Source organism: Mytilus galloprovincialis, chromosome 10, assembly GCF_965363235.1.
Source record: "Mytilus galloprovincialis chromosome 10, xbMytGall1.hap1.1, whole genome shotgun sequence".
Classification (NCBI taxonomy): domain Eukaryota; kingdom Metazoa; phylum Mollusca; class Bivalvia; order Mytilida; family Mytilidae; genus Mytilus; species Mytilus galloprovincialis.
Genome location: NC_134847.1, coordinates 70,681,735 through 70,803,426, shown reverse-complemented (window position 1 = coordinate 70,803,426; position 121,692 = coordinate 70,681,735). Strand labels below are relative to the sequence as shown.

The following is a 121,692-nucleotide window of genomic DNA, read 5'->3' as shown; positions in this document are numbered from 1 at the left end:
TATATGTATAAATTATGTTCTGAGGAAAAAATATTTAATAGTCATGCTATTTCAAAAGCGGTTGTTAGCAACGTCTACATCATACGGTTACTATGATTTGTCAGGAATAAAATAAGCCGAAACCGTTATTTATCTTTATTTCAGTTTTCAGTGAGTGGTCTTAAGAAACATATGTTCTTTGTACAAGCGCTAGTACCGTGATAAATGTTTTCATAATGTGACAATAATTTTGGATAATATAGCATTTGTCAACTTTTTAACTGTTTTGAACAGTTGTTCTTTGAAAGTCTGAATCCATTGCTTTCCTTTAGAAATAGATTACTATCGTAGGAAAGAGCTTGGTGCGAGTATATATTTAAGTTTTACTAAACCGCAAAATACTTAACAACAATCTATCTATGTGTATAAAAAAGGACGTCGATTTTACTGATTGTTCTTCATCCTTTGTATGAAACAAGATAACACTTTTTGGTAGAGGACGTTAATGAAAGTAAAAGTTATATATAATAACTGCTACGGTTAATCACAAATATGTGTTTCTCTATCTTTCAGATCAAGACTGGTAAAGATTTGAAACTGGAAAAAGATAGGCTTCTTCTGTTAAACATATATCTTGGATTAGGCTTTTTGATTGGGGTCTACGCACAGGGGTATATTATCATCCGTGATAGCAAGCAATGTTCTATTTGTCGGCGTCACCTATGTCAGTCATGCTGCATAGCATGTGGTGTATTAACATTTTTATTGCTCTTGGCCAAAGACTTCAATTCCCTTGCACTATATGCTTGGGGATTTGGAATATTTTGTGGCGGATACTTTTATACATTAAAGATGTACGCGTATGAACTTGTGAAATATAAACTCATGGAGAGAGCATGGGGATTTATTTGTGCTGCTCATTTCATTCCTGTTCTTATTGGATCCCCAATCTCATGTAAGTATTGTTAACGCTACATCACATTTCATAGTCAACTGGACACATTTCAGGCTTTTACGAAACATATTGATGTTGAACCGATTTTCATAAAAAAAAATCTCCAACTTACATCACTTTTTTCCTTCCATATAAGTAAAACACAAAAACAAACAAGGCCTACCCCTAATAACCTCTTCTCTTCAAAGGGGTAAGATTTTGCGTAGGATGTCTTACGTATTGGAAAACATTGTCTTTAGTTGTATTACATGAACCAGAAATAAAAGCGAGACAACTTCAAAATTTTATTAATAGAACAGTAATAAGTGAAAATAAATAGCGCATTTTTTCTTGTTGTTGGCAATCGAATAAAAGCACCATCCACTTGTCTCTGTGTGTATTAATCTGTCTAAATTAAGATACTGAGTACACGTCCATAAGATAGCAACCCAACAGCAAGCATGAACATATCTTGTACACATGACAACCTCTAAATCGTTCATTAAAACAGTTTGAAATATACAACTATTATCTACAACATGATGAGATTTCGTGCTTTGGGGAAAAATCATAATCATATGTCGGTATTAAACTAGTTTATAAGTCATTAGTTAAATCATTAGTTAAGTCATTAGATACAAGTGCTAAGTAGATAAATTGTAGTAGTGTTTGATTATAGTAAAGCACATGTTTCTACACTGGTTCTCGTCAAAATTACTAATTGTTCTGCATTAGTACATCACATAGTCTAAATTAGTCTTTAACATAAAAACGGACAGCTTTAAAAGTCTTGTGCATGCATGTTCTCAGTTACTATCTCCCATATTAAAATCACATCATCCAGGTTTTCCTCCCCTAGCTATCCAAAACCAAAGATGGTAATCAAATAAATGCAATTAATTGTTCCTTTATGACAGTCTTGTAAATAAACTCAATATTGAATAAACAATACTACATATGTTCAGTGTTTGGTTCCAGTTGGCTGTCATTATTCAACACAGTTTAATACATTGGAAAAAACAGAGAAACACTTTTGTCCCGAAAACACTGTCAAACATCCAAACATACTATCCACACTAATCTGTGTCCACACTTGTACCTATATCAACATAAATTTACAAACAGTATCACTTATTATAATAGTATATCGGTATTACTTATAATACTAGTAGTATCTAGTCCTATTATAATCGTTGATTGCATGAGTGTTGGTTTTTCAACGCCCAGTGACTGTAATAATCGTGTGTGTACATTTTTTTTTATTACAGTATACCTCAACCAGGTACACGGCGAGCTTCACAATTTACAGGCAGGGTATATTTTTGCGGGATCGGCGATGGTTCTGGGAGGACTGTTGTTCTTTTTTATGCCACCATTAGAAAAACACAAATCTAACCAGGAAGTGATTCAGATCTCTAAACAGTTGTGCAGTAAAAATACAGCGGAAGCTACCGCTCTCCTTGACCTTGACCTTTCCGATGCTATGGTTACAAAACCGGTAAATAACGTTCAGTTTATTGTATCACCATCACGACTTAAACACAAAGGAAAAGATGGCGGAAAGATTCAAATGCAGTGTTTTATACACCATAGAGAGCGTGAGAAACCTAAACAGATTATTCTTTCAAAAATTACAGAAGAAAAAGAAGGATTAAGACTAGATTTCAACGAAGTTTCACAAGTATCGCTCATTTCTAAAAACAATGATAGCACGTTGCCAACCAGACTAATCAAACCTGAAAAGGAACATTCTGTAAGTTGCGGACATGCGACCGATTGTCCGTCAGACAGTACAAATTCTCATCATACCGGGAAATTTAGCTCAGATGGTTGTTCCTCGAAATCTTTTGAAGGTCGAAAGTTTAAAAAGAGCACAGATAATGTCAAGGTTGAATTATTTGACCCGCCAAGTCAGGAGAAGGAATCAACAGCAACCATCTCCTATGACAGTGACTTGTATATAAATCTTTGTGAGGCACAAGTGTAAAATGCGTCGTTGTCTTTTATTTTTCGTCCAATTAAATCGCTCAATTTGGAAACAAATAAAAAGGAAAAAGGAATAGTACAATATAATTGAATACCTTCTACAATTGTATTTAATTGTGTTGAAGTACTGTTGGTTAAGACATTCCACTATACCAATTTATCTGCAAATGTCAAATACGAGTTACACATAAAAAAAATGTATTGCAGATGATATATAATAGGTATGGAGATCCCACAGAGGAAATTCAGACGATTAGATTATAAGTAATTGAATTCGGTCTACAATGCAGACTTTATGAATGGACTTGGAAAGGTATTACATTGTCTGCGCATTCTAAACGGCAAATAGTGAAATACCGTAAGCTGAATGTAAAAAATACACAATGAAATGTCATGTTTGCTCTGTCTTCTAATATGAAGATTTTTTTTATGAAATTATTGTATTAATAACTCAAGAATGTTTAGGTCATTTATTGAAAATGTAAAGGACAATTGTGACTTATTTCATGTGATTTGGAAGTATTTTTCTCCGTTTTTATCAGTAACCAGACGTGCTAAAACAGTATAAATATACTCTTAGCTTATTGATGGTACTTTAAACATGAATACACACGATGAAGAAACAATTCATTCAAATGTTTAATCATTTAATGTATAAACACGTCTTTTACACTTGAAAGTTCAAATATTCTTGTTATATTTTAAAGGGGCATTAGCTATGAGATTTATATATATATATATTCCAATCATTAATTAAAATGAAATAGTAAAATGTTAATCCCTTCCAGAAGCGAGTTTGGTTCAATTTTGCCGAAATAGGCTAAGAAACATCACTCATCTGATGAATTATTCACTTGCAAGTGAAAAATTCTACCTGATTAAACTGTATTTATGTGACCTTCATTTTAACCCCTTAGCTAGAGATTGGTAAGGCGAGAACTAGTCGTGTTTGTTTTATTAAAAGGAAAAGAATGTCAACACTAAAAGTGAAACAAGGGTTAACCATTTGATTGACTGATTCGATCTAGAATAAAACCTTGTTCTTTAAGGTACAAACGATGATCAATATAGATTTTAAACCTATAATTATGATATCAAACAGACAAAGTAAAATCGAGTTCGCTATCTGTTTATATCTAGATTTGTGTTTATATCGGATTATATGACCGTTGCCAGTCTTCGGAGGTCATCCAGATGGTTAATTGGATGGCGTCTAGATTGAAATACACACGAAATTTCTGATACAAGTGATCAAGCCCATGCATCGTAAATTGTTTATATTATACTTTTTATAATTTGGCTATATTGTTAATATGTTATAAAATATCCAATATGAGAATTTGAGGCAAATCGGTGGTCATGAATTTAAAGCTAATGTTCCTTTAAAATGACAAATCTATCCCAAATTTGATATTATAAACCAGAAAGAACAGATTCGATTAAATGTATCTTGAAACAAATCAGTACTAAACACATGACATTTTTCATATTGACAACCATAGTCCAAACATTAATTCTTCCGCTAAAATTTATTTTTTATACTTTTTCGATTTCTTGAGAGCCTCGTGTTTTTCATTTATTTATTGTTCTAAAGATTTTAGTATTTTGGGATTCAGCAACTTTAAGAAATAATAGAAAGAAATAAATATCGTTTCTGTAACACCTGTAGTTTCCGTGAGGAGAAACTTTGGACAGATCACACATAACAACATGTCACCACTTTTAGTCACGTATTTGTTTTTTTTTATTGTGTAAGTGAAAAAAGGTGGTTTTGTTGACGTCAATCTTGCCAACCATTACTTCAGAAGCGGATCAATTTATTTTTAACAGTATTGGATTAATTATGTTTTGAAACATGTATTATTTATAACGCTGAGTGAAGTGATTCTTGACGAATTCAGAATTGCGAATAAATTATTGGTGTTTTGCTATGAAAATGAACCAGTCATTAGTGGTTACGTCAATTGTTTAAAATATACCTTACTTCATTGTTGCTGTTATTTTAAACTGCATATACAAATGCATCGTTGTGTGTCATTGGGCTTTACAAGTTTGCTTGCTTCACGGTATACAAGCATACATCAGAAGTTTCTGAACTGTACGACAGCTAATGACTGGTTGAATGAAAATGTTATTTTATTCTATTTTAGTTTCTAAGATTACAATTTTAACAATGATCATGACGGTATGTGTCATTCCATTGTGTTTTATTACCATGAATATTACAAAAGAAAAAGAGTTTATTCGGTTATGTTTTTAAATTATCAGAATAATTTGTTATTGCGTTCGTGATTGAAATTGATGTATAACAATTGTGTTTCTTTTATCTTATTATTTTGTATTGTGCTCTTGATTTGTTAAATTAATTCAATGTTTATTCTCAAACCTAACCGTTTTAGACTGTCATTAAAAGACACACTACGGGTTTTGGTCAGTCAATCGTTGCCGGTACATTTTAGGAACTTCTTTATTTGTATTGTTGCCATTCTGTCTTTGTGTATACTGTAATTATAACATATGTAAATATTCAGTTCCGTTGCATATTGTACGAAGTTGTCTTTACACATTTAGTGTTACTTTGTCTAAATTGTTATTGTTATTGTTAAAATGGAATACGCTAAGGTAATGGTAACAAGGTTGTCTCAGGATTACCTCCCCTTGAAATTCCATTGGCTTTGTGATATTTATTGTGATTATGTAAAACAAAAATTGACCAAAGAGGATATATTTGTATTGCTGAATAAGGCTTACGGATAACTAAAAATCAATTTCTCAGATTGTTTTTGTGTTAAATCAGAAATATTAATTGGGTCAGACTTAATCAAACATTATTATTGTTATACTGTTAAGTGTTTAATGAAACTTGTTAATGTTGTGAATTACTAAGTTTTTGGCAAAATTTTTTGGGTGAAAAAACTGTAAGACTATATAAGATCACACAGCTCTGTGGTTTTGATGAAAATGTACTTTAAACCATACGAAAGAATGATACATGTTTAGTGATACAATCCAGCTCTGTGATAGCGTTAAATAACGGGTCTAGACAGAATGTTATCTTATACTTTGTTTGCGTCGGCATCGTTTTATTGTTTGTCATTCAATGTTTTGAGAAATATGTGCCAAGGTAGATGACGGGTCCTTAATACGGGCAAGACGATGTCAGGTAGATGACGGGTATACTCAAAGGGGACAAGACGCGGTCAGGGTAGAAGACGGGTCCTACATACGGACGAGACGTTATCAGGGTAGATGATGGGTCCTTAATACTGACAAGGCGTGGTCAGGGTAGAAGACGGGTCCTACATACTGACAAGACGTGGTCATAGTAGAAGACGGGTCCTACATACTGACAAGACATGGTCATGGTAGAAGACGGGTCCTACATACTGAGAAGACGTGGTCAGGGTAGAAGACGGGTCCTACATACTGACAAGACGTGGTCAGGGTAGAAGACGGGTCCTACATACTGAGAAGACGTGGTCAGGGTAGAAGACGGGTCCTACATACTGACAAGACGTGGTCAGGGTAGAAGACGCCGGGTCCTACATACTGACAAGACGTGGTCAGGGTAGAAGACGGGTCCTACATACTGACAAGACGTGGTCAAGGTAGAAGACGCCGGGTCATACATACTGACAAGACGTGGTCAGGGTAGATGATGGGTCCTTAATACGAGGAAGACGTTTTCAGGGTAGAAAACGGGTATGCGATGGTAAATTTTTCAGTGTTTATGTCGGTTTTAAATGGTGTGTAGATGTTTGTTAAAAGATGTTTACAGATTGTTTGGGCTTGGACAATAAAAGTATTTATAGACTAACATATTCATACTAGCAAAATGCTGTCAGGGAAGGAGACGAACATTGAACTGTGAATTGGTCAGGGCTTTTGACTGTTTATAAAGTGTGTGTATAAATTTTTAGTGAATTGTTTTTAGTTGAAGGCAGGGAAAATAAAGTCATATGATAAAGTGTATGTCAATGATTGTGAATGCATTATGTAAGAGTGTTTGAATCATTCTCTGCCGTCAGGTCTACTTACGGGTATTGAACGTCTGGTCAATATTGCTACTTGATAGTATGTATTATATATTATAAGTGCAAAACGTGTGGAAATTCACGACAGGGATATAAGGTACCATGAAGAAAGGAAAAAAAGAAACAATATCATTAAAGGCAGGGGCGGAACCAGCCATTTTAAAAAGGGGGGGTTCCTAACCCAGGACAAAAGGGGGGGGGTTCCAACTACATGTCCCCATTCAAATGCATTGATCGTCCAAAAAAAAGGGGGGGTTCCAACCCGCGGAACACCCCCCCCCCCCTGGATCCGCGCCTGTTAAAGGGATTCTAAACTGGCTTAATATTTTTTTAGAGAAAAGCTAGGTTTTCACATAGGAATTATAACTGTCAAGATTTGGTATGTAGTGCAGAGATGAGGTCGAAAGTATTGTGTGTTATCGACAATGCATGTCTTGTCAATGAAAACGGTCAGTGCTAGTGAGATTAGATATGATTGATAATGAATAGTAATTTACATTTGTAAACATGTACTTGCGAGCATTCCAACTTGACAAGTTTTAATTGCTATTCTAGCAATAGTATGGAAAATGTGTGTCGAGAAAGGACAGAGTTAGAAGATTATGGCAGTATATTTACTGTGATAGTCAATGTAATTTTGTGGTTAATCATCTCGATAACCAAGGAGATATCTCTTTAAAAGTCATATGTGAACTGCACGCGAGTATTGAAATGTGAGCTTGAGTGTTCTATTGCCTGCTTTTTTCGATTGATTTCGCTTTGATTAAGTAAATATTCGTATGAACCTACTTTTTTTAAAACTATTGACTTCCTGAATAGATAAATGATAAAAAAAAAACACATTATACATTGTATGTTTTCTTTCAAAGAAATAAGTGAATTATTAAGAATGTCAGCTACCTGTAACAATGACAAATTAGGTTTTGAATAATCATGTGTTTTTTACTTACTTATCCCTATGTATCGACTTTAAATAATCATCGAAAGTGATCAATACATAATCAGTTGACCGATATTGTGATATTTTTTATCATTTAAAGCACTATAAATATTCTATATATATACATATATATGCTTGTGATAACAATGTTATTTTTTGACGATTTGAATCACGTGATATCAGTATGTGATTACATTGTATTTGAATCACGTGATATCAGTATGTGATGACACTTTATTTGAATCACGTGATATCAATATGTGATGACACTGTATTTGAATCACGTGATCTCAGTATGTGATTACACTGTGCTGCTGGCGATGTGATAAAGCTTCATGTTGTGATAATAATATTTAAACAAAAAAAGATATAATTTTAAAGTTCAGGGTATATACAGTTAGCATAATTATTTTTTTCTGTACTGCAAGTACAAACTTAGCCAGATCATTTTAACATTTATATTCCTATATTCTTTGTGTGCTTCGTTGTGATGTATAGACAAAGTAACACTTATTGTATTGCAAACTGTTTGTATTGTCAGTTCATTTATATTACTGTAAACAGTTGGATATTTTATACCTTTTGATATACCATTCAATATCAAATATTTAATAAAGACATTCGGAGAAGCGACACAAATTATAAATAAGCAACATTGTATACTCAAATTAAGATTGTGACTATTATTTCATTTGAAGCGGATGGTGAAACATTTTTCAAATTGAGTTATCTCCCGTTTATAAGAAAACGCTCAACCAAGAAGATAAATGCATTATGATTATAAATAATTTAGGACAGCGAGTATTTAAAATCGTCAGATCATCGACAGCAATAATAAAAAATATTACAATAATGTGCAGGCATATTTTTACAATTTAGATATTAATAAAATTCATGGTTTAAGCATAACTGAATGAAGGCTCCTAAATTTTAGTTTTACAAGGTTGTTACAGAAACGGAAACGCTTCCGCGTTAAATACAAAATGTGTTTATCGATCAACGCTTTTACATACCAATAAGAATTTAAAAATAAACCATCCAATTTCGAATTTCATATCAAATAAAATTCAGAATGAAAGCTGTCTTATGTTAAATCCCAACTGTTTACAGCTTGTTAATGGGCAAAACTTTTTAATGCGATGTTGAACTATGTTTATTAATATGTTAAAAAATGTTTAAAATAAAATTTGTACAGTTATGTGGGTTAGCTTTATTTGATATTGAGTAAATGAACAGGTGCTTTTCATTTCGGCACAATGCAGTCATTGACAATTACCAACTCTATAAATACATAGTGTCTTCATGATGTATCTATGAAACACGTCATATAGACGAAGCACATTATAAGAGAACAATAACGGGATGTATAAGTATAAAGCCACGTAATAGTGTATGTAAAAAAAAAACGACAAAAAGGCATATAGATAAAGCACATTAGCTAAAATGAAAGACCAGAATACCAAAGTTATCATAGAACAATAACGGGATGTATAAGTAGAGAGCCACGGCATATGTATCAAAGAAATCGACAAAAAGGCATAGTATATACAAATAGACATGGAGTCTAGGCCCAAACCGAACAGCAAGCTATAAAGGGCCCCCAAAATTACTAGTGTAAAACCATTCAAACAGGAAAACCAACAGTCTAATCTGTATAAAAAAACGAGAAACGAGACAGCTATGAACCACATAAACAAACGACAACCACTGAACATCAGATTCCTCACATAGGAGAGGTGCAAACAATTGCAGCGGGATTACACGTTTTAATGGTACCAAACCGTCTCCTTTTCTGAAACAGTAGTATAACATCACAACATAGAAAGCCACACTATAAAATATCAATTGGAATGACTTAACTCAATAAAAACACATTAGTAAAATGAAAGACGAGAATACAAAAATTATCATAGAACAATAACACTATGACGAGATGTATAAGTACAGAGTCACGTCAAATGAATATCACCAAATAACAGACTAAACAGTAAGAGAATATTCATAAAGACAAATAAAAGATCAGTATAACACGTTAAGATGACAAACAACATCAGTACCCCGGGAGAATCTAAACTTTAAGACCATCGTGTATTATTTGTGAAGTTGATACGGAATATACATCAACAAGGTCTTGGTACGTTCCAATGAACCTTTTTAGAAAAAAGGACGAGACGTTTTTTGACATACCACTAGTTCATCAACTTTCTGCTCAAGACACTGATGACGTTTTACAAAGTCGGAGTAGGATCTTCAAGCTCTCGAATACCGAATAAGTTAGAAAATGTATATCCCATATGCAGGTGAAAGTGGTAAATTGCTACTAAAGTGGGGGAAATTGATAATTACAAAATTAAAATCGTCCTGTTTGTCATAGATTCTGGTACTGAGATGACTTTGTATGTCAAAAATGATCACGCTTGAATATCCTAATGAATGTATTTAGTTTAGTGGATTTAATTCCAACGGTCACAATCAATGGATACTTATCATGCATCTCTGCAAATGTTGTTTTCTTCATAAAATTATAAAAAGCAGTGTACACGAATTATCTTCTTTAAGATAAAAAAAATGTCCTTTGTCTCGGTTGTTCCTTCCATGGAAGTATTATATTGACAATATAATACTTCCATGTTCCTTCCAACAAATATCTGATCGAATGTTCTATAGTATGCCAAGTTATTTGAAGTTAGGGGTAATCATTTAGAGATAAGAAGAACTATTGCAAATGCTTGATTGTTTGCTTTTTTGAGTTGTTGGACACAATGAAACTATAACTACTGACAAAATCAGCGACTTCCTTTTCGTATTGTTGACTTCTCATCTTGAACAGTTGCATATACTATGATTAAACATATTTTATTCATGTATATCAGTTATTACCATAACAATCTATCAAAGCATTTCGTCTTTATAAGACTCTTTAGCGGCGCTCGAATCAAAACAGTGGAAAAGCATATCAAATACGAAGATGGAGAGAATAAAAATCTAAAATTCAGAAACGTTGTACCAAATGCGAATAATGAAATCTACGCCTGGGAGTAGCAAAAATCTTTGTGTTTGGAAAAATTAAGTATATTAAAAATAGTTTATTTACAGAAAATAATCTATTAAATTCAAGGATATTTCATTGTAACCCAAAAGTGTTAAATCTTGGGCTGGTAAAGTAACAAAATCCGGATGAAAATAAATAATGATGAATATAATGGATGAAAACTGAATGGCCTATTGAATGCGCAATGTAGGTTACATTTTGTATTGTTGCATGTCACATGATTGAAGATAGCCTTCAAATCACAAGCGTAAGGTGAGTGTCTGATGTAAACTAATCTCATTGACACTCTTGAACTTTTTTTTACCAGTGAAATAAGTAATGAATACCGATTCAACATTTTTCATATCTGTGGGAAAATATAATAAGGCAATTCGGTATATTTTCATAGACCAGCAGGTAACATTAGTTGACCATGATCTCCCACCTATTTGCTCAATATCACATTTCCTCATATGAAACAATTTTAAAATGATATAGTACAAAGCTACGTTTTTCGTGAATTAGATAAGTTAATTTTTAAAGGCGTGCTATTTATATAAGATACCCGGTATCTTAAGCTGGGGTAAAAAATTCACAATTTTTACTGCCGTCTTTGACAGGACCATTCCCGATTAAAATTTGTCAGAAGTATGTTAAGATTCCATGAATTGTGGCTGGAAGTTGCTTAACTAAATTGAAATTTGTAAAAACATTCATCGAATCACGACAAACATATATTGTTCAGGAAGCGTCCAAATTCAGCCGTTACCAACCGAATTTGTTCCGATTCTACCGTTCTTTCCTCGATTCTAATCCAGTGTTTCCTTTGCATTGTACAAAACGACCGAATCTGTCCCGACTGAGATCAGACAGTGAACCGATGCTGACGGAAGATATCAGTTGGAAAACTGTCACCCTATTCGGGATGATAAGGTGCTGTCGGAAGGCAATCTTTTAACAGTCTGCTGTACCGCATCGCTCACGGTTTTGTATGGGCTCAGTCGTAAATTGTGTTCTGTTATTGTCGCCGGTGTTATATAGCCATTCTTCCCCCATGCCAGTTTTTCCCCGGGGGAAAAACTGGCACGAGCCAATCTTTCCGCCGGGGAAATTTTGGATCATTGCCATTCTTCCCCCGCGGAAATTTGGCAATACGTATACATATAGTCACTTTCCCCCATGCCAATCTTTCCCCCATAGTAAAGATTTCACTATATTTATACAAGTCTGAAAATTAAACTCAACAGAGTTTGTATTATATTTTTACGCTGACAAATATTGTTTGTCAATTGACATTAACACAAGTCTGTCTATACATGTTCATCATTCTGTCTATGTGTCAACTAGTTTGCTTTTATTTCCACCAGTCTTTTATAATAGTCTGTCTACATTCTCAACAGTCTGGATATGTTTCCACAAGACGGTCCACTAGTCCGTCTACATTTTCATCGGTATGTCTATGTGTCCACCAGTCTGTATGCATTTTCAATAGTCTTCATATTCACCAGTCCGTCTTTGTGACTACTATTCTGTTTACATGTCCACTAGTCTGTCTCCGTGTTCAATAGTCTATCTACATGTTTACCAGTCAGTTTACGTATCCATTAATCTGCCTACTATACCAGTCTGTGTATGTGACCACCAGTCGGTCTATACATGTCTACCAGTCGTTCTATATGTCTACCATATTATACTGTGTCAATGTGTCCATCGTCTGTCTACATGTTCATTCGTCCGTCTGTAAATTCATTTTGTTGTGTTATTTTGTCTAATATTCCAAATCTTCATTAAGCTGACATTTACATGCATTCTTTTGACCTGAAAACTTACTATAGTTGTATACTCCTTACTAATACCCTTATGTTTTGAATTGCCAAAAGTTTTCGTTTGGATTTATCATAAGCCAAGAAACATTTCTAATATGTATTGCCACAACAAGTTACTTTACAGGTTTAGTTTTTCTGACAACAGGCTAGTATGACAAGTAAAGCTTAAAAATAAGATAGTATACACCTATTGACTGGGTGTGAGGGTAATAGCAAGTTTGTTGTCCATGAGATACCAACTATTGCTCGAGGCAAAGCCGAGAGCAATAGCTGGTATGCGAAGGGACAACAAACTTGCTATTACCCGCACAACCAGTCATTAGGTGTTTTATTATACTGAACAACACAGTCATTAATTGTTTTTATATACCAAATTAACTAATTTTCTAAAAGTGTACATATATCATCTGAAAGAAAAGAAAAAAAAATGTCACATAACTTGACATGCACAAGATGAACTTTACGTTTATTTTTTTTTATAGTTCTTCTTGTATTTGTAAATATTTCCTTAATTGCAATCAAGACTAGAAATACTTGTGTTAAATTTTCCGTGCATATGATAAATTTAAGCTAAAGTACACCAAACGCAAATTCACTTTCAGAATACGACGACCGAACCCATATTATGAATAAGGTACTATATTTTAGATCTTTGCACACGAAGATTTTCTCTCTTTTATATTTGCTTCTTGTAAGTGAAATCACAATCGACACAAACAGATTATACCGTTTACAGTATTAGAGTTTGACGTTGCCAAGGAAAATAGTCAATGACATCATTATTGTCCAATCAAAAATAAGCATGAAAAAGTACGGGAAATATGATTATGAATCTATTAACCGGGGTAATAGTCTTTGAAACTATTGACTGGCAAATAGTCTGTGGAATGAAAAAACACAACTTTTTCATTACTTTTTATATAGAAAAAAACATACTGAGGTATAATCTTATCTATCTCGGGTTGAAAAACCATACTCAATATACATGGTTTCGCAGTTTATGTCTGTCTCTGCTATTATGCCCCACCTACGATAGTAGAGGGGCATTATGTTTTCTGGTCTGTGCGTCCGTTCCGTCCGTCCGTTCATCGTACCGTACTCTTAAAGGTGCTAAGTGATTATTGTGCACCATACCAACATTTTTAGTGAAGCCAATTGCAACTGATATTTAACATTTTTTCTTATGGTGTACTGTCCAAGGCTGGATTATTGGGGGAGAGGGGGGGGGTGTGAATGTTTAAAGCCGCCACCTTCTTTATGTGCCATTCCGAAGCCAGGAGCATGTTGTTGATTAATATTAGTTAATTATTAATTTAATACCAAACAGACAACAATAAAATATAAACATGTATATATTACACATGTATATTTTAATACAATGAAGGTTTCGTACCTCTAAAATAATTTAAAAAAAAGGTTGCTATAATTTTCCTTTTAGATAAAAAAAAAATTGGAACTGACGTCGGCGACGTTATAATTCAAGGGGGAAACATTAGCTTCTCGTGCTATTAAGGGGAAAATTGGCTTGATCCTGGTTTCCCACCTATAACACTGAGAGGGAAAAGTTGGATCATGCCAATTTTTCCGGGGGAAATAATTGAATCGATTTAGTTTCCCCCCGGAAAAATTGGCATGGGGGAAGAATGGCTATAGGACACCGGGACTCTGAAGTGGGAATCATTGCACAATTTCGTATTAATAACGGGACAATTCCGGAACGTTTTAGGCAAAGACTTTTTGGTATTTTTTGGACTTGCTTTTGTTTTTAATAGTTAATATTTAATACATGTATTGACAAAGATATTTCTAGCAGCATACTCATAAAGAATTGAAAACTCATATAGTAGCAAACTATGCTAGCTGCAATGATACTGAAAGCAAACCAGTGACGAGGAAGCGTCAGCAAAGGTATTACTAATATTAAATCATAAATGACACGCATGGTGTTGCTACCATCATGCCATTTATTGTATTGTGTTTATAATTGTTTACATTCATAAATTTCAAGATTCAAGATTGAAAACGTGCTGTGTTGATTTACCACGGATTTAGCGTTTTATTCGGTTTACAATAGACGATGCGTGATGTTCTTGATCATAAATATTCATAAATAAACAACCATGCGTACACGGTATTTTTCGGTTATTTTTATTGGCCAAGATTTTTAAGTGTCAAAATAAAGAGATTATTGTTCATCCAACTACGAGTATTTTTATAAATATATACCTACACTATTTTTTCATATAGTGAAATAGCATCATTTTGTCTAACTATTCAAACTGAGTTCCTTTTAGAATTCCAGGTAAGTTTTGACTTTTTAGCATCATGTTTTAATTACTTTCTTCCTGAGATATAAAAATAATAGTTTTGGTATGATTGTCAATGGGACAACCCTACCAGAGACCAAACGACATTTGCAGTTAACTGGTGGCACAATTCATTTCAATTCTTTAAGTATGGCTATAAAAGGAGTTAATAAAGGGAAAAGTATGCCAAGAAGAATCTGATTCGAAAATATTTATTGATTAGTTGATTGTTTATTGGGCAACACGTGCTTTTAAGACCTTTTACATGGATGTGTACGTTAATTTTCATTTATCATTTTGTAAATATATTTTGGGAACACGAAAAAATGCATCAAATTCAGCAGTAAGAAAAGAATTAAATCGCTATCCATTATAATTAAAAATAAAGGTAAAGTTTACGATATTTAACAAGACTTTTAAAAAATTGTATAAATCCCTTATTGTATGAGGCTTTCACTTTATCAAAGAATCTAGACTTAGCAGGATGTTGTACAAGGTTTACGTATGTAAAAAAACATTGCAAAGGGGCAAATGTAGATTTTAAGCATATTGAGGAGTGTAAGAATCTAAACCAAATAAAACACTTAAAACTGAATTAAAAGTTTAAAAACTCCTTAATCACTATGAAAAATTATATAAACATAAATTTGAGAAAACAGTATACTCTCTATTATATAAAACATTAAAACAAAGTAATACATTAGAAACATATCTGAATTCTAATATATTTGAAAATAGAAGTAATATCACTAAATTAAGATTAAGTGATCACAATTTAGTAATAGAAAAAGGGAGACACAAAAATAAATCCCTAGGGAAAACCGGTTGTGTCAGTCCTGCAATACAATTGAGGATGAAAAACATGTTCTTTTGTATTGCAGGAAAAACGGTTCCATTAGATCAGTTTTTATTGAAAATTAACAAAGAAAAAAAGTATCTAAAAAAATTAACAGCCTCAATGAAAATGAAAAAATGATAAATATGCTTTGCCCATCAACACAAAATCAGGTATAAAGCATAGGTTCCTTTATAAAAAAAAAAAGGGCACACTACGTTTGCGCGCATTTAGGGATTAAAATATTTTACGTTTGCGCGCAGCTTTTGATTACATTTGCGCGCATTCATTTTACAGGTAATCTCAGGTAAAAATATAAATAAAAATTATATTAAAGTATAAATGACGGATATGTCAATTATTAATTTTGAAAATAGTTTGTTAATTAAAATTATATATTGTTCATATTGAATTCTAAAATCAAGTATAAAATTATTCCGTTATAGCTTAAGGTAGCACAATACAAAGATTTTATAACTCCAACTCCCAAGTTTTAAAATGCTGTAACTTTCTTAATAATGCTTGAAAATTTATAAAAGTGGTAGTTATGAATAGCTAACAGATTACTCTTTCAAATAAATGCAATGTTAGTATGATGCAACAATTATGTAACCAACTATAATGTTAACTGTGTCTAAAACATTTTTCCTCAAATTTCCACTTTCAATTGAAATTAGCTTCCTCAAAGGTATTCCTAGAGGATTGATTTTATTATATGTTGTTCCTATGGCCATTATCTACAAAAGAGTGTCTCAGATTTCAGATAGAATGTATAGAACAAATTTTACACCTAATTAAACATTATCTTTTTTTATGTGGTTAGGATGGTCACACTAATTAGAGATTTATGAGAGAATGGAATCCCATAGGGACAATTTGAGACACCCTTTTGAAGCCCATGATGTGTTGATTTAGATTTCGTTAAAATTTTCTGTATAGTTATTATATAAAGAGATGAAAGAGCTAATTCATTCAAGTGAACTGACCTAGATTTTGCCATTAATTACATAATAATTGATTACAAAATGATTGCATAATAAAAATAGTGCATTCATTTAAAAGTTTAATCTTTAAATTTATCTATCTAAATATACCTCTTTTATTATTTTGTATGCATTCATAAGAAAGTTACAGCATTTTAAAGGTTAGCGATTGGAAGTAAAAAAATCTTTGTATTGTGCTACCTTAAGGTCAAGTTACAATAAATGGGCTTTGTCACACATTTTCTTAAAATTTTGCATACACCTTTGAATTGTTGAATTGTATCTGAAAATCGAAAAAAAATTGCGGCTTCATCTCTTTTTCCCCCTGCCTTATGAGAAGTTTACTAACGGAAGGGGTACATGTAAATAATTGAACAAATTATTAAATAAATAAGTATTATTACCTGTATTTTACCTGAGTTTACCTGAGTTTAAAATGCGCGCAAATGTAATCAAAAGCTGCGCGCAAACGTAATGATAATTGCGTGCAAATGTAATGGTAATGCGCGCAAACGTAATGCACCGATAAAAAAAAAGTCATTGGCACTAAGGATAGGGGACTCATAATTGAATTTTGAACTATTTTTATTAGTTTGTTTAATAAGATTATATATGCTTTTTTCTAGTCATTAGGTTAATGTTGTTTTTGTCACAAATCGTATAAGTTGGTTTATATGGCTATACAAGTTTGATTTGATTTGTTAATAAAGTCATTAGAGAGAGAGGCGCAAAGGGAAGCTGTCCCTATCCCAGCCAAATGGACGCTCATCTTTGGCAAGGGTGTTGCTGTCGGATGGCTATATATTCGATTCCTCACTGAAAATAAAACCTTTGGTTTCTTCGAGTTTGAGAGCTTTTTCGTGTATATCGTATTGATCAGTGGTTTGATTTAAGTCATGTTGCTCGATTATTGGTTTTCGATGTAGTTTTTATGGGATAACTATGACTGCGTGCATGCACAAAGATGACGGCAACTGTAAAATGCGCTATTAAAAAATAGTTTTATACAAATGTGTTTAAAATGTCTTTTAATAAAAAAATATGAAAGTATGAAACGAACATAGAGAAAACGGCAAAAACAAATTCCTGTATTTTCATATTATATAATTTTTCGGATTGGGACTATGACGTCATACGAAATTCACCGCAAAGTTTAAAAAACGGCCATTGTGGATGAGTTTGGACTGTAGTTCGTTATATGTAAGAAATGTCATTTGGAAGGATAAATATTCGAAAATGTAAGAATGTGTATAATTGCTATTTATTTTTTCATTTAAAATAACCTGATGTTACAAATCTGCTCAAGAAGAGGTTTGAAAAATCTGCATAATCTGCATGATTCGATAGTCCGGGCTGAACCGACATGAATTTTTTAATGTCCAACTATTATGATACAATTTAAAGAAATGACATTTTGACAACGCTATTTTCTGAATAAGGTCCACGACATAGTCCATTAGTATTTCCATTACACTGCTCTTAGCATATATTTATTTATATTACCTGAATGTGCATTTGCTGCACTGTGTTATTAAATAAAATATGTTGAAATTTTATGTTTAATAATGAATAAGTGAGAAATGTCTGGTTGCATGCAGTATGAATGATTTTAAAGACTAATTTGAATCGTGAATGACTGCATGTATTTCTCATTTTAGAAAACAATATGTTAACTTATTAACGTAAAAAATGTGAAAGTCAGTCCACTGAGTTAATGTCATTGTTATGTTAACACCTGCATAGAATTATTGTACATTATAAATCTGTTTCGACATATGTTATCTACAAATATGTACATGCATGTAACTGTTTTCTAATTTGACAATATGTTAATGGTGTTATACATTTAACAGAAAAGTCAAGTTTCATAGTGATCACCTTGTTGACGGAGATTTACCTTGTATTCTATGATAAAAGGTATGATTTTGTTTTCAAACTCTAAAAATAAAAAAAGCAGAAAGAACACTAAGTGATTTTTAAAGGGACATTTTTTATTTTTTTTATTTTATTGTAGAGGAAATATGAAAGGTTTTGCTAAACACATAAAACGGAGGATTGTTTTGGCATCCCTTCGCTTAAAGGTACTTTCTACCAGAGATGACTTTCTTCATCATGTTTTCTATACGCCCGTTTATAAATACGTCCGTCCGTCGTCCACATGTCGGAAAATGACTCAGAAACGCTTTCACCAATTTGCATGAAACTTTGGTGAAGCGTTGATAGTTCTTATATGATTTGCAATAGATTCCTGAAATAGAAGTTTAATCCTATAATATCTATAAACGTGAGCTCCCTTTCGATTTTCATTAATTCTAGATTTTACGTTTTTAAGTTATAGGGTTTTATTCGTTAAAATTTTTTTCCCTCATTTTCGGTCAATAACGCCAAAATGCTTTCACCAAATCTCCGAGTTGTTTGGTTTTATACTTTCAATAAGGTGGATTTCCCAATTTTCAAATAATAACTCAAAAAAGGCTTTTCAGAAAACTTTTGTGATTTTTTTATATCTATTGACGTACGCTCCATTTCGAGTTCTATAAATTCAAGAATTTATGTTTCCGAGTTATTAAAATTACTTCATTAAAAGGGTGGATTTTTCAGTTTTTAGACAATAACTCAAAAGTGCTTTGAGAATTTTCATGAACTTTGGTGACCGGTTTAAATCTATCAGAATAACCTCCCATTAGTTTTTTTCTCATACATTTCTGAAATGACATTGAGGAGTTGTGAAACGTAATTCTTTGAAAAAGCGACGGGTGTATCATGGACTAATGGCGCAGCTATTTATTCTTTTTAAAAAATCGACATAATTACAAGATAAATAATGTTCATAGTTATTAGTTTATCTAAAAAAAAATAGTTCTACTTCAAATTTCCAAACTGACCACAATTCACTGATACGTTTGGTATCATTGCTATTATGAATTCATTTAATTTAAAATTTAAAACCAATCCAACTAGAAAGCAGCCTACCAAAATTAATTTGTAAAAATGTTGACTTGTTGCAACGTTCAATTTCATCTCTATATCAGGGCCGTAACTACATTGAGGCAAATGCCTCATGTTTTAAATAAAAAAAAAAAAAACAAACAAACAAACAAACTAAAACAAAAGATTGTCTTCATATGATTGTTTTTATATCAAATTGTTTTCACTGAAAGTGTCTTGCAAGAAGCAAGTTCTCTTCACTCTCTGATGTCGCCCCTGCATATTTTTCGTAATCCATGTTTCTATTTTACTTTTGGTTTTCAGAGTTGATAGTCTATTGTTTGTACTTCTGTGTCCCGGGTTTGTCTTTTGTTCATTTATTGTCCTATTTAATGACTAGTCTGCGTGTTGATTTTCATTTGTAAACGTGTCACACTGTGTAATGTTGCATGTCCACCGATGTCCAGGCATTATACGAGAAAATATTTTAAGAATATACGATGCTACTGGACTCAGACAAAAAGTGGTCGTTTCTGCATGGAGAATTGAACTTGATATCAAAGAATACGAAACTGCCTTTCTTGTATAGAAAACCATACCCAATTTTTTAGTATGGATTGCAAAAAAAGGTATTTTCCATAGGTGAGATATGCACAGAAGTGATAGATGTGTATTATAAATATATAGAAAATTGAATATCTTAATCAACAAAAAAATAACTGTATCATATACCCAAGCGCCTGTGGATAAAACTAGATAGCTGACATGGTTTAAATTAAAGTAAGAGCACCAATTTCCCGGTATCAAATCATTTGTTGAAAAAAAAACATTAATGTATTGCCATATGACCTTTTACATTCAAGGGTTAAATTTGCATTAAGTCGTGTTCAGACCCTTTAACAGAAAATAAAGGAATATGAAGTACACGTGCACGGAAGCTAATCGCACACAATGTCAATGTATAGAACAAAAATACAAATGATCAATGGTCAAAGTTTTTATTCCTGTTCTTCATCTTGATAGTTGCTGGAGAGTCTTCAATAATGAAAGAATCATAAAGACCGTAAAACAAGGTCAATATGGTCCCTAGGTGTCGACTTGAGCAGTACTAGTATTTAACGTATATTACTGCACTAATTACTGTCACTATATTTAAATCTAGTCATAAAAAATCTCAAGTCAGCACAATACAAGACAAGAACAGACAGACAGATCCGGTATTAATGATTATGAGAATTACGATTTTTGCTTTATCCTCCATATCGGTCTTTTAATGTTTTGAATTTCCCTAAAACTTTAAAGTCTTAAATAACAATGAATCTATGTTTTTGCTTTGAGACCAGAATATTGTCGAAAAAATAGCTAAAAATGATTTGCGTTTATATGTAAGAAAGGGTACGGGAAACGCTCAGAATGCACGATTTTGCGTTATTTTTCTCAGAGCTTCTGGGGGCCTTCAGCAGCCCAAGACCCCTCGCCAAAATTGTTTCGCCATGCTACGCTCGGCGAATGTATTTTGCCTCAGTATTAAAAGGGGCCAGTTACGGCCCTGTATATACAACATGCAACCCCCCCCCCCCCCAATGGTCAGTAAGTTTTATTCTTTACCTTTAGTGCTAGACGACAAAATTAAAGGAATTCATTTATTAACAGCTTCTAGTATTAACAGAATCGCAACATTTATATATGCAGGTTTCACATGATTAGTTTGTGCCAACATGAATGCGTGGCCTACACGGGTATACATATAAAAGAACCAAACAGTGGTAAGTGTAAAAAAACATTGCAGTTGTATACCAAACAACCGTCATTTGGAAACGTACAAAGACTCATTTGTTTACTTCAGTTTTTGCATTTATATAAGTTTGTTCCCTCAGTCAGTATGCATTCGGTATGGTCAAGGATTTCATTACGTCGGGGTACCAGTCTAGCATGTATACTGTTCCAAATGACCACAAAAAGGGAGGCATAAAATGTAATAAATCACCGGGCTGGATGTTTAGTTTTTATATCTGTTGACTTCGATATAATGTCATAAAGTTGAAATTTTTGTACGGAAAACGATAAGCTAACACAAACAAAAGAACTATTTTTCCACAGCCAGTACGAATAGAAAACAGTTTATTTATCAAATGCCGCCAAATTGTTTTTCAACGAAAGACGCACAGCGTTACATTGGCGGGTTTATGTTTGTGATGCATTGATGCTTTTAGAAGGTAACAATGACAGACGATTCTTAGGGTTTCTGCTTGCAATCTGGCAAATGAAGATTCGACTTGACCAAATCATCTAGAGTATCTTTTCTGTATGGTGAAGTAAAAAGTGTTTTTGACATTTGCTATGTAAGTTGCGTTAAAATTTCAAAGCAGAGGATTACTGATTAAGAATATAGAAACTTCAATATGAGTAAATTTGGTAAGTGTACAGACTTATATAATAGGCTACATCAGAGCCATATGATACAATTATAGACAATGTATTATATGTATCTGGCTACATTAAGTACGTTGCAATATTTGTCATAAATATTTTATTGTTTAGTGTGTGAAACCATGCATAACTGAGGACAGGGAAAAGGATAAAAAGGCAAATGTGAAGTAGACATGGAGACGGATAGAAGTAAAAGAACCGTAGACTTTCTCTCTAATCAGATACTACTTACTGTTAATTGAAACATTTCAAATAATATTTGAAAACCAAGAAAATATTTGACTTTCGTTTCCAAATTATAATTTGGTTAACACATTGACCATGTTAACACTACGTTAAAATATAAAGTCTTTGAAAAGTACGACCTGCTTGTTTTAATTTAATGACACATTATAGTATTTGGCGATCTGAAACTGATTTTAAGACTGGCATTGTAATGATGCCAGATTATCACATAGATATTTTTAAGTTATATATTTTTATATAATATTTATCCCATTTTATTTCATCTGATAAGCGTCAGGTACGTTAAAGTATAGATAAATAGATAAGTATAAAGCTGTCAAAAAGTCAGGAACAAGTTTATTCTTGTTTGATAATCATATTTAAAACACATATATCTAAGGAATTAAAATTTAAAACAAATAATGAAACTTAACCAACATGCGCAGTGGTAGAATCAAGAATATGTATAGCACTAAACAAATCCTTGGTTTCTAGAATGCACTAACAGTAAAAATTAAAAAAAAATATGTATGATTTGATGGAAGAGTTAAGAAAGTTTTGTGAGTATTACAGTTCTAAAGATTTAAAGTATTTTCTTTATTTTTTGTTTCTTTCGAAGATCAACAGGTACCAACATTTACAAATTTTAAATTAAATACACTCCAACTACGTTAAAGTACTTAAAAGTAGTCGAAGTTAAATCATCATCTTTACACGAAGCTTTATATTTCCAGTATAACAGAAAGATCACTGATGGCGCACGTATTCGACAAATTTATCTCGCAACCAGAATCGGAACCTGTGTTTTACAAACGTACACTGCCAGATTCATGCGTTTCATTTTCATCGAGAGAGGGAAAAACAATTTTTGAGGAAGCATTGTTATCTGGTCATATGGAATGTTATTTCAAACTAGCCTCACAGTTCCGTACCCAAGACGAGCCGGCTTTTTGTGGACTCAGTACACTAGTTATGGTGTTAAACGCTCTTGAAATAGACCCGGGAAAAGTATGGAAACGACCATGGCGCTGGTATCATGAAAGCATGTTGAATTGTTGTGTTCCCATTGCTGTTATGGAAAAAGAGGGTATTACTATGGACCAATTTATATCAATGGCTGAAAACAATTGCCTTGAAACAAGTTTGACATATGTGGATGAAACTGCTTCTCTAAAAGCTTTCCGAGCGGTTATTCACAACTATACAAAACAAGATGAATCTGTGATCACATTGTCGTATTCCCGGAGTGTGCTTTCTCAGACAGGAGATGGCCATTTTTCTCCAGTCGGTGGTTATCATCCAAGTCGAGATCTTGTTCTAATATTGGATACAGCTAGATTTAAATACCCGCCGTATTGGGTTCCTGTCTCTTTACTCTTTGAAGCTATGCAGGCCAAAGACAATTCAACAGGTAAATATCATAAATTTTATTTTTATGAAAAGAAATCGGGTGTGATATGTAAATGATGGTTATTACAAAACTGACGTGACATGGCGTAAACTTGGAATTAAATTAGCCAGTAAGACCTTTTATACAAAGCAATTCATTTTTTCTAAAATTAAAGCTCAATATCTGTGAGGATCTTTAAAAATGTTTTCCGTATTTAACTTTAAGGTGGTACCAAACAACTTGACTAAAATTAATTTGACTCGTTTAATTTTCATAAAACTTTGTCAGAATATTTACTTTGACACTTTGACAAAAAAATCGAAAAACTTGAACCAAGCACTTTCTCGGAAATTTTTTATTGGACATATAGCAAGTTAACAAACACTTATTTTGATAATTGAAAGGCTTACTATTTCCTTAACAATACAACGTGAGTAAAACAGTGTTACCTCCCTGTAGTGTTATGTACCAACTTAAACGTTTCTTCCAACAATATCTAGTATCCTTTTCGCAAAACCAAATCTCGCCAATTCTTATATAAGATCTTATTTTTTTATTTAACAACAATGACTCTCAACAAATTTAAGGACCGACAGTTACTGAGCTTAAAAGATGATATTTGTAATTTTTTTCAACCGCACATGCTCTTTATGAATTGTGTCTGCTTCTTATGTGTGTTGCATTTGTATACATAATTTAATTAAATTGTATATAGTATACATTATTTGGAAATACTTTGGGCAACCCTCTTCAAAATTTTGACAATGCCGAACAAATAATCTCCAATGGTCTATCGGATAATATTTCGGTGTGTTTTTCAATAGTATCGCGGCTCTAATACTGTTGATTGGTCTTCTGCGGATATGATAGAAAAACACTTATAAATAAACAGTCATGTTCAGCTCATAAGTATGAATGCTAACAGTACAGTACCTTATTTCTCAACTAACCATTGTGTAACAATAGTCCTGTTTATTCCATATTTTATTATATTTAAGGTAATATGATTTTAAGCACTGATATATGTAAAAAAACATACATACAGTCATATCAGGCGGAAACCAAGTCGAAATAGAACAAAAGAATCGAAACTATTTGTTAGAGAAGGCGATAAATGCTTACTGTAATGTTTACTATAGTAAAAAATATTTTAAAAGTTAATAGAAACAAATAAAACGACAATTTTCTTCTCAATTACGGAGTGTTTTATTTTAAAAACACCATTTGCATAAGTTTTCAATCTATCTATTACATAGTTATGCAGAACTATTAGATATCAAGTCGACGACATGGGTATCTATCAAGTAGGATGTAGAAAATAAAAAAAATACCACGGACGGAGAACATATCAATCTATTAGTTCAGTAATTTTCTTGTCTGCCCTTCCATTATGTGACTCAAGAAAAAATTCCAAAAAATGGGTAACAATTGTATCGAAGAGAGAAAATCGAGTGCACCTTTCAAAGTTATGTTGGGGCGTGTTTGAGGTGTATATTTTTTCTTTAAAACGTACAAAGCAAGAGTATTTGATATATCATCTCGCTTCAGATTCTATCATTTTTATATATCAAAGCTGCAGGTTGACTTTATAACATAAAACAAAAATACAGAACGAAAAGATGAAATATATGGGTCAAGTGAAATACCTATCTAATTAATCACAAAAACAGAGTAGGTGTGTTCGAATAGCTTTTTTTTTTTTTTTTTTGCTTAAAGTACTCGACGACAGTCTTTTAAGTTGAATGATGAAAATGCATATCTTCGAAAAAATATATTTTTTGTGTGTGATAACTAGGGTTTATAATCTTCAACCACTGAAAATTTTAGTCTGCCCTTTCACGAAATAGTTAGTTAGATTTTTAGATTAAGAATTTTGGAAAATTCCACCTGGCAACCGATCGGACAATAGTTTTAAGTTGAATCAATGCAGACAAGATCATTAACCGATGCTCATTAGCTAGTAGATACATTTGTCTTTTAAAATACAACTGACATATAAGGATCGTAATGGTGCTATGTGGATAAATTTATCGGTTTTTAAGAGCAAAATTGGTCCGTCATCCAAACAATGGCTTCCATTTCTACGATTGTGAAATTGAACTGGCGTAATGGGGAGATAATTTGACGAAGTAAAATCCTGACTGATATGTAATTTGATCAATTGCGAAAATTCATTTCGTATTCAAGTAGTTAAGTTTAAACATATTTTATTGTCTAAACATATGATTGGATATACAAGGTATACCAACTTAAAATTATCCTCTCCAAATAAGTACAATATACAAAATTTCGAGATGACAGCAATTATATAATTCAATACATCTAATGAACAAGAATGTGTCTACATTACACGAATGCCCCACTCGCACTATCATTTTTTATGTTCAGTGGACCGTGAAATTGGGGTAAAAATCTAATTTGGCATTTAGATTTAGAAAGATCATACCATAGAGAACATGTGTAATAAGTTTCAAGTTGATTGGACTTTAACTTCATCAAAAACTACCTTGACCAAGAAAAAATTTCAACCAAAAACTTTAACCTGAAACTTGCACTATTATTTTCCATGTTCAGTGGACTGTTAAATTGGGGTCAACAATCTAATTTGGCATTAAAAAAAAAAAGAAAGAGCATATCATGGGGAACATGTGTATTAAGTTGGAAGTTGATTGGACTTACACTTCATCAAAAACTACCTTGACCAAAAACTTTAACATGAAATGGGACGGACCGACGAACGTACAGACGAAGGAACAGACGCACAGTCCAGAAAACATAATGCCCCGCTACTATCGTAGGTCGGGCATAACAATATATTAAATAAAGATATTATGTTTATTATATATAAACAGTAACAGTAAGATACGAGTACACTATAATTAAGATACACCAATTGTAATCAAAGAATCTTTTTATATGGCTTATATAACTATGTATATTTCTGAAAAAGGGTTTTGTTTTGTTAAACAATATGTTCTATGGAAAAAGCAACTAAGTGTTGTATGTTTTCAAAGAGCTGATTTCTAAAATTTATGTAGAGTGGACATTACTAATGTAACAAATTGTCCACACATTCAAAAAACTTGTAACCTATATTCAGTTGGTCGTTTTTTCCTTAGGTTCTGTTCATCTGTCTGTCCGTTAAGTTTTTCGCGTTTCTTTTCTTAACACCTCAATATAGTGATTAGAAAGATGGTACACAGCTATGTCAGATGCAAAAAGTAAAAGAAAATTCCGGAAATTTATAATAAAAATAAAAAAAAAAAGGGATTTGTCAATTATTTGGAAAACCGCAAAATGGTTAAAATTGTGAGATCTATATAATGTTTGTGTACCCTAGAACTGTCTCTTTTATGAGTTTTTGATCTTAGTTGACAAATTTTACAAAACAAAAATATATATTGTTGTCGTTTTTTGAAAATTATAATAGACAGAAAAAGACATAACAGATGCAAGATTTTTTTTATCAGTTGTTATTGGCTTTGAACTAGCTGTCAGTAACTGCGAGTACTCTCAGATCTGTACTGAGTGTCTTTTAGTTGTTTGGATGTACAAGTACCTCGCCACGTCCATTTGAATTTTAAGTATTTGATAGATTTAATTATCTGATGAGTTGAGCCTTTTTCAACTGATTTTTATAGTTCGTTCTTATGTTGTACTGTTACACCACTGTTCCAGGTTAGAGGAGGGCTGGGATTCCACTAATATGTTTAACACCGCCACATTCTGTATGTAAGTGCCTGTCCCAAGTCAGGAGCCTGTAATTCAGAGGTTGTCGTTTAATTATTTATGTGTTACATATTTGTATTTTGTTCATTTTTTTGTACATAAATAAGGCCGTTAGTTTTGTCGTTTGAATTGTTTTACATTTACATTTCGGGACCTTTTACGACTGATTATGCGGTATGGGCTTTGCTCATTGTTAAGGCCGTACGGTGACTTATAGTTGTTAATTTCTTTGTCATTTGGTCTCTTGTGGAGAGTTGTCTCATTGGCAATCATACCATATCTTCTCATTTTTTTTATATATTAAAAGCATACATGGTCAGCAAGACAAGTAGATATAAGAAGATGTGATATGAGTGCCAATGAGACAACTCTACATCCAAGTAACAATTTGGAAAAATAAACCAATATAGGTCAAAGTACGGTCTTCAACACGGAGCCTTGGTTCACACCGAACAGCAAGCTATAAAAAGCATTAGAAATGACTAGTGTAAAACCATTCAACGGGAAAACCAACGGTCTACTCTATATAAAAAAACAAGAAACACTTATAAACCACATAAAAAAAAACGAAAACTACTAATCATCAGATTTCTGTCTTGGGACAGGTGCAAACAAATGCAGCGGGTTTAAACAGTTACTTTTAAATAGTACCGTGTTCACACGATTTAAGCGATATGTAGGTTTCATCGTTTGTCATTGTCCAGGTTATCAACATAGATTAATACACTTATATCCCTCTTTTTGTCGCTAATTTTTTATGATTATATAATTCATGACCCACTATATACGGTAACTGGATGTCTGTCAAAATATGACGTCATTCAATGTATGACGTCACGTAATAGTTAAGTCACATTGATGACTTATTTACGCAAACGTCATATATGTCACTATAGCAACAACCTCATTTGAGTTCACACGTGAGGTAGTTAATCCGGGTTCGCCCTACGTTAGGTAGCAATAAACAGTTAGGAAAAAATATCATAATTTGCTCTCATAAATTTTACCATCCCCTTTTCAGTACTTTCTTGCAATATAAAGCTTACTATTTGTGTCATATATGTGCATATGTATGTAATCAGAATCTTCCATAGATTTTATATCCAGTATATAAAACGGTAAAATATAGTTTCTTTTGGGTGAATTCATGGCAACAATCTGCATTTATTTGCTATCAGATATTGCAAAAAGGGGGGAAAAGATGTCACATATTTCCCCAAAATTTGGCTAAAGGTAGAATTGCAATCGCTTGAAGTAATACCTTTTCTGAAGCTGTTTACATATATCTTTCAGTTAATCCAATTAAAATCATATGTCTTTCGTTTTTTTGTAAAATTGCGACAAAAAAAAGTGTTTGTAAACATTACATTAATTTCTGGACCGATGGCTGGTCTAGCTATTACAATACGGAGAGTCAAACAGAAAACAGCCGATAAAACATGTAAAAAAATAATCTTGATGATCTTATAAACCATCTTTGAAGGCTAAATTAGTACTCAGCTATCTAAAAATGAATTTTATTACACAATAACTTTCATATTTGAAAAATCCACACTACCTTAATTTAACCCGTTTTAAAAAGGCATAGTGTGAACGAGGTATAGGTACCGTCCTTCAACCTTACATGAAACAATAGTGTAACATCACAACATAGAAAAACACACTATAAAATATCAATTGGAATGGCTCAAATCAATCAAATTTGATCTATGATACAATGTGAATAAATAAGTCATACAATTGAGAATGGAAACGGGGAATGTGTCAAAGAGACAATAACCCGACCATACAACATTAGTATACCGTTGTGAGATGTTAAACCAAAAAAAACCACAACAATAACCTTGAAAAAAAGCAGCCATATACAATACTATACACAGGTAAATGAATGTAATTTTGGGGTAAGGTTTACAGTTTAAACGGAGAATGGAAATATCTTTTAATTTTGTTATTCATAGTACGCAGAAGTGAAAAATTATAGTAATATCAAACACTTATCAAAGCTGATATATAGCCGAGATATAACTCTGAATAAGTAAACATTAAATAACAAAAAAAGCATTACAAATAGTATCAACAGGTCAAATTAACATGAAATTACGATTTGAGAGTACTCGCAGCTAGTTAAAAGTCATTAATAATGAATAATAAAAAATCATGCATCAGAGACTAAAATCAACTAGAACACATCCCAGTGGGACTTTAATAGTATTTTAAGGGCATACGATACAGTTTTGATCCCGTATTTACATTTTGGTAAAAATTTCCATATAGACTATTTTTTACCTGATTAAATCAAATATGTAATAAAAAATATACCTTCATGTGCTACTTTTTGACTAAAATGAGGTCAAAATTTTGTATATTTCCTCAAAATTCGGATTTGTGGCCGTATTTTCCATTTCGAAAGAAAGACATAACTTTTTGTTTTAAAAGATAAACACAAATTGTTTTTTGTTAAATAATTTGTAATTTCTGTATATTATAAGTATCCTAAACATTTATACATTTTTTATTCAGAAATAACTCATATTTATCAAATGTTCATGAATGTAGAAAAAAAACATCATTTTTTGCTGTATATTTATCAAATTTAAAAAAAATGCACTATTTACGTTTTCATAAAAATTGGCACATATAATCTTCTCGCGTAATCAAACCAAATAGCATTTTAAAAAAGAGGAGTTCATGAACTCGTGTTCAAGTTAAATAAGTTTGAATGATAAAAATCAGTCGAACACTGAATATTTTCCTGATAAGTCATAGTTTGACGTCACGAAAATAATAACTTACGTTAGCAACGTCATTACCTCCCCTGTAACTGTATCGTATGCCCTTAACGTCATGAACAGTCGAAGAAGATATGATTTGTACAATGCCAAAAATAAATGTATCGACAGGCAGTCGTATAGTTAGGAGTTAACTTCTTTATGGAAAATAATATACGTGGATACAAGTCTCTATACATCCCGCTTAGAAGGAATACAAATTTATTTATGTTTCGATTTGCTGATGACGAAATCGATATTTGTGCCAATGTAAAACTACATTTAAAGATCTAATAACAACGCGGGTGAAGGTTCGATCACATAATGATTTCTGCGCTTTTAATACAATATTGCCGAAAAGTTAAGGCTGTAAAATACCGTTTTAAATAAGTTTTCTAAAGGTACAGCCAAATTTACTTATCAAAGATTTGTGTCTATGAAAGAGCTTAGTTGTTCTCCTCTTATATTTAATGCGTTTCCCTCGGTTTTAGTTTGTTACCCCGATTTTGTTTTTTGTCCATGGATTTATGAGTTTTGAACAGCGGTATACTACTGTTGCCTTTATTTAGTAAACGTTTTAAGTAATTTATGGTAACGAAATCCCTGACTTAATAATTTACCAGTGATGCATTGATAATGTTCGTTAAAATCTATGACATCACTACACACACGGGCATAACGAACGAGTAGGGATATGTAAACACCGTATAATGGAGCCAAAGGAACATTGCCGTCTAAAAATGGAAAATTAACAATAGGGAATGGAAAATTGATATACAAGTGCCATGATATTACCTAAATAATTAAAAAAAACAAAAAAAAAAACAAATAACAATTGCATTGACAAGCATTTATAGCTATAAACAAAGCAACTTATCATTATAACTTCTTTTAGGAAAACAATCCCGTGTATACAATTTGTCATTGTTTGTAATTTACAGAAGTCAACACTTCGGTGTTGACATGAATATCAATAATGTGGTCATTTTTATAAATTTCCTGTTTACAAAACCTTGAATTTTTCGAAAAACTAAGGATTTTCTTATCCCAGGCATAGATTACCTTAGCCGTATTTGGCACAACTTTTTGGAATTTGGATCCTCAATGCTCTTCAATTTTGTCCTTGCTTGGCTTTATAAATATTTTAATATGAGCGTCACTGATGAGTCCTAAATGTAGACGAAACGCGCGTCTGACATACTAAATTATAATCCTGGTACCTTTGATAACTATTTACACCACTGGGTCGATGCCACTGCTGGTGGACATTTCGTCCCCTAGGGTATCACCAGCCCAGTAGTAGTTACAAAATTTGGCACAACTTTTTGGATCCTCAATGCTCTTCAACTTTGAACTTGTTTGGCTTTATAAATATTTTAATATGAGCGTCACTGATGAGTCTTATGTAGATGAAACGCGCGTCTGGCGTACTAAATTATAATCCTGGTACCTTTGATAACTATTAGAAAAATATATCCCACCAATTTGATTTTTTACAAAGTCACTATACTAATTCAAACACTTCTCGATACGGCGACGTTACCAACCGTGAACAGGCATCGTTATTTATTAAAAAAAAAAAAAAAAAAAAAACTAACGCATTTTCTTATTATAAAATCACTGATATGATAATTTACTTATAAGAACGTTCATTAGAAAGGATCTAAACATGTGTTTTGTAGGTTGACATGTTTATAATATAACTTTAATATTGGGCGATAAAAGGCCTTATAGATAAGAAAACTACAATAACACTTTTATATTTTCAGGGAAACCAAGAGGATATGTCATACTGACTAAACAGTCAAATCGCTGAACACCATTTCGATATTCTACTTTAACGAATCTCTGATTGACTTGGGACTTAGCATTCTTAAGTAAAATCCTGTGATGAAATGCAGGGAATATTTGATAAGGTTTTTAACACGTGGAAAGCTCAACTACTAGTATGCACCTTGAGATATATAGTTGACTGGGTAAATGATACAATGGTGAAGTCTGTGGTTATATGAGAAACTACAGACAAAGTGAAACAAATCCAGAGTTTAATTATTGAAAATAAAGTGGATGAAGGAAAATATTATGCTTGTTTAATATTGTAATAAATCTGTATGAGACAAGCAAGTACTAAACACTTATGGAAAATTCTGTTTTAATAAGTCGTACATTTACCTGGGGATCGATCCGCCATATTGAATGTCTGACACCAACTTATTCTACTTAGCACAACTAGACCTTTACGGGGCTTTTGTCATCATATTGGTCAATAATTAATGTAGCTCGGTCATATGAGATGAGATGAGATGAACATTTTTCGATATTTGTATGATTGGGTTAGTTAATCTTTTTATTACATTGACAATAGACTTTTAAATGAACATAAAGAGTAGAAAATGTAAGGAATAAATGCAACAGTAGTATACCGCTGTTCAAAAGTCATAATTCGATTGAGAGAAAACAAATTCGGGTTACAAACTTTAACCGAGGGAGACACATCAACCATAAGAGGAAAACGAACAGCAGAAACACTGATGTGCAACAAAAAACAACCGACAATGCAACATTCAAAGAAACAAACTATTAGATAACAACTGCCTTATTCCGGACTTGGTACATGACATTTTAAAAAACCTGGTGTTTTGGCTAACAAAACCTCGCGCTTTATAGTAACGTTAAATATACCCCTAAAATGACAGCATTACATGAAAATAATACAGAACAAATAAATGCAACACGCAGGACAGAGAAATACATATATAAATAATATAATTAGTTATCAAAGGTACCAGGATTATAATTTAGTACGCCAGACGCGCGTTTCGTCTACATAAGACTCACCAGTGACGCTCATATCAAAATATTTATAAAGCAAAACTAGTACAAAGTTGAAGAGCATTGAGGATCTAAAAGTATATTTCAATATGTTAACCACAGAATAACAAAGAATGGCTAAAACAATTTAGGACAGTACACAAAAACAGTATAATAGAATTACGACCTGTGCGTCGCACGGATGCATCAACGCCACAGAAAGTGACGTCACAGGTAAATTTCAAAAAAAATATACAAATCGAGATTATGTTTGTTATTAATTTAATTGATGTACTTTGTAACAAGAACAATGCTATTAATATATAATTGTGTTAGGAATTGCGTAATTAATTGTAGTATCTAACTATGTTGGTAATTTTTCTAAATTAAACTGTAAAACAAATTAATCCTGTACTGGAATTAGATCTTTTTCAGCGCATTTTGATGCACCGTGATCGACAATGTCATGACAATAGCAATATTGACTGTCATATTTCAACAATTTGTTCTAGAAAAAATGATTCATAGAAACCGCGCATAGCTTAAATTGTCAGCACGTTTTAGGCCAAATTCTTAGCGTATCGACCAACTTTGAAGCCAATTATCTTAAAATCAAGGATGTGACATATGAGTTTCTAAACGAGTATAGATTCGGTATGCAAACCAGGATTAGTTTTTTGTTTTTCTCCGTATATAAGAATATAGCCATCCTTTGGAATATCTAAAACGATCAGCCGAAAAACAGGCATTTTCCCTATATATCTATGTAAATTTGTCGTCGAAATGGTCGTTTTCCTATGTTAATTACAAGAAAATAAAGATGTTGAACCCCATTTGTTAAAACATATTCCGATGTAATTCGATTCAAAGTACATGTATGCCAAAAAGTTTGGAAATCGGGAGATATGCCATTCGGTTTTGTGTTACATTAAAACCATAAGCACAGTAAAAGAAAGAAAAACCATCTTTTAGCAGCTACCATGTAGCATAGTCAGTTGTTTTACAAGATCTCAAAATAACTCCAAATGAGACATTATATTATTAGAAACATCAATTTAAGGTATCATGGATATGTTTTTAAAGATTGTTTTTTTTTTTATTGAAAGCATTTATGTATAGACATTAATGATAAACGACAAAAATAATAAACAAGCAGTATAAATAAATCAAATGATAGAAATTTTTAATTGTCTCCCTATAAAAGTTATTGACCTTAACTTTTGAATTTCGGGATAAGATTGCTACTATAGTCAATCTGATGGCCTGAATTTACCATTGACTAATCTCCAAGACAAACGAAAATTGCCTGCACGTGCTTTACATTAAGGAATCATTTAGAATTTCTTTAGATTGTTTTGTTTTAAATGATCACTCAAGATTTTTCTCAAAATCATTCGCCAAATCCTCATGTTTTGATATTTACAATACTGGACAAAAGCAATTACTAGTAATAAATTTATGTTTAGCATGTATGTATGAACGAAGAGCCACCTGTTATTCGGGCAATTCCTCGGTAGCTTCAATTTTACATGACGTCAAGGAAAGGCAAAATATAAAAAGAGATATTCAAATTCATAAGTCGAAAATAAACTGACAATATCATTAAAAAAATCCCAAAACACAATCAAAAGAACAAAAAACAGAATCCAAACCCAAACATAGAAAACTTTTAAAGACCTTGCAAATATAATCCACCAAAATCCGCAGATGATAACATGTGCTTGGGAGGGGTAAACTTGCTTTATGTATGGTACTCTTTGTGTTGCGCATGGTAGTACAAAACTAATAAGTTTGGTAGGTCATGTTCGAGGAAAAGAGGACAAGATTATTATGGTAAACCGGCTAGTGTTTGTGTCTCTAAAATTTTCGAAGGAATCATGACAACTTCACCACATGGTCAATGGGGGAAGATGCGTTCAACGTTGTGACAAAACTTTGAAATATTTAGTAAGATGACGTCATTTGTATAGCGGACGTGTCATAAAATGCTAATACTAGCTTCATTTTGGTTCTTTCTAAAAGCTCTTGTAATAATTCAACTTGAAAACTCCGTACTTAGACTGCAACAGTAGCTCGGATTTCGTTGAGTTATATTGTTGAAATGCGAAAGTTGTTCCGAAAATAAATTATTTTCATTAAAAAAGCCTTGAAGCGTTGTTGTTTCTATCAGGTTATCCTTATGAAACCTTCACACAGGGAAATAAAGATAGCAACCATGCAAAATATCATATCTTTGTTGAAATTAAAAGAAACATCGACGAATGACTTGATCTTGGTTCCCCAATCCGATTTGGTTGATTTGCAATTCAAAATATTATTTCTGTGTTGTTTTGTTTATAAAAAAAGTGGAATTTATGCTACTTTCTTTTCAACATGACTGTAAAATTGTAATTAACAACCCATGGGACCAAATAGATTCTTCCCTATTACTTACATATAACTTTATACTTGTTGCTACAAGTCTATCAAATGTCTTCAATTTTCATTTAATTCAACATATTAAGATACATAAACAATCATCAAATGCATTTATCATATCAGATGAGCTACCTTTGAGTGGACTTGTCAATTTTGATAGTCTTAAAACTTTTGTAATCTTAGAATATGATTTGAATTCTTACATCTAAGTTAATAACCGTACCAGTTGGGCTTAGATCAAGGGACCCCAAACATAGTTAGCTACCACCGTACCAGCTGATCTTAAAGAGTACTCAAATAGAGCAGCCATTGATGGGCTGTTGTTAATCTATTAATTATGCGAAAGCACCACTACAAATTCAAACATCAAGAGTTAGAGCCGTGGGAAAATGATTAAAGAGAGTATCCAGAGCAAAATTAAAAAAAAATAAATGCAATTGTCCGTATTTATCTAATCATTAGACTAATATAAAAGATACAGCCTACAATTAAAAATTTTGAGACACATAACTTTATCATAACGTCATGAAAATTTAGAAAATCTTACCCGATTTGGAACTAATGCTTCTGTTCGTCATGATCAAAAGACAGTATCCAGAGCAAAGTATGAAAAAACAAATATATGAATGTTCAATTTAACAGTTTTTGACTGAGAAATGTTATTATTTTTCGTTTGCTATTAACATTTAGAAAAGATAATGTTTAAGTTTTCCAGACATCAATTGCCAGGATTAACTTTGTCAAACTTCAATGAAGAAGAATTGCTTCAGAGAAATAAGGTCGTCTGTTTTATTTTTCTAAATTTTTACACTGACAACAGCCAATGACGGAATAAAAAACAAATAATCAAGGATGCAGGTGTTTATTTGGGTATAAAAGAAAATATATAACAAATCTATCGAACTCCAAGGCAAACTCAAACAGGGTAAGTCTATAAAAACGGACAAAATCAAACGCTATCAATCAACGGCAAAAGTGAAAAAACAACGGTCAGACGTGTTATCATGTTTTAAAAACCAATTTAAGACGAGGACTGGTGACAGTTGAGCTCATAACCAAAACAAAAATTACTATGCAATAAAAAAACAGATAAAGATTATACCGTCTACAACATTTACAATGATAACGGTTTTTATCGTACTCATGACAATGATACATTTTTAACACCTGTTAAAGATATACAATAATCTACGGAATTACTTTATGTTGAGACATGTGTACATACTTGAATTGACATCATAACTTTATATTAACCATACTGCTGATGTACATATGCATTGTGGCCTCTCAAATGTATTGGTCAAAGTGGTGAGTTAATATTAACTTATCTTATTTGGCGTTGGTAACGTATTTAATCACAATACCATGTTTGTTCATGTAGATACACGTTTTTCTTTTTGTTGCATGTTTAGACTTATAACCGAGTTTGTACTTACATGAACAACATGACGGGTGCCACATGTGGAGCAGGATCTGACAATCCTTTCGGAGCGTTTGATATTATCCGTAGTTTTTGGTGGTGTTTGTGTTGCGCAATGATTAGTTTTTTTTAAAGAGGGACGAAAGCTACCAGAGGGTCAATCAAAGTTGTGTTTTGCGTAATGTTGTCTGTCTGAAATTGTCAGTTGGCTCCTTATACACGTTGCTTCTGTTAATTATGAAAATATTAGAACTGCATTTACCACTTAGTATTTTTTATCGTGTGTTGTGTACTGTTGTTTGTCTGTTTGTCTTTTTTGTCATTCCACTGTCAGTTTATTTTCGACTTTTAGGGTAATCAGGGTTTGTAATTAATTAGGTGCTAAAAAAAGTAAAATTACAAAAGTACTAAACTCCGAGGTAAATTCAAAACAGAAAGTTCCTAATCAAATGAAAAAGTCAAAAGCTTAAACATATCAAACGAATGGACAACAACTGTCATATTCACAACTTGGTACGGTAGAAAAAGGTGGATCAAACCTGGTTTTATAGTTAATCTAACCTCTCACTTGTATGACAGTCGCATAAAATTCCATTATATTGACAACGATGTGTGAACAAAACAATCATACATTATAAGTAAAAATGTCAAAAATTTGTGTAGAGCAGTCAATATTGTGTTATTAATTCAATCAATGTAAAAACAAACAAATATGTATACAAACAAACATTCACCATAGCGCAATAACACGATGGCCGGATGTATTAAGATATTGTTTGATTCAAGGCATTTCGTCGCATGAATCAAATATTACCAATCAATGTTAATAATCTGATTTTAGCACATCTATTTACACATTATTTAGTCATGATATGTATAATGGAAAATAAAAGCTATGTGGTATATATCTATAATGTTCGTTTCTGAAATAGTGTATTCCGTCAAGTAACTGGTATCGCGATAGAGATTAAATTACATATTTTTATACCAATATGATTTTCACTAGTACATTACAAAAGTTCCAACACATGATTGACAATTCATATCACCTAAATCAATATAGTGAAATGTGCATCCCAAGCGTGCTACTCTTATTCATACTTGTTCTTTTATTCATATGAGGATGGCTTCATACAAGGGTTCATAAGAAAAAAAACAAGCATTCATTACACTTTGGTTAATCTCTAGACAAACTTTTCAAAGAGATGACTCTTCGTTTTCGTAGCTTTTTACAGCTTGAGATCTATGTCTAAATCAAGGAGTTTAATCCATTAAGAATAAACTCATAATAGATACCAGGATTGAAATTTTGTATTTGCGCCAGAAGTGCGTTTCGTCTACAAAAGTCTCAGTAGTGATGCTTGAATAAAAAAGGCAAAATAAAGTACGAAGTTGAAGAGCATAGAACACAGGAGTGCTGGTGATACTCTCGGAGAATAAAAACTCAACCAGCAGTGGGATCGACCCAGTGGTTGAGGCGACTCATGGTAAAAAATTCAAAACTCGCCGGCAACAAGAACTCATTTTTTCCACACAACTTGATATAAAATGTTGTCAATGCATTTCTGATCAAGACTTATGTTCTATCACAACATTCAGACGTGCATTTCGCCACAGAAGGCTTAACAGAGTCTAAAGTATGAATCATAACACATCAAACAGATTTGTTGTAAAGACGTCGTAGTCATCCTGCGAAAAGCATAACCTTGAGTGCATTAACAAAATTTTAGTACATAATATCGATAGGATGTATGAGTATGATTGCGTGTTTTGTCTCGGCGTTGTCAGTTTGTCGTTGACGCTTGTTTAGTTTATACTTCATTTTTGGTATCTCATGCAACTCTTTTTGAAATGTATAAAGTGTAGATATTTTTTTCTGTTCTGTTGTGGTTAAACTTTGTCTTTTATTTCCAAGGGTGGAAGTCAGCGAACTGTTTTGGGCCTACATTAATATTCTATATTTCCTGTCAGCTCATCTGACCTGAACCTGAATGAGTGACCCGATATCCTTCGTCTGTTGTGCGTCTTCCGTAAACCTTACAAAAAAATCAGCTCGCCTGAAATTACTAAGACAATTAGTACTGAAAGTAAGATTGTTCTCACATTATCCTTTTAGAAAATTGTTTCAGGAACACCCGACGGTCGACCAACATAGCCGCCATGTATAGAATTAGAACATGGGTAAAATACAAAGTACTTGTATAATATCTTGAACACCATTAAAGGAAAAGCAAATTATACGTGGCAAAAATGGGCTGAATCTGAAGAAAAATTGTCAGACGACTCCTTATGGACGTTGTTGACCATGTTGATCTTAATTGTCGATACTAACTCTTCTTTTGCATTTTTGGCTATTATCTTGAAAATTCTAATTGATAGAAATTAACTTTAATTGTAAAAATCATCAACCGAAATATGTATACAAGATCTATATCGACGAAACTGTTAACCGACTCCTTTTAGGAATTAGTATCACTTAGTTTTACTCATGTTTTTATTTTAGATTTCTAATGATAAATATTATCGAAGAGGAGGGAAAAAAAACAATAAACAGTGAAAATGTTCAGCAATATAATTATTACAAATCATTTGAATCTTTGTGAAGTTATAAGTTATTAGAATTGGTGTAGTGTTTTGTGAACTTCAGTTTGTCTGGTGGTCGTTTTCGTTTTTAGCAATTCAACCGTGACTGATATCGATTACGTGACGTTATACAGATAAGGGGTTTGATAAATAGAGAATAATACATGGCAAAATCCGTATCATATGCCGTATCATCCCGAGATACCAATATCAGCCAGAGGGCCTTTAGGCACGTGATACGTATTTTGCCATGTTTTATACGCTTTATCATATATTTCAACAGGAGAGTATATATGGACTGCTTTCTGATCCCTAGCTCCTGGGTTACCTTCAGTTCTACTTTTTTTTTTGTTTAAAAAGCTTTTAAAGAACTCCCCAACTTTGAATTACTCATCCGAAGCGCCTGTGTAACCTTACAATTTGTGTGCTGTTGTTTTAAGGAAATTTTGTTTTTTGTATTTTGTTTTTGTGTGTTTTAATATTTATATATGGTATTTCATTGAGTTATTTTTTTTATAGCTGCATGATTACGTTTGTCAGAAATATGAAAAATCGACGTTTGTGACGTCACATGCCATACAATGACGTCATTCAATTAATTGCGTCACGCCCAAATGACCGTTCATTTTGGACATATTTTGGGGGAAAATGTTTCTTAAGAAGATTACATACATTAAAACTGACTAAGTAAAAAAAAAAGAAAAAGTAGAGGTGTGATAAAGGGTGCGATAAAGGGTAGGGTGTGATAAAGGGTGCGCATAAAAAATGCGCGATATGGATTAAACAGCAGGCTATTTATTAAATATTCAAAACTACTGTATTTGTAAGAGATAAATTTGTCCTGGTAAAATATGTCTGGGCGGACACATATATATATATTAAACTAGTAGAAAAAGTCCATGGTTAAAAAATTTACTAGTATTTTTTGTCCGATGTTAGTAATTTATGTCCCCAGACTAATTTTCCTAGGAGTTCTAGTCCATGTCATTAATATTCCTAGGTAAAAACGTCCATGTCCTCTTTATAGGAAAAATATTAATGAATCAAATCATTTAAGTTTAAACAATGGAAACTTATAAGAGTTGTTTATTTATATTTTTAATAAAATGTATGTCCCCAGACTAATTTTCCTAGGGAATCATGTCCATGTCATTAATATCCCTAGGTAAAATCTTCCATGCCCTTTATTTTGTAATGTAAATAAAAATGTTTTATTTTTATATTGTTATATAGAGTTGTGTATTAATTCTTTTAATAAAGTTAATGTTCCCAGACTAATTTTCCTAGGAAATTTTGTCCATGTCATTAATATTCCTAGGTAAAATCGTCCATGTCCTGTATTTTAAAAGGAACGTTTTAATGAAACAAATTATTTACATGGAAATGCAATTTTGATGTCTTAATATATTGTTCGGATCAAGAGCTCGGGCATTAAAAATTTAATGACATGAATGTCCCCGGACTAATTTTCCTAGGAAATCATGTCCATGTCAATAATATTGCTACTGCCTAGGTAAAATGTCAGACCTTTTTTTCAAAAGATTAATAAAAATTTCATGTTTCAATATTCAGTTTTACAGTTGTTTATGAATATGTCCCCAGACTTATTTTCTTAGGAAATCGTGTCCATGTCAATAACATTCCTAGGTAAAATTGTCCATGCCCTTTATTTTAAAATATCAATATAAATGTTATGTTTCAATATTCAGTTATAGAGGTGTGTATTATATTTTAATAAAATATGTCCCCAGACTTATTTTCCTAGGACATCGTGTCCATGTCATTAACATTCCTAGGTTACAAAGTCACTTTTCTTTATTTTAAATGGGAAAAAATAATGAAACTTTCAAATCTTAACTAAAAATATGATTCTGTTTTAATTTTCAATAATTGTTAAAAATAATAAAAAAAATACTAGTATAACGTATTAGGACAATTTTTCCTAGGAAAATATGTGCCAGACATATTTTACTACCTATTGACTTATTTTCCTAGGAAAAATTGTCCTGGGACTTACATTCCTTGTAAAATAATGATCATGGACTTGATTTCCTAAGGAAAAAAGTCTGGCGGACAGATTTTACTAACGGACCAAATTTACTGTTACATATTTTAACTTTGTATTTATTTGGCTTTTTAACTATTTTGATCTGAGCGTCACTGATGAGTCTTATGTAGACGAAACGCGCGTCTGGCGTATAAAATTATAATCCTGGTACTTTTGATAACTATTTACACCACTGGGTCGATGCCACTGCTGGTGGACGTTTCGTCCCCGAGGGTATCACCAGCCCAGTAGTCAGCACTTCGGTGTTGACATGAATATCAATTATATGGTCATTTTTATAAATTTTCTGTTTACAAAACTGAATTTTTCGAAAAACTAAGGATTTTCTTACCCCAGGAGTAGATTACCTTAGCCGTATTTGGCACAACTTTTTGGAATTTTGGATACTCAATGCTCTTCAACTTTGTATTTATTTGGCTTTTTAACTATTTTGATCTGAGCGTCACTGATGAGTCTTATGTAGACGAAACGCGCGTCTGGCGTATAAAATTATAATCCTGGTACTTTTGATAACTATTTACACCACTGGGTCGATGCCACTGCTGGTGGACGTTTCGTCCCCGAGGGTATCACCAGCCCAGTAGTCAGCACTTCGGTGTTGACATGAATATCAATTATATGGTCATTTTTATAAATTTTCTGTTTACAAAACTGAATTTTTCGAAAAACTAAGGATTTTCTTACCCCAGGAGTAGATTACCTTAGCCGTATTTGGCACAACTTTTTGGAATTTTGGATACTCAATGCTCTTCAACTTTGTATTTATTTGGCTTTTTAACTATTTTGATCTGAGCGTCACTGATGAGTCTTATGTAGACGAAACGCGCGTCTGGCGTATAAAATTATAATCCTGGTACTTTTGATAACTATTTACACCACTGGGTCGATGCCACTGCTGGTGGACGTTTCGTCCCCGAGGGTATCACCAGCCCAGTAGTCAGCACTTCGGTGTTGACATGAATATCAATTATATGGTCATTTTTATAAATTTTCTGTTTACAAAACTGAATTTTTCGAAAAACTAAGGATTTTCTTACCCCAGGAGTAGATTACCTTAGCCGTATTTGGCACAACTTTTTGGAATTTTGGATACTCAATGCTCTTCAACTTTGTATTTATTTGGCTTTTTAACTATTTTGATCTGAGCGTCACTGATGAGTCTTATGTAGACGAAACGCGCGTCTGGCGTATAAAATTATAATCCTGGTACTTTTGATAACTATTTACACCACTGGGTCGATGCCACTGCTGGTGGACGTTTCGTCCCCGAGGGTATCACCAGCCCAGTAGTCAGCACTTCGGTGTTGACATGAATATCAATTATATGGTCATTTTTATAAATTTTCTGTTTACAAAACTGAATTTTTCGAAAAACTAAGGATTTTCTTACCCCAGGAGTAGATTACCTTAGCCGTATTTGGCACAACTTTTTGGAATTTTGGATACTCAATGCTCTTCAACTTTGTATTTATTTGGCTTTTTAACTATTTTGATCTGAGCGTCACTGATGAGTCTTATGTAGACGAAACGCGCGTCTGGCGTATAAAATTATAATCCTGGTACTTTTGATAACTATTTACACCACTGGGTCGATGCCACTGCTGGTGGACGTTTCGTCCCCGAGGGTATCACCAGCCCAGTAGTCAGCACTTCGGTGTTGACATGAATATCAATTATATGGTCATTTTTATAAATTTTCTGTTTACAAAACTGAATTTTTCGAAAAACTAAGGATTTTCTTACCCCAGGAGTAGATTACCTTAGCCGTATTTGGCACAACTTTTTGGAATTTTGGATACTCAATGCTCTTCAACTTTGTATTTATTTGGCTTTTTAACTATTTTGATCTGAGCTTCACTGATGAGTCTTATGTAGACGAAACGCGCGTCTGGCGTATAAAATTATAATCCTGGTACTTTTGATAACTATTTACACCACTGGGTCGATGCCACTGCTGGTGGACGTTTCGTCCCCGAGGGTATCACCAGCCCAGTAGTCAGCACTTCGGTGTTGACATGAATATCAATTATATGGTCATTTTTATAAATTTTCTGTTTACAAAACTGAATTTTTCGAAAAACTAAGGATTTTCTTACCCCAGGAGTAGATTACCTTAGCCGTATTTGGCACAACTTTTTGGAATTTTGGATACTCAATGCTCTTCAACTTTGTATTTATTTGGCTTTTTAACTATTTTGATCTGAGCGTCACTGATGAGTCTTATGTAGACGAAACGCGCGTCTGGCGTATAAAATTATAATCCTGGTACTTTTGATAACTATTTACACCACTGGGTCGATGCCACTGCTGGTGGACGTTTCGTCCCCGAGGGTATCACCAGCCCAGTAGTCAGCACTTCGGTGTTGACATGAATATCAATTATATGGTCATTTTTATAAATTTTCTGTTTACAAAACTGAATTTTTCGAAAAACTAAGGATTTTCTTACCCCAGGAGTAGATTACCTTAGCCGTATTTGGCACAACTTTTTGGAATTTTGGATACTCAATGCTCTTCAACTTTGTATTTATTTGGCTTTTTAACTATTTTGATCTGAGCGTCACTGATGAGTCTTATGTAGACGAAACGCGCGTCTGGCGTATAAAATTATAATCCTGGTACTTTTGATAACTATTTACACCACTGGGTCGATGCCACTGCTGGTGGACGTTTCGTCCCCGAGGGTATCACCAGCCCAGTAGTCAGCACTTCGGTGTTGACATGAATATCAATTATATGGTCATTTTTATAAATTTTCTGTTTACAAAACTGAATTTTTCGAAAAACTAAGGATTTTCTTACCCCAGGAGTAGATTACCTTAGCCGTATTTGGCACAACTTTTTGGAATTTTGGATACTCAATGCTCTTCAACTTTGTATTTATTTGGCTTTTTAACTATTTTGATCTGAGCGTCACTGATGAGTCTTATGTAGACGAAACGCGCGTCTGGCGTATAAAATTATAATCCTGGTACTTTTGATAACTAATTAAACTACTAAATGTATGATAAAGCCTTCTAACAGTGACTGGTATCGATATCATCACGATATGCTGACACAACACGATTGCTATCGATTATAACATGTATAACACACACAATTTACTTGTATTGACTATATACTATAATAAAAGTAAAATTTTAAATATCAGATTCCAAATGTGACAGAATTCATGATTCACAAATAAGGCAAATACAATCACCAATTCGTAAGCCTTAAGGTATAATTGTATTAACATGCAAAGAGCAGGATGTAAAATCGTTGAATCTATATAAACAATTTATAAATAGAAACATTCTCCTATGTTGTGTACTCCGGATCTCACACAAGCAAGTTCGATAAGTTTTATTCTTTACAACTACATGTGTAGCTACAACACGGTCATCTTCAGTACAGGTAAAAACTATTTATTAAGCTTATATGTCGATATGTAATAATGTATTGAACATAAAATATCATCAATTACAGACAAAGAAACAAAGCTTGAAATGTATTCACGGGGGGGGGGGGGGTCTCTTCCTATATAAAGGTATATACATATGTGCCGCTGGAATGGGTCCCTTTTTTGATCCGTCAAATATATCAATGGGGTGCAATTTTACCGAGGAAATATATCAATAGGTAGTAAATGACCGATTGTGATATATCAATGGGTCATAAATATATGAATGGGTTATGATTTCGCTGTGAAATATATGTATAGGTAGGGATTTCACAATTATTCAATATATGAATGGGGGTGTTTTTAAAATCCCAGCTGCACACCTGTACCCAAAATCCCATGTTGAGACCCCCCCGTGAATGTATTATACGCCATATGCGGCGCAACATACGATATCATTTCTGTATAGGAATTTACACCAATAAAATTATTTGATTTGATTTGATTTACGACTCGCGCTCGAATAATTAAAACAGTGACAAATCTCGAGTGACAAATCAAACACGAAGTTTAAAATCTTTAAAACCGATACGTTTTGCTAAGTACTGCGTGTGTTTATAACTGTGTGCATATACAACATTAGGTCAATGAAAGAAAATATATACTTTTTTGTATGAGGCTGAGAAAATGGGGAAGGGCCGAGTACAAAACAGTTTATATTTTTATGAAATTGACCTAATATTTCTTTATACTGCAACTTAAACTAATACATTGAAAGTTTATTAAATCATAACACAATTGTCAAATTTATTTTCATCCCTTAATGAACCCCTGATTGTGGAGAAAGTGTTCCATGATGAAATCGACATTTAATTTATACAAAGTATAACTATGTTACTATATTTAGGAAATAAACACAACTATAGATGCAGTATAAATTATGGTAAACGGACAGAAAGTCACAGGACAAAAAGTCACAGGACATAAAGTCACAAATTTGGTAGGACAAAAAGTCACAGGACAAAAAGTCACAAATAATTTATTGACAATTGTTTTAATATATAAGAATATATCTTGAAATATTTACTTTTAAATACATATATTCATATTAAAGTTTAGGAAATGTGTCATTTTACTTGAAAAATGAAGATTTATTTAATTTTAATCATGCAAAAGATGTTTTTCTTGGCACCATGAAGCCATTTAAATGCCAAGTCACTTTGACATTTTGTTTTTTTAACAATTATTTGATAATCTTTGATATTTTTTTGATATATTTTGTTTAAAAAGTTGGTTTATATACAATAGTTTAAGAAAAATACAAAAATATTTTTGTAGAAATAAGCGTTATTTATTCAAAGAAAATAATCAGAAAAAATGAATTGTGACTTTTTGTCCTGTGACTTTTTGTCCGTGACTTTTTGTCTGTGACTTTTTGTCCTGTGACTTTCTGTCCTACATTCTAAATTATAGTAGTAATACTTCGGCATAAACAAATGCTCACACAATGCTTTGTCAAATTTGATTCATATACGGCATCTTTCTGATTTGTAAACGAAATAAACGAAGATATGGTGGAGTGATATTAACAAAAAAAAATATGTTGAAAAATTTAAGTGTGTGTTAAATTAAGTTTTGATGGTTTAGTCTTGTGGTCATAATTGAACTGTAATTATTCTGCCCTACGGGCATTGTGATAAGTTAAATAAAATTATTTGTGTTTGTATTTATATATTGCTAAACATTATCTTAACTGCATCAACTGTAAAATCCCACAGTAAATATTTTTTCCGTTCAACAATCCTAAAGATTAAAATTTTGTTGGTTTTATTATTAAAGAGGTAACCATGATTTAGGTTATACAGGACCATAAAGTTGATTAAATCAAACAGTATGTCACATGTTTGTACGTGTGAATAAATGACATTGACTTGTCCATTCATAATTGAACTCATTTCGTTAATTGTTTCTCCACAAGGCTATCTGCTTTGGTTCTGCCATATAGCAAATTTAACTGCTATTAATGGTGTATTCAATGCATGAATCTTATAATTGAACTATGTACGATTTTCTTTTGGTCACATGTCGTTTCCACTTGAAAAAATGCTCTACTCTTATGCCGGTATTTAATACTGTACGCAAGGATTTTTTCATATTGACTAATTAACAAAATGGAACCACTCATGATCTAACAAACTTTTTATTGTTTGATAAATAAAGGCAACAGTAGTATAACTCTGTGGAAAAGTCCTGAATCTAATGCAAGAAAACACATCCGAGGAAAACACATCAAATATAAGAGGAAACCAAGCTTTCAAAATATTAAAAGGAATCGAAGATATATCTTATGGAAGATTTTTTACTGTCATCAGTACAAATACCCGTGAGCATAATTGGAAATTAACAAAACCTAGATGTAACACTTCTTTTCGATTAAGACATTTCTCACAACGAATTAGTAATGATTGGAATAACTTACCAGTTGAAGATATTTCATCAAAATCTGTGGAAGCCTTTAAAATTAATATAGACCGTCATTGGGAGTCAGTCATGTATCAGTTAAGAAATTTATGAGTACACAGATAGTTTTCTATATAACTTTTTAATTGTGTGAAATATTGCACCAAATCATGCAGGATTGATGATTGTATCAGTTTTGAAAGTGTACCAAAATATGGTGGGCTAAAAAGGATAGGATCCTTCCATATGAGCCCCTCAACGATATTACAGGTATCTTACAGATAAAACAAAAAAGGAACAACAGGAACACTGAAGTGCAACAGAAGCAAACGCAAACATACATAGAAACGAACTATTTGATAACAACTACCATCATTATGACTTGGTACAGGACATTGTAAGAAAACAAATGGGTTGAACCTGGTTTTATGGCTAGCCATACCTCCCATTAATATGACAGTGTTAAAAAAATATCGCTAAAATGACAACAGTATGTGACAGAAATACAACACAAACACAGGCAAGAACACAAATCATAGAGAAACGCACTGTAATGTTAAATAATCAATCTCAAATATTTAAGTACTGTTTTCCATATATTTATACGTATTCTTTAGCATTGTCCCAGAAACTCCTTTCATTTACATGAAGGCATACTTATAGTCCACAATGTTCTTCCAAGCTGCATTGATATATGTACCAAAATGCTGTTAAATTTCTAGACGTCAGCAAGACTTTTAACAGTAAAGTATATACTTTTAAAAGGTTATAAAACTTGTGTATTTTTTTCAGTTTGAAGAAAGAAACAAATAATGGAACCGATTTCAGAAAGTGTTGAAAAGAAATCCATATCAGACATAAAAGATACTCCAAAGCTACAGTTCTATAGGCGTAAACTTCCAGATTCATGCATTCCGTTTTCATCACCAGAAGGGAAGAAAATATTCCAGGAAGCGTTGCTATTCGGACATATGGAGTGCTATTTTAAATTAGCTGCACAGTTTCGTACCCAAGACGAGCCAGCTTTTTGTGGATTAAGTACACTTGTCATGGTATTGAACGCACTGGAAATTGATCCTGGACAAGTTTGGAAAGGACCATGGCGATGGTATCATGAGAATATGTTGGACTGTTGCGTTCCAGTTAAAGTTATAGAACAAGATGGTATCAATTTAGGCCAGTTTGTGTGTCTTGCTGAATGCAATGGCTTAGAAACCAAGATGATAATCGTAGATGAACATGCTACTCTTGAAATTTTCCGGGAAGTTCTGCTTAAATATACCAAGCAGGATGAATACTTAATAACATTGTCATATTCGCGGAAAGTTCTTTCTCAGACTGGAGATGGGCATTTTTCTCCGGTTGGTGGTTATCATGTTGAACGAGATCTGGTCCTCATATTGGATACAGCTAGATTCAAGTATCCTCCACATTGGGTATCCGCATCTTTACTCTTTAAAGCTATGCAAGGCAAAGACAAATCAACAGGTAACTTTTGTATTAAAACCCTAGGTGCATTACATTTGCGCACATATGTTTATTTGTAACATATAGCGAGAGCAACATTCAACATTTGCAATTTGAAATATACTGTTTTAATACATTTATATGTGTGTTTCAAATCATTTTTTTTTTCTTTTTCAGGAAAACCCAGAGGATACGTCATTATGAATAAAAAGCCAAGTAGTCGACCACTACTTCTTTTCCGATTTTCTGATCAATTTGGAATACCTTTGGAAAAGTCTTGCACCAAGTCTAATATGAGCATGTTACGTGGTTGGAAAGCATGGTTATCTGAGCCATACGACAGTTGTGTGAACATTGAAGGTATTATAGCTAACGCTGTCATCTTCCTTGTAAAAGAGGCCACTACGTCAATACAACAAGAATTAATTTTTACAACACAACTTGATATCAAATGTTGTCAAGGCATTTCTGATCAACACTTATGTTCTATCAAAACATTAATAAATGAGCTACAAGATCACGAAGTGTATAAACTAGTGGATGCTACATTCAGCACAAAATTTACAAATACCAACTGCGAAGCATTATTTGGAACTCCAGCTGTATCCTTCAAGGAACCATCCGGCTCAATGAAATGCGTGCAAATGTTACAGTCACAACATTTTATAACGCTCTTGCTTCTATGCTCGCCATACCAGGTTATGGTAGACACACTACAAGGCACTACGGGAGCAATGCTTATAAACACCTTTCTCCAACAAATCATTGGTTCGGAAGAAACAAAATATTTAAAAAATGAAATCGGACTTTTAAAGAAACAGTTCACAGTTTTGTTTTGTTCCTACAAAAGCTGTTGTAAATGATTCATAAATTAAATTAAATTACCTTGCTATTCGCCTATATATAGCTATAACAAAGACTCGACAGTGCTTAGAAAAAATTATACGACATATTTAGCTCCAGAGTAACGACCTACTGCGGATTCTGGTATGAGAAACAACAATTCATCAGAAACCAAAGGCAATTTGTTAAGGTTGTGAACAACTACAGGTTATCGTACATTCTTCATCAATGAGCAAACCCAACCTTATATTGCGTAATATACCTGTTTCTTTGCTGTTAAAGTTGATTAAATATAAAATCAATGTGTTCATTGTAATCTTAGACTTCACATTGCATATATGCACATACAATACCGACTATGTAAATGCTCTCCATATACAGGAGCCAATTCAATAGAACAGCACTATTTAAAAAAGAAAATTAACATTAATTTGGAAACGAAAACTTGTCATGTCGATCATTTTTGCAATTTACACTTTCAACCTAGCCCTTGGAGTGTTCACGGCAACAGTCAACGACTACATACACTAAAACATCTCGCCTACTATACATGTACACGTTTGATACAATCCTTCCATACAACGACTATAGATGACCTAAGCTATACATTGTGTGTAGTATGAAAGAAACAGCAAAACCACGAAACTTTATATTGACCAATGAACCATAAAAATGAGGTCAAATTCCGATGAACCCTACCAAACAGACATGTTCACTATCATTTCATTTATCCAATATAGTTGACCTATGGCTTACAGTATCCAAGAAAACAAGTTAAGCAAAAAAACTTTATATTGACCAATGAACCAATAAAATAACATGAAGGTCATATGATACACGACAGACATATAATCAAAACCTCACAATCATTCTATACACCAAATATAGTTGACTTATTGTTTAAAATTGATGAAACTAAAATTAAAAACCTAACATTGAGCAATGTAACATGAAATTGAGATCAAGGTCAAATAAATCCTGCAGAACTGAAATATACATAATAAAATATTTACACCAAATACAGTTGATCTATTGCATACAGTATTACAAAAATCTACTCTCAAACAATACATTGAGTAATCAACCATGTAAATGAGGTTATGGTCAAATAAAACCTGCTAGACTGACATGTACATCGTAAAATGTGTCATATTATAAGGCATCTTTATACAAAGAATAAAGTTTACAGGTCTTTTACCTTCTAAAATATTAAGTTCTTAAGAAGTAAGTAAACATTGACATCACCCGTTTACAGTTAATTCTGTATTCCAATCGGGGTTCTCACTAAGGCGAGTTCACAAGTCATAGACTGATGAAAATCTATCTGGACCTACCATTTTCAAAACTGGTGAGTCCAAATGTACATCAAGATTGAAATATTTTTTATAAACTAAACACTTGTATCATCATTTTATAGCAAGAGTTTAAAAGGAATCTGATTGTAATGTCATTTGATTGCTCTAGTAGGTCATGGAGACTAAATAATACATTATGTTGCAATTGAATATCTTCTGACTGTTGGACTCACCATGTTAAAAATGAGGAGTCCCTCGACTCACCTTCAACAATCCTTTGCAAGATGCCTGCCTATGTCAAGCGTTATACAACTTCTGTCGCAAGCTGCAAACGATTGATGTTTATAGATGAAATAACCCCAAACCATACAACAGATATTTACCTAATTTTCATGGTGGATGAAACTTGCATTGCTGATTATGTTCTTTTGCAGTTTATACTTTTAGATTGATCCTTGGATTTTGTTTAGCACCATATTGTAAACCAGATGTATGTGGCTTTCTCAAATAGCATCTTGTTGTACTGACTACATGTAGACCCTACTTTCAATATAATGTATATTCTTTTATTTCCTTGTTTAGTTTAGTTTAGTAGTTATCTTGTTGTTGTTGCTTTGGGTATTTTTTTGTGTTTCACCATGGTCTTTTAAGGCAAAGCTGGTAACATATTTTGTGCCTGTACTCCTGTCTGGACAACTTGTTGTTTGTTGATTTGTTGAACTGTCCATTATCTTTGTTTTCTTATGGTATCATTGTGTGTACAGAACTCTTGACTATGAAGCAATTAGATGATTTTTATTTTATGTTGTTAAAAAAAAAAAATTAGATGATTTTTTTAATCACACTATCTTACGAGAATTATAAAATGAACAATTTCTTTTTCGTCATTTATTGGAATAAGTTTTTACATGTTTGAAGACATATTCATTTTTAAAAACAAGTTGTCTTAAAGTCTGTTTAAGTACAATGTATATTTGTTTTTTTATATTTTTATTTCTTTACCTCTCCAGTCATTTGTTTTTTACCTTATCCTACCGTTGAATTGATTAACTGTTGTCTACTTATGCCACATCAATAAAAAAAAAAGAGGCTGAATCAGTTCAAACAAAAGAACCCCTTTGTAAATATCCACTAATCTGAAATTAACTTGTAAAAAATGCAGTTTCTACCAGTTCCTGAGGTATCAATTAAAATTAATAGAAAGATAATTTATGTAAATTTGTTGTCATCTTCACCACAGGTTTTACTTTCAGTTCAATTTATACTGATTTTTAAATTAACAATGAAACCTTGATAAATAAATGGAGAAAGTGTCAATGGGACACATATGATGCCCCTGCTTGCATATCATAAATTGTCATAAAGGGAATAACAAAAAATGTAACTGACGAAAGGAACAAGTGAGCACATTCAAACTTGTACATGATCAGATTTTTTGTGGTGATAAGTATTGTGTATATGTGTCCCAAAATTTGGTTGAGGCAAACCTAACCTGGAGAAAAGAAACGAAAATTCGGCAATATTTTTCATTTGTAAAGGATATAACTCTTAAGGGGTTAATATGACGCCACCAAATTTCAAACTTGATCTGTGTTTTGTGGTATAAGCAGTGGGTATAAGTTTCATAACATGCTAATAACTTTAGTAAGAGAACCAAAACGAAAAATTAAGCATTTTTGTATTTGTAAAGGGCCAATTCCCTTGAACTGTTCAAGTGACACCACCAAAATTTAAACTTGATGTGTGATTTGTGGTAAAAGTATTGTGTCCCATATGGCAGGGGCATAAATATTTTAAAAAAATTGTTCTTCTGTTTTACTGATTGGAAAACAAATCTATCAGCTGAAAGATTGCTCTTTTTAAAAAAACTTTCAAATGAAAAAAGGATTAACAAACTTTGCAGACCAATAAAATTGTGTTAGCCCTTCCCACATGTGTCCAACAAAAATGGAAATACACATTATAATGCAGTATTTTGATTGCAACTACGAATCAAAATTTTTCTACATGAAAAACAAGTTACAGTCACTTTTCACCAATAAATTGTAAACGTTTTGAGCACAAAGCAACTAAAAGTTTCATACATGTAGTTCCATCTGATGATCATAAACATACTAGATGCAAATGTATTTTTTCTAAAATGTGTATTGCAGTATAATTTTGTACCTTTAGTCCTAAAAAATATATTTCCAGTAATTATATTCTAAGTTTTTATTTTAAAGATCTACAGCAAAACTTTATCTGGACACATATATCATTTATAAAATTTTTAATAAAATGTGAATGTAAAACACATCCAAATAAGAAAGAGCAAATTAAAAATAATATTAGTTGAGATCATTTATTTTCCATGTAATTGAAGCCATTCCTGTAGATGTATATGTTTACCAGGTATACAGTAGATTATGTATTTGTTTGAGTTCAAGATATTCCATAATTTACGGAATTATTTAATGTTAAGACTTGTGTACAAAGTTGATATTATAACTTTGTATTTACTTTACTGCTGATGTATAGACGCTTTGTGACCTTATTCGGTTGTATTGGTCGAAGAGGTGAGTATATATTTACTTGTTTTATTTGGCTTTTGCCGCGTGTTTAATAAAACTAGCGTATTTGGCTATGCATATACAGTCATATATTACGTTTTTGTTGCATATTAAAAGACTTATCAACGAGTTTTACGAAAATGAGCAACACGACGGTTGCTATATTTCCTGAAGAATCTGCTTACACTTCCACAGCATATGAGATCATCCACAGATTTTGGTGTGGTTTGTATTTCTCAGTTTTTACTTTATATTATGAGTTGTGCGTAATTAAGTTTGTCTAAAATTGACAATTACTACTTACGGACGTGGTTTCCATTAACTACTAGAATAGTTCAACTTACGTGTTACTCCAGAGTTTCAGAAGACATTTAAAGTAAAAGAGTTTTACTTTCGCGTTTACCTCTGCGTTAACTCGAAAATGGCGCGTCTTCTATTTGTAAAAAGTTATCGTGCGTTTATTTCGCGTTTACTTCCGCATTTAAAACTTCAATTCTTATATAAAGCTAACGCACGTTTGCTGTTTGCGTTAACACAGATTGTCATTGTATCCTTGATACACTGACCTAATATGACATATCATATAATAAGGTACATCAAAATGTCCAACTGTACATTTACGTTTGACATATTGACGATTACAATTAATTATAGTACACCTCTCTAATAAATTGAAAATTATTCATACTATTTTTAAAGTACAAAATGGATATTTTCATAACCCACACGACTTTCGGTTTACATTCGTGAGATTGTTGGAGAAGATCTGGGAAACACATATTTGACTTTTTTGAGTCTATACTAATTTTATGCATTTCCTTTCAGCTCATCTGAACTGAACCTGGGTGAGTGAGCTATTATAAGCCTCTGTCGTCCATTGTCCGTCGTCTGCTGTTTGTCGTCCGTAAACTCAAAAATAAGAAAAGGATCTCGCCTGAAATTACTGAGACAATTGAAATAAAGATTGTTCTTACATATTCTTTTCAAAAACAATTGGTTAAAAAAACACGCTACGGTTGACCAACATAGCCGCCATGCATAGAAATAGAACATGGGATAAAATACAAAGTAATTGCACTGTGAAGGGAAGGGCAAATGATACGTGGCAAAAATGTTCTGTATTGTGATGAAAAAAGTTTCAGACGACTTCTTATAGACGTTGTTGACTACTAGTATGTTGATATTAACTATCGATGCTTACTATTATTTGTGTGTTGGGCTATTATCTTGAAAATTCTAATTGATAGAAATTAACTTTTAATTGCAAACTGAATCACCAATAGAAATGTGTATAAAAGATCTATATCGACGAAACTTTCATAGGAAATAAGTATTATTTAGTTTTTTAATGAGAAAGATTATCGCAGAGGAGGAAAACAACAACAAACAGTGAAAATGTTCAGCAACATAATTATTACAAATCATTCGACTCTTAATGAAGTTATAACTTATTCGAATTTGACGATTTTGTTTTTGCGTTGGAAACTATCATATTTTAAGTAGATGTATAATAATAACAAATTAGAAACCTGTAAACGGTTAACGTAGTATAGTAAGATCAAGATCTACAAATAAGAATATATTACTTTATTTGTCAACTGACTCCTTACTGACGTTAATTGATACTATCAAATATGAGAGTATTGGAACTGCATTTACCACTTAGAATTTGTGTTGTTGTTTGATGATCGTTTTCGTTTTTAGCAACTCAACCGTGACTGATATCGATTACGTGACGTCATACAGATTAAAGGTGTGATACAGATTTTGCAACTGTGCTGATATCGATATCATCACGGTTGGCTAACACAGCACGATTGCAATTGATTGTATTACACATACACTTTACTAGTATTAGCTACGAAGTATAATAAAAGTAAAATTTAAATTTCAGATTCTAAACATGCTAAATGTGATAGAATTCATGATTCGTAAAAAAGGCAAATACAATCACTAATTCGTAAGCTATAAGGTTTATAACTTTAATACCAACACCAACACGCAAAGAGCAGGATGTAAAATCGTTGAAACTATATAAATAGCAAGACTAGTCATGCCAGACGTGTAGTTGTGTATTTCGGATCTCACACAACAATGCACAAGCGATATTTGAATTTGTTTACAACTTCATGTGTAGCTACAGCACGGTTATTCTCAATACAGGTAAACACTATTAATTAAGCATAATATGTCTATATGTTTTGAACATAAGATATAATTTGAATATAGCTGATGATGTATTTTAAATCTTAGATATGTGTAGTTTAAATTAAATTGCATAAATTTTGTATATAATTCCTTTAAATCCTTTAATATTAGTCTCTCATAATTCTTAATACAATGGCACTTGTATATGTTTAATGATTTAAGCTAATGATATTTTTCTGTTTGTTTAAATATACAACATCATTATGTTTTATAAACGTTATCCAATATTTGATGTTATAAATCAAATCAAATCAAATAATTTTATTGGTGTTAATTCCTATACAGAAATGATACCAGCCGACATTTACAAAATATAAATACAAATACAAAAATAAACAAACAAACAGACAAAAAAAATAATATAGTACATGTTTATTGAAATGTATAATGTTAAACAATTGGTGATATTTTAATAAAATAATGTATAGCAATCAAGGAAACTAAGCTAAAATGTGTACGTCATATGCGCTTACATACAACTCATGTTAAGAGTTGAAATGTCAAATCAAATACGAAGTTAAAAACCTTACAAAACGAAAATACCGATACGTTTTGCCAAATACGGCTGTGTTTGTATATTAAGTCGATAATTGTGAACTTTATAGCAGTTTTATTATACTCCGACCTCGCGACTCCGACAAAAATAAATGTCTTACACACTGATTTGTCCAATTTCGATTCAAAGATATGGTAGGAAGATATGTAAACATGCATGTAGAAAAATTGTGTGCTAAGTTTTGATAGTTTTGTCTTATAGTCATAATTAACTGTGATTAGTTAATAAAATTATTTGTGTTTGTATTTATTTATTGTTTTTATTTTAACTGTAACAGTAAATGTTGGTAAGAGTCAGTATAAACTGTAAAATCAATAGTAAATAGGTTTTTTTACCTCCACAATCATAAGGACTTAAATGTTGTTGCTTTGTTTAACAAAAAAGTTACAATCATTAAGGTTATAAAAGATCATAAAGTTGAATAAATCAAACAATATGTCACGTGTTTGTCTTTGTGAATAAATGACATAGACTTGTCCATTCAAAAATTAATTGATATCATTTCTTCATTGTTTCACTACAGAGCTATCTGATTGGTTCCTGCCAAATAGCAAATTTAACTGCTTTTTTATTAATGTTGTATTCAATGCATGAATATTATAATTGAACTATGTACTATTTACATGTGGTCACACATCGTTTCCACTTGAAAAATTGCTCTACTCTCATGCCTGTATTTCATACTGAACGGGAAGAATTTTTTTATATTGACTAATTAACAAAATGGAACCACTCATGATCTAACAAGCTTTTTATTGTTTTATTAAGTTAAGACAACAGTAGTATAAGTCTGTGAAAAAGTCCTGAATTTAATGAGAGAATATAAATCCGAGATCAAACAAAACCGTGGGAAAAACATCAAGTATAAGAGGAAAACAAAATTGGAATAAACAGGAACACTGAAGTGCAACAGAAACAAACACCAACATACATAGAATCGAACTATTTAATAACAACTACCATCATCCTGACTTGTTACATGGTACTTTAAGAAAACAAATGGGTTGATTCTGGTTTTCTGGCTAGCCATACTTATCATTTAAATGACAATGTTAAAAAGTATCGCTATTAACAACAGCATGAGACAGAAATACAACACACATACAAGCAAGAACACAAAGCATAGAGAAATGTATTGTAATGTTAAATAATCAATATCAAGTAGTGTTTTCCATATATTTATACGTATTTTTTACGGCATTGTCCCAGCAACTCCTTTCATTTACATAAAGGCATACTTATAGTCCACAATGTTCTTCCAAGCTGCATTGATATATGTATCAAACAGCTGTTAAATTTCGCGATGTCAGCAAGACTTTTAACAGTAAAGTATATACTTTTATCAGGTTATAAAACATGTGTATGTTTTTTCAGTTTGAAGAAAGAAACAAATAATGGAACCCATTTCAGAAAGTGTTAAAAAGAAATCCATATCAGACATAAAAGATACTCCAAAGCTACAGTTCTATAGGCGTAAACTTCCAGATTCATGCATTCCGTTTTCATCACCAGAAGGGAAGAAAATATTTCAGGAAGCGTTGCTATTCGGACATATGGAGTGCTATTTTAAATTAGCTGCACAGTTTCGTACCCAAGACGAGCCAGCTTTTTGTGGATTAAGTACACTTGTCATGGTATTGAACGCACTGGAAATTGATCCTGAACAAGTTTGGAAAGGACCATGGCGATGGTATCATGAGAATATGTTGGACTGTTGCGTTCCAGTTAAAGTTATAGAACAAGATGGGATTAATTTAGGCCAGTTTGTGTGTCTTGCTGAATGCAATGGCTTAGAAACCAAGATGATAATCGTAGATGAAAATGCTACTCTTGAAATTTTCCGGGAAGTTCTGCTAAAATATACCAAGCAGGATGATTACTTAATAACATTGTCATATTCGCGCAAAGTTCTTTCTCAGACTGGAGATGGACACTTCTCTCCGGTTGGTGGTTATCATGTAGAACGAGATCTTGTCCTCATATTGGATACAGCTAGGTTCAAGTATCCTCCACATTGGGTATCCGCGTCTTTACTATTTAAAGCTATGCAAGTCAAAGACAAATCAACAGGTAACTAATGTTTTGAAACCCTAGGCGCATTACATTTGTGCAGATTTTTTTTATCTTTAAAATATATTAGGCTCATTGAATTTGTAATTTGAGATGTATAGTTTACATCTTCAACTTTTTACTTGTTTGGCTATAAATATTTTGATTTGAGCGTCCCTGATGAGTCTTATGTAGACGAAACGCGCGTCTGGCGTACTAAATTATAATCCTGGTACCTTTGATAACTATTTACACCACTGGTTCAATGCCACTGCTGGTGGACGTTTCGTCCCCGAGGGTATCACCAGCCCAGTAGTCAACACTTTTGTGTTAACATGAAAATCAATAATGTGGTCATTTTATAAATTTCCTGTTTACAAAACTTTGAATTTTCGAAAAACTAAGGATTTTCTTATCCCAGGTATAGATTGCCTTGGCCGTATTTGGCACAACTTTTTGGAATGTTGGATCCTCAATGCTCTTCAACTTTGTACTTGTTTGGCTATATAAATATTTTGATTTGAGAGTCAATGATGACTGATGAGTCTTATGTAGACGAAACACGCGTCTGGCGTACTAAATTATAACCCTGGTACCTTTGATAACAATTTCATCTATATTCAGTATGCCATATTGAAAACATTTTTTTTCTTTTTCAGGAAAACCCAGAGGATACGTCATAATGAATAAAAAGCCAAGTAGTCGACCACTACTTCTTTTCCGATTGTCTGATCAATTTGGAATAACTTTGGAAAAGTCTTACACTAAGTCTAATATGAGCATGTTACGTGGTTGGAAAGCATGGTTAGCGGAGCCATGCGACAGTTGTGTCAACATTGAAGGTATTATAGCTAACGCTGTCAACTTCCTTGTAAACAAGGCAACTACGTCAACCCAACAAGAATTCATTTTTACAACACAACTTGATATCAAATGTTGTCAAAGCATTTCTGATCAACACTTATGTTCTATCAAAACATTAATTGATGAGCTACAAGATCACGAAGTGTATAAACTAGTGGATGCTACATTCAGCACAAAATTTGCTAATACCAACTGCGAAGCATTATTTGGAACTCCAGCTGTATCCTTCAATGAACCATCCGGCTCAATGAAATGTGTGCGAATGTTACAGTCACAACATTTTATTACGCTCTTGCTTCTATGTTCACCATACAAGGTTATGGTAGACACACTACAAAACACTACGGGAGCAATGCTTAACACCTTTCTCCAACAAATCATGGGTTTGGAAGAAACAAAATATTTAAAAAATGAAATCGACAGTGCTTAGAAAAGACAATACGACTTATTTAGCTCCAAGATGTAACGACCTACCGGAGAGTCTGGTATGAAAAACAACAATTCATCAGAAATCAAAGGCAATTTGTTAAGTTTGTGAACAACTACAGGTTATCGTACATTCTTCAACGATGAGCAAACCCAACCTTATATTACGTATTATATCTAATTGTTTTGCTGTTAAAGTTGATTAAAAAAGGAAATATTGTGTTCATTGTAATCTGAGACGTCACTTCGCATATATGCACATGTAATACCGACAATGTAAATGCTCTCCATGTACAGGAGCCATTTCAATGAAACAGCACCATTAATTTAGAAAAGAAAACTTGTCATGTCGATCATTATTGCAGTTTACACTTTCAACCTAGCCCTTGAAGTGTTCACACCGGTAAAAAGAGTACACACGCTGAAACGTTTCGCCTACTAAACGTGTACACCTTTAATACAACCTTCCATACACCGACTATAGATGACCTATGTTATACATTGTGTGTAGTATGAAAGAAACAGCAGATCCATGGACAATTTATATTGACCAATGAACCATACAAATGAGGTCAAAACCCGATTAACCCTACCAGACAGACATGAACACCTTCATTCCATATATTCAATATAGTTGATCTATGGCTTATACAGTCAGGATTCTACTTCGTCAAAATTATCTCCCCATTACGCTAGTTCATTTTCACAAAATAGCTATTCGAACACATCTACTCTGTTTTTGTGATTCATAAGAAAGGTAATTCACTTGACCCATATATTTCATCTTTTAAAACTGTGATTTTTTTTATGTTATAATGTCAACCTATAGCTTTGATATATAAAAATGATAGAATCTGAAGCGATATTATGTATTAAATATTCTTGCTTTGTACGATATCAAAACAAACTATTCAACTCAAACACGCCCTCACATACAAAGGTGAACTCGATTTTCTCTTTTCGATACAATTGTTACACATTTTTTCTTGAGTCACATAATGGAAGGGCAGACACGAAAATTACTGAACTAATAAATTGATATGTTTCCGTCCGTGGTAAAAAACAATTTCAATCGGAAGTTATGCATTTTCCACATCCAACTTGAAAGATACCCATGTTGTCACTTGATATCTAGTTGTTCTGCTTTATTATGTACTATATAAATTGAAAACTTATGCCAAATATGGTTTTTAAAATAAAATACTTCGTTATTAAGAAGGAAATTGTAATTTTGTTTGTTTAAATTAACTTTTAAACTTTTTGTCATCATAGTAAACATTACAGTAAGCATTAATCGCCTTCTCTAACAAAGAGCTTTGATTATTTTGTTCTATTTCAACCGGGTTTCCGACTGTATAGTATCCACAAAAAAAGTTAAGCAAGAAACATAGTATTGACCAATGAAATAAGGTGAAGGTCATATAATACCTGCCAGACATATAAACAAAACCTTACAATCATTCTATATACCAAATATAGTTGGCCTATTGCTTTAAGTTGAAGAACTAAAGACTTAACATTGATCAATGAAACATGAAATTAAGGTCAAGGTCAAAAATATCCTGCAGAACTTACAGGTACATAGTAAAAAAATCATGCACCAAATACAGTTGACCTAGTGCATACAGGTTTTAAAAAATCTACACTAAAACAAATCATTTATTAAATTCAACCATGTAAATGAGGTTAAGGTCAAATAAAACCTGCCAGACTGACATGTACATACATAAGGCATCTATATACAAAGAATGAAGCATACGAGTCTTCTACCTTCTAAAATATTAAGTGCTTAAGACGTGAGTTAACACTTCCGTCACCGACAGTTAGATCTGTATTCCAATCGGGGTTCTCACTAAGGCGAGTTCATAAGTCAGACTCATGAAAACCTATATGGAATTACCGTTTTCAAACTGGTGAGATCAAAGGTGCATCAAGATTGAAATATTTTCATAAACTGAGCACGTGTATCATCATTGTATAGCAAAATTTAAAAAGTAATCGAAATGTAATGTCATTGTATTGCTCTATTAGGTCATGGAGACTAAATAATAAATTATTTTACAATAGAGTATATTCTGACTGTGAAAGAATGGCCAACGTAGATACAAGTATCTTGTCTTAAGGAGGGATAAATCCTACTTTGTAAACATTCAAACCAAAAAATCTCTGCAACTGACATTGTCAAGATGTTTGATTTTTTTGTATTGACAACATATATTTGCTACGTTCGGAGGGCGTTTCAACAAACTGTCGGCATTCCAATGGGAACCAATTGTGCCCCTCTTCTTGTCAACTTGTTTGTTTATTATTATAAGGCTGACTTCATACAGGAACTTTTGTAAGAAGATAAGAAGTTAGCAATATCCTTTAACCCTATAGCTACTTTCCGCTATATAAATGACGTTTTCACTAAATAATTCAAAACTTGGTGGCTATGTTAAACGCATCTATCCCATCGAACTTAAGATAAAGGATACAACAGATACAGTTAAGTTGGCCACATATTTTGACTTACATCTAGAAATTGACAATGAGGGTCAGTCGAAAACAAAACTTTACGACAAAAGAGATGATTTTTAAATTTCCATTTCTAATTAGCAACATTCCAGCAGCACCTGCCTACGGGGTAGATATCTCCCAATTAATACGATATTCCCGTGCTTGAATTTCCAATCATGATTTTATTGATAGAGGGTTGCTGCTCACAAGGCAAACCAAATATGACGAGTCCCACGACCAATCTTCATGATATAAAGTAACAACTAGTCAAGTAATAAATAAAATTTGTAATGAAAAAAATAAAAGTTTAATATCTTCTGAAAATTTTATACCCGCGAGCCTCCTTAACAACAGATTTTAAACCAGCTGTATGTTGCTCTCACAAATAGATTCCTGATGTACTGAATAAATGTAGACCCTACTTTCAATATTATGTAAGATCTTTTATTTCCTAGTTAAGATAAGTAGTTATCTTGTTTGTTCTTTTATGTGTAGGCCTTTTGTGTTTCACCATGGTCAAGTAAGGCAAAGCTGGTACTATATTGTGTGCCTGTACTCCTGTCTGGACAACATGTTGTTTGTTGATTTGCTGAACTGTCCATCACCTTTGTTTACTGCGATTATCATTGTGTGTACAAAATTCTTGACTATAAAGCAATTTTGATTTTTTTTAATACATGTAACACTATATATCTTGCGTGAATTATAAAATGAACAATTTCTTTTTCATTATTTATTGGAATAAGTTTTTACATGTTTGAAGACAAATTCATTTTTAAAAACCAGTTACCTTAAAGCCTGTTTAAGTACAATTTATATTTGTTCAATTTTTTTTTTACCTCTTCAGTCATTTTTTTACCTCTCCAGTTTTTACCTTAACCTACCCTTAAATTGATTAACTGTTGTCTGCTTTACCAAAAAAGGCTTTATCAGGTCATAAAAACCCCTTTGAAAATATCCACTCCTCAGAAATAAACTTGCCAAAAAATGCAGTTTCTACCAGTTCCCGAGGTAGACTGTGCATCAATTAAAACTAATAGAAAGAAAGAAAATATGTAAATGTGGGGGTTCCTATATCTAGTCTTCAACACAAGGTTTACTTTCAGTTCAATTTATACTGATTTTTAAATTAACAAGGAAACCTTGATAAACAAATGTGGAATGTGTCCATGGGACACAGATGATGCTTGCATATCATATAAAGTTAAAAAGAGAAATTATTGAAGAATGGTAAAAGTGATGCTACCCAAATGTGTACCTGACCTGATTTTTGTGGAAGTAAGTATTGTGTGCATAAGTTTCAAACATTTGTTTTACATGAAAAACAAGTAACAGACTAACTTTTCACCAATAAATTGTAAATGTTTTGAGCACAAAACGGCAAGTTGTTTCATACTAAATATTTTTTCTCAAATGTGTATCACAGTACAATTTTAATATTTTATCAAAATTCATGACCTTAAAATAAGAAATTTGAATACACATGTACATGAATGTATATTGTGTACCTTCAGTCATAAAAAATATATTTCAAATATTTTTTCTTTAAGTTTTCATTTTTAAGATCTACAGTAAAACTTTATCTGAACACGTACATGTATCATTTATATAATTTGTAATAAAATATGTGTGTAACACACATCCTATGATGAACATGACGAAAGAGCAAGTTCAAAATGATATTAATTGAGATCCTTTATTTTCAACATAATTGAAGCCATTCCTGTAGATGTACATGTTTACCATGTATACAATACTAGTACATAGTGTATTTGTTTGAGTTATAAAAATATATACACTTTTACCTACACATACATTTGTACATAGGTGTTCACAATATTTATTATCAAAATATAGCATACATATGTACATGAAGATCTAAGATGATCAAATTCCAACAGACTTATTAATTTTGATCCTGATAAATATCCATTGTAAATGATTTTCTATAAAAGCTTATCATTTTAGTCAAGTACATGTACCTTAATCCCAATTTTACATTTACATGTATGTGCAATATTAATGTATTTATGTCAGAGTCAAAATGCTTTCTACAAATTATTCAATCTTTCATACACCATGTATACATACAAAAATATGTGCTAAAAAAATACTGAAAACACTTTTTTTCAATTTTGACTAATTGGTTAAAATATACTATTGTACACCATTTCAAGAAATATTTGAAAATAAAATAAAATAATGCACATGTGTTCAATGTACATGTTTCATACAAAAGTAAATCATTTGTACAAAGAATTGGATCTACATGTACATGCATTTTTTGTGTGTACATAAAACAAATGTTATTGCCCCTTTACTTTTAAATGTACAAGTGCATATATAGAGTGTGAAAATACATACATGTATCCCATCTTTTCTATTATATATGAAAATAAAATGTTACAAATAACATTCAGACAACTGACCAGATTATGTGGATAAGCAATTACTGTGAATTCATTATTATTCGTTGTATATCAATTTTCGTGGATTTCGTGGGAACAGGTAAACCACGAAATTAGATGTTCAATGAATAGCAAATTTTCTATAGGCTGGCATGCAGATTTCAGCAAAACCACGAAATTAAATATCAACGAACATGTAAGATTTCCTTAATCCACAGAAATTGGTACCCACGAAAATAAATGAATCCACAGTATTCAAAATTCTTTTAGCATGTTAAGGAACATAAACATGATAAAAGAAAGTACCAGAAACAGATAACTAGAAAGTCACAAAAACAACACTTATTTCTTAAAATGCTTTTCTTGATTGACCTGAAAACTTTCTGTTTGGCTTTATAATTAATGTCTGTGTACTCAGATAACAATGTTACAGTTTGTAATATCAATAAATGTTTATGTACATGTAATTTTTGACAGGTTTGATATAAAAAAAAACCATTTCAGTCTGATTCCCCTTCATCGTTTAACCCTGATGTGTCTGTTTTGTCATGAAGTAGAACATATTCTCTGGAACTAAAACCAAACTTGACCATATCTTTCTCCATTAACTCTACATATCTTTCTGGATCAATTTTTTGATTATTTACAAATGTTCCATTGGCAGAATTCAAGTCAATAACATATGGGCACACACGACGTCCTGTTGTTCCATCAGACCGTTCAAACTCGACGAGTCTGTATTGTAAAACAGCATGCTGCTTAGAACAAGAAGGATGATCAATAGGAATGTCCGCTACAAGACGCTCTCTCCCTATCAAATATGCACTAGATCTATGAATGTGTAGTACAGGTAATGCTTCTTCACCTTTAAAAGGGTATAACCTCCACCTCTTTTTTGGTCTCCTTGCCTCTGGTGGTTGATTATACTTGATAACAACACCCTTATAACTGTTTGTGTCTTCAGTTAATTTCCCTGATAATTCAAAATCAGGTTTATCTTTATCTTTTGGTTCTTCCTCAGTATTAGTCTCTTCTCTTCCAGTACCAAATGTTTCATTTTCAGATTGATCAAACGGATTACCTCCCCTTTGTTTTCGCGCCTGTCGTCTTCTGTCATCATTATGCCTCCTTTCTTGTCTTTGATCATGCATTTCAGAATTTTCTCTCTCTTGTTTAACTCGATGATGGTGATGATGATGACGTCTTTGAGGCTCTCCATGTTCTTCATCACTGTCGGGATACTTTCTTTTGTGTCTGTGATCATGTCTGTTGTCTGGTCTGTGATGGTGATCTCTGTCATATCCAGCCCTTTCATAATGATGAGGTGACCATTCTCGTTCCTTTTTAACATTTTTTGACTGAGTTTCAGGTGATCTGTGATGGTCTCGTTTAACTCTCTTTGGAGGGCTTTCACTTCCAGATTTGTGTCTATGTTTTTCATGTTTCATCTGAAAGCAAAAAAAAAAGAAACACTTATAATTAATAGACATTGTGTATACTTGCATTATGGAAACATAAATTGTACATGTACAGTCAGTAACTTTAATTAATATAAATTTTCAATAGAAGTGAATTTATACATTGTAATTCAGTTACAAATGTACATGATGTATAGTATGGTCAGTTACACCTGGAGGATACAGCTTGCAGACATGGGGTCAATTACATTTGAAAGTAATTAATTACATTCAATTACAATGACAAAATCTTCAATTAAATTACACATTACATTTGACTTTTTTTACCAATGTAATTAATTACATTCCAATTACTTGGCAAATGTAATTAATTACTTCAATTACATTTGAAAGGAAATTTAAGATAAAACATTGAAAACATGCATTTATTCTATGATATGTACATAAGTATTATACATTGCTCTATAGTTATAACAATTAGACAGTGTTCAACTAGTATATACATTTTTGTATTGTGTCATATAACTTATTTAAGCATTTTCCCATTACATTTGACCATCATCAGCTTTTCAAATGTTCCATCAGCCAGTCTGCACCTTTCCGGCCTAAATGTTTTTCCAGCAGTGCTAAATAAGCGTTCAACTGGTGCAGATGTGGCTGGAATAGCTAAATATTGCACTGCTAACTTAGCTAGACGTGGTAAACGTTGACAGTTACTATGCCAATACAAAAGAGGGTCTTTTGACATATCAATACAATTATCTGACAAGTAATCATCCATTTCTGAACTTACAGAAATCCCTGAAGGGTTTCTTTTTCTTTCGACAATAGAGAGTGGTAAAAGATCCCCAGCTATGAACATTATAAGAGCATTTGTCATTTCTAACTGTTTTGGATCAGACGGTGAATATTTTACACTTTTTTTTATGCATTGTGTCAATGTTGGTTGAATTTCTTTATTCTCAGAATGCAGAATGTACAAATCTCTGTGTTTTCTCTGAAAATTACAAAAGGCCTTATTTAATATCTTGAAAATATTAAATTGTTTTAATTTACCTATTGAAATTTTACATTTATTTAAATTTATTTGATTGTAAATGATACAAAAAAAGAGCACTATTTTTTATTTTTTGAAATGATTTTCATTTTTATCCCAGCTTATTCAAATTATTTATCTTAAATAAGTGATTTAGAAATCTGACTTCTTAAAACAAAAATAAACTTTAGTTTTAATCACAACTAATTAATTTAATAAACAAAATATTTTCCAAATTTAAATGTAAGCTATTAGAGGATATAAGATAAATGAAATCTGATTAGAAATGAAAAAGAAGCATTATGAATTTATTAATTTTTAAAATTCTTATATAGTATTACCTTCATATGTGTAACAAAGTTGGATGTAACTTTATAACTTCCACTAATGAGGGTGCCACAATGCATACATTTTCCTTTGAAAGTATTTCCATTTTGGAAGTCATCAGGAACAGTAAAATGTTCCAGTACACTCTTGGAGCTCATTTTTAAATCTGATAAAATGTTTTCTTTCAACATTCATATATATAGTGAACAAATTTTGCAAGTGAGATTTTGTCATATGCATTATCCCTTCAAGAATTTAAACATGTACCTATAGGCCCTAGGGGTATATTTATCTCTCTCTAATTAGCCTTATATCTGTTTAACATAACTGTTATAAAAACAGTCATTATATAGTTTGTAATAAAACAAATAGCCAGAGGTTATATTTATTGGTTATTTAAGTCCTTGAATAAAGTTAATTATGTTAAATCAATGTCTTAAAATATCTATCTAAATCTACTAATTAAGGTCAAGACAGTGACTTCCTAGTGGTTTCTTTTAAAATTATGGCATGTGTCTACATTTTTTTTATCATTCAATACAAAATGAAGAATCTACCATGGTTGTGTTAATACAGAAAGTATACTGTGAAGGCTTTTCTTTGTCAGCTTACAACATTTGTTAAGATTATTGCTTTTAATAATTTTTTGAGAAAACACAAGATTTAATCTTTTGATCCAAAATTTCAAATGTAATTGACTTGTAATTGAAAAGTAATTGTCAATTACAGGCAATTTTGGCTATGTAATTAATTACATTCAATTACATGTAATTGAAAAAATGCTCAATTACACATTACATTCAATTACATGATAAATTGTAATTAATTACAGTCAATTACAATTACATATTTCAATTACCCCATGTCTGTCAGCTTGATCTCAGACAATTGACTCCTAAACAGAAGATTTGAATGTTTTTGAGATTTAGAAAATCAAGGCTTCACTTATTCATGTTTTGTTATTCATGAAATTAGGGTTCTCATTATGAATTTTTCAAGATTGGTCCTGGCACTCAACACTTTTAGAAATGCTGAGTCAAGGATGCTGATTGCATGTAATTTTTTGTGTCTCAATATAATAAAATGTACAAATGTATGAAGAAATAAAACTAAAAAATTGCATGTTAGATTGGTTTGCTTTCATTATACATGTACATGTATCAATAATTACATTAAATGTACAAATGATGTACATGTATGTTTCATTAAAATACTTTATTCTGATTGGCTAACTGCACATCACATGTTATTCCTTAAGCAGTTGCATTACACAATACAACTTTTCATTCTTGATGACATGAGGTCCCTCAATAAAGTGCACAGGTAAATTAAATAAAAACTTGATATTAATCGTGTTTTCATGATCCTTGCTAAAAAAAAATGTAATTATAAGTATTGAATGCTTCTTTTTGTAACTTCATATACTTGTAAAAGTGTTGACCGTGCGCACATTTTTAGAATGAAGCGTTTCCGCGCTTCATCATGTTCATACAAAATGTACTTCGGTCAACGCTTTTTCACCCCAACAAAGTTTCAAAAAGAAGCATTCAATTCTTTTTTTTTTTAAATAAAGTTAATGATCTCTTGATAGTTATTGTTCATTACAACATATAAAACAGACTTCTTTGACTTTTTATTTAAAAATATTTATCAATAAAAATATTGATCTACGCATCACATTTATGATTAATCTTTCAACATCGACTTCCAGCTAAGTTTCTTGTCAAAACAATGTCGACGATCATGCAGCTTCAAGGGAAAACAATGAGTTTGGGACTCAGGTGATGCAATGAGGGTTTCAAAAATGACTCTTTCAGCTCAATTTACAAGCGTCCAAGACGTTTATACACCTCTTAACGAGAACCCTGTGAAATACAATTTTGTACTGAGTGGTATCAGGTCTGTTCGCGCCCAATACACTTTCGCATCCTACACGTTCCCACCCAAGGTCTGTTCGCACTCTACACGTTCGCGCCCAATTTTAATTCAAATTCCAGTTGAATAATTTGAAAATCATGATTGTTGTTTTAAATTGCTTTGGTGTAAATACTGAATGTATTTATAGATTGGTATGCGTGAAACATTGAAGATTTTAAATGAAAAACACAAAAGATAATTGTTTTTAACAGCTTGATCGTAGTCTGCAGAATCTCACTTCATTTTGAAACAAGTCAATGAAACAAAGTTATAGCAATACACTAACCAAAACATGATGAAGAGTTATTTAACATAAAATAAAACATTGACAGAATTCCATTTTATTTAGAAAGGATTATTTTATTTTTAACAATACACTATCCAAAATATGATTAAGATTTATTCAACACACAAAAAAATGCTTTCTCACTTTTAATATTTTGAGACAATGACAACAATTATATTTTTAAGAATACACTTGCCAAAACTTGATTACAAAGTTATTCAACACAAAACCAATTAAAATTGGGCGCTAACATGTAGGGTGCGAACGAATTTTGGGTTCGAACATGTAGGGTGCGAGAGTGAAAGGGGGCGAACATGAGTGGGTGCGAACTTGAATGGGCGCAAAGGGACCAGGATTCGTACCGAGTTTTATCAAATACTTCTGATGCAGTTAAAATGTGTGCTTGTGTAGATCTTATGCCATAAATTGAAAGTCCCTATAAATTGGGGTTTTAAACACCAGAAAGAGTGTTCCCAGAAAACAGGCAATATCCCAGTTTTCCTGACCATTGTCTATACACCTTATTGCTATTTGTCTGCCATTACTGGATATAACACAGGTTCCCGTAAAATTTTGATGTCATAATACAAAACGTCTGACGCCACAATGGAAAAGTGATTGTTGTATGGTGTGTCAAAAGTTCAAGTGGCCGGGTCAGCCAGGATTAGCGATAAGGTGTATTAAGGTTCATCATAACAAACGGACAAATATGGCTGTATTTACATGCCAAAAATTACTCTGAGTACAGATTTACCTGTAAAGTTGGAATAGTTTTAATGCCTAGCATCCACTAGATATAAAAAAGTTAAATCCATTTTGTGTTTCAGAAAGATAAAATCTCTTTCGGATTTTGATGGGCATTTTTTTTCTTCATGCAAAAGGTGTGAAAATTGACTAAGTTGTGGAACAACTATGAGATGCTCCCTCAGGTAATAAACCGGTTTGTATTGTTTTCATTGTCCTTAATTGACATGGACACCAGGTATCTTCACAACTATAGGTGAGTTAAAGAGTTTATCTGAGTCAGTGAGTGGACAGTATCAAAGTAATGCAGGTGTTTGTTTATTTTTGCACCTTCTGAAGAAAGAAAAAAAAATGCCCAGCAAAAACCAAGACAGATTTTATCTTTCTTAAACACAAAATGCATTTAACTTTTATAAATCTAGTGGATGCTAGGCATTAAAACTTTTCAAACAGCACAGGTAAGTCTGTACACAGAGTAGTTTTTGAGGTAAAAATACGGCCATACATTTTTTGTAGTTGTCCATTTGTTATGATGAACCTTAAACCTGTTCAAATAATAATTTTTACAGACTGTGTGATCTCTAACAGGTCGATTGCCGCATATAATGGAAATATATATTATGGAATGTCTTTGGTTTTTTCTACATTGCATATTCCTCAATAGGTTAGGGACGACATCAAAAGATCGATGTCGGATAAAAAACTTTATTCAAATAGTTTGGGGGTGGGGGGGTAAAAATCGCTGCAAGTTTTATTTATCCGACATCGATTTTCGGAATGAAAAATACAAGTTCAAATTCGCCCCTAACATTTACATGGGCTTTCAAACTAAATGAAAGTCGTCAAATCGTACCGGAAAACAATTTTATGGCCGAAAGTATAGGGACGAAATTGATTCCATTATCTATGTCGCTCAAACGCAATTAATCGATCGTGAATTTTGAATGATATGAAATCATATACAGATCAACACAGATTGTTTTGGTTCTTCTTTTAATTCAGCACTCCATCAACATACTGATGCTAACGTGCCGGGCACTGATTTTACTAATCTATGCCGCGCGTGCGTGGGATATAAATTTTATTTACAGTGAATAATACAAAAATAAAAATAAAAATTTCAACATAACTTCTTTTTCTTCTGTTTTTGAACTATACATTTTGGTTAAAACTATTCATTGTGGAATTTATTTAAATGTTTAGATGTTTATTGAGAACAGATATTGGAATCTGTTCTCGGAAGCTTTCAAGAGTAGTACATTGAACTGCAGCTACTGGGAGAAGGTTCCATTGCAAGATTGTTCTAGGGTAGAATGAGTGCTTATATGAGTCTTTAGTGGTTTTTATGGGTCTGAAAGAGTAAATATGTGAATGTTGTCTTGTTCTTGTATCAGATTGTGTAAGTAGGTCTGTCGGCAACAAGATGATGTATAATTTTGTAGAGGAAAATGATGCGGGTTCTAAAATTTAGAGTGACAGTGTTCTACAGACATTAAATAAAAATAACACAAATCCTATTCATTTTGAATTGTGCATTTTCCTCTCTCCGCTGTTGGCACAATATTTACTTCAAAGCTATATATTTTATATGAAATATTGAGCTGTTTGAAGAGAAAAAACATAACCACAATGGACAGATGAAAAATGCAGAATCCATGCTGATTGTATTGTTAATGAAATTATGATTTAGCCGTATCTTTCCCAATGCATAAATTTACACCCACACTTTCTTCACACATTTTTAATAAAAGAGATGTTGAAGTCAATATACAAAACAAAATTACATTGTTGAGGAGAAAACAACATCCGATACAAAAGGTATACTCTGAAAGCATATATGCCCTTTATTGGTCAATCAATTTTTTCCAAATTAAGTTAAGAGGGGGGGTAGGGGGGTCAGCGAAAAAACTATGTGAATTAAGTTTTTTATCCTTCATTGAACTTTTGATGTCGTCCCTTATAAAATATGGATAAACAATGTTCAGGATCATATGGTCAAAACCAAATAATTTTTTACAGTACTCAGTACTTCAGTAGGGTTCACCGTTGCCTGTCTATCCAAATAAAAGATTTTAAAGTGATTACTTTCTCCGGACTAGAAGAACGATGTCGTTGTTTCTTATGCTTCTTTTTCGCTTTTGTCTCATCATCTTTAGCCATAACTTTAGCTAATATCGTCGTTTGAAATACGATGAAAGAAAAATAAACAGGAAGTTACGTACGATGACAGCGACACCTGTTCAGATTTACAAAAAATAAAAGCAGGTATCGACTAAGACACGTAGATAATCCGCATTAGAAATTAAGCCGGCATGGGTGATTTAGTGACTATTTATTATAAATGCTTGAGTGGTAAAGCCAGTAAGACGTGTCATTTTTTTTCATTTCATTTTGGGCAGGGGTACTATTTTGGAATTTCTCTTAATTTTTCAAGTTCTAATTTGAAAACGGTTTCCTATATTAACAAAAAAACACCCACACCCACCGTGACTGGCCCACAACTGAGACTACTATAGTAGTATAGTAGTTTCAGCCCACAACAAGCAAAAAAAACCACAGTGACACCCCCCAAAAAAAGGTTTTGACAAAAAGCACTAAGGTAGTGTACCATTATTGGTGCTTAACTAACGTACAACGGTAACTATTGCAAGGATATTCAAGGGGATTTTTATGTACTTTGTTAATCGATCTTAATCAGGTATGAATATTTTCAGCTTTTACAAGACTGTCACTGTTTACCGTTTAACCGATATTAGTCTGGCTCCAAGATACTGACATTTGGTAAGATCTAAGACTATTGTTTTTATCGATACTTAACTTGATATTTTTTGACAAATTAAAACATAACTAAACTGTTATGGAAATCTATTGTCCTATATCCTGGCGATATTATGTACTAATAGACGTTTAATAAATTGTCATTGCAAAATTCATACTTTAAAAATTCTAATACCGTCGTTTATGACGTCGCTATACTAAATCTGTTGGACGGAATATTCATTCTCACTCTTCGGGCGTCTCGTTTCATTGTGCGATTGCTAATCGCGCTAAAAAATCTAATATTTCCTTGTGTAGAGAATTATTTACTGCATTTTACTGATTGAACAAAAAAAAAATTACAATTGCTGTCTTTTGACAATGCTTGAAGAGATAAACATCTGGTTTTACACCGCCAATTCAAAATCACCATCTGTCAACCAAATTTTCCAATTTGAACAGTTTTCTGGCGAATTTATTTCACCTTAAGTTTAACTTCATAGAAACCATGTATCACATTTCTACATTCCCGTTTTCAAGCCATGTTTCCGGTCAGAAGTCTTTCAAGAAAGAATTGAATTTTGAAAGATAAGTACTACTAAATGTAACCCTTTTTTTCTGGAAATATTAAATTAGTGTACTATGGACCTCATTAACCCTTGATTTAAATGCGAACTCATTAACAAGAAAAATTTGGATGAAATGGTCTAAATATATTATTCTCGCACCAAATAATTATTTTTGCAGATTTGATGGTTAAGGACATAAAAAATCACTACTTTTTGTCAGAGCAAGTCTCTTTTACATACATTCTAAATTGTAGGTCGTGAATTGGTGGCCTGACTCCTAAAGCCTTTAGTAAAGACAGCATATCCACCAACCATTTTACTATTATTATTCAGATAAAAGCACATACCGTTCAGTGACGAATACCTCTTTTTTCCACCTAAATATCGGCCAATATGCCATTTTATTCGAAATCCAATTCATCATATTAAAAAAATCTACCCAGATAATTCCAATACGGTATTATCAGTTTCATTCTGTTTTAGACATGGTTAATTTCATTTTCAGTAAGAACGAAGGTATTATCTTTAAAAAAAAGTTATCTCTATTAATGAATCTATAGCAGAGTCCACTTTCTGAATGCCTTCTAGGTTTTCATGTAGAGCGTTGTGGTATTTTGTGGAGAAACAAAAAGTCATCTGCAAATAACCGTACAATTGTGAATTAAACCAGACAGGATGAACATTTAAATACAGCATATGAACAGTATAGGCCATAGTACAGTGTTTTATGTTCATGCTATTTTTTAAGTTTGAAGACACGAATCACATATTTCGTGAATTTAATTAAGTAGGTACAACCACGGATGAATACACGAAAAGCCCTGAGTTCACAATGTTTAATCAGTATGAAACATCACTGTTTGACTGTTTATTTTGTGTGTTCTAAATAAGAATGTAACCTGGCCGAGTAATATAATGTATAAAAGACCTTTCTCCTACGTGAGAAAAGACCATATCTAATGCTTTTGTTAAGGTCTTTTAAATAAAATTTAAAACATTACTAAAAATTCTTTATATTCTGTTTCCTCGTATTTATTTAGGCCATTTATCCAACCCAGACTAAATCTAATTATTTCAAAATTACAAGTAAGTATCTGAAGGTTTTCACTTTCAATCAAAAGCAAATGAATAAGTTTGCAAAATTTCATGTAAAAACAGTAAAGTCACATCAGACAAAATATTAATTGTTAACGGGTATAAAACAATGAGTTGTTGCAAGTACTGAATAAATATTTACTTGCCACTTCACTGGGTCTGTGTACACTATATTTTGAAATGTAACTTACTAAACCCAGAATTTTGTATACCTTCTTCAGTGTCGTTGTGGCATGCAGTTTGTTGACGCGACAGAATAACCATTCAACAAAGGCATGAATAGTCATGGATAAAGAAAGGCAACAGTAGTATACCGCTGTTCGAATTTCATAAGTCTATAGAGAGAGAAAAAACCAAATTCTAATTACAAACTAAAACTGAGGAAACGCAACAAATATAAGAGAACTACGACACAACAGAAATACAACATTAAAATGTAATACCAACAAAAACGAACTATAATATAACAATGGCCATTTTCCTGACTTGGTACTTGGATTATGAATAGTCATGGAAGTGAATACAAATGTAAGCCGAACCTCCCCGTAAGTCGTCATTTGAGATCACCTGGTCACACCCAAGCTGATCTCAAAACCCATACCATTACTATCATAGACCACAACATGGGATGGTCAAAAGCCGACAGACTTGCTCGGAAAAGGTTTTGAATAAGAAAGTTAAGAACAATCCCCTAGAAGATATAAATAAAAAAACAGGGAATGAGTCACTTATTTTCTGGCCTCCGATCACTCATTTTCCTACCACCACTTGTTTCCTGTAACTCAGAAATACATTCCCAAGACGTCACATTACTACATAACCTATGAACTGTTTCTTTACCTATGCCAATGGTACCAGTTTTAATTTCTATCTTTCTATTCATTTTGAACAGAGAGATGAACAAATTAATTTTGTCCGTTTGCAGTGTATGTAAAGTGCGGATCCTAAAATATCATTTTTACTGTATATGCCATAAATGTCTACTGTAGAATGATAAATAAACAGACGAACTTTTTTTAATTTTTGAAGAAAATCAAGAAAATTAGTTAAAATGTATATGTTCAGAAATACATAATACTAATAAAACAAAGTAAGAGATGCGAGCGGGGTTTTATCGCGCCTAAAGCCATCCAGTTGTTAAATATATACAAAATAGGTGAATATTTAGGACATTTCACGAACAGATCGTGCAGGTGCTTTATAACTAACAGGTTAGATGTTGTTGCAGTAAAACATATTCATTTTAATACAATTATTAAAGTTGTATAACGTAGAATATGTTTTGTCATTCAGTTTCTTCATATTTAACTAAATTCCACTATGATGATTCCGTAATGCTAGTCATGTTTACTGTCGAATAATGATACTATTCTTTCATTTTCACTGTGGAGCGAATCATTATTATTGTATATGCGGTGCATTTTCACTGTATAATTTTATTTTATTTTATCTATTAAAGCTCATTTCTTTAAGCATGTAGAGCAAGACTTTAGTTGATTTGCTTGCTTTTTTTTAATTTGATAATCATTATGATAAAACCCAATTTAATTCAAATATTAAAAATACAGGTTAAACTATGCCTATTCATATTGTTTAAAAATGTCAATCTTATTTACAAAGTTTGTATAAACAATTATACAAACAAAGCAAGCCAACCAAAGTTTTGCTTTACATGCATTAGGAAATTAGCTGTAAAGCCTTAATTTAGCCGACTTTCTCAAACAATAGATAAAGTAAGAGAAAGATTTGATCAAATTTAACTTACGGAGGAAAGTTTGGTTTTAAAACACTCTTAATAAATTCAATAGAAATAACATTAATTTCAAATGTATTCCATTTAGTTTCTTATAAAGCGTATAGGGATCTTTATCCTTATTTTTTTATCCATTTCCATGACATTTCACCACTAATTACGTACATCTTGATATAGATTGCACCTTTGTTTTTCCGTTTAAAAGGTTTTACACTGGAGCCCTTTATAACTTGCTGTTCGGTGTGAGCCAAGACTCCATGTAATTGAAGACCGTATTTTGACGTATAATGGTCTACTTTTATAAATTGTGACTCGGATGGAGAGTTGTCTCATTGTCACATACGACATCTATATATGGCTCAAAAACGAAACGAGACGGGATAAAAAGGGATAAAAGAATCTACGCTACTTTTTTAATATATTTATAATAGGATTAATATGAGTCAAAATAGAGTAAAATAGTGGGTCGCATTTGGGTATAAGCGTCACGCCGGATTGCCGATTTTTTGCAAGCGTGACAGGTGAAAGTCAAATGATTGTGTAGTGAAAAACGGGAAATGAAGTCTAGCGGGACACGGATAAAAATTAGAACTGCATAGTATAAGCGGGATACGGGAATCTGACAAAACAATAAGCTGAATACGGGAATCTGACAAAACAGTAAGCGGGATCCGGGATCAGAACCCCCCAATGAGACCCAAGAATAAGATATTTTTGTATATTCATCCTATTGTTGCAGTCATGCCTTGAAGAACAAATGTATCCGATGCATGCATTTTTTTTTATATTTTTGGTCCCTTTTTCAATTTTGTGGGGTCCAAATTTATAGACAAAAGTCCTTTAATATAGATATTTGGAATTCGTTGACATGCTGAATCTAACCGTGTATCTAGTTTGGGGATTTCTTTTGCCTAGTTGCTGAAATAGCCCACATAGAGTTCCAAAGGGTGTAAAATCAACAAAAATGAATTGTAGCATGCATTTCGCGTACAATAACCCAAATGTGCATGGTTTTACCTCTGCGGTAGTATCCATTTGCGGATCTACAATTTTTCATAAGTAGGGGCCCACTGACTGCCTAAGAGGGCCCGCTGCTGTCACCTTCCAGTGATTCCCTATATAAGTTAAAATCAAGGAGAAACATAATCTGGAGAATACAATATGACATTTTGAGAATCGCTTTTGTTACAAGTTTGAAAAGCTATATATTTGATGAAGAATGAATGAGGAGTTTGTATTTCAATTTGAAAATACATGTTTCATAAATCCTAAAGTCATCAACTAAGGTTTTTTTCATTTGTTGCAAGTGCATTTATCACATAATTCTACAATGAAAATTCCTCGCATCTTTAAAAATTCTACATTAATAATGACTGCACTAACAGTGATAATTCATCGCATCTATAGTTAAAATGGATCGCTTTCAATAATCGATATGCTATATTATGATGCTTTTATAACACTTATTTGAACTTTAATGCTATGTTTGTATATTATAAAGACATATCACAATGAAAATATGTTAAAACTTAACTTAAAATCCTTTAACTTGATATTTTCAAAACGTAAACAAATACAGTTTTCCCATGATCCTTTATTCTACAATAGACATACCCGCATATAACAGTAAAAATGAACTAGCTGGATTCGCACTTTATATACACTGCTTTGTGTTTAAATTTTCTTGTCTATTTTTTTTTACTACCGGTGATTATTGTTTGGTTAAATTGTGACAATGAATGCTTGATTTTTTGACAAGATTTACTTTATTGATGTTGATAGCCCGGTACCCCATGGCTTTTTTCAATTCACAGTTGCGGCTATCATTTTGCAAAGAATTCCGCTCAAACTGGAATCGTCTTAAAACTGCTGTGAGATAAGAGGTGTTTTGTTTCGTGTTAAGGGCCTCATTGTAACTCTGGGAAACGAGAGAGCAATACAATCCTTATTCCTTTTATTTTGTATTTTGTAGTGGATGTACGTATTTTGTCTTATGCATGGAAATCATATTATCCTTCCTATTCTAATTTACATTAAACATGATAAAACACTTAAGTTGTTGAGTATTTTATTTCATTTTCGAAATAGTATTATGATCAATTACTTGAGGAAAATAATATTATTTGATAAAAGAAAATGTGGTATGAGTGCCTACGAGACAACTCTCCACTCATGTAGTATATATATTTAAGTTATTTGATATTTTATTACTGCATATCCAGATTTTCAACTTATTAATTCTGCGGTCGAATTCTGTATTTGACAAGAAAAAGTGTTCTGTAAAGTTAGAGTATGTTCTTGAGATGACGAACACTTATTCCTTTCAGTCATATTTCATATTTCCCGCAATACATTTTTTCGCGAATACAACATATGTGTCCTGCTGTCATCAGGTCGACGTTTGCTTTTGTTAAAATGAAATTAATCAGCTTCTCGTATAATTATAAGAAAATGTTTGTACAATAATCGTTATTGGTGTCCTTAATCGTCTTCGTTGTCTGTATTCATGTATAATGAAATATGTAATTGTATATTTTATTTTATTATTAGTGTGTTTAAAAGAATAAGACAGTTTTAGTTTGAAATCTAACGTTCCGAGAACAGTTCATAGTTACAGATAAGAAGATAACAAGAACTTGGTAGAATAATATTACCCCCAAAATGTGTGACATTTAAAAAGTATTGGATGATTTTATACTAAAATTTATATATATCGGGCATTATTTTTTTAATCAAAGTGGTGTGTAAGTTCGGGAAGGGCGTGGGATTAAACTCTTGTCCCATCGACCTGTCACTGAGTGTTATCACTGAGGCACTGTTTAACCATATAAGAATAATTATTCAATTGAAAGATTAAACATGTTTGAATCATATATCCACTGCAGGACCTTTTTGAATGAAGTATCTCTTCTGGCTACATTTAAAACATACTGCATGTACCATATATATTTGTTGATGATGTAATAGCCTTTATATTTTATTATTTTGCATATTACAGATAGTGTCATCAAGTTCAGTAGGAATCGCCATAATATTGCCAATTAGTCAGGGATATGGAAAAAAGCTGTCATATATTATTACCAATACCCTCTGAAATATTTCAACATTGCAGCATATAAGCACATACCACCACTTAATTGTTATTTCACCAAAACACAGATGAGTAACATGATTCTAACATGAATGCCAGATAACTTAACCCACACAAGATTTAATGCAGCAAGTTTGTGGTATCTGTCAAGAAATCAGAGAATACTGCTATAATGCAACTAATAATGTCATAGTCTGTCCAAAGCCAACCATTGCTATCACTGTGACAGATGATGGAGAATCTAATAAACATTAATTTCCATCAAGAAATATTAGCTTTTTATGAAAGAAAATACCAAAGTATGTTTTGTCTACTATGCCAAATTTTTGGCCATGTTAGTCGATAGAAAGGACCATTGGAAATATATTTTAATACAAAATCCCAAATGATGATTGCGGCCCAATTTGGTTAAAATATGGATTGCATTGCCAATTAGAGCATTTAGCATTAGTCGAATCGCAAGTATAACTCCATGATAACAATGTTTTCTTGATGACTTAATTTCATTGAAAATGATTTGTTTTGTGGTTTATTCAATCAAGGACAACAACTGAATTACCGACACTAACTAAAGACAGGTACAGGCGTTTCTACCTCAGGAATAGATTACCTAAGCTGTATTTGGCCAAACTGTTAGATTTTTTTGGGTCCACAATACTCTTTAACTTCGTACTTTATTTGGCTTTTTTAACATTTTTAGATTCGAGCGTCACTGATGAGTCTTTTGTAGACGAAACGCGTGTCTGGCGTAAATACAAAATTTCGACCCTGGTATCTATGAATAGTTTATTTACATCCACTGGGTCGATGCCACTGCTTGTGGAGTTTTAATTCCCCGAGGTTATCACCAGCCCAGTAGTCAAACTTCTGTGTTGACTTGAGGTATGATAATCATTGATATGTTCATAATTATAAATTAACTTAAAATTTCAATACTGGTATCTATGATGAGTTTATTTATTAGAATATGATGGGGTTAAACATGTTTCTATGCGATAAATCCTTCTTTAACACGAGACCGTTGTGAAACAGTACACTATCAGAACAAGCTGTAAAAACAGCTGAAACGGGTCTTACTTGTTTAATTATCAAGGCTAATGTCACCAACAACGTCAAAACATTGTGAGTTGTTGATAAATTGACCAAATATCAGAGGACTAGTATATTCTGTATTTGGTACAGAGTACTGCAGACATTTTCAATAACAATTCCACTAACTTCACGTTTTTATTTCATCTAATTTGGGGAAGAAACCGATGGAAGTCTTGATACATTTTTTTATGTACCATATAAATCATTCAAACGATAACAAAAAGCAACTCATTTAAAACCTACCAAAACTTAAAACAAGACACTTAAAATCAAAGTATCAATGTGATAAACAAAACAAAAATGATAAGAAGACAGTACAATACCACCAAAAACAACACATAAAATTGCTGTAAAAATGGGAGAATATGAAAACAAAAATCTAGAATATTTATTGTTTTGTTTCCATGGAAACCACATAAAAATATAAATATTCCACAAAAAATGAATTCTTGTCATCAATATAGATATTCAATCCTTGAGTATTCAAATATACAATATTGAGGTGGAACACATTTACAACATTCCAATTTTCCAAAGAAAACAATTAATCAGAATTTTGATTGAATTTCCGTATTTTTCTGATTATGTATTATCGTACGCAAATACATGCCAAATATGAACATGTTCGAAACCAGTTGAAATATCATCATAACGTTTGTATTCCTAGTAAGCACATTAATAGTATTGACAAAGGGTTGAAAAAAAATGAAAATATGTATAAAAAAAGTAAAATCACATAATACTGAACTCCAAGGAAAATTCGGAAAGTCCCTATAATCAAATGGCAAAATCAAACGATAAAACACATCAATGAATGGACAACAACTGTCATAATCCTGACTTGGTACAGGCATTTGCAAATGTAGAAAATGGTGGATTGAACCTGGTTTTATAGCGCTTAACCTTTCACTTGTTTGACAGTCGCATCAAATTTCATTAATTTACAACGATGCGAGAACAAAACACACACAATATGTAAAATAGTCAAAATATGGATACAGCAGTCATCACTGTGTCACAATCTCAAAACAAATAAATATTTAACAAAAGAGCACAAAAACATCTTTCAAATTTAAAAAAAAAACACACACATTAATGCCGTTCAATGTTTTAAAAAAAAATATATGTATAATTCCACTCCCATCTGGACCTATTTTCTTAGTCACGGTCACATACTTATAGGCATATGTTCCAAACAAACTGCATTAGTTATTATCTAAAACAGTATTCACACATTACTATTAAGACAAAAATAAAAATACATGTGTCAATATATATAAGATAAATGTAAACAGTTTTCAAGGTGTACAGTCTGTTCCCAGAGAAAACAATTTTCCAACAAATACTAAGTCAGGCGTTTCATCTGCTATGTAGTTCTGAAAACAAGGATACTAATTGAATTTTGTAGCCTAGAATTCCTAGCTTTTTTGTTTCCCTTTGTATCTTCGATAAGCTGAACGTGTTCAACCAAATACTAAGTAAGGCGTTTCATCTGCTATGTAGTTCTGAAAACAAGGATACTTATTGTATCTTGTCACCTTGAATTCCTAGCTTTGATTGGTTCCCATTGATTTTTTGATAGGCTGGACGTCTTCAACGACTTCACGTAAAATATCAGACAGCGAGGAATCACGTTGATTGGCACCTCCTTTTTGTAATTGTATAATCAGTTCGAGTTGTTCTCTGTAAAAGTTCAATCAGAGTTTTCAATTATTCCATTTGATTATTATGCGATTTTTTTTAAATGCAACTATAGATGACGTCATGCAAAATTGGACCAAGTTTCTTGATCAAATATTTTTTAACTATCAAACGCCATCATTCGAGCTGATGTTTTTCACTTTGGATTAATGTGTAAGCGAGTTTACACAATAAGGTAGGACAATATATTTTTTGTTTACATTTTATGTTCCGTTAAGTTAAAACCGTATCGAATGAACGGGATTGATAGTTTAAAATATTTAATAAAAAACCTGGGTCTAATTTTACATGATGGCGACTATAACACAAACAGTACTAATATATATATATATATATATATATATATATATATATATATATATATATATATATATGTATGTATTAATTTGACAATAAAGAATCATAAAGAGCACATAGGAAAACACCAATAAAGTACAAAATGTAACTCAATTTTCACAAATTTTTAAAAAATGTTCAATAATTTCATTCCCGGTAAAATTACAATTGTCCTTAACTTGACCGCAATTCTAATACATCAATTTAATTTACGTTAAAAAAGCTCGGGTAACCATTTACCAAAATAAAGTTACTCTATTACCATTTTGTCAGAGCATGTTGCTACATGTAAAATCCATAATCGAACATGAATCTCACTAGATCGAATATCAACAAAATAATGTGGTGGATTAAATTCCCAAATTCGTTAAGAATTATAATAGTTCTTTGATTTACATTTTGGGAAAATATATATATATATACTCACTGGATTTTACCAAGGGTTGATTCCTGACGAGCAAGTCTATTTCGGACTGTTAATAAATTCATTTTATGGGAATCCAAGCTATCATAAATGTCTTGTATATGTTTATTCATCTCATTTAAAGGTGGTGTTTCCCATCTCTCAAGAACTTCCCTCACATCTTTTATATCTTCACTTTCTTTGTAGTGAGTAGTTCGATGATTCTGAAATTAAGCTAGTGCCTTCACATGATTGACAGAACTAAGACTAGCCCCTGATAAATATAACCACCAATTCGTCAGCCGCATATAAGAGTTGTGTTTTTTTCCATTTGAGAACTATATAGATTTTAGATTGTCTTGGCGTTTACATATTTGTATTTTCTATTTATTTTGTTTTTTTAATCCCCACCTAGTGGCATTATGTTTATCGGTGTGTTTGTTCGTTCGTTCGTTCGTTCGTCTGTCCGTCTGCCTACTTCATATAAAAGTTTTGGTCAAGGTAGTTTTGATGAAATTGAAGTCCAATCAATTTCATACTTAGTACACATGTTACATATGACATGATATTTTAAATTTTAATGCCATATTAGAGTTTTGACCCCTATTAAACGGTTCATTGAACATACAAAATTATAAGGCGCGTGGGGCATTCGTGTACTATGCACACATTCTTGTTTGTTTGTGTTTTTAGTTGGACTAGATGCTAGTGGGGTTTGATCTATGATTTTATCCGATGCTTCGTTTTCCCCGTCAGATAAGTATTGAGGGTCCTTTGCCATCAACTTAACAGATCAACGATATTTTCCATTTATCAAGTTAATATATATTAAACAAATTCTGGTCATCCAAAATAAGTTCAGTTGACAAGTCTCCTTTTCTCGTACTTAGAATATTGTGAATTTAAAATAAAAAAAAAGAACATTGTCAAAATGCTTGCAACAAAAGCAAAAACATGTTATTAACTCTATATAGTATTTTATGAAAACTTAAACATACCTTTCCTAAGTATAAACTATTAAGTTCTACTCTAGCAACTATCCATGCCCTATTGACCTCTAACCCTCTTTGAGCATCCTGTTGTACATTTTGGTAGGTATCACTAAGCTGTGCTATCAGTATATTCAACAAAACCACACAGCATGTGAATAAAAACATAACCATAATAATACAGCTCATTGGCCTGAAAAAAATATATGATATGTCGTTCAGTTTGATACATTCTTTTCATATTGAAATGAATTCTGAAAACATAAATTCACAAATCAATAGTAAATAAGTTAGCTAAAATAAAATTAACAAACTGAGAAGTTCAAGGAGTATATTTGATAAAAAAAAGCATATTCACTGTTCAGATCTCAACATACCAGACATACAATCCTTGTTTTTTTTCTCGTTTTAAGATCTTTTAACAACATAAACTTTCTGCCGTCTTAAGAGTTTCTCTTTCTGGGATAGAAAATAATATACAATGCATTTTACCATGTGTTCTTTGTAACCATTATAGCCATATATGTTGACAAGCAGGATCATCGGACAATTACACTAGATCCACATAGCATTATTTTGGCCAAGTAAGATTCCAATTAGCTCATTAGGGTCATAGGATGCAATTTTGTAAACGTTAACTAACTATGAAGGACAAAGAACGAAGCACATAAAGCTCACTTGGTCATTTGATCAAACCGTATGAAAACTACGGATTTCAACAAGCTAAGATTACATATAATTCTTGAATGACTCATTCAGATACAACTTTATAACTACACCTTATTTTTCAAAGTAAACATTGCAACCAATTAATTAGGAAATGTGTTAAATATTTTCCAATTGGGGTTGTGATATTTGCTGTGATTTAATTGGATTTGAATTATATGTATTATATATTTGATAAAAGTGTCTGCCAGCACTGAGGCTTTGCAATAAAAATGGGACGGACGGAATGACGGAAAGGGTACAACCTAATGACACCGTCACGTACAGATGGGATGAAAGATATACCGATGACAGAACAGATAAAGAGAAAGATACTCATTTGATGTTATTTTTTACCCCTTTTTTCATCGTCTGATTTTTCATTTCACGGAAAAAATCATGACATTTTTTATATTTACCTTTATGGTATTTCTTTATGGTAAATAAGATGATATGCATGTGAGCGTGTTTGATATCAAAGCGACATTCATTGATTTTCTTAAGTTTGTACTTATTGACAATAATTCACGAAACGTAACAATTAAAACTTGCATACTTGAGTTCTGAATATTCAATGATTCTTTCAGCTTCTATAAGAATTCTTACTCCGAGGAAAAGGATTTTCCAGAATGAACTACAAAAAAGGAATATATTGTAAAATATGCATCGTATGAAAGATACAGCGAAATGTATACCATATAATATACTGTAATATTTATATTGTAAAGAACCTACTGTAACAATTATGTCGTATGAAACATATTGAACGTTTGTTTAATCTAAAACATAATGTTTACAGTTGTATCGTTTAAAAGATTCCGTAATATGCTTAACTGATAAAAAAAACATTGTTTTCATACGGAAACCCTTTTCGTTATGATTGCAAAGCATTCCCTATTTCCTTGAACATATCGAATGTTTTCGTTATAAAAAATATGCACATACGGAGTATATATCTCCCAATTGATTTTCCGGGTTGGTATTTCCTATCATGATTTCCTCGATAGCTGGTTGATGCTACAAAGGAAGCTATTTAACCAAGAGTTCCAATTTGTGAAGTTAAAATCATCCTTTCGTAAATTTTACGGACGACATCACGAGTTGGTTTATGGAATAACCGTTTCATAGATGATATCAGATATGTTTCTTGTCTATGTCGTAACAAGACTCTACTTCCTTTTTCACCACACATTTTACATACCAATAAGACCTTTTACCATGTTTGTTATAACATGATCAACCCGACCGGTGGTGCCACACGTGAATCAGGATCTGCTTACCATTCCGAAGCACATGATATCACCCCAGTTTTCGGTGCGGTTCGTGTTGCTTCGTCTTTAGTCTTTAGTTTTCTATGTTGTGTTTTTTATACTAGTATTTGTCTGTTTGTCTTTTTATATTTTAGCCATAGCTTTGTCAGTTTGTTTTCAATGAATGAATATGAATGTCCCTCTAGTATCTTTCGTCCCTCTTTTACTGATTACAGCTTTAATTACCGAATATTGATATAATTGTACCAAAACGTGTTCCTGTATTTTACTACCGAATTTTGATATTTTGCAAAATATTTTTTGTACCGTCTTGACTACAAGGAAATCATGTGAAATATCATAAGGTGAAATAGCATTAGATATATCAGACAATAAATGGGGAGTTTAAAATAACCATTTAAATATTTTGTCTTTTTAGTTTTTAATTTGAACGCTGACTTCAATCAAAACCCTTGACTCCCTTCTGCTTGTTTGTGTTGAAAAACAAATCGTTTCACATAGATGAATATTTGTACCACATTAACCAGTAACATCATTCAGTAAAACTCAAGTTATCAGTAATGTTCATTAAAAAGTTTAAGTAAATACCTGAATCATTCCATTTGTTTAAAAATGTAGGCAACGGTTTACGATTATAACAGAAATATCTCTCTATATTAAAAAAATGTAAGCTAGAGTTACCGCATCATGAAAACTCAAAATATGATGTTTTCCGTAATCACATGAAATTGACTTTAGGTCCTTTAGTTGTACAACTTTACCTTGTTTCGCTATGAATTTCCATGGAATGTTCTCCTTTCAATGATAACATAAAAGCACCACTAAAGGCCAATAACATAACAAGGAAGACAAAAGTAAACTGTATAAAATCATGTCTTAAAACCCTCCAAAGAATCTGAGCATAAGCACCAGTTTGTCTGCAATACAAAAATGAAAGACAGAAAGATATAAACAGTATTATAAAAAAATCTTTAAAAAAAGACATCAGAAACTGAAACCTAGATTTTTAAATCACAAAATTTAAAAAATGGATTTTACAGAATTGATGATAATATATTTTACATAAATGAAATCTTGTGTGATAAATGTCATTAAATTTAAGATTTAGGTAATTTAATGTTTCTGTAAACGTATATTGATAAACTACAGTTAAAACATTGATTTGATTTAGTTAACAACACAATACCTTAATACTGCTGCATATTTGAAAATTCGTAATACCCAAAACAAAAAGGCAACAGACAGCACGGGCCATTGTTCGTTCAGTTTTAACGCTCTCAGTGGAATGGCCGATAATATCAGCAATGAGGAGGGCAGATCGATATAATTAAATGGATCATGAAAGTATTCTTTCTTGTGTCTGAAAAAAAAATATTCAACAAAATGAATCTTAAAGGAAACGAATTGAAATTTGAAAAGCACTATTATCCCCAATGATATAAACACAAAGATTCGAGCACCACTGGCGAGGGTTTTGAAAACCAAAGTGTCTAGTGCACTACAAAATAGAGTTTTTACCGTTGATTTCCAATTTCAAAGAACGCTTTGTTTGTTCTGTTTTGTTTGTTTGGAGTTTTATTTGTTATTTGGATTTTTTTTGTGTTGAATGCAAATCGTTTATAGTTTCATATTACTTTAACTAGCTTACTTTGTTGGTTCTTTTTGGTGTTCTGCATGTTATATATTACCAAGGGTTGTGTTATTTTAAAAAGGTAGAGTCTTAGGAGAAACATTTACCTTTCAAATTACTCGAAACGCATTCAATTATTCATTCCTTTTTCGCTTTTATGTGAAATGAGCAAAATTACAATCCACCTTTTCGCTTGACTACACTTTTGACTTGAAGGGCGAACTTGTTGTTGATAATCAAACATAATCCCCATGCGAAAGATTCTTATAATATATATAAGCTAGTGTTACAACTATTAACATATATCCATATTTGGTCGGGTTGTTGTCTCTTTGACACATTCCCCATTTCCATTCTCAATTTTATAGTAGAAGTTTCATGTATTATTTGACATATATATACAGTACAGCCTGTGACATTCTCTTAATTATGTCCATCCTCTTGCATGGCCAACATCCAATGGTGGCCATTTATTGGGGTATTAAATCTTGAGATGTTGGCCATTTATTGGGGTCATAAAACATAGGTTGATGTTTTATCTAATAATGTTACCTGTTGTAATCAATCAGGGTTTCAACTTGTATGTTTCTTTAAAATTTACCTGTACAGGTAACTTAGGTTTCTTTCAAACTTGACATTTCACCTTTTTTGAAAATGTAGAATAAGACATTGTTTTAGTCTATGTTAATTAATATTATTTTTGATTTTTCTGTCTTTTGAATTTTTTTTTTTTTTTTATTCATTTTTGTGTGATTTTGTTTCTTATTCTTTTAATGTCTTCTTAGTAAAAGAATATTGAGAAGCAAAAAGACAAAAATGTCAAAGATAAAGTTATTGACTAGCATTTGAAAGACAACAGACTTTAATTATTTTTTTTAAAAAGTAAAAAAAAACAAGAATGTGTCCAAAGTACACAGATGCCCCACTCGCACTATCATTTTCCATGTTCAATGGACCACGAAATTGGACAAAAAATATAATTAGGCATTAAAATTAGAAAGATAATATCATAGGGAACATGTGTACTAAGTTTCAAGTTGATTGGACTTCAACTTCATCAAAAACTACCTTGACCAAAATCTTTAACCTGAAACATGCACTTTCATTTTCTATGTTCAGTGGACCATGAAATTGGGGTCAAAAGTTTAATTTGGCTTTAAAATTAGAAAGATCATATCATAAGGAACATGTGTACTAAGTTTCAAGTTGATTGGACTTCAACTTCATCAAAAACTACCTTGACCAAAAACTTTAACCTGAAGCGGGACAGACGGACGAACGAACAGACGGACGAACGAACGGACAGACGGACGGACGAACGAACGGACGCATAGACCAGAAAACATAATGCCCCTCTACTATCGTAGGTGGGGCATAAAAATTAATGTTTATGATGTTCATTGTATTCAATTGTTTATTTGCATTATTAAGAAACCATGAAGGAAGTAATTTTTAGCAAGCCTGTTTCTTAACAAAATAAAATAATCAGACACTATCAATCCTCTTATAATGAATTTTTATAACATCTTTTATTATTCAGGAAAACTACAAATATCATAATACGGTTTTAATAGGAAAAAACTATTTGTGTCTCTCTTTTAAAAAAAAATCATATCATATCATTAACATTTTCAGGGACTTGAATGAATTAAGACTTTAAAACCATTGATGAAAAATCAATTTAAAGAAAAATATAAGAACATTTTTGAAAATAGATTTAAGAATAAAAACTTTGATAAAAACTGTTTACTCAAATGTGTCACATAGAGAGCTAGTGGTCGTAATTTAGAAATAGAAAATAGTGGACAATATAAAATTCCTAGAAAAGATAGAATGCGTAAACTGTGCCACTTGCTGGACAATGAAGACCACTCCTTCCTTAATTGTAAAATTAACAAAACAACTTGAGATAATCTATTTGAAAATTGTTTACCTTCTCATAATAATGTCTCTAACCCAAGAACAAAAAGTGAAAGAAATGCTAAACCTTTATTACATGAATACGTTGAAAATATTGGCTCCCTTATAAAATAGTCATTATTAGAACTGAGGGCAGAACCTAAAAAAAATCCATGTGTTTTAATTTCTTATAGAATTGTTAATTCTTTGCATTATAACTGTTTTTTGTTCATTGTTGTTTGTTTTTTTTTTCTCACAAACTACAAATGTAAATACCATATGTTTATATGACAATACAAATATTATCAAATTTTGTTGAATTAATGAATATTTTGAATTGCCTAAATTTTATTTAGAATAAGTTCTAAAGACAATCTTTAACATTTGTAAAACAGTATTGAATGCAGATAAGTCTATCTACTATGATTTAAGTATAAATCATTTTGATTTAAAAAAAAAAATAATCTGAGAAACAACTTTTCAATAGAAAAAGGCAGGCATTGGGAAAGTTTGCATTATATTAGAAGATGATATTCATTTATTCTTCACTTACACCATAAAGTACATGTAAAAAATAACTTAATTTAATTAAAAATGTATAATGTCAAAACATTAAAAAGTCATGAGTCAAATTAAAAAAAAATCAGCTATTTGTTCAACTAGTTATATTATTTCATTTTATTTTTGATTTTTCTATTCATAATCACAGTAATTAAATTTCACAAACACATACATGTATATTTTACCTGAGACACATGACCTGTAAGTTATATAATTTTAACACTTCAATGCAGTCAAGATTTCACTTTATCCTTGACTAGTTTTTGATTAATACCTTGTGTATTAATTAAGCGACAGGGAGTATAATGATGGACATATAGGGCCACCATGGTGGACATAATTTTTATGGCCACCATGAATAAGATAATGTCACAGGTAGTACTGTATACAAGTCTAAATTGAAAACTACGTTCAAACCTATGATTGCGTTGGATAAAAACCGCAATTTTTATACGTGTGCATGTAAAACAAATTTCGTTGTAGAAGGGTCTAAAAACAGCACAAACAACATTTTCCAAAAGACAAAAAAAGTGAAAAAGTACATTTAAACAAAACGCATTTGACTAACAGGTCGAACAACTGATGTTCTTAAACCCTGCTGACTGCCATTGGCGATTGCCAAATAAAATTGATCACAAGATGTAACAAAATGGATCTTAATATAAATTTAATACTAAACAGAAAACCAAATAAACTTGTGTCCAAGATGTTATGCCACAAACACAAGGTGTCAATATTTTTTTTGTACACCAGATCTAGATTTCGACAATATATGTCTCTTCACTGATGTTAGGGATCGAAACGGTATTTGGAAGTCCATATAATTTACCCTCAATTTCAGATAAACTCTTAAATTTTAAGAGTCAATATAGGATGAACGGATCATATAAACCGGAGGGAAAATATGATACAAGCCCAAACGAAAAAATATAAACAAGTCTTAATTGAAAACTACGTTCAAACCTATGATTGCGTTGAAAAAAAACCGCAATTTTTATACGTGTGCATGTAAAACAAATTTCGTTGAAGAAGGGTCTAAAAACAGCACAAACAACATTTTCCAAAAGACCGAAAAAGTGAAAAAGTTTATTTAAAAAAACGCTTTGACTAACAGGTCGAACAACTGTTGTTCTTAAACCCTGCTGACTGCCATTGGCGATTGCCAAATAAAATATAAGAGAATTGAAAGGAATTCTGATTTATTTATTCAAGCAGTGCATTTCTAATGTTTTTACTTCATTTTATCGGAGCTGAGTTTTAATTGTTCTGAAATTTTTGTTTTCTGTAAATCTATGTAGTAGGTGCTATTGATGTAAAGGGTCAAATGGAGAGCAGCATCTGCTTACTTATTCGATGATCACCCTCGGCTTTTGCTGTGTCCGTTATTATTTTGTAGTTTACATGTTGTACTGTACATTGTTTATTAATGTATATCTTGAGTTTTCATGCGTTTTTTGTACTATATTCCTGACACGCAATGTTGTCATTGTCGCTGTATTTGTTAACATTGCCATATACGTGGGAGGTTTGGTTAGCCATAAATATAGGTTCAACCTACCATTTTTCCTTCAACTATCCTGCACAAATTCAGGTATCCGACAGTTTATATTGAATAGTCTGTTGCCATGCATGTTGGAATTTGTTTTTGTTGCAGTTCAGTGTATGTTATCATGATTTGTTTTGGCTTATTCGATTTATGACTATTAAACAGTGGTATACTACTGTTCCCTTTATTTAGTTTTCTATATTTTATTTTGTGTAATATTGTTTGTGGCTTTTTGCAACTACATTTTGAGTATGTTTGCGACTTAAGAGTTTGAATATCCATTTTACATCTTTCGTTTTATAACAAATTTCGGTCTTTATAAAATGTGACACATTGCTTTGTATTGACTATTGAATATATTGCATTTGTAAAAAAAAAAAAAGCATTCAGATTATGCATTAACTTATGAAAGATAATAAATATCGTTATTACTCGCCAAAATGTAATACTAAAAATAAATTAAGGACTGACAGTATATATACATAATATTTATGTTATATGAATTTAAGGCGCAATTACTACATATGTAAGCCGCCTACTAAAACCAATAACAACAACAAATATCTTAAATATTTGTGTTAAACATTATCATGATTTTTTTTTAAATTAACGATAATATCTTACTTTCTTAATTGATTCACTTCGGAGCATACCGTAACAAGTGACATTACACATGTCCAAACTTCAAAGATTGCCCTGAAAACCTGTAAAGATGTATCATATACCGAAGGATCCGGTGCAGAAACAGCCACCACTGAAGAGAATGTCAAGGCCAGCAGAGTAATTAGGTGTAGGACAGTATTAACTCTGTTTTTGAATAAGAAAAGTAAATGCATTTAAATATATATGTAGTAGTGATGTAGTTTATTTTTAATTTGAATTTTGTATGTATTAGAGAGACCAGATATTCTATTTTATTTATTTTCAAACACCATCTTGTATGGAGTATAACTATTGAATCATTTATATTTAATGTAATATATCTTTAAAATTACTGTATAATTTATATTAAATGACTTATTGTTTATATCTGTATTTACTCGGAAACGGGCCATTTAATCGGATTTAATAAATATGTATATTCTTATTCAGCAAAAATAAATGTATGCACTACACATGTATAATATTAATATTAAACTTCGTTGCAATACTCACGGTGGGTATGGTTGTCCTGCGAGAGAACGTACTCTGCTGGTGATTTGGTCCTGACGGGTGCTGGTGGGTCCTGATTCTGTGCTGGTGGGTTTGTTTACATTGTATCAGAACGGCAATAAAACGACTGTTTTGTTGCTTAATTTTTCTCTGATGTGTCATAAGTACCATGCAAAGTATATTACAACAATATTATATTGCAAAAGTCGTGCAAGTTCGTTAAACGGAATTGTCCTGACGCTGTGCTGGTGATAAGAAAAACGGTCCTGGTTCTGTGCTTTTATATTCTAGTTAAAAGTGGCATATATTCAAGATCATTGATGCTGTACTGTTATTGACTTATTAGCTGTTGTCTGCTTTCTTGAAATTGACATTGTTGTGAATGTGTTTACTGTTATTCTGAGAGAAAAAATACCCCTATTTTTTAATTTTTTTTTTAAACTAACTGTAATCTTATTTATTGGCCTGTTAATGGAACCCTTCTTGCCCACTTTTAAGATAAGAAAATATGTTTACGATTTTCGGGATTACGATCATTTTGCAAGATCACCAAAATACGTTGTGATTTATACAATACTTATATAAAGTAGATGATGTGGTATGTTTGTTGTCAATGGACAAATTTCCATAAGAAACCAAAGGAAGTATGTGTTAACAACCATACGTCATCGTACGACCTTCAACAATAACCCATAAAATAAAAATGTAAAAGGTTTTGCATAAAAATGGAGAGCAAAAATATAGAACAAAGGACTTTCTGAGCGTTTGAATCATGTCTTTAGCAGCTTAAAACACATTTGTTTGTGAACAATTGAGTGCTGACTATAAGAATGACAATAGTATTGCGGGTTTGTTTGTTTGGTGTGGTTTGGGGGGGGGAGGGATGGAGATAAGTTAGAGCGAGGTTTCAGTGAAAGCTTGGAATCTTTTCCCGTAAGATTTAAAAGTTGTATTGTAAAAGAAAAATGTATCTTATAGCTATTAAGAATCACTTGCTGTAAGATTTTTCCAACAATTTTTTTTTTGTCTAAACGGTTATCAGGTATTTTTTTTTTTTCGAAAGTTCGATAGAACACTAAAAAAAATCACTATTTATGAAAGGGCAGGCTGAATATGTCAGAGAATTAAGCCGAGATAACCTAGAGAACACTAATAAAATATAGATTTCTTAGCTTTTTTATTTCAAAATAAATATTTTTGATAAAGAATTACGGGGGAGGAAGTGAACAATTTGTCCTTCTTTTCTATATATATTTATAAATATTTTTCATGAATAAAAATAAAATGTGCCTTGATTATAATTGAAAATGAGTAAATGGAAAAAATACCCAACTAAAATACACTTTTATTTTAATATTGGTAATATCACTAAGCTTTTTAAGTTTTGTGTGTCAAACACACCATCTCTGTAGTAATGACTCCTTACTAAGATATTTCACTTCATTCATTTTTTTTTTCTGCATTTTTTTATATTGTGAATTCATAGAATTATTATATTAAAATGTAGCCTTAATTTATATTTAAAAAAAAACTTAATCTAAAGCCAGATATATCAAACATTTTTGTTTCCATCTGTCCGTTTTCAGGACTTTAACAATCAACAATAACACGCCTGGAAAGTAAAATGCGTACTCGGCTGTCTGTAATCGACCATTTTTAGACACACCAGGCTCCTAAAAAAACAAGCCGGGGTGGGGGTTCAAAGATGCAAATTAAGTACTTATATCAATATTTTATCTTTTCGTGTACGGTTTATGACCCCCTCCTGTGGCCTGTCAATTCCGAAATGTGCAAACTGCAATAGTATCAAAACAGCACAGGCAATGAATAATAGAGATATAATTTTGTACATATATCAAGGGGAAACTTCTTGCAAAGCATTATTATTTATAGTTCATTATTGTATTTAGCAGAAAAAGAGAATTTAGTGAAAATAAAATCACTATTTTTGTAGAAAATTCAGACCTTTGTACAGAGATTTTTGTTATGTTTAGCATGGGATCAACACAATGGTTCATTACCGAGTAAAAAAAATCAAAATGTCTATCTACCTTGCACATTTCAGAAAATTCAGATCAGATAACGAAACTGGTTCCAGCAACATTTATAAGCAATTTAAGATTGTGACCCTCACAGTTTCCATTCACCACAAATATTCTCGTTACAACGAATCATTTTAAATACAAAAATACGTGTTGCATGCAGCCTTTTGTTTATCTATTAATATATGTATACGGATAAAGTTATGAAAGGCAGCAGGGTCATCAGGGTTAGGAGTCTATGTCATCTGAAATAAATGCTAAGCATAGATCTAGAAAGCGACATATAATCATGACATTAAAAAAAGTCTCTTTTTTTCGACTTTTTTCGAACAAATTGACACATAAAATGAATTATATAGTATTGTGGAATTTTTAACTTATTTTAGATACTATATATTGTTATCTGATATTGGACGAAAGATGTTGCCTTTTTATGTTATTATGTAATACAAGTTCAGATCATTTGAAAACACATATTAAACAGCCAAATGGATGCACAAGAGCTAAAATAGGAGTCATAGATCCTGTTGGCAACAATTATCTGGCTAATTTTATTGATTTTGTAACATTTGTTTCAAATATGACCAACTTCTTATCCAAAATCACCAGCACCGTATCAGGACCCACCAACACAATGACAGGACCCACCAGCACAGTATCAGGACATGAATAAATTGAAAAAATGCTAAATTTTAATAAATTGCAATGTTTTTTCACAAAATTATTTTGTCGTGTGGATTGCGGTATAGAAAGCGGACTCTATGAGCATTTTTGTTTTATTTTTTCAGTTCGAGATTTTCTGAAAATGAGCATTTTTGTGTTACGCTTACTGAAACAGTTTAGAGGTTCATTTTTTTAATGGTTTATATATGAACCCATAAGAAACGAAATTGAAAAATCTCAACTGTTTTCTTCCATTTTTTATGAGTGAAAACGTCAAAAATCATCATTTTCGTCTTTGTTTACATTTTTTCATTGATCACCAGCACCCGTCAGGACCGAATCACCAGCACAGTACGTTCTCTCGCAGGACAACCATACCCACCGTGAATACTTATATAAGAAATGTTTTCTAATATCACACTTGGCAAAACGATCGTATTCATTTACTTATCTAGCAATTTTAGAAAAAAGTTCTGTCTCAAAATTTTATTACGACAGATCACTTTTTAAGTTATAAAACATCTATTATGACTTTAGTCATTTATAAATTGATGATTATCATCGCTATATGTCTGTTTATCATGCAAACATTATAGTGCTACTTACATAAATCTTTTCCTGGCATATTCCTTCCATTTCCTTCTTATAAGCAACCTGACAATATCATGGTAAACTAACGTCTAAAATAATCAACGTTAAAATAAATAATGAAATGTTTAATATCCCTTTTGATATGCATTGAAAAAACAACAGTGTGTAGTTTTTTTTAAATTTTGGGTGCTGTAGCACAGATTGTCCAAACTTGAGACACGACTTGAAGCCTTCCAAATTTTCACGTAAATTTGATCGTTGTCATTTAATTAGTTTGATAATACATCTTTTTTATCATACTCTCTACCAAAATTTAAAATGTTACATCTATAGACAAGAAACAAGTCATGAATCCTATCTAAATGGGCATGCATATATCTAAATACACATACTCTCGCTGACACATTTCCTTCAATGCGTAGCAAATAAATTCACCTACCTGCAAGTAGTAAATGCATCACAGACCACTTTATATTATCTAATAATAACATCAATATTATAGGGTACATATAGACTCCACCACTACAACAAGTGTGTAACGATATTTTTCTCGAGACAGTTTACTTTAGTATTTAAAGCGATAGGCTTGCCGAGCTTTTTGAATAGTTAAAATTCAACTGTTTCTCTAATGATTTTAATCCTTTCTAGCAAGGAGATATACTTTTCTCACACCGAATAATAAATGTGAAAATAGCGCAAAAACTACAGAAATTAAATTCTAGCATAATGATTTAATAATACATGATACCTTGTTACCACTTTTTGCTATCATCTGTAAAGGCGTTTTTGATTCTTTATTGAAGCCATCTTGTATAGGTGTTCTTCCTTCTTCGTCTGATTCTAAGATATGATAATATACTGTCATGTTACAACTTGGAAGTTGTTCTTCTATCAAACAATCTAATACTGCTAAAATAGTTTTCTGTAAAAGATAGGGAAACGTTACCAAAGGAACATTCAAACTCATTTGTCGAAAATAAAACTCACAATGCAAAGGCAAAAAGCAATTATATTGACCGATAGACAAACAACAGCTATGAAAATCACAATTACTGGTGTCAAAATGATGATCGTAACTGTAATAACGATCATCCCAAATTAAGGTAAACTTCATGAAGCCGATTCCTCCACTTTTACAGCTTATTCATAGATCTATATTATGTCAAGAAACAGCATAACAAGCATTAAAATTGGATTTTTTTTTCTAAAATGATAGAAAAGCAACCAGAAGAACGAAAATCTAGATACAAAACACAATGATGATCGTAATTTTTCTTTGTTTTTATCAAGGTTGATCGTGACTTTTACATTAGATATTCGTAGCTGTCTGTTCCAATGAAAAATTAGCTGATAAATATAGCTAACTGGTATGCAAAAATGGTACGTAAACTTTGAATTTTTCGAAAAACTAAGGATTTTCTTACCCCAGGAGTAGATTACCTTAGCCGTATTTGGCACAACTTTTTGGAATTTTGGGTCCTCAATGCTCTTCAACTTTGTATTTGTTTGGCTTTTTATTTATTTGGATCTGAGCGTCACTGATGAGTCTTATGTAGACGAAACGCGCGTCTGGCGTATAAAATTATAATCCTGGTACTTTTAATAACTATCAGCTAACATTGTGATAATAATCAGGTACGATCACTAGGGTTTCATATATCTAAAAAAAAAAGTTTTTGGGCCGGAAATATGGAGGTTTTTAGTGTAAAAAAAAAGTGAAAAAAATATTATATAAACAAATTGGGTTGACTTTAATCTTCAATTGTCAGAACTGGTCCAATTCAATTAGTTATGATAATGCTATAAAATATAACTTAATTGTGCAGTTGATGAAATTGAATATCTTTTAAGTGTAGTTGATGAAATGGAACATCATCTAATTCATTTTCAAGACTTGATTTTGAAATTCGTGACTATCAAAGTTGCATCAACTGACAAAATATTTGTATTCCCCATCGCAGATATGGACCTAAACGAAGCCTTTCACCTAATATACTCATCAATGAATTTTGTGTCAAGATGACATATTGTTTAGGACCCTCGATTGTGACTATTACAGACGCATCTACTGACAAAATATTATTTCTCCACGAGTTGTATCTCAGATATGGACTATACCGCAAACTCTAATCAGTCACTTATATGTAAAATGTAGGTCAAGATAACCTTATTTTTACCTGGACCCCATGGTTATTCAAGACACATCTATGAACCAAATTTCATGAACTATAACTTATACTTCCATAGATAGATGGAGAGCCGTGGTGTAGATGTTAGCGTATTAGACTACTAACACAAAGGTTCCTGGTTCGATCCCCGTTTCGGAGAGAACATAAAAGGGACTGAATTTTCGGCTCTCGCTTGACACCATTTGCGAGTGTGGTCTTGAGAAACGATGATAGTCCGTCGGAAGGGGAAGATAAATGGCTGACCTGTGTTAAGAGAAAGTAATATCTCTTGGGCGTAAAAGAGTCCCTTGTAGATTTCGAAAGAGAGTAGGCTAATAGCACTCGCACCCGCAAAGTGGAAAGGGATTACTATCAGTTGCAATAATTTGTTTTCCAATCCACTTTAAATAAATATGTTTAAACTAGATATATTGAGTTTAACTTCGTGATGGACAGATGAAACACTATATTCCTTCCCCAACTTTTTTTGACAAAAGATATACAACACATATCAAATTATTCCTCTAAGTAAAGGTTGAAGTAGCTTTGTATGATATTTAACCATGAATTCTGTTCAAACCAATGCGGAGGTTAAATTTAAACTTACTACCAGTTATGAGAAATTTTGATCATTGTTGAATGCCTCGTGGTTACTTGAAGACGAAGAACAACAATAAAAATGTTCCATATTTTAGTTTTACCATGTATTGATATTAATATGGTCTCGGGTACATTTACTCCATATCCTTCATATTTTCATTGAGTAAACGACAGACTAAAAACTGCTTCATACTACAACCACAAATCTGAAAACTTCAGACAGTATAGCAAATTATTCTCTTCGTAACAAATGACAAATCCTTGACAAAATGTTTCAATTATAATCTGTTTGGTTGCAGTAAAATTGCAAAGCATTAGCAAACATCAAGTGGAACTTTGAGAGGTTTGAAACCACTTTTAGTTACTGAATCATGTTACCTATAAAAACTCCCGAGATCGTTTGCGTTGAAAGTAACGATATCATTATTATGATTATTTTTCTAAATGATGAAAACTGTATATATTATAATAAAAAAATAATATAAAATAACTATGCTGAAAATAACGCAAAATAAATCATTATCAATGTTCCGACGACGAGTTGTTGTAAGAACATATGGTACCTTTTAAAATTGTTTACATTTCTAAATTAAAATAACCTGGTTTGGGAAATCCCAAAATGCGGGTCACGCATTCTGTGCATAATTAAACAATGTAATAAATATTTGGCATCTTCTTCTTATATAGAAATTAATAAATAAAAAAATTGTGTTTATTTCAATTACCTAAAATCTTTAATTTTCATATACCGCAGAAAATAATAATGCAGATCCGTAGAAACTCATGGAACAATATCAAACCCATATCCTATAATAGACCGCCTTAGTGCCGGCCCATAATAAGGTATTGGACATTTCATATTAATGGCAAATTTTGTAAAAATTGAGACTTTTTTTTAGTGGAACAAACTGTTAATGTCATATTTTAGTGTGTGGTATAAAATCACAATATTTTATATAAGTAAAGGTCATTCTCTTTATATACATGAATTTATTTAAGTATTAAAACCAAATTTTTATGGCAAAAGTGGTTGATATTTATTTTCATTTCATATACAATTATTCCCTTTTGAATGTTCACTAAATCAGTTATTAGAAAAGTTGGCTTATTTCCCCCTATATCATTTCTATTTGACGAAGTGCGGTGTTCTTTAACGCTCATTTTTCATTAGTTTTAAAATCTTTTTATTTTCAGTAACTTCAATATATCATGTTGTTCATTCAAAGGAGAAACACATCGTAAAATATTTAAAACAAATCTAAGCTACGATCATCCACAGACGGAGTTACGATCATCAACGTGTTTTTTTTTTTGGTATCTCGATTTTCGTTCTTCTGGTTGCTTTTCCTACATTCAATGGCAATGCTGATAAAGATGTCTTATGACATTATTCAAATCTGAAAATAAGCTGTTAAAGTGGATAAATCGGCCTTTAAAAATTACCTGGATTTTTGGAGGGTATCACCAGCCCAGTAGTCAACACTTCGGTGTTGACATGAATATCAATAATGTAGTCATTTTTATAAATTTCCTGTTTATTTTCATTTTTTTTTAGAAAACTAAGGTTTTTCTTATTCCAGGCATAGATTTCCTTAGCCGTATTTGGCACAACTTTTTGGAATTTTGGATCCTCAATGCTCTTCAACTTTGTACTTGTTTGACTTTATAAATATTTTGATATGAGCATCACTGGTGAGTCTTATGTAGACGAAACGCGCGTCTGGCGTACTAAATTATAATCCTGATACCTTTGTTAACTTTTTTGACACCAGTGACAACACAGACATGTAATGGCTTTTTATAAAATTGGTAAAAAATGTAGTCATCTGTAGATTTTACCTTTACAGTAAATCTCCTATGAAGAAAAGCCATTTTTTTCATTATTGTGTATGTACTTCAATTATGCATTATTGCATTTAGATATGATTCCTTAATATTGTAAAATAAAACAACACTTAAAGTTACAATACTTTACAATGAAATCATGAAACACTCTGGCCAAATATTTTAAACTCATAGGGATCTCAAATATAAAGGGGTTATAAAGTTAACCGGCAATTACCCGAAGTATTCGCTCAAAACTCAAATTTACTATCTAAATTGAATTTTTCTCATGTTTGGAAATATGAAAGTCCAATAAAAAAAAAAGAAGCTAACAGAAAATTACAATACATTTTTGAAAATGGTCCCTTTTAATGATGACAATTTTGTTAATGGGAATAAATTATAGGGACATTAGCTATCAAATTTATATTCACCGATTTGCACCAAATTCGCATATTTAAAACATGCTATAATGTATAATCAAATTACAAGAAGTCTAATAAAAAACCAAACAATTAAGGTGGATGAATTAAAATCCAAAGTATGGTAGATTTGTCAAAATGTAGTTTTTATCAGGCTTTTTTTTTAAATAAAATGAAAGGTATGGGTCACTGGACTTTTTTTCAGACTACAGTTTGACAAAATTTGCATATTTCATTAAAGATCTAGACGAATTGTCATCTGCAACTTTAAAAACCAAGATGAAGGAAGACACCCCAGCCACCTTAACAATGCATGAGTTCGATCAAATTTATCAACATAGTGTATGTATTTTTGTCTAGACGTCATCTAGTTAACAATCGATATGACCTCAGAAGAATGTTGACGGTCATATAACCAGATATAAACATAAAAATAAATATAAGCAATAGCGACCACGTGCAATTGTATTTTTCTTGATCTGTTTGCTTTCATATTGTAAATTCAAAAGTATGTTTATCATCGTTTGTACTTGTATTTTTAGCTTATTTTTACAAATTTGATACAAATTTGCTGTTTAAAGCGAATTAGTATTACATTTTTCACTATATCACTTTAATTAATGATTGAACATAAAAAAAAATCATATTTGAATTTTTTAATATGTCGTAGCTAATTCCCCTTTGAGAACTAAAAAAAATAAAGTAATTTAAAATATCAACTTGTAAAATATCTTATATTAAATTTATATAAAAAACTGGTATTAAAGATTTGCCCTATGGTATATAGAAATGGAAGATAAAAAGCATTTCGCAATAATGTGTGCACAACTCAATAACTCTAGAATGAAAAACTTAAAGGAAATTCCTGACATTTTTTCTAATTTTATATAAAAGCATATTAATAATAATTAATGGCATAAAGCAGAGGCATAATTACAGAAACAACATGAACCATTGTGAATGAACTATAGATTCTACATGTTTGTTGTTTTAAAATTAATAAAACAAGCTTGTGAATATAATAATAATAATACTTTATTTCCGTAAGGAACATTCTTTATGAAAAAATAGATAATACAAGAACGCATCATTTCTTTTTTCTTTTATTCCAAATACACGCTAATTGAGGAGAGGAGAGGCCGGTTGCCTAGCATTTAAGATAAGAAAGATAAAGGGAAAAAACAGCATAAAAAAACAAAGATTTTTTTCAAAGGTTACTTATTTATATTATTTATTGTTTATTTGTGTTGATAAGTAGCTATCCAATTGTTTGGATGTTAAACTAAAAATATCTTAAGTCTTGTATATCTAATTGTGATTGCTGTTGTATGGTCTTCAACGACAATATTTAAACTCTTATCGATTGGGAGGAAATTACATATAATTAAAAAAAGTACCTTTGTTCAGGCTTTTAAACAATAAATCTCATATCATTTTGTCTATAAGAACAATGATAATTCAATAACAATGTGACACTCACTGTACAATTTAATTTGAAGAAAAGAAATACAAAAAAGTAATATACGAATGACCTAACAATATATATGGCTATTGAAAATGAGTTGCTTTTTAGTGATATATCTTTATGAAAGACGTTGCATTAAGAAAATTCTTCTATAACACAAAATATATTACCTGCATATTTTTATTCATAAGGTTATGGAAGCTAAATTCTGACGGATAGGAACCATCTGATGAATACAATCGTCGAACCCTAAAATTTACATTTCCAAAACGACGTGTAAAATTCTAATCTTGAAAAACAAAGTGAATGAACTAGAAAAGAGTTTATTAAAAAAAAACGTCGAGTGACGACATTATTACCTACAATAAAGTAACTCATAATTTTTTGGTAACACTCTATCTGATAATGTTAAAGTTTTATTTTTATTTTCTTTTTTAATTTGAGAATAGTTAATGGTGTTGGTTTTTTTCTTTCAAATAGGTGACTAATTATTCTCATTGGCTGATTTGTGGATTAAACATTACCACTTGCGTCGGTCGAAATGGTTCGAAGTTATGTAAGAGAGACAACAGACGTTTCAGATGGGTTTTATTTTACTTTTGCAATGTCCATTAACATTCTGTATTGTTTATATATATGATAATAATATGAAAAGCATACTATTCTTTGTTACCTAACTCATACAAAAGGCATATTCAGTTCAGATTCCGTCCAAAAGAATGGACAGATAGGAAATGTTGAAAGATATTTTGTTTTTCCATCACTTTATGAACGAAAGATGTTTTACCAAAAACACTATCATAAATTATATTCAAGCATTTGTGAGATATCATTTGTTAAAGCCCATCTGCATTTGTCAAATAAGGAGAGGGTTGATCTGAGCGTCACTGATGAGTCTTATGTAGATGAAACGCGCGTCTGGCGTATAAAATTATAATCCTGGTACTTTTGATAACTATTGGAATAAGACCAGCTAAAACTAGAATAGCTCTCCAGAATAATATTTAATCAGAAATACAATCTGTTTGTGTTTGCCACTTTTAATCGGCAAATACGATGATGATTTAAAATTTGTTTAGGTCGCCAAAAATAATTCATACCAAAAGATTACAAATCTACGTTTTTACACTCAATTTGCCACCTAATTCGTACTATCTCATTATTTTAAAAATTGGACATGACACCACTTATTTTGAATTATCTAATCAATGGTACATTTTACATCATAAACAATCACAGGGTCAGTACTTACTCGTTGAGTTTGATCCGTTCATCGTAATGTGATCTTTTTTAAATTAACATCATGTCTTTAAACCTAACGTATATAACCGATTGGTCTCAATTTCTGACTTGTTTTATCGAATCTAGTTCAAACAGGTAGCTAAAGTACGATGGTTGACTGCATGCTCAAGTACGATGGTATATCACGCAAAAGTGCGATGGACCAAAAGGGTAAGATTATAGGGCTAAAAACGTGAAGAACTTGGATGTTAAAAAAAAATCTTTTTGTAAAAACCAGCAAGCCAAAGTATAAATATGTGATAGGCTTTATAATTTTCCGGTAGGCTTTAGTGATTGTTCTTAAATTTAGAAGACCGACCACGTTTTTATTGATTAAAAGGTAATTTAGGTTGTCACCAAAAAAATAAAATTCAGGCGTATCAAATATTTGGATCATTAGTGTAGCTTACCGTTCACACTGCCCAACAATTATGTTAATTAATACATCCCCCAGGCATAGCTTACAGTCGTTGTAACTAATACAAAATTCGTTCACAATAGTTTTCGGAATGTATATCATTTATGGCATAAGCTTTAATTCAAATGCGAGAGAAAGGAGATGTTGTCCAAGTTTTCTACATTTTCGTAGCAAGGACAGTTACATGTTTCATTTTCTTACAATGTACAAACTAGTGATTTAGCGGACAATCTATTATAATTTACGCCTGAGATCATGTACCTTTATTTTACAGACGGGTTTTTTTCCATAAAATCCACAATACTTATTTTAACCGCGGGGACCGCAAAGTAATTAATACTGAACTGCAATTAACGTAAAAATGTATCCGTTCGCTTTCAATAAAAGCAGGTTACAGGATTATTATGCGTATACTGTAATTTGTATCTATAAAGAAAACTTCAGACTCAAGTCCTCCTTCAAGCAACCTAGAAAAAAAAACACACAAATTTGTTTCAACCGACAAAGCACTGTTAGATCTAAATAAATAAAGTCATGAACACTTGATTTCAAATTGCATGGTTTATAAGTTGTTAGTGAAATGTAATACTAGCATGTACATTTAGGGTTTGTATAAAGAACTGTTTACGTCATTATCAAAACAACGTTTCTTACGTTTATACTTTCGCGGACCATCGCACTTTAGCGTGACCATCGTATTTCAACGTCCCCATCGCACTTTAGAGTCCTACATATATATATATATATATTTATTTCAAAGTAACTGTTACATGAAGATAAGAAACGAAATCTGAATATTTTGCATTTCATTTTACAAATGTATATATTTTATTTATAAAAAAAAACCTGTTGCATATTGTATTAACTGAATATATTTAGTTCACATTAAGGTTCAATTCTATAATCGATTAATTAACATTTAATATTCATATACTTACTCTGAATTTGACATATACGATATCAACATTGAAGCAATGGTGTCGTTTTCTTTCTTGTATGCGACAGTGTAAGGCATTTCCTTATTTCTATCTCGGGCGTTGGGATAAGCACCGTGTTCTAATAATTTATTACATACACCCCTGAAATTCTTGCCGACAGCAAAATGGAGTGCTGTTGTCAGATTTGCATTACTTGCAGATGGGTTTGCACCTCTATTTAATAAGGTGTTCACCAAAATTTGTACCTATTGAAAACATTTATAATAAAGTTTTTAAATATCAATATTATGGTTTAAGGTTGTACTTTGTAAGCAAGTTGTTTCACAAAACACGTCTCTTTGGGGGAGATACATTGTATAAAAATTATAATATTCATAGATATTTTGTTTTGGTTTTACTACTCGGTCCTAGATATGATCTCTATGTTTCATTTCGGAGAGATATAACTTTGGAATGTTACCAGTAAATACACAGGAGTAGCGGCCAGATTAAAATCTGTAAAAGACCCATGGTAAAGGGAGGGGGGTTCAGAATTTTGTATTAGTTTAAACTCTAAGAAGTTCGAGGCAAAACATGTGGAAATATGCAGCACAGCCCTAAATGTTATCCTTTGAAAAAATAGTAGTGAATATGAGCTTTCCATTTTAGGATATATATTTTTTTTAAACTTCAATGTAAAAGTGGCACAGTTTAGCCGTAAAAGGATTTCCTTAGGGAAGTTGAATTGTCTATATTTACAGAATTGCAACGAATACACGAACAATACTTTCCTTATTCTATTCCTTGGAAGGTAAAAGAAATGTCTCGCATCTAAAAAGCACGATGAGTTTACAGAAAATTTCATTGGAACACTTACTGCCTTCTTCGTGTTTGCATAGCACAGAGGGACGCACTGTGACTTAATTTTGTATATAAAAAAAATATTACTGATTGGAGATACTTGAAAGATTGCATTTATAGTTCTTTTACAACAAGCCAAACAGTAGCAAATAAACTCATCATAGATACCAGGATTTAATTTCTTATTTACGACAGACATAGTTGTAAACATACATTAAATACAAGAGTAGAAACGAGTACTTTGTTAGGAATTGATATGGAGTTTGAAGGACGATGAATGATTTAAATCAGCTTTTCACAGTACATTCAGAACTAAACTGCGCATCTCATAGAAGACACTGTTTACATAGTATAGTATCACTTAGGTAACGGCATTTGATATTGGATCTATTTAACAAGGTATGGTCTAATTTGTTCATTTATACAACGAATAAATTTGAAAGAAGTGAAATCATTACGGAGTTCGTAAAATGCGTTAAATCGTACGATACTTACGATAATAACATATGTTCTATAAACAATATGAATAAGATGTTTAACAAGGTATATACAAAAAGCTAAAACAAAGCTGTCAAATTAATACATACCTCAAAAAAGTCGAGAACACATTAGATCAGTTGATAATAGTCTCAAATATATACTGCCAAATCGGAAGGTATCATTTTGTTATTGACTATGGCAAATTTATGTAATCTTGTTTTTCATTTTGTACTTCTTTGTTACATGTATGTTTGTTTTTTTAGTGATTGATATTATAACGCAATATTATCTGCTGTATATTTGACATTTTTACCTTTTATCTCTGTTTGTTTTGTTCACGCATCGCTGTCAATATAATGGAATTTGATGCGACTGTCATACAATTGAGAGGATTAGCTAGATATAAAACCAGGTTCAATCCAACATTTTCTACATAAGAAATGGCTGTACCAAGTCAGAAATATGATAGTTATCCAGTCGTGTGATGTGTTTGAGCTTTTGATTTTGCCATTTGATTTGGGACTTTCCGTTTTAATTTTCCTCGGAGTTCAGTTTTTTTGTGATTTTACTTTTAAGAGCACCTTATTTGTTAATCATGAAATTAAGCGTTGTTGCACGTTTGCTTATAACATCATTATCAGAACTGTACGTCAACACTGTGAAGTGCAACGCACAAAGAAAATACAGTGCAAAAATTGATTAATGAATTAATTCTACGAAATTACGAATTGATGAGGTTGTATAAATACGATGTGTGTTACATCAACTCATCAAAGATACTATGAGTATATTGTAATATGCTAGACGCGTTTTGTGATTGAAATAAGGTAAATAAAAAAAATACTGAACTCCGAGGAAAATTCAATCGGAAAGTCTCTAATCACATGGCAAAATCAAATAATAAAACGAATGGACAATAACTGTCATATTCCTGACTTGGTACAGGCATTTTCAAATGTAGAAAATGGTGGATTGAACCTGGTTTGATAGCGCTAAACCTCTCACTTGTACCACAGTCTCATCAAATTCCGTTATATTTACAACGATGCGTGAACAAAACAGACATAATAAATAAAATAGTCAAAATATGAGTACAGCAGTCATCACTGTGTTACAATTTAAAAATTTAAAAACACTAAAATTTACGTTACGTAACATTATGATTACCAATACCTCATTTTCATCGTCGATTTTTGAAACAACATACAACAGGGCTTTGTCTTTGCTTCCAGCTTTTTTAACAATTCTGTCAATCCGAACTTCGATCTCTGCTTCCTTTTTACCTACAAAATACATCTGGGTCTTCTCTGCTACCTATAATGTAATTAGTAAACTATCTTTGAATTAAAGTCTATTTTTTTGTTACTACTAGTACTCTCAGATTGATACTTTGTGTCTTAAGTGTTTGGTAGTTGTTTTTATGCTTTGTATCAATCTAATGAGTCAAGCCCTTTTCAACTGATTTTGATACTGTGTTCTTGTGTTGTACTGTTGCCCCACTGTTCCAGGTTAAGTGAAGGGTTGTACGCCCGAAACATGTTCAACCCTACTAGATCATGTATGTTTCTTTTCCCACCAGGCCTGAAATTGATTCAGTGGTTGAACTTAGTTGCTGAATATCATATTTGATTTTCGTTTGTTGTTTTGCACATAAATCAGGCCCTGATTTACTATGTGGAATTGTTTCATATTTTTTTTATATAAGTGCCTCCTTTAACTTGATATGCAACATGAATTGTTAAATTTTAAATGCCGGACGGTGACCTATATTTGCTAACATCTACGTCATTTGGTCTTTGATGGATAGTTGTCTCATTGGCAACAATATGACATAGTATAGATATAAGAATATGTGGTATGAGTGCCAATAAGACAACTCTCCATTCAAATCAAAATTTATGAAAGTAAACCATTATAGGTCAAAGTACGGTCTTCAACACGGAGTCTTGTCTCATATCGAACAGCAAGCTATAAAGGTCCCCAAAAATTACTGGACAGGTGTTATATTCACAACATTGAAACACGTGGAATTGGATGGTTCTGAAGGTTAAGAAGATTTTTTTTCAACTTCAGTAACTCGTGATTTTATTCAAGAAATTAAAAATTCAATAATAAGACGTTTCCAGTGAAAAGAAGCCTTAGACTTTTCAATTAATCGGTAAAGACCTCTTTTGTAGTCTCAATTATAACTTTGACTATTCAGAGTTAGGTGTATCATATAGAAACGTCACTTATATGGAATAGATAATGCTCACTGGTTGTCGTTTATTGATGTGGTTCATAAATGTTTCTCGTTTCTCGTTTTTATATAGATAAGACCGTTCGTTTTCCAGTTTGAATGGTTTTTCACTGGTTATGTTTGGGGCCCTTATAGGTTGCACTTTGTAAATACAGATGTTTCTTAAAACACGCCTCTTTTGGGGAGTAATTGAATATTCATAGAAAATTAATTTTGTTTACATACTGGTTCCCAGTTATGCTCTCTGTGTTCCATATCGCAGAGACAGAACTTGGGAATGTTACCAGTAAATAAACACGTGCATATTGTTTACATTGAAATCTGTGGTAACCTTTCATTCGAGGTAGGGGTAGTTAAGAAAATTAGTTTAAGTTTAAACTCTGAGAAGTTCAGGGCATATAAACGTTGAAAATATGCCGCACAGCCCTATATTTTGATCTTTGAAAAAAATTGTGGTGCATATGAACTTTCAATTCTAGAATAAGATTTTTTTCAAAACTTCATAGTAAAAGTGGTACAGTTTTAGCCGTAAAAAGAGTTCCTATGGGAAATTGCATTGTCAATATTTACAGAAATGCAACCTTATAGCTTGCTGTTCGGTGTGAGCCAAGGCTCCGTGTTGACGGCCTACATTGACCTATAATGGTTTACTTTTAATTGCGACTTGAAAGGAGTTTTGTCTCATTGGCACTAATGCCACATCTTCTTATACCTATGCTTTATAGATATTTATTAATTTGAACCGTCATGATTTATTTGAATGATAGCATCATACCCAATCCCTGTTCTATCATGGCACATTAAAATCTATCTAGTCAGCTACACATCTGCGACTCATTTCACCAAAAATATAACGAAACATAATACTCGTCATTCATAAACATTCCGTATAAGTTAAGATCATTCTTTTGAAAAGAGCCCCATAGCTGTGCGTAGGCTATTTTACTAAAGGATATTTAGTGTCTCAAATTTCATTATTCATGTTCTATGTTGAAAGCATACATGTGTATATATGTAGGACTCTAAAGTGCGATGGTACTCTAAAGTGCGATGGTCACACTAAAGTGCGATGGTCTACGCTAAAGTACGATGGTGTCTCACGCTAAAGTGCGATGGTTGTTTGTTCGCTAAAGTACGATGGTAAATCACGCTAAAGTGCAATGGACCAAAAGGGTAAGATTCGAGGGATTAAAACATCGAGGTTAAAAAATAGTATTTTTGCAAAAGCTAATATGCTGAGACTACTATAACAGTAGTATAGTAGTCTCAGCTAATATGCTAACGTATAACTAACATATGTGATATATGCCTTATAATTTACCGGCAGGCTTAAATAATTGTTTCTAAATTTAGAAGACCGGCCACGTTATAGTTTCTAAAAGGGTAATTTATTTGTCGCAAAATATTATATTTCATGTAAAATGATTTTTTAACAATTCGGAGCTTATTGCATATTTGGATAATTGGTGTAGATTGTCGTTCACACTCATGTTACAACCTCCCATATGATACAGTCGTCATTGTAAATAACAAATACAAATTCGTTCATTGTCGCTGAGACTACTAGTAGTCTCAGATTGTCGGAATATGCAACATTTATAAGTATAAAATTTAATTTGAATGCGAGAGAAAGGCAATGTTCGCCGAGCTTTCTCCTTTTTCATAGCGAGTGCAAATACATGTTTTATTTTCCTACAAATTACAGAACATACTAATGTTTTAGAGCAGATAATTTATAATTCACGCATGCCAACATGTTTCTATATTTTACCGACGTTACTTTCATTAAAGTCGACAGGATCGCAAAGTAAACTGCCACGTAAACAATGATTCAAATGTTTCCGTTTGCTTCAAATAGAACTTGAGCAGGATAAGTATGCGTATACTATTCTATATTCATATAGTAAAATTTTCGACTGTTAGATACAAGTCCCTCTTCCAGCACGATAAAAATAAACAATGTGCTTCATCCGACAAAGAACGGTTAAGTTTAAATCAATTACTAGTAAATCTTGAACATTTGGTGTAAAAGTTGTTCATCAAATATTCCTAATCTATCTTCTGGCATGTTCATTTTTGGTTTGTTTGTACGACTGTTAACGTCATAATCCAACTACGTTTCGGACGTCTAACCTTTCGCGAACCATCGCACTTTAGCGTATGGAAGCATTGCACTTTAGCGTAGACCATCGCACTTTAGCGTGACCATCGTACTTTAGCGTCCCCATCGCACTTTAGAGTCCTACATATATATGTGAATACGATTTTAAATAAAGACAACTAAATTACTAACTTACTTACAGCCAAATTTTAATTTAACATTTGTATAACAGTAGCTTCAATTATTTAGTTCTATAATGTGAAGACGCTTCTGTATTATTAATAATTAATTTCTTCAAAATGAGGTTACACTTATGTCTAGACCAACTTCTTAATCCCACCTTATTTTACCTCTTTATGGAATGAATCGTCCAGATTCGGCTCTATCATTTCTATGGCTAATGACTGCATTGAGGAGGCACTTTGACGTCTACCAGGATATGGTTCGTTTAAATTTGTGACAGCTAAACAAAATAATAACGATTATATAAGGTATTACATAGACACTCGCATGAAAATATTGATGATAATGAGTTGTTGGCCTTTTTGTCGCCTGAATAATTTCAAAATCCCTTGATTGTAATGACAGAGAGGCAGCAGATACCAAATTCATTTTCACACTCAAAAGATGTAGATGCTTATAACACCATGTAAAAAAAAACAAATATATAGAAAATCAATAAGTAGTCTACAAAACACGATGTAGAAACACAAAGACTGAGTAACACGAACACCAAATCATAAGGATCGACTCAGGTGCCCTGGAAGGGTTCGCAGAACATGCTCCACGTATGGCATTCGTCGTCTTGCTCATGTACTTTGTGGATTTAAATATTAGTTAATTGTATCATGAAACCGGAACATATCAATCTAAAGTTAGATAATTTATTTTAACAGTATCATGTTTGCAATCAAATTTATATTGATTTTTCATCTAAATCCAAACAGTGGTTACACACTTGCACACACAAAATTTCTGCACATAAAATGTCTCTCCGCAAATCGTGTTGCATTCGTCTGCTACATGGAAAGAGCTGCAAAAATGTAATTAAAAATTTAGAACGGAAATAGAGAATGTGACATAGAGACAACAATTCGACAAAAGGAAAGAAAACAACCGAAGACCACAATGGGTCTTCAACACAGCGAGAAAATCCAGCACCGGAGGCCGGCTTCATCTTGCCCCCCCCCCCCCTTTCTCCCCAAATGTGTACTAATTCAGTGAAAATGGGCGTTACACTTAACTCCAAAACAAAACAAATAAATGAACTATCATTAAAAAACATATAACTTGACAAAGGCATAGGCTCCTGTTTTGGGACAGGCCCACACATGCTGCTGAGTTTAAATGCATGTTAAGTGGGATCTCAACCCTCCCTATACCTCTAGCCAATGTAGAATAAACAAACACACAACAATACGCACAGTACACTTATATACTCTGAACGTAGCCATTTTTGTAACTAACAAGCATTTGAACAAAGCTGGTACCTCTGCAACAGTTGTAAACACATTTAGTAATTCTCGATAGGCCTTTTGATATAACCGATGTTTGGTAGCGGAATCTACCAATGTTTGCCGATTGCTGTACATGCTGCAAAAAGAAACAGAAATTGCCTTCAAAAGTTTGCTTTCTTTTCATTCATTATACTCATGAGGATTATCAGTAATTTTATTGCGTCATTTGTATTGATGTCATCTCCAATAATTCTATAATAATACTTACACGAAGATGCGTCTGGCGAATTAAAGACCTTCATCGGAATGTAGGAGAGTGGACGCGAGGGACGACCCTGTCTTGATTTATATTCGTGTTCACTAGCTGCGCGTCTTTGGCGCCTTAGCACACGTGGTTGTACTTCAAATGACATTGCATATAATCAGGAAATGTTCATGTCACTGAATTAAAAAAATGGAATGTTTTAGAGTTATAATAAAACACAATATATACACATCAACTGAACTACTTCTCAAAGAATACATAACATCTGTGTAGAAATTAAACATAAAAGGGAAGATGTGGTATGATTGCCAATAAGACAGCTCTCTTCAAGAGACCAAATGATACAGAAATTAACAAATATATGTCACAGTACGACTTTCAACAATGATCAAAGCTATATATATATAGATATATATATATCTATATATATAAGTACGTCTGAGCCAACTCTACAACAGATTTATCCATCGGATCACCAGCAGTGATGGTGATACATGGCTGTGTACATTATGTATATACAACTCGTCTAAACATCAACCCAACAATGTAAGATTTGTAATTTGCTTTCGCAAATTTTTTGTTCTTCCCTCGCCGGGATTCGAACCCATGCTACTGAGATATCGTGACACCAAATCGCCTGCACTGTAACCGGGGCGCTAGACCACACGACCACCTGGGCTTCTTAAAAATGAAGCTTTCGGTGGCCGGGTGTTACCTTTCCACGTCAGTTTTAATCTAGCGTCGTACTACAGTACATGATATATAAGGCATGAAGATGTTACTTTTACAGATCAGCTAAATTATCTATACATGCTATAGTAAAGGATCCTACAAATTAATGTAAGATACAGTCACAGAAATAATTATATTTATATAAATATTATTTGTTAAAATACAATCTTTAAACTTACATATGGTATAACTAATGACTTATATGAAATGATGCAGTATCGACTAACACAGTAAACTTTTGCAAAGAAAAGTATATAGATCAGATAAAGATGCACACATTGAATCAAAACAATAGGTGACTTTGAATTCATTTCATATCAGACTTAAGTTGCTTTAATTGTTCTTTTCAACATTCTTCTAGGTATATGTCCATGGTTAAGCTGTATAAAGCCACAAAGGAAAACAAGAATGTGATACGTCTATTCCTCAAACAAAAATTTGCATGAACACTTCACAGCCATGTACTATGAAAAGAAGTTGGAAATACTGATTATTCATTGGTCAAGGAGATGGATATGTTCTAAAATTGTTTCCCTGAAGCAACAAACTTAACTAGGGGTAACAAAGTGTCCTCCAATAATCGGTTACCTGATATGACACAATCGCCTTCTTTTCATAAAACGGAAAGGGGGGGTGAACGTTCTATGCAGCATTAAACAGTAAACAGTTTTATTTCAAAATAAAAAAGATCATAAAATAGTTTTTTTAGCCGAAACAGATCTAAATTGTCATTTTAGCATGCATCCTCATCAGGTGCTTTTTAACTGTCATATATAAATGCATACTGTTTTAAATAATTGTCTAACTTGGTTAAACCACAACCATACAAACTTAAACTTGACCTTGTATCACTGATTTAAACTGTCTTGTATTAGTCAAACATTTTCCGGAATACAAAATGTTAAATTCAGGTCAAACATGTTTCACGGCTCGGAAATTCCCAATTATCTTTCATATAAAATCATATTTTTTTTAATTTAGTCAAATCGTATTTTTTGCTGTTAAACCTTTTTTTGTTATACATTATTATTTTTTTTATAGTAATAATGAAAAAAAAAGTTATGACTATATTGAAATACAGTCAATTTTTTTCTATATACCCATATGCAGAACCGTGATGTTCTTACAAGTATAAATCATAAATATTTCTAAATTATAACAAGAAGCTTCAGACAATTATTCATTTTATGGAAACAATTTTGTTCATTTCAGACAAGAAATTGTCCTGAGATTTTAATCTGTGCAAGATCTAAAAGTTATAATGAGAATAACGCTTGCTTTTTGAACGTGCAAAGAGTAAATTATAATAATTTTGCTAGATTGTTCACTGTATAGAAATTGGTATTAAATCCCTAAAGTCTACTGTAAAATGAGAGGAATACTTAAATTACAATGAAATTATTAGGCAATATAGGAATGGTGTACGGACATAAGAGGTCTCTAAACACATTAGCTCTAAATGGATCATTCGTGTGGTAACCATATCTATATAAATAGGGTGCAAACATTAATCCACCAAAATGCCTCTGATGAAGGTCCCTATTGGACCGAAACCGGCCAGGCTATGCAACATAACAAGGCGCTGTTAATTATGTGAATTGTTGGCATATACTTTATTTTTATACAATGAAATTATTAATGTTTAAACAATTTTACTCTCTCTTATATAATATTAAAAATAAAGCACTTACCAGATAAACAAAGAAGCATGATAAGTAATGATTGTAAAATACGTGAATTAATATCACTAACGCAGAAGGGCTTACCAGATGAAAAAGAAGCATGATTAGTAATGATTGTAAAACACGTGAATTGTGTAATTCAGTTAAGTTTCGTTATGAAACGGATATGTAAAGTAAATCTATAAATATATCAGTAAAGAACACTAAAAATAAGTTAATATTTTTAACATAAAAGTCTTTTTATGATTACTTTCTCAATCAATTTATACAATTAGGTAGAGATATAACTTGATGAATCTTTTATATAAAAGTGTTATTATTTATAAAGTAAAATTTTAGAATTAAAACAAGAATGTGTCCATAGTACAAGGATGCCCCACTCGCACTATCATTTTCTGTGTTTAGTGGACCGTGAAATATGGATAAAAACTCTAATTTGGCATTTAAATTAGACAGATCATATCACAGGGAACATGTATACTAAGTTTCAAGTTGATTGGACTTCAACTTCATCAAAAACTACCTTGACCAAAAACTTTAACCTGAAATTTGCACTATCATTTTCTATGTTCATTGAACCGTGAAATTGGGGTCAAAACACTAATTTGGTATTAGCATAGGGCACATGTGTACTGAGTTTCAAGTTGATTGGACTTCAACTTCATCAAAAAACTACCTTGACCAAAAACTTTGACCTGAAGCGGGACGAACGGACGGAAGGACAGACGGACGAACGAACGAACGGACGCACAGACCAGAAAACATAATGCCCCTCTACTATCGTAGGTGGGGAATAAACATACCAGATAGAACAGCGATTCAATTTTATGAAAGAATAAAAACGCAATTCAGTTTTCTTACCAAATCTATAATCAGAAAGCATCTTTTGAAAGTGAAAATTGCTCTTTTAATTTTTTTTTTTTTTTTTTTTTAAATATGAAAAAGCTATATCTGATAATTAAAAATCCGCACAATAAATGCCTTGTCTTTGCACAGAAAAGTATACAAATCCGATTATGATGCACATTTCTCACACCCACTATTAAACTAAACTGGCAGATGATAGCTATAGGTTATGCAAGTGCGTTTATTTTAACTTAGTGATCAGAACTATAAACGTTATGATAAAGGACTGACAAAAAAACCCAACGCCAAGAAAATTAAACAGGAGGGTACCAAGAGCCTGAATTGTTCACATAGCTACACTTCATAAACTAGATTCCTAAAGGAACATTCCCTTAAAAGGTAAGAAGTATTTGGCACAGTAGTTTCAGAGGAGAAAACTTTAAAAATGTAAGCAAACATGAAGAACAAATTGCAATAATTCCTTAAGGGGTCGATTGACAATTTTGTTTTGGTAGATCTTACTTTGCTGAACATTATTGCTCGTTACAGTGGATATCTATCTATTATAATATTCAAGATAATAAGAAAAAACCGCAAAATTTCCATAAACTACCAATTTAGTGGCAGCAAACCAACAATGGGTTGTTCAATTTGTCTGAAAATTTGCAGGCGTATAGTTCAGACCAATAGAACAATTTTACTCCATGTCGAATTTGCTCTACAAGCAAAACCTTGCCAAATTAAACTGGAATATATCAACCAACTGCAGGAATGGAAAACAATTGTTATGAGTTTGCTTTGTACAGACATTCTCCGAAGAAAATGGTGGATTAAATGTGTTTTATAGCTAGCTACATCTCCAAATTATTCCCAATTATGAGACAAGTGTTATATATAGTTCCGTTATGTTACAAAAATAGCTGTGCAATCCAAACATAATCAATAAGGATGTTAAACTTCAATTCCACGAAATAAACATTTAAAGAAAATATGATTAACTCTCTTGATATATTTTGTCATCATGACATTTTATTGGGTATTCGTTTTAATTTAAAGAATACTTCGACTGATGTTTTGATTAGAACTCAATTATGATTATGCTTAGTGTGTAGAGGAAAATTTTTCTTGTTATTGTCTATCGAGGGCTACATATGCCCTCTGTGTGGTTACAGAATAAACCATACAAAAAAGATAGAATAGATTAATGTAAAGTTAATTGACATTTCTTTAAACTACTGTTTAACTTGAGCATCAATGTGTTTTTTTATGTTGCCAAGAATTTATATATTTTGATTTTAGTTTGCCATGTTTACTTTCACTACGAAACTTGTATAATGTCAACAACAATAACAATAGAAAAAATAATCGCAAACAGTTTCCTTTAACCTTACAAAAGATAAGTACAGAAAGTTTTTTTTTAACTATTTTAAATGGGGAAAAAGTATCTGTTTATGATTTAGTCTGTATGTAACAACGTATTAGATTTTAGCGAGAGAAATTTATGTATTACTGAAAAATTATTACACCAGGGTTTTCGATATCACAAACTGGTCAAAACATTTACTAAATTTTATCACCGGTATAAGGAAATAATTCGTAAATATAACTCAACATGCAGACATCTTATACGTTCAGGTATTTCACATCCAATCTTTTATGGTAATATTCTGTACAAAGCACAAAAATGTCAGTATTCACCTCAAAAGCTTACAAAACCTTTAAACAGACTTATTAAGAAGGGATATAGTTACGATACTGTTGTCAGGTCATTAAATATTGCATATTTTGGCTTTAATATTGATTCACTTATAGGGTTTTTGCATCGGAACTAAACACATTTATTTTAAAAAAAACAGTTATTGGCATGACACGGGTTATGTTCTTCTCATATTTTTTATGATAGTATGATACTTAACCCCTAATGGGAGGGATTGTGCCTGATATTCATATGATGAAGACATAATCTTTCAATGAGTTTAATTGCGGTCTGGAGCTGACATGCCAGTTAACTGCTAGTAGTCTGTTGTTATTTATGTATTATTGTCATTTTATTTATTTTCTTTTGTTACATCTTTTGACATCGGACTCGGACTTCTCTTGAACTGAATTTTAATGTGCGTATTGTTATGCGGTTACTTTTCTACATTGGCTAGAGGTATAGGGGGAGGGTTGAGATCTCATAAACATGTTTAACCCCGCCGCAATTTTGCGCCTGTCCCAAGTCAGGAGCCTCTGGCCTTTGTTAGTCTTGTATGATTTTTAATTTTAGTTTCTTGTGTATAATTCGGAGTTTAGTATGACGTCCATTATCACTGTACTAGTATACATATTTTTAGGGGCCAGCTGAAGGACACCTACGGGTGCGGGAATTCTCGCTACATTGAAAACCCACTGGTGGCCTTCGGCTGTTGTCTGCTCTATGGCCGGGTTGTTGTCGCTTTGACACATTTCCCATTTCCTTTCTCAATTTTATTCTAAAGTGGTTAAACATTTCAGAAGTCTGACTGTCAGCTTGTCTTGACTCGGCACTTCTTATACTACAATGTATTTAGAATTTTAAATAGATGCTGTCCTATAATTGTGAAGTGGACTCTACAAATCATTTCTTTATTTCAGTTTGTCTTTTCATTGCTGTCTCGTTGAAGTAGTCGTATACTCTGTCCCTCTTATACATGGAGAATGTGTAGGGAAAGTCATTTGTTTGCTTATATGTATGGTCCTGTAACCCATCAAATCAGAGAAAGCATTAAAAGAGGGGCGTAAGATACCAGAGGAACTCATTGATCGAAAATAAACTGTCAACGCTATGGATGAAAAAGAAAAAGACAAACAGACAAATGATAATACACAAGTCACAACATAGAAAACTAAAGACTAAGCAACACGAACCCCACCAAAAACTAGGGGTGATCTCATATGCTCAGAAAAAATGTTGCTTAACAGTCTGACAGAAAGATGCCAATAGTTGTGAAACAAACCGTATATTTTATTGTAGATGAGACATGCATATGTTACACCATTAACCGAAGCAAAGGGTAAATTAATTCCAAATTGTATTGGTCATATCAACCATTGCTAATATTTTGTAAAACAATTTCTGTCTGTAAAGTATGTCTCCTCTAAAGAATCTTTTCTTATTCTCCGCTAACACTCTTCGAGTTGTAATAATACAAAGGACTGAATGTTCCTGTCGAATATGAAATGTGAATCATCAAACAGGGAAATCCAGAATGCTATGATCAACAACGTAAAAGTCAAATATTAATGTCAAACAAAAAGATATCAGTTTATTATCTATAATTTCTTTTATTTACCCCTAAGTTTTTTATGAGGTTCGTATTGTGCAGACTTGGGTTTTAAATTAACACACACTTTGAACAAATATTTGCATTCTGACTAAGAATAATAATTTTCAAACAATTCTGCGGTTAAATTAGGTTTCAATTTCCGTTTTTTCGAAATAAATCGATTTATTTCACCTGTATGTTGAAATGTAATCTTTCGATGCCGTTACTTTACAAATAAGAAAAAAGTCCAAAACGAGATACTTTTAAAACAAAACTAAATATGTAAGAATATAGAGCTTTTTTAATAGAAAGAAGTGGAATGAAATGCCAATGAAACAGTAACCAACAATTCACACATATATATACAATATATGTGGCTCTAAATCGTTCATAAAAAGATTGGAATAATTGTTTTTAAAGCAAAGATCTTTGATTGACAAATATGAGCAGATTTGGACATTAAATAACAGTAACACTCGTCCATTAATTCACCATGGCGTGTTTTATAATGGTGAGGCTTGATCTTTTGATTCCTCTGGATTACCAGAGTTCATGTCTGCCACGTGTTTGGTAGGGCTAGGGACATATGTATATAAACTTGTCATAGAAACAGGATTGAAATTTTGTATTCGCGCGTTTTGTGTGTTTCGTCTACAAAAGACTCATGAGTGTCGCTCGAATAAAAATAAAATAAAAAGGCCAAATAAAGGACGAAGTTGAAGAGCATTGAGAACCAAAAAAAAAATTAAAATTATGAACACCAATAATAATGCATGTCAACACAGAAGTGCTGACAACTGGGCTGGTGATACCCTAGGGGAATGAAAACTCCACCAGCAGTGGCATCGACCCAGTGGTCATAAATAAACTCATCATACATACCAGGATTGAAACTGCTTATTTGTGCCTCTTTTTGGACCCCAATTCCTAACTGTTGGGACCAAAAACCCCAAAATCAATCCCAACCTTTATTTAGTGGTCATAAACCTTGGGTTAAAACTTTATCGATTTCTATTTACTTATACTAAAGTTATTATCCAGAAACCATCCGTCTTCGGACGACGTTGACGACGACGACGACGACGACGACGCAGACGACGCAGACGACGTGATACCAATATACGACCAAAATTGTTTTTGATTTTTGCGGTCGTTTAAAAAGTCATCAGTGACGCTTGAATAGAAAAAGTTAAATAGGCCAAATTAGTACGAATATTGTTATTGTAACTCGTCTTTGACATTTTTCGTTCTGGTCATGTTGTTGTTTATAGAAATTAAAATTTTCATTGCATCCTTCCTGTCGTCATTTCATCATTTTCAATTGACAAAAATTTAACTCTCTCACTGTTTTTTGGTTCTTTTAAGCTTTATTACATTTAAACTCATTACATATTTATGTATTGTACATTTAATTCTAAGTTTTGTTGCAATTAGTTATCAAAGGTACCATGATTATGATTTAGTACGACAGACGCGCGTTTCGTACTTAATTGTAAGTTTGCGATAAATCAATCATGAGAAAGATGAATTACTAGCAAAAATAGCAAGCATAAAATTAGTATCAAGTGGTTACTTATGTCGTTAACCATTATGGTTCCAAAATACCAATTACATAGTGTCCTAGTGACCTAATGCGATATATACGGGGTAAGTAAATTTCATATGGGGTAGAGAGAAAAGCTGTTCCGTGTGAGCAGCAGCTCCGTGTTGAGGACCGTACATCTGTTAAATTTGAATACATTGTAACTTGGATGGAGAGTAACTTAGTTGCACGCATACCATATTTTGTTATTTATATCGAATTCCCGTATGGAATTTACTGACCCCATATATATCTTCCAAATTGTGAACTTCCCATTCTTATGAAATATTTCAGCAGCGCCAGCTGCAAATGGATTTTAAATTCTAAATGGATTTCCAATATTGATACAATATTCCTGAGACTGCAATTCCAATCCAAACAAAACAAAAGTCAAACAAGACACAAAATGCAAAATAGAAATCTAAAGACTGAGCAACACGAACCCAATCAAAATCCGGGGTCGATATCAAATAATCTAGAAGGGTAAGCATATCAAGCTCAACATATGTCACGCAAGTACAAATCCGTGGATAATTAAGTCTTTCTCAATAGATCACATCTGTGAAAATGAGAACGGGATTGTGTTCACGACATTTTGAACATATCCCTCATCATCTTTGGACCATTGATTCTTTAATGGTCACCTAACTCGTGTTGTCGTCCGTCTGTAAAACTTTCGGAGGGATGACCTATACTTCACACCTGGACATTTTTGTTGAATGGCTAATTTGTAAGCGCCAGCCCTTTATAACAGAAATTGTGATATGAAATACAAGCACCTGTGCATCATTTGTCCTGAATAACGTTGTTCAATTTCATAAATTTTATGTTCATTAAATTTACTTGACCGAAGGTTAATGA

The 121,692-nt window shown here is 32.1% G+C and overlaps 5 protein-coding genes and 2 long non-coding RNA genes across 11 annotated transcripts in view; 4 read left to right on the top strand and 3 right to left on the bottom strand.

Annotated features, from left to right (window-relative positions):
* LOC143048282 (monocarboxylate transporter 2-like) overlaps positions 1-9,071 on the top strand; it is a 16,759-nt gene extending 7,688 nt beyond the window's left edge. The window contains exons 4-5 of the mRNA XM_076221871.1: positions 553-934; positions 2,182-9,071. Coding sequence (XP_076077986.1) covers positions 553-934; positions 2,182-2,900 — 1,101 coding nt within the window. The 3' untranslated portion in view covers positions 2,901-9,071. The remainder of the gene's footprint in view (positions 1-552; positions 935-2,181) is intronic.
* A 13,795-nt stretch (positions 9,072-22,866) lies between these two features.
* On the top strand, positions 22,867-32,405 carry LOC143048281 (uncharacterized). The gene is made up of 3 exons (XR_012969779.1): positions 22,867-22,997; positions 23,172-23,848; positions 32,094-32,405. It is a non-coding gene; the product is annotated as an uncharacterized LOC143048281 (long non-coding RNA).
* A 4,338-nt stretch (positions 32,406-36,743) lies between these two features.
* LOC143048280 (uncharacterized) lies at positions 36,744-49,823 on the top strand. Of its 2 annotated transcripts, XM_076221869.1 has the most exons (4): positions 36,744-36,861; positions 38,945-39,060; positions 48,259-48,954; positions 49,111-49,823. In XM_076221869.1, exons 3-4 carry the CDS (start codon positions 48,279-48,281, stop codon positions 49,794-49,796), a joined length of 1,362 nt encoding a protein of 453 aa, XP_076077984.1. In that variant the 5' UTR covers positions 36,744-36,861; positions 38,945-39,060; positions 48,259-48,278; the 3' UTR covers positions 49,797-49,823. The 2 variants fall into 2 exon arrangements, with proteins under 2 accessions (XP_076077984.1, XP_076077983.1); XM_076221868.1 differs by lacking the exons at positions 36,744-36,861; positions 38,945-39,060 and adding an exon at positions 44,888-45,020.
* A 5,842-nt stretch (positions 49,824-55,665) lies between these two features.
* Positions 55,666-60,901, top strand: LOC143048279 (glutathione gamma-glutamylcysteinyltransferase-like). The gene is made up of 3 exons (XM_076221867.1): positions 55,666-55,783; positions 57,759-58,454; positions 59,093-60,901. The coding sequence occupies exons 2-3, from the start codon at positions 57,779-57,781 to the stop codon at positions 59,725-59,727; spliced, it is 1,311 nt and encodes a 436-aa protein (XP_076077982.1). The 5' UTR covers positions 55,666-55,783; positions 57,759-57,778; the 3' UTR covers positions 59,728-60,901.
* Positions 60,902-64,986: 4,085 nt separating this feature from the next.
* On the bottom strand, positions 64,987-72,593 carry LOC143048277 (putative serine/threonine-protein kinase DDB_G0280133). The gene is made up of 2 exons (XM_076221866.1): positions 72,444-72,593; positions 64,987-66,078 (listed from the first exon to the last, which is right to left on the bottom strand). The coding sequence occupies exons 1-2, from the start codon at positions 72,516-72,518 to the stop codon at positions 65,131-65,133; spliced, it is 1,023 nt and encodes a 340-aa protein (XP_076077981.1). The 5' UTR covers positions 72,519-72,593; the 3' UTR covers positions 64,987-65,130.
* On the bottom strand, positions 66,456-68,277 carry LOC143048276 (uncharacterized). Its single transcript, XR_012969778.1, has 2 exons — positions 67,426-68,277; positions 66,456-67,045 (listed from the first exon to the last, which is right to left on the bottom strand). It is a non-coding gene; the product is annotated as an uncharacterized LOC143048276 (long non-coding RNA).
* A 7,965-nt stretch (positions 72,594-80,558) lies between the features above and the next one.
* Positions 80,559-115,259, bottom strand: LOC143048275 (uncharacterized). 4 transcript variants are annotated; one of them, XM_076221863.1, is made up of 15 exons: positions 115,201-115,259; positions 112,706-112,878; positions 111,331-111,443; positions 107,814-107,954; positions 105,321-105,565; positions 102,854-102,932; positions 96,953-97,126; positions 96,220-96,293; positions 92,381-92,563; positions 87,307-87,480; positions 86,882-87,037; positions 85,406-85,483; positions 84,154-84,337; positions 83,180-83,379; positions 80,559-82,398 (listed from the first exon to the last, which is right to left on the bottom strand). In XM_076221863.1, exons 2-15 carry the CDS (start codon positions 112,848-112,850, stop codon positions 82,263-82,265), a joined length of 2,082 nt encoding a protein of 693 aa, XP_076077978.1. In that variant the 5' UTR covers positions 112,851-112,878; positions 115,201-115,259; the 3' UTR covers positions 80,559-82,262. The 4 variants fall into 4 exon arrangements, with proteins under 4 accessions (XP_076077978.1, XP_076077977.1, XP_076077979.1 ...); XM_076221862.1 differs by having other exon boundaries at positions 115,126-115,228; XM_076221864.1 differs by having other exon boundaries at positions 80,559-82,220; positions 115,126-115,228.
* Positions 115,260-121,692: the final 6,433 nt, after the last annotated feature.

What these genes read in the sequence shown, in the direction of transcription:
- LOC143048275 (XM_076221863.1), bottom strand. Translation starts at nt 112,850, where the DNA reads ATGTCATTTGAAGTACAACCACGTGTGCTAAGGCGCCAAAGACGCGCA. An exon ending in AAATATGCAGCAGTATTAAG is followed by an intron (nt 87,038 to 87,306) that starts GTATTGTGTTGT and finishes TTTGTATTGCAG; the next exon opens with ACAAACTGGTGCTTATGCTC. An exon ending in GAAATTCATAGCGAAACAAG is followed by an intron (nt 85,484 to 86,881) that starts GTAAAGTTGTAC and finishes CCTTTTTTGTAG; the next exon opens with TTCATTCTGGAAAATCCTTT.
- LOC143048280 (XM_076221869.1), top strand. Translation starts at nt 48,279, where the DNA reads ATGGAACCGATTTCAGAAAGTGTTGAAAAGAAATCCATATCAGACATA. An exon ending in AGGCAAAGACAAATCAACAG is followed by an intron (nt 48,955 to 49,110) that starts GTAACTTTTGTA and finishes TTTCTTTTTCAG; the next exon opens with GAAAACCCAGAGGATACGTC.
- LOC143048277 (XM_076221866.1), bottom strand. Translation starts at nt 72,518, where the DNA reads ATGGCTAAAGATGATGAGACAAAAGCGAAAAAGAAGCATAAGAAACAA. An exon ending in GTTCTTCTAGTCCGGAGAAA is followed by an intron (nt 66,079 to 72,443) that starts GTAATCACTTTA and finishes TTTTGCTTTCAG; the next exon opens with ATGAAACATGAAAAACATAG.
- LOC143048279 (XM_076221867.1), top strand. Translation starts at nt 57,779, where the DNA reads ATGGAACCCATTTCAGAAAGTGTTAAAAAGAAATCCATATCAGACATA. An exon ending in AGTCAAAGACAAATCAACAG is followed by an intron (nt 58,455 to 59,092) that starts GTAACTAATGTT and finishes TTTCTTTTTCAG; the next exon opens with GAAAACCCAGAGGATACGTC.